We start from the raw sequence: 122305 nt of genomic DNA on the forward strand, positions 1-122305 counted from the left end.
AGTTTTCCAGTATATACTTAGGAGAATAGCTTTCTGTACTGCTGGTAAAAACTTGCCTGAAAGTTGAGGTACATTTATTGTAGTATAAAAAACAAGAAAGGGAACTAGCATTCAAGAATCATCAAAGCAAATGCAGCAAGGGCAACGGGTCAAAAGTCAGGAGACTTCACCCTGATTTTAACTCTTCACTGATGTAGTGATTTGGATTCTCCATCACCCATATTTAAATTTGGTAGGCAGGTCCACAAACAGCAGGTGTGTCCGTTCCCAGTCTGGTAAGACCTGCTATATTTTCCTGAGCAAGCCTTACACCGCAGTGTAACTATTCTTTCTGTTTGCTTATTAGTTTAATTGTTAAACTGTGCGGCAGAAACTGTCTTCCACCATGACATTCAAGTTTCTGACATCTAATTGTCTAAAATAGTTAGGCACTCTTATTCAAAATTTTGTTTTAAAACAAAGTAAATTATTGCAAGACCACCTTTCCAATCTCTTTTCCATACACAGTCACCTAGAACCTTGAATTTTGTTCCATAACAGGAAAGGAGCTTAGTGACAGCTCTTTAATTAACAACAAACAATGTTCTAACTAACAAGCTGTGTGCTTATTCTTACCACTCTGTTTCCATGTTACACCCTTTCCTCTCACAGTTCTGTTTATTTCTTGAACAATATATTCTCTGCAGCACTGTCTTTTCCTGTGTTTTGAAACCACATATGCCATCTTTTTCACACCTGTAATGTAAAGAATTAATACTTCTTTTTCAGAAGCATGTAAAAAGAAGAGTGTTGGGAAGACAGGGAGGTGGAAAGCTGTTTCTTTGTGCTGGAGTGGCTTGCAGCCTGTAACAGATGTTCTTGCAGCAGCTGAGAAGAAACTAATAGCTAAACAAAGAGGTATTTAACTTCACACTACATATGCTTGGACAATAGGGCTTTAGGCTTCAAGTCTCCAGATACTTGCATGCATTTAAGCAAAACATTCCAAAGGATGCATTACATATAATTTGAATGCCAGGCAGAATGACATACAACCCCAGGCTCCCCTTTTCTAAAAGCTAAAGTAAGTATTAATACTCAGGTGTTCATGCCAATGGTGCAGAGGTGAGAAATAGCAGGTGACTGGATAGGCTACCTAGCAAAATAAACCCCATTCTGAGCAGGAAAAAATATGCTCCTGGAAAATACTAACTGTGCTAAAATCTGCTCAGCCAGCTTTCTATTGTTTATTATAGTGGCTCATGCAGAATATTATGATTTTTTTTTCTATCCTGGTAGTAGCTTGGGACAGGAGGGTTTGAGCAGCATTCAAGCGGGCACAATCTATCCTTTACCTTTTCCAAACAGGTTGCAAAACTTGTAATGGAGACCTCCCTGTACAATAGATGAGTATGAAATTCCTCCCAAAGCAGACAGTGCCTGGGGCGCATGATGTCTGTTTTAGTAGGTGTGTGCACCAAATCTAATTCAAAGGTACCTTGGTCCTTGATAACATAGTTAAGCTGGCCTTTCAGAGTTGATATTTATCAGGTGTTGGAGCTCCTTGGCTCAGAAAAGGTTGTTTTATCTAAGAACTGTGCTAATTCTGAATCGGGTCACTTATTTTTATGACAAGCTGAAAAGATGAGGAGACTATGTCTAACAACTGCAAGAAACATTGCTTACACTATTCTGTGGTGTTAAGCATGTTATTAAGACAGTTTCTGTTTTATATAGTCATGGAGCAGAAGCAAGGGTGAAAATGAAGCAGCAGAGTTGTGTGCCAAAAAAAACTTTAATATTCTTCAAACATATATGATCTGAAATATGTCATCATCATCTATGTCATTAAGTGCTTGTGGGAGATTGCAAATCTTCAGGCAAGTGCTAAATGCTGTTTTCTATTTTCCTCTAAGTCAGTTATAAGAATTCGCTCAAGTGTGGGAAATATAAATCTCATTTACGTATGGTAGGAAAATTTGTATTGGCTTCTGTTTCACAGAACCACAGAATCACTGAGGACGGAAGGAACCTCCTAGATCATCTAACCCACTCCCAGCTCCAGCAGGGGCAGCTGGAGCAGGTGGCCCAGGAGTGTGTCCACTCAGGTTTTGAATATCTCTGTGGAGATATTAATTTAAATAGGCTCAGCCATAAAATAAAACAAGCCTAAACCTGTGGAAAGCAAGACACCTGGCAGGAAGTATGGTGAACTAACAAAAGAGGGAAAAGTACTGTGTGCAGAAAAAAAATGTATCCTATTGTCATCTGTAAGGACAAGGTAGGCAAGTGCCTGAGAACCGCATCTATTTCTGTATAGAAAATCTGCCAGAGAGATATCCTTCATCTCCTAGGTGCTCTTGAGATCCTCGTGGAATGGGGTATGGCAGTCGAATGTAGGTCCCCTGACACAAAGCCTGGAAATGCCTAAGATCATGATGAAGGCAGGAATATGCTCATCAGTGTTTCTCACTAGGACGGCATGTTGCTATCAAGGGAGCTTGCGTCATGTCCACCCTCTCCCAGAAGATGTTCCCTTTCACTTATCTTGCACCAACAACATGGGGTTTCCACAAATACAGAGCACAGTCGTGGGCAGAGGAGGGGACTGCAGCTGTGCAGAAGATAGGGTGGTGTTGACAAAGTCTGTAAGGTCTGTGCTGCGGCTGTGGCATTGTCCATGCTCCCTGCATGAGGATTTGGCTGTGTAGGAGCCTAGCTGTGGAAATGTGCATCTGTGCAATGCCCTTTGCAAGCAGCCATCACAGAAATCCCACTCTACCCTGAACAGGTTCTTCAAACAGGAGTAATCATGTGTTTGGGTGTTTTGGTTTTTTTTACTCTGAATGTAAAATCCTTTTAGAAGTAATTCCCTGTGAAGGACATTTTCTTAGGAGAAAAGCCTTCTTGTATTTTACTTTAATAGAAAACATATAAAAGTACACAACTTCACATTTCTTCAGAAAGTACGATATAATGTTACAAAAAACTTTATGGAAGCAATGCATCTGAAAGCAAAGTTAACATCAGGGCACACAAAGGGTTACAAGCACAGGTCCCTAGTTACGTGAGTGAACAGCTTGTGACATTTGACTGTAAAAATGTGAGCTGACTAAATATCTAAATACCTTTATTGACGAAAGTCAATACAATTATTGACTTTCAAAGTGTACAGGCTGGCAGATGACATCTAAAGGGAATCCCATGATCTGTGAAGAATATCTTCCAGCTGGAGTGATGGCATCCATGACATGATGCTTTCTACCTGAAATAAAAGAAAGAGCTAAGAAAGGGGAAATAGGAAGGTCCTCTCTGTCAAAGCCATGAAAGAAGGGCAGTGTTACAATGGAAAATAATATCAAAATGGTTAAAAAAGCACTAAATTTTTTCCATCACACAGATTTCAGTAATTATGAATCATGCTGTTGTGCAAACATACATCTGGCATTATTTCTTTCAGTACTGAGTGCCCACATATGTCTGAGTATATGACACTCCGTGCTTGTCAAAGGTCCTCAAATTTTTTCTAACACATCAGTTCAGTGACAGCACAATTGGCTAAAGAATAAGCATAATTAACAATGGCATGTTTAGTATTGTTTTATGATTGCCATCTATTAAAATAGGATCTTAAGAAAGCATGAAAACACTAACAATCGTAATTACCAGCTTAGCTGGACATACTACAAATGTTGGACCAGAAAGAGAGATCATTTCCAGGTGCGACAGGGGATTGCATTTCTGGGTGAAGAAAACTGAGGTTGCATGCATTTCAGAAAAGTTGCATACAAAACTATAGTGAATTTTCTGAAATAACGCTGAAACCAAATGTCTTTGCAAATCTATATTTTTAATGACTATGGGAAGGCAGCTGTGGTAATTTTTGTAAGCATATTGTGTTACTTATTCTCTACACAATGACACAATAAAAAGATTGAACAGCTCCAGCCTTAGTGGAGGCAATATGCAATACTTCACTAAACTGGTTCCCTGGAAGTGTTCTGGAAACTTCTTAATTCTAGATGGGGACAAGGGTAACTAAAGGACTTACAGACCATTTATAGGATAATACCCATTTCCTGTACGCTAACAGCTAGTACAAGACTTCTGGGGATGAGGGGGAAAATATAAACCTCATGGCTGCATGTCATAGCAAATAAAAGTGGCTTAGAGGTGAAGGAGCAGGATGGAAATGATAAAGTCCTATTTATGATATTTTTTTGTTTATGTATGTCTATCAAATACAAATTATGAAATCATTAGGGATGACTGGAGGTTTCTCAGTTGCATGAAGGCACTCAGGTTCCTGGTGGTGGCCCAGGGAGGAGGTGGGTGGGAGTGAGGACACTGAGGAGACAGCTGTGGTCCACAAAGGCATGTGGGGATGTGGGTAGTGGGAGAGCTCTCTTTTTCTCAAACGTCCTCTTTTTTCTCCTTGAATCTGCAACACAGGCCCTTCAGTCTCAGCCTCCCTCTGTGCATGGCCTCTTCCGTATCTTGTGGCCTACCACCATCCCTGCCACACTGTCCCTTCCTACATGTTACCTTCTGCCTGGGCTTCCTATCCAGCTCACAGGGCAGAGAAGGAAGGGGGAGAGGAAAAGGAAGAGAAATGGTGTCATACTGCTATGATGTCTGAACACTGTTTGGATGGAGGAGAGGTGGAAGGAATGTGCGTACAGAGGAAAAGGTGGGGGGAAGAGGAAACAGCAGTCCCATGGGAGTTCAGCCACTGGGGGTAGAAGCAGGGAGTGCTGAGCCACCCTCCCTGTCCTCTTGCAGCAGCCCCTGCTGCCCCCCATCCCTGTCCCTGTGCCTCCTTGTGTGGAGAAGCAGCAGAGTTTGAGGGAAACACACACAGAGACATGCTCGTTCAGTGTAACCCTGTCTTCTTGGGCAGGCTACATCTAGGTGCCACTCTTGGCAGCTACCTCCTTCAGTGCTATACAACACCGCCTAGTGAGGTTTCTTGCTGTCTGAAAGCCTTTCAGGAGTACTGCACCACCCTGTAGCTGAAGAACAGTAATCCAAAGATCAGGTTCTTGTACCTGTCGAGGAACCTGGATATGAGCTGTGGCTTGTCTGCTGGGCAAGTCCCTTCACCCTTCTGTTTCCTGTCTTAGTTTTCATCTGCCAAGTCTATTCAGACTGCTGTGCTTCTGAGTGAGGGACTGCATGCTAGCACAGTTGCCTCGGTTCAGGCTGGGATAGCATAGAAAAAAAAAGGGATTATCCAGCCTGAATAAAATACATACATAGCAAGTAGATGTGGTGGCCCCCTCCTTGTCACCAGTCAGAACTGGGGTACATCAGCTGGAGTCCTTGCCAAGTTTAGCAGATGTAGGTCAGAATTAGTCACTGAGATAACAGGGATTTAGCCCATATAGAGCTTTGTAGAAGAGGAAAAAGACTCTTGAAGTGGACCCTGATTGCCACGGCAGGCAACATGGTGTGGGGAGAACACTTGTTTGTGATGAGCTCCCATCAGGGGCTTTGCTTCGCCCCTCACAGCTGCACTTGCAAGGAAAGATTGATTGGTATGTATTTTACACATTAATACTATGCAAGAACAGCCTGTGTCATGTTCCAGTACCTCAGGAGATAAAAGATTACTGCTGCCAGATAATCAGATAAACCAGGATGCCCTAGGTAACAAAAGATAATTGTGTTAGGCAGTAAATCATACATAGACAAATCAGGTAAAATTAGATACCCATTAACAAGTCTATTTGGCATCAATTAGCCAATTTCATTTTTAAGATATAGTGCTAACTTTAATTTACAGCCACAAAGTGTTATTTTCTTAACCAGTACTTGTATGCTGACTGAGGTTTACTGTCTGTTGACCAAGGACATGAATACATAAACTTGTGCATGGCAGGCTACAGGATTTGTCCTGTGCATTGTCCCAAGAATGTTTTAATCCCTCTTCAGTTCCTTTTTCTTAAAAAAAAAAAAAAAATCTGTTACAAATTGCCAAAATTATATGCATTGCTAGAAATTCCTCACTTGGAAAACTTTCAGAAGTACCCCCATTCCCACTGAAAATCCTTCTGGGCTGAGGAGGATGGATTTCTCTGGAGGTAACCAATGCTGGGCCAAAGTCTAATTCTACCAAAGAGAGGTCGTGCTAACTTAACTCTTTCAGAAATTTTTAAATGAAGAAATGTACCTGATGTGTTTATGTTGAGAAATTTGTGTTTAAAAAAAAAAAATTGAATCTTAAAACTTTTAAAATACTATAAAAAGATATTTCCAAAGAGCAAATTATAGCATTGCAGGAAGCGGTATATTTGTGCATCAGCTCCACTCTGCAGGGCACAGCCAGGAAAGCTCCACAGAATGTTGTGAGACCTATATTGTCAGTGGTTCCTGAATGTTCCCAGTTAGTCAAGGCCCTTCATTTTTGGAGCAGAAGAATTCAAATTGTGTTGCATATATTACTGTGAAATGGCTCTTGTGTACCATGCAGTAATCATAGTTCCTGCAGAGCCGCAGCTTTATTAATTGGCTGCAGACCTTTAGATTTTATTTGTAGAGTTTTGTAAATGTTTTTAATAAACCTTAAACTCTGATTCTCATTGCTATAACAGCTCCAGTATTAAGCAGACACAAGGCATGTCTGCATACTTGCTGCAGAGTCAGGAGCAATGACCCTGGTAATCCAGCTCTGAATTCTGGCCATGTTAACGTATGAGCGCATATATCTATATGCATGCATCTATATCTATTTCTACCTCTGTCTCTACCTCTATCAACTCTATATCTATCTGTATCGGTGTCCGTATCTATATCATCTGTATCTATATCTACGTCTAATCTACACTTGTATATGAGTATATCTCCACTACACGGTTTGCAAAAGCAAGTGTGGCTGTGTCACTATGGTGTTGAGCTCAGGCTCATTAGGTCTTTGGAAGGGTCTAGACAAAGAGGTGAAGCAAAAATGTATAATTCCACTGACTCCTTAGACACCTCTATCCCTGAACCATTAATGTTGTTTCACAGCCCAAAGCAATGAACTCAGTGGTTTTAGACAGGGAGAAGTATTGTGCTGCAGGCTAATTTTAGATAGATAAGTGTAAATACATGAAATGTAGCACAGCCAGGACACTAGGGCTACTGGCCTTATTTTCCTGAAAAAGGCAAGGAGTACACATTAACAGTTACTAGTCAGGATCCAGTTTTCTATGTTGTGAGCATAAAGTCTCTAGCCCTGTACTGTGTGCCCTAATACCAGTCTGGCGCTCATCCCTCAGTGTCTCCGGGAGGTGAATGCCGCTTCATGAATCACCGGCAGACGTGGCTTCCTGCAGCCCCTTCCTCCCAGCCAAGCCCTGACCCAGCCTCTCCGCCCCAGCTCACCAGCTGCTCTGGCTGTCGGCCACCCCGTTCCCTACAAATAGCGGTTTTGTTTTACAGCAGGTAGACAGCTGTCAGTCACTTCATGACTTTAAATAGCCTCATTAATACCTAAAGTAGTCTGATAATGTGCACAGTAATTTGAGGACATCAATCCTTATGACAAAAAATACTTACATTACCATTTAGAGTAAACTATATGAACCATTAACTTACCTAGCTTAAAAAAACAACAAAGAAAGGGTTAATAGAACAAGCCAATAATTTATTAAATGTTATTTGCAAAATTTTTCTCTACAACTTTAGCAAGAATTCCAATTCTTCAGTTGCCTGGCAGAGACCAGACAGAGTTCCTTGTGTATATTGTTTTGTACTCTGAATATATTACAAATTAACTGTTAGGTGTTTAGAACTTGCAAAACAATCTATTTGAAAGAGAGCCTGCCAACATGAAATGTGATTGGGGGGAGGGAAGTTATGAATATTATGTTTTTAAACCAGAATCTTGTTGGCTTTTCTTTAAAGTCAGATAGTCATAAATGACTTGACTGAAAGGATAAATAATATTTGTACTGCATGTTTGGATACAGAATGCCACCCACAGATCAAAGATTACACTCACACAGATTCGCAAACCTAAATATGAAGTTATATTATGGACTGAGAAGCCAATCTACTCACATGTGTGCAATCCATATTTTGTAGATATATAACATTAGTTAGATGAGAAATTACTTGGATGAAACCGTAATAAAATGGATAAAGGGCTTTGACTGCAATGAGTATTGATGCCCAGTTCTGCCTATTGTTCAGAGACAGGACATTACAAGACCTTGAACATATAGGACAAAAGAGTCCCTGTGCTGGGAGATGTTTAGCCTCTGGCAAGCTTTGTGCATATGAGCAGATTGTGCTGCCCACCACTGGGATGCAACTGAGCTGGAAATAAAGATGGGATGACAAATTGCTACGCTGTCCTGTAATAATCAGAGGAGGCTAAAACTTAGCCTTATATGTTATTCACAAATTAGTTGAAATGCATTTGTACTGAATGTTGAATTCTCACCACATATTCTTCCAGTGTGGAAACATATAAGTGCCAATGATTGATGAAACCTAGAGATACACAAATACAAAAAGTAAAGGGAGATGATGTCCCAAAGACTAGACTGTGATGACTGGAAAAAAAAAATTAAAACAAGGGTATGGGATTCCCTTTCACATACAGTATGGATTCCTGAAGTACTCCCAAGCTGTCCAACTGGCTGAAGATTAAAGAAGACTGGATGGAAGCTCAGTCTCTGCAGAATTTGCCTTGGGTATTGTTTACTTCTGTCTGTGGGAGCTAAAGCCACAGCAGACACAGACACAACAGTGTCCAGTTCACTGGCGCCCATTAAATGGAATGTAATATGAAGGTGCGTACTACTGCTTGTCAGTTTTAGATTTGGATAAACCACATGATATGTGATGGCAGCAGAGGGTCTGTGTATATTTAACAAATATATATATATATTTAGAGCATTACTACCAGAACCAAAGCTCCTTCTGGAATTGGCAGGAGAACAGTGTAAAATGATTCACCTAAAACACAAAATTCACTGAATCTTTTTTTTTTCTTTTTTTTTTTTTTTGGCAACACTTCCCAAAACTAGAGGAAAAATTTTTCCAGTCATTTAAATCTTTTTTTTTTTTTTAAGTAAAAACCTTCAAAAATTTTCAACATGGATGAAACTCCAACATTCATTGGACTTTCAAAACTAAAACAGAAGTTTCTTAAGAACCGTAAAAAAATATTTCCAGGCTACCTTTTCTTATGAAATTTCAGTAATTCTGTTCAATAGGACTGTTAACCCTACATAGAAACAGAGATTACAGAGTTAGATGCTTCAGAATAGAATGACAAATAGTTTCAGGGAAAAGTATTCAATCATGCTTTAAACTTCTTGGAGGATAAAGATGTGACATATTAATACAGGATAGGAATGATCTATATAGCCTTCCATAATATCTATCCATTAAAAGTCAATGCAAATGTCTGCTGAGGGGCTACATTGTGGCGCCACATAGCCAACATCATTTCTGTGCATATCCGTTTACCTACATTAAAGTGTAACTTCTTTTCATGTAAAAAGTAAAGTATGTGGACACTTGGTGCATAGTGGATAAATTACCATCCATGTCTAACAATTTTAGTTACTGCTTATTTGAGTTCTCGGCATCCTTTTATTTATCAAGCACAAAAAAAATCATTCTTCAGTCTCTTTTTGGTGAACTATCTGTTTATCTAATCTATTACATTTGCAAAGGTTTGCACCATAACCAAGTCACTGTACCTGCCCTCTGTTGTCCTGCATTTTTTTCATCTTGTCTTTTGGCTCTTGGGCAGTAAGAGTGATCCAGCAGTTAGCCATTCAAATAATGACTTTAGTTTATTATCAACACAGCTAGCTGCTTCCCCAAGTAGCTCTTAGGTTTCTTTACTGGAACTAAGAGCCCAAATAAGCCTCCCTGTTTCATGGTGATGAGAGTTGCAACATATGGGGAGTGATGGTGAAAGAAAAATAGCTTTCCTTTTGGAGACACTACAAGGTCCAAAGAGCAGCACAAAATAGCAAAACAGGGACTTTTCTATGACATTAGTTAAGTTCCATGAACCTGAACAGACTTAATTTCTTTCGGTGCATGGCCTCTCCAAATGCTGCCCCAGAGCAAGGACAAGCCAGCATGGAGCTATTTACAAATTACTTATCTAGACCATCGCAGAGTGCTTTCCTTCTTGAGTACTTATTTCTTAATTACTGGATCCAGAGCAGCCTGGCACAAAAGCCACCAATACATGGAGTACCATGGAACTGTACCCACTTCCTTTGAGTCTGAGTGTAACTCTCACCTCTAAAGGTGCAATGGATAGTAAATAACTAGTACCAATGTTTTACTTAGGTGAACAGTGAGCATTATAAAGGCTTTCAAGGGGCACAAAGGCCTTGGTCTTCAGATACACACTTCAGTAGCTGCAAATATGTAGCCTAGCATATACATTAACTGGTGCAAGACAGGAAGAGAGATGTTTGCCCATGTAGGAAAGCAACAGTTGCCTGTTCATGGCCACTGCAAACACTGAGATGCTCACGCACATACACACGCACACACGGCACTGATGTGGAGTTCAAAACTTTGCTTAAGCATTACCAAATGATAACACTTTAATAAACAGTAAAATACAATATCCCATCAATACAGGGATATTAAAAATAAGTAGTGAATGAGGAAGATGATGTCTTATGAGTACAGTAAATTCCAGAGTTTTAAATACACATTGTATGAGCACTAGAAAAGCCGAGACCTAAACATTTCCCTTGTTGTCACTAAGAAAGAGAAGGGAATTAGGCTGTGCACAGCCAAATAAATAAATAAATCTATAGCTTTTCACTGTGATTCCTGACAAAATGAATCGCTACTCCTATGTGCTCTGACAATCTGATGCAGTGCCTCTAATGAGTCATCGGTATTAGCTCCACATTCGGAGAGTGTCCACACTGTCTGCACCAGGGGACTGATCCTGCAATAGCACTGCACATCTGTGAGACGTAGCGTGCCTTCCATTATCATGGTTTTAATTGGCAGTTGAAAGTACACAGTTCCTCACAGAACCAGACCCAAACAAGTGTTATAATATAAAACATGGGAAAGCAATTTGCCTTCAGAACATTAGTATGGATTGCTAAGTAATCTATTACAGCAAAAAACACAGAACATTAGCACATGTTGGAAGGAACAAGCCAACTACACCGTACCTTTTAAATTAAAGCAATAGGTTTCCCAAGGAATGGTGTACACATGCAACAAGGCTCATCACTTACACCTGTCATCTCCCCAGACATATGGCTATCTATGGATTACATGGTTCACACTGTATCTCGTTAAACAGTATTATTTTATGTGACTTTTTTTTTTTTTTAGGATACTGGACATACTAAGCCACTGGGGTGAAGCTGTAATACAGTAAGAGGTAAAAAGGTTCAGGGAAAGTATGGTGTTCATAAACTGCTGACAGACAGTATGGATAGACCAGTCCAGTTTTTTGTTGTTGTTGTTGTTGTTGCCTCTTCTAACCATTGGCTAGGAATCAAGGTGTTGTAGCTCTAACAGTAGGCTTATGTCCAGGACTTGCTTGATGAGCTAGTGTCATTTCTCCACCCCTGGTCCAATCATGCACCTGAAGAAGGGATGCTCAAATGTAAGGGCTGCAAAGAGTGTTGGTGAAGCTGGTAATAAAGGGTAGAGAGAGGAATTCAGGCTTTCACTAGCTCCTCTTTCTCTCTTACTTTTCTGCTCCATATTTGAAAGCTTGGTACTGTAATCAGTGTATTGGATTTGTTCTTGTACAAGCACCCAGGGGAATAACCCGGGGAGAAAATGTCTGGGTATATAGTCAAAGAATATATACTGTCAACTTTTAAAAAAATGAAAATTATGAGTTGAGCCCAAAAAGTCATGAGATCAGTGTGGAAATTACATGGGCTTTTGTCTGTATGTTAATAATATGTTTGGGTTCATTGCATTTGATTCCTTGTTTCTGAGATTTTAAAATGACTTTTTCAGACAACTCCTCTCCCCATGCTTCCCAAAAATACTCAGCTCAACGTGTTTTTCTGCATATCATATAATATAATATGCATGAAGCAGAGCTCAAGACAACAAGTAGGCTGGTAAAGGACAAAGGCTGTTGTTACAGTAAGTCTTCACCCAAGCAGACTGCTCAGGCATGCACTTCATCACAGCAGCCTCTGCTTTCCATCCACAGTTCCTGCAGCACCATCGCTGGAGATCAGACACACCTTCCACGCTCTTCTCCCTGACAGGTACTGAGTTTGCCAAGATGCTGGGTAGTGGGATTTCAAAGCACAGACGAGAAGACAGATTCCTGTCTGCTTCAACAGCTGGGCATGTGTGTGTAGAAGAGCTCCCAAAGAACATGAGAGAAACTGAGGCTTATTCCAGAGGTGCTTATATTGCAAGAGCTGGTTCTAACAGTCTCCCCTTAAGATGCTTCATGCTTGTGATCCACACCCTTATTCAAAGGCATGGCGGTCTGTATAGCCTATCGGTTATGCAAATGAGAATATACTACTGTCCTTGAAATGAAAGCAAAGGTCTTCATGCAACACCATGATTCCAGCACTTGGAAAGAGTGTCAGTACCATGAGACTTCAGATAAAACTGCAATACAGATAAAGAAATGCAGTACAGGTGGGGATTGATCTTCATCAGTATTCAGCCAGGGACAGAACAAATTCATTAGGACTACACTGCAACAGCTAGGATTGTCACAATAGTGTACGTGAACTGCAGTCCCTAGGGATGTATGCAAAGGGTATTTCTCTGAGGTGCCACTGGCATGTGCCGTTCTTTTCCTGCTCAGTAAGGGTGGTCCTTTAAAATCAGCATGTACTGGTAGTTCTTGACCTTTCTAGGATCAGCCACGATGGCCAGAGGTTGAGAGGAAGCCAAGCCTACACCCATTCCCTGATTTCTTGCACATCTGCTGTGAGGAGAAGTCTGCTCCCAGCAATCAGGGTCCAAGGCCTGTTTAACACACGCAGTGTAATAAGGAGATTTCCTAATATTTATTACTCCTGCAGTCTTTCAGTCCAAGTCACAACTGAGTCCCAAGAGTTGTCTTATTAGAAAGCTGAACTTATTACTGACATTCATTTTACTTTAAAAGTTTAATTCAAATAGTTCTCTGGAAATGACAAATTTTCTCCCTTCAGTGTAAAAGTGATACAATGTGCTGCAGAACAAAAGAACTAATTTTAAAAAATTAAACATAGGCAAAGACTCATCCATGTGACTTCTGCATAATCCAGCACATCAGCATGTCCTGATAAGCAGAGCTGTGATCTCAGGCTTTAGACCATTCATTTTAAAGACTAAGCATTTGATTCCTTCTCGCTGAGCTCTGTGAAGAGATAACTGACATCAGTTTTCTTTGTGTCTTTGCAGTTGTTGTAACCTCATTATTCTTTGAATTATCTTGGCAGTTAGTCATTTTTTAGGTTTAGTTGGTGCCATCTCGTCTGTAGAGCTCTACGGTTGAAAGTACAACACAAAGAAAGGTCACAGCACAAAAGCAAGCCAGTCTCCATCTTCTAGCACTTGTAGGTCTCCTTTTATTTCATAATTGTTCTTTTTCTACTACTTGCTCTTTTTTCTTGGAAATAGCATGATTTCATCCTGCCCATGTAGCTCATGTGAATGTCCCATGAATGCTAGAAAGTTCCCTTTCTTCCTTCATGCTGCCTGTTTTTACCATTTCTACTGGAGCTCTGTAATTGGGGTGAAGTAACACACCCTCATGACTCAAAACAGCTAATCTCCAAAAGCACAATAACCAAGGAGCCTAGCATACACAGGCTTGTTGCTAGAAGTTGATATTCAGCAATGAACTATGAGAGGATTTAAGTAAAAAATTTTGCCCTCCTCCCCCCACCCCTGTCTCTCTTTAGAAAATAAATGTCTGATTCATGCAAAAATAATGTATGAACCATTTGCACTGCATTAAAAAAATCTGCTTGTTATTTTGAGACAATTCTGCCTTCTTCTGCCTGGAATCACACTGCTCTGCTTCAGATAACTTCAGGGTGAGCCAAAAATATAGGGCGGTATTTGCCAAAATATAGAAGCTAAAATTACATAAATGTCGGGATAAAAATGGGAAACTGCAGTTTCTGATAGGCTTTAGAGCAACTGCGAGAGCAGGAGCAACATTCCTACAACAACTGCTTCCCAGTGGCAAGTATCATTTCTATACATGCAGTAATTGCCATTAAATGTTATGCTATCACTTGCCAACAGCGTCTACAGAGCAGTATCAGCGTGACCGCAGCATTCCACTGCACTTAAAATAGAAATTAGCAGCGGTAGGTTCATTCTTATGGTCTAAGGGTGGGTAACAATTACTGGCCATTGCAAGGTCATTCGATGTGAGATGGCTTCTTTGTTCCACGTCCACTGTACCAGGGAGGAGGTAGCTGCATTTACACTGTCTCAGAAATTTGCACCCCTGCTTCTCCTTTCGTAACTCTGCTGCCTGTCAGATGGAAACGGTACTATGAGAGGACTGGTTAGTCATCAATATTTGTGAAGCACTTTTTTCTCATGAGACGCAAGGAACTCCAGAAATATAAAGTATCAGTAATGTAAATTACCGAGTAGGCATGCTCAACCTTCTATTGTTTTCTGTGTTTAATTTCCATCTCCAGCTGAATTCAGTGGGTTTTCAACATATGCTTAAAGTTAAACAGGCTTAAAGGCCACTTCTGAATTGTGATGCTTTCTAAATTATGAGTCCCATTAATTGCTCATCTTGCAGAATGGAATTTAATTTATTTGGCATATTCTAAATCACTTTCCAAGAATAAGTTAAATTCTGATTACATGCATTCCCAACTTCTATAAAACTTTTTGCACAGATTGCTTTCTTCTTCGTAAATCCCTATTGGATTCACAAGTTCTTATTTCATTTCACTTCTCCTCATATATTTTTAAGCCTCTGAGGTCTAAGTTCACTTCCGAAGTCAAATGGGTGAAATACTGTTGACTTTCTGGTAATTCTGAAAGTGACAATTTTCTCTATCACATAAATTACTGTATTTCCTGTTATTTACTTTATGATACTGGTATTTCACTCACACAATTTTGTCTGTACCCATAAAATTTTCCATCTGGGATATAATTTTCTAATCCTCTGTAAGCCCATGTATATTATTTCACCTCTTAAAGAAATTTAATATTTTCAATCTGCAGTATTCTCTCTTGGAGACAGATGATCTAAAGTTTACTTCTCAGTAAAGAAATAATTGGCATACAATCCGCCTGCACACATACCACCTGAGAATGAGTAAGGTGCTACAGCTTAAGTTATTCCCATATGAAACCATTGTCATATGCATGAACTTCTTGCAGTTGAAGATAGAGTCTTTTTTTCCATGCAAAAGAGGAAAATGTGGGTATCCCTGGAGTTCTTTTGCAGGGTTAAGAACAGAAGCCAGTCATGGCCTGACTGAGCAAAAAAAGAAAAGAAAAGTCAAGTAGTTTTTTTAATAGCTGAAAAAAGTACAAAGCTTTGGCTTTTGCTGTTTTGTCCCAGAGGAACAGTGAAGTCTATACAGCCAGAGACCATGCAAGAACAAAAGGAGAGGCATCACGTGGATAAAGTTACATGCTGATAATAACTCATGTGATGCTATTTTATTATTGACAGAACAAAATGGGAATCATTTCTCTTTGTTAGGTCAGTATTTCCAGTAGCTTTATGGTACAGTCCTTATTTTTCCCTGAAACAACTTTGCAGTTCAATTTGTTTTGCAGAAGTCTATTTGAAATTTCCTTTTTTTTCCCCTAATAACAAATTTCTGGATTACTTTCTCTTTCCTTTTCCTCCTTTAGAAAATACTAGTTATTTTGCCACTAATCCTCAAGACTTTTATGTCATCCTGAGAAATGTTTGTTCGGCAAAGTCTCTTAGTGGTGGTAAATTTATTACCCTGATATTATAAAACTGTTTGAGAGCATTCAGCTAACAATGACCAAACATGTTCTTTGTCTCACTCAAACAGCTGAGGCAATGAAGAAGGAAGGCAGGGAGAGTGAGGATTAGGGATGAAATGTGTTCTTGAAAGGGCTGCCTGCCTCCACTGCCTCCTGGCATATTATTATAGGGAGCTGTGATCGAAGTGCTGAGTGCCACAGCAGTGATATATTTGCATTTCACCAAATAATATTAGATACATATGGTGCCCTTCACTTTGAAACTTTACCCAAAGACTTCAGAAACCTTGGGCCAGTTTTTTTCCTCAAAGAAGATACTGCACACTAGTTTTACTGTACTAATTTCAGTGGAAGAATTTCCAAATTGCTCCAGGAGTAAGAGAAGAAGATTAGGTCTCAGCCTGCTCCTCAAATATTTTTGCTTGATGAACTACGGAGATACTTAAGGTACCTTCAGTTGAATTATCTCAGTTACCAGAAGTAGTCTAGCCAGAACAGCATGCAGCATGGTACAAGCTAATTCACATTTGCAAGAAGCTAGGGTTATTAACTTTTCTTTATTATTTGGTATCTGGCGCTACAGAACATTTTGCAATTCCAATTAAATGGAGCGTTTTAAGATTATGCTAAAAGTTTTGCTCACTTAGAACTTTGAAAACACCTTCCAGCTTTCAGCAGCTTATCTAAAGACAGCAGTGTGCAAAACAGCAAGGTAATAAAATACTGAGTTTCAGGGGATTCAGAATCACCTTCAAATTCATGTGTCTGTTAATACACTATTTAACAAAATAAACTGGGAGGGGAATTTTAAAGAATCCAAAATATTTCATTCTGGAATTTTTTAACTGATTGGTTTTTACTTGTCATTTATTTATTTACGTTTTAAGAATCTGAAAATTCATTGGAACACTTAATTTCAAGTTACATAAAATATTTCCAATGGACTCAAAACATATTTCTTTTTCTTATTTTTGTGTGTGATTCACACATCATCAAAATACATCATCAGTAACAATGAATTCCTATCGTGGAGACGCCCAGCTCAATCCAAAGCCTTTCTCACCTCAAGCAACTCTTTGAAGCCAGACAAAAATGCAGAGGAATTTTACTGGAGCATGGGAGGGAAGCGCATGGGACAGTAGAGGGTAGACGTTCTGTAAGAGGAAGGTCAGTAAAAGCGGGATGATGAGGGTATTTCAGTAGGTGAATATGAGGAGCATCATGCTTCTCATTAATTCCTTAAGGCAAGTGTTATGTATATAGTACTGAACATAAAAAATAAATAACAATAGCCACTGCTTTCTTAAACTGCTCTGAAGAGTCACTGAGTCAATTCAGTTGAGAAATGAAAAAGGCCTTCTGAACCTGCAGCAAAGAAGCTAAATTCAGGAAATCTTCCCAAATTCTGTTCTTTATGGCAGGACTGTAGAAATATATATTTTTTCCTCTGAGGCTTTAAATTGTCTTCAGAAGAATTGTTAACAGAAGGAAATCACCTGTTGAATGACTTACAACAAACCAGTATTTGGCTTGTGCAGTATTCTCAAAGACATGTAGAGTTTTCATTGTAGTCGGCTTATTAATATATGAAATCGTAATAATGATTTATTAATTAGCTGCGACTGTCATCACACTTTTCTATAGCTAATTTAAATGGCAACCACACTGGAGTCTGTTTTGTCTCATGTTCTCCCTTTCAGTAAAATCAAGCAGAGACACTTTGTTGGCCATCCGAGATACTTTTATCTTTGCCTTCAAGGACCCTGGGGGAATGGAAACAGGGAAAGAATATGGAAAGAGGATTTGTACCTCATGACTTTGAGACTTTCCTTCAAGCCCTGCATATTTTTCCCCTCCCTTTTCCTGTTCAATAAGATATCAAGAGAGAAAGCGAGCAAGAGGGGTGGGAGGGGAGAGAGAGAGGAAGGAGCGTTGGTTTAAACTTTTTCCAATGTCTAAACAGTCAAAACAGAAGAAATATCTTTTAAGTTTTTCTGAGCCAGGATTAGAAATGGTTTTTTCAAACTATAAAATGAAGAAAGTGAGTCTGGTTTTCAGCAATCATCTCCAATCAGTAATTAAAATAAAACAGGGAAAAGAAGGAGTTTCAGTACATAGGGAAGCAGTGTCCCTAAAAACACCCAACTGTAGAGCGAAAGTATTTGCAGAAACAGATGCTAAGTCAATTAATTCAATTTCTTTCAAAATACTTACCATGCTTGCCAAGGTAGAAGACAGGGAGAGAGCTTATCATGTCACAGTTCATACCTAAAACATATTCTTAAAATTTTCAAAGTGTTCCTTGGAGACTCAGTAGTGACTCTTGTTCTTAGGTAGTTACTGAAGACATATGGAGGCAGTGAATGCTGAATTTCAAACAGGATCTACTAAAAGCTAGTCTATCTTGAAATGACTTAATAGTCTTTATTTAAGTCCAAGTGCTCCTTTAATTTAACTCTGACAGGGTTTAACAGAGAAGTGGAGAATGAAGCAAGTAAATGGGAGTAGATGAGTAGGATGAACAGGGAGAACGCGCATACATTCATGAGTCACATCCATAGACTCCTGCCTGCAAAGAAGGCAGCAGCTGGGCTACTGGAACTTGTTTTCAGTGCTTCATCTAACCAAGGAGCAGAAGAGGCAAATATTCATTTTGGAAGAAGGTACCCAGAGTATTTTTCCCCACAGTCAAAACAACATTCGAAACTATGCTTCTGATTAAAATGAGGAACTCCATAAAGCATACAAGATCATTGAAGGTGTTTTAAAATACATATATAGTTACTCTGCATTAATGAAATATCTTGAAGCATCAGGGAATGAATGGAACTGCACCATTGCATCTTCTCCCTGTTAGGAGCTATGGCCCTTGGGATCGGCTTTTTTCTATTACAGAGTCTAACAGACACAATCATAGATGGTTAAAGCATCCCACAGATTTGTACTTTGTCCATAACCTCTTCCCACATTGTAACAATTTGTTACCCAAGTGTAAATCTGATACTTTTGGCCTGAAAACAAAGTGTTAGACAATCTGCAAACATGAGCTCATCACTTTGGGCAAGGTGAAAAGGGTCTCTGATGTGGTATACTCATTGTTGGCCCCCAGATATTAGTCAAAACTCTGAAAGGAAACCAGTTTTTAACGTGGTGTCTATTTTCCTTTTTTGTTAGCCTTTTTTCCACCTCTGAGTCTTTCACACTTTGGTATGTAGCCACTCTTTTCTTTCTCTTTTGTGTGTGTGTGTGTTATGGATTCAGCCTTCTAGCATGTATTACCAAGCAGCTGCGTCTTGTAGGGAGTCTGTGGTAAACTTGAGTGAGGAGGGCTTTTATTTCACCATTTCCCATACTCTACCCTTGCCTTTCCCTAGCTCAAGTAGTCTTCTCTAGGAGCAAACATTTACGGATACTGTGAAAAAAAACCCAAATATGGGAGAGCATTAGACAGCAGGAATTCCTTCCCATTCCCATGCACAGAGCAACTACTTCATGTACTGCTGTAGTTTTTTTGCATCAAGCAATCTATGCAATCATTTTATATAAGGCAATATGTTAGATGTTTGCACTTCTAGATGGAAGTGGGAAGGGGATGGGCAGTACTAAACATCCTTTATGTGGATGTAGGCAGGCTGCAAAAAGAGGGTCACTCTTAGTCCTGCTGGCTGCCAAGTGCAGCTCTCGACATGATGGGAAGACAACCTGTGGGCCGTCTGGAACCAGGCTTTCCCTTTACCAGGCACAAAGCCTCAGCTCTTCATTACACTTGTAGCCTGTGCAACTCCTGCTCTCCGCATGGCTCCGATGAGTAGCACAGAGCTCATGGTGTACTAGCCACTGGCAGGAGAGAGCTGGTATTTCAGTGCTTCACTTTTGCACTGCACATTTTAACTTAGAAACACTATTGTTATTCACCACTAAACTTTTTCCTGAAAAGGATGACAAACTCACCAAAGCTAAAATTCATAACAGCTGCAAAACAATTATATTTCCTGAACAGGAGAATTTTGGTGAAACCTCGTTAAATTCTCCTCAGGTGATCTACTAGCTCTCAAGGTTTTTTTCACACATTAAATAGTGCAAAGTGCAATATATTCCATCTCCAACTACAAAGAGTACAAGCTTTCTTAAATCATCCTAAGAAGACACACAGATGCACAAAATTCAAGTATCCAGACATAGCTTATGGATTTTGATCAAAATCCTAGAGCAAAGAAACCTCTTCTTTATTCATGGTTTCACCTGGCTCTCAGATTTTGTTGTTTGTTTTTTTTTTAAAGCAAACAAGCAAGCAAGCAAACAAAACCTTGACATGAACTTTGAGTTGGAAAATACTTTTTTCTTTCTTTTTTTTTCCAGCTTAACTCATCTGTTTAATTTTTCCCTCTGTTGTATCTTTTTCCAACCAGGTCTACAAACTAAGACATCTGAGGATATTTAGGATATTTTTTTTTTCTTACGATACAACTGGGAGAATAAAGTCTAAACTCATTATTGGAATCCTATTAAACAGGACTACTGCCTCTCTGCAGACTTATTACATTCAGGCTCTTCCTCACTAGATCCCAGGCTTATCAGGTAGAGAGGACAGCCACAGCTGGCCAGCCTTAGGTAAACCAAGCAAGACATCTTTTTGACTGACCTCCAAGTTCTTCAGGCTCAGGATGAAGTCATCATTCTGGCAAACTGGGAAAGAGAGGACCTTAGTGTCAACAAAGCTCAACTCTTACTAAGACTGGAAAAGTCTGAGATGAACTGAAAGTCGTCAAAGCCTCAGATGTCTTCCGTGGAGATCTCTCACTAAGCAAGATTGCAAGAGACATGACCTCTCCTAACTGGTTTACTGAAAGCCAGTAAACTTGGATCAGAAGCTGGCAGCAGACACCCTTATACATTAATCATTTTCCAGCACCTTGAAGCACAATAGCATGTCACTAATAGCACACATGCCCAATGTTTAGAATAGAAAAAATAGGAAACACCTGTGGTAACTCTGTGGGACTTGGCTCCTGTATGTAGACTGCTGCAATAAAAAGCATTGCAACAGTACAGTGGTTCCCTTTAAAGTCTGTGAGATCCGGAGGTCTGCTATCTCTGTTTCAGAGTATCCCCTGCTTAAAAGTGTGTAGTCCTGGGAAGGATAGGAAGGGGAAGATAAAAGGGGGAGGACAGGAACTTGAGCTGTACAGCCACCTATAAAGGATTATTAAAAAAATGGTCTTAGCATTGTCAAAGGAGTGTCTGAGAGAGAGTGAAGACGATGACGAACTGGAGTTTTTTCAAATCCAAGTACAGCTGCAAGAAGAAGAGTGTGAGACTCTGTGCCTGTGCAAGTAGGAAGGGCCCAGAGGATCAGGCTAGAAAGAGACTTGGAGAGAGGTCCTCTCTGTCAGGCTCAGGGTCCAGACTTGGAATGGCATGGACTCTTGCTAAGAACTGGGGAAACAAAAAGAGTAACAGAATTTAAACGGAGCCCTAAACCCAGGAAAAAATGCAAGTTATAGAAAGGAATCGTTAGCGAAACTGACTTTTTTTTCTGTGAGACCTTTATGAAAGCGCACTGTTTTACAGCTGCTGTATCTGCAGAGGAGGAGCTGAAGGATGGTCGCAGTGCAGCACCACACCACAAGATGGCAAAAACCAGAAGCTGACCTCAAACCAGAATTCAGCTAGAACAATGCAATTACATTAAAATTTGAAGACCCAAACTACCAAAAATATAGCATTAATGAAACTGGAGATTGTTTCAGAAGATTTATGGTTTTTTCTTTGCTCTTTGGCCTGTGGTTCTTCAGACAAAAATCTAATCTTTACAACACATCACACACAGAAGTGACGAATACCCTCTGTAGTACAATCTCCTCTGTGTCCTCCTAATCATGTTTCTTTGTTTGAAGAAACATGGGGAAAATCTCGTTTTCTCTGTCACCACTTGTCTTCTCAGTTTCTTTCACCTCCACTTTTCCTCTTTTTTTTTTTCCTAGCTCTCTCTTGAACTTTAAATTTAATAAATTCTCTTCCTTTTTAACAGCCTTCTCAAGTCCCTGCACATATTTACTTGCTATGTCCCGATAATTCCTTTTTCTCTCCAACACCAAGTGAAAGACCACTCCTTTCGTCTTTAGGGGATGCTGAGTCAAAGCTAAGGGCAATCACTCATTGTCAGATTAGAATCTAAGCTATGAAAGTTCCAGGAACATTATAAAAAAACCACAGCTCCATTCATGGTTTCAGTTTAGGCCTTTGGGGACAAATGTCTACACTGCAAACACAGCAGGCCCACATAGCATGAAGATTCTTGGTCCTGCCTCAATACAGCGGTTGCATTAGATCATCTCTTGCAATCTTCTTCCAGTGGTATGGTTCTCTGATAATTAGCAACTGTGTTGATAGAGTCAACGCAGAGGCCAAACACCACAGAGGAGCTGCTCTCCTCCCCAAGGGTTGAATTGTGGCTGAAATGAACTGACAGCCCAGTGTTAGACAGTTTGCACAGTTGCATGTGTTCTATGAATAAACAAAGACAAGAAATACTCTGCAGCTGGCAGGTTTTGCCAGCTCCACATTTACATGCAAAATATTGTTCTTAATGAGGTTGGACTATATGACCTCCTGAGGTGTTTTCCAGACTCATTTATTCTATGAGTCTATGAAAATTACATTAAAATTACATTTAAAAAAAACCATTTAGTTCAAATGACTTGATTTCTTCTTAATAGCCTCACTGGGGAATTTCTGAAAACGTTGAGAACAAAACTTTCCCCACCTCTGCTTCGGCAGGTGACAAATGCTGGCAAAATAACCCTCAAGCAGGAATAGGCTGCGGCTCTCACCGTGCCTGACTGCAACCCTGAGCTCATGCTGAGCAGTGCTTGCTCCTTAGAGTCATTTCGTTGAAGCCAGCGCGAGTCCAAAGTACACTGCCCATGCTGTGGGTCAGGTCTGCGTGTGCTGTGTGTAAGGGCTGAGGAATCTGGCACCCAGCACACGCAATCCGCTGTACGGTCAGTCCCAAGCCCAAAACAAATACAATTGGTGCACTTTAAACATCTCGCCCCCTTTGTGAGCATCTAGCGACTGCAGCCTTTATTTGTGTGCCAGCCTTTTCACATCACCTGAAAATTTCAAACAATTTCATAGCCATGGGAGTGCTAATTAAAACATTCAGCAGTTTTACTGTCTGAGCAGTGTAAATATGATGTAAAAAGAAAATTAAAGAGCATTTACACAGATGCATACTTGTTCATTGTAGCTATAAAATCTAGCTGCAGGGACCTGGCAAGAGCAAGAGTCTCTTATTCTTCAAAATGAGTTATTCAGCAAAAAATCAGACACCAAGCTTTAGCTTGGAAGAGTTATTCTTTGTTAGGTTCATTTTTTATTCATTCCTCCAAAGCCACACTTCCCTACTTTTTTCCTGGTTTATAATACTGGTCACTCAATTTACTGCTGAAATGGGTTAAGAGATGATTTGAAAGAAAATATTTGTTTCACACTCTTGAGGTCACAGTCCACACACAAAACTTTTTTCCCTTTTACTCATGCAACAGCCTCTTTTGGACAGTGAATCCCAGTCACAGGGAATAAAATCCCCTGAAATATCAGTGACAGGCTATGCCTAGTATAGTGAAGGCATCCTGGGGTATCTTATTTTCCAGCGCTGGTTGATGTTTCAGTCTGGGATTTCAAGAACACTGACTACAGTTGTTTACACTGCAAAGAAAGGACCTTTTTGATCAGGGGAAGCTGAGTCACTACTCCCTGTTAGTTTTATCATTTTGCAGAGGGTGAGAGCTGATGCCTGATCTTTCTCTGACCTTTTATTCAAACTTTTTTCTACATTCCCAGGCTGTTGTATTCTGTTTAATCATGCCTCTTTGATATTCAGAAGAATCAGATAGATACTTTTTCGTTTGGTGTTACATGATGTCATAGGCAAAAGCAGCATAAATCCCATGAGGTTACCCTCCGGTCAAAACGGTTCACTGAGAGGATGAGACTCAGTCCTAGAGCTTTTTTCTGGGTCCTGAGCTATTTTCAGGGCTGGGGGAGTGCAGGACGGGGGGGAAGGGGGACTGGTTTTTTATTTTGTTTTGTTTTGTTTTCCCACAGACATCGTAAGACAAACAGACCATGGGTCAGGTAATGTAAGCAACAGACTGCAAAACCATTGCCAAAAATTGTAACCATCCAATCATCTCTGAAGGAAAAAATTCATTTAAGTGACACATGTTAATAGTATTGAATTCAAAACACTTGTTTTGACATCCAGATGTTGGAAAGTGCCATATCCTGATTAACAAAAATATTTTCTGGTCTTTCAGATCTTCCTTCCTTATTTTGATCACAATTCAAGTTTTGGAGAAATTCTTTCCCACTACTGTCCACTGATCACATCACTGAAGTATTTCAAAATTTTAACTTGTTTCCTATAAGGAAAAAATGGAAAGCATAACCACAAATATTTATGTTAGTGTCAGTGCTTATTATTGGAAGCTTAGTTCAGTCTGCTGCAGTGCCATTGCAAGAGCATACCATCAGATATGGCATCCAGCTCCTCCAGGCATTTAAGAACAGCATCAACACGCACAATCTTTATAACCTGGGAAAGACAAAGTATCCCAAATGGAAAGGTGTGAGTGACATGCAGAAATGTCCCCATGCAATTGCTTCTAATTGGAAAGCTTTGAAAAGGTATGGCAGTATTATCAACAGGAATGAACTCTAGGCATAAGTCAGCTTTGGAGTGCCTCGCTCATGGAAAAAATGAGAGAGCAAGATTTAAGATGTTAACTCCTTCAGAGCAGGCACGGCCACTAGTGATGCTCTGCAGCTAGGTGGTTGCTTAGCTGTCTGCTATCTGCTACTATATCAGGACCCAGAATTTTCCTGTAAGAAGGTGGTGAGGGACGGGGGAATTTCAGGGAGAGGGAATTTAGGCCACCATACAGTAAAGCTTGTTTGGCTTTCAATACTGTCTAAGGATAGAGCAAGTAAGTGATGTAATTCCCAAGTTTAGAAAATTTTATTAACTGATAAGATGGGGGCTGTCTTTTTAAAAGGAAAGTGTCACCAGTGGTCATGGTGCCAATGCAGAGTTCCCTTTCCACAGCAGGCAGCCCGTGTTTCCCTAGCTGAGTGCTGTGTGCTCTTCTTGTGGTTGTCCATCCTTGTGGGGATGGCATGAATCTTAATAGTGGTAAGAAATGAAAGACTATTACACTACTGAATTCTACAGTGATAATGGGGAATATAATTATCTAAGAGAAATAGGTTTGGGATAGAAGGCTCAGTAATGGTTCCACTAGCCTGCCTACTTTTTGTTTAAATATGGTAGTCTAGGTCCTGATGTTATCCCTGTGACAAAAGATCCTCACTGAAGTCTTGCTGCAGTCGTTGTAGTCTTGCTGTTAACTGTATTTGATAAATAAAGCCCTACAACAATAGTGAGGGTTTACGCAATGTTCTTGCTTGCCTGTTATTCCCTGTCTCAGACTGCTTTACAACAAAGGTGCACAATACTCCCCTACTGCAGGAAAGCCTTCTCCCACTCCTCCTTCCCAGGTGGATAATCTCTTTTCAGCTGGGAAAATAAAGGCCCTTCCTTTGTCAAAGGTTTTCAAATCTACCAACAAAGGGAGCTAACTGCCAGGAAGTTATTGAAATATAAGGGCGATAACAACAACAAAGACAGACAGCATCTCAGTAGTGTAGTCAAAAGCCAAAAGAAGTTTGGGGCATGGTCAAGAACAGAATTCAAGTTCCCCCCATCCTCAGATCAGAGCCGTAACCACAACTATATTCAATTTCCCTGTTTAATATATTTTGGTACATTTTCACCTATCAACCAAGCAGCCTCATTTTCCGGAATTTTAAGGTTTATGACCCATTTCAGTTTCTTCCTTTACTTCATGGGAAAGACACATTGCAAATATTGGGCAACGTCTTGCAAAGTCTTGTCCTAACCTAACACGACTGAGCGGTGTGGGAGGAGGAAGTAATGACTTCCCCCTGACCTGTGTAGCTGACATGAAGTCTGCCAAGAATCACAGTCTCTTTGCTCCAGGGAACACAGGAGCAACTCTTCAGAGAGGAGGCGGGGAAGGGGGGGCCGGGGGGGGGCAGAAGTATGTCTCTACCCCCTCCTGTGCTCCATGTGGCAGAAGAGAGTGGCTGCACCACTTAAAAAGAAGTAGTAAATTCCTCTCCACCTTTTCCCCCCATCAGTAGTTCGCTTGTGAAGGGTGGGGCGGTGTAGCTTTGCGCTGCTGCTTCCCGGATTGGTATGGGTTTGCAGTGCCCACAATGTGGGGTAGCGTATAAAACGCAGAGTCTAGCCCATTTGGAAAAGAAAATGGTTTTCCTGCGTGGCCAGAAAGACAGAGCTGTGCTGTAAGGATGGAATTTCACAACAGTACAAAAATAAAGCACAACACTGTTCCAGAATTTCTCGATTCTTATTCTAAACAGTAATAAACCCACCTCCCAAACCCCAGTCCGGACAAAATATTAGCATTCCCTCCGCTCTGGTTACAGCTCACATCCCTCTTAATACCTCTTGCTCTGCCATGAACTATTTGTATAAGAAAGGCTTATGTTTGAACTGGAATTGGCACAAATAGTTACCCATTGGATATTCCTTTTCTGCAGAAATCTGATCTCTTTCAGTGCTTCACAAATCACAGAATCCACTGAGGACAGAAGCCTGTGTTTTCTTCTTCTCCAAAGAGAATAAAAAATCGTCAGTAACCCTGACAGCTTCCTGTAGTGTGGCTCTCACAGCTTATTCCAGATGAGCCGAACATTAAACTTGCCATAAAAATGTTATGATGGGAGGATGTATCTCCCACAGTACTCAGAAATTATTTAGTGAGTTTTACCATCATCACCCCCAGGCTGTAACCATTTCCCAGCTCTTCTGAGAAGTGAAAACAGTAAGAATCAACTTAAAAACAGACCATAACAATGACAAACAATAGCAACGATTATCATAGGCAGCAAAAATGACCCAAACTGAACACAGAAATGGCCATTGCTTCTGTGTGCTTTGTGAGCAACTTGACCTCACCTACTTGGGCGCAGGGAAACCACCGAGAGCAGTTTGCAAGGATTCACCCAAGTTTGTGTGCCGGCAGGACTAAGTGGCGGCAGGGAGGCTGGCCCCATGCTTTTAGCAGGAGGATATGTTTTATCCCTGCCTCTACCACACACTCGCTGTGAGATCTTGGTGACTCAGCTGGCCCCAGGTTCCTCGCTGCGTAATGCGAGGCACGCTCTCTTTACCCGCTCTCGGCTTGCTTTACAGTGGTGTGTACAAAATGCCCAGCAGAAAAACAGGTATTCATAGCCTTTATTGATTGCTGTGAATGATCAGCCACTGACATCTGTCAGGCTGCCTCTGATTTCACCAGCGATTGCCAGCTGAGGATCTGCCCCCTACGGTTTTCTTCTCACTGAGCAGCTGCTGCTCCTTTATAGTCTATTTGGTTATGTCATCATTAGCTTTTTAAATACGGGTAAGGAACCTTAAAAATGCTTTATGCTCTCAAGAGATCTGGAATTTCTCAAAAAAAAAAAAAGTTCTGATGTTTCTCAAGCCTCCCTCCCTTTCCCCTTCTGAAAAGGCTTTAAAAATGTGGAATGTTGTGGGAAATTACTCAGAATGTAATAAAAATGTACATGTAAAAAAAAAAAATCTAACTCACAGCTTCCTTGGCTGGAGTGATGTCCCAGGGCTGGATCCAGCTCAGCAATGCTCTTTGGCCTTTCTCTAGTTTTCTCTTTCCAGGACCACATCCCTCATTTAGTCTCTGCTTCCAGGACCCTCTCTCTCACCCACACACACCACATAAATACACAGACACATATAGCTCTGACACACATTTCTTTCTATGGCACAGGATACCCCCAAAGCTTCTTTTGTCTTTTACAAAGTTCAAGCAGCCCCCGTGCAGAGCACCTCCCTTCTCTGTTCTCTGGTCTCCAGCTAGATACAGAGAGTCCAAAACAGGGTTTATTTACTGGATCTGCTTTTTTAACCGTTTGGTCACTGCGTCATTCATTTCTCCTCCAAGTATATCTTATAAAAAGTAACAAAAACACTTCTGGAAAGTACCTGCTGTTCAGGTTTTTTTGTATTTTACAATGTTATTTTACTCAAATATGCTTATAGGTCACCAAAACTTCTCTGACAATTAACAAGTGAAAATAACTTTAAAAAAATGTGGATGTTAACTTTACAAAGGGACTTACTAAAGATTAAAAAATATTTAAATATATAAAAGGGAGTTACTTCAAGGTTTTGCAAAATAAAAACAGCCCTGAATTTTATTGTTTTGGTAACAATTTTATCTTTCTTGTCCAGAAGTCACTTCAAAGTGCAGTGTTCAGAGCTATACATACATGAGTCATTCTCTCCACCTCTTTTATACCCCTAAATATTTCTGCCATTACCATTTACCAAATAGCATGCTGTTTACGCCTTTTCCATGAAAAAGCAGAACATTTTTATAATTGAAAGATCTATTGAAGATGATAATTACTGTCCAAACGAATATTGCCAACTTAAGCTTCCTGACTTGAGGCTCAGGCTGAATTAAATGACTCACATGCGATTCAGCGGTATAGAGATGGGCTTTCAAAGCCAGTTAAAAGCATGAGTTGAGGAAAGCATTTCATGATGAGACTCAATTCTAAGCATGTCATAGGAAGTTGATTAGAGTGCTTGCAGGCTTAAATACAGGCTTTAGTACCTTGCTTGGTCATGCCATAAATGAGTATAGCTTAGATACGTAAATAGTTTAGAAAACACTGCGTACTTAAAATAACTTTTTACCCTTTAAAAGCTCTTGTCCATTTCAAATTTTCCATCTCTTAGGCAGTATTGCCATTGAAGGACACAGAGACGAGTATGCTAAGCCCCTGGGGCTGCCCAGCTCCTGCAGTAACGCACTTCAAGCGGCTTGACGTGCCCCTTCCCACCACGGCGCATGACCTGGACTTGCTCTTAATGAGCAAAATTCCCACCACACTCTAGGCACTGCTAAATTTCCACTCAACTCTGCTCTGGGAGATTTAAAGAGGGGGTTAAGGATGGACCTCCGTAATGGATGAGTTTCACCCACTAAGTGCTTCTGTTTTGCCACTGCTGTTGCAAAGCCCAGTTTGCCATTGCACATGGCCTGCAGCCCAGGAAAGGGAGCTCCACAGCTGAATGCGGTAGCAAAGGCAGAAGGTCTCCCAGTCTTGTAAGTCTTATCATTTGTAGTCGTTTATTCAAATTTTGGAAGCACTGTTTTAGGGAACATGAACATTTCTGGATGCCGCCCTCGTAAGTCCTCGCAAGTCTCCCATGCTGATGGGAAGTGAAAAGGGGTCTCACTTTCTCTGCACAGCGCTAGTATTTCCAGGTTGACGGCCAAGACTGACACTATCCTGTTTTCCAGCATAGGTGTTATTCAGAGGAACACCTCCCCAGTAATGCTACAAAAGCAGTTGCAAAGAGAGAAAGCTGTAGTATGTCTCTGCTATTCTATCACATTATGACGCTGATGTATTAACAAAAGTATGGTGTTAAACTTAGACACAAGCCCAAAGAGCCGCTAGGCATGCTACCAGGCTGAAGCAAACTATCTGCAGACAAAAAGGAGCCAGCGACTGCCTCCTGGAGTGCTTTCAGCAGAAACCCTCTCCTTGGCCTGTGGGAGCTGGCTGGGGTCCAGAGCCAGGGACAAGGTGGGGCTGAGGGGTCCAGAGTTGCTTCTTCCTCTGCCTCTCCTGCTCTTCACAGCGTGACGAGCTCTGTGCAGAGACGTGGTGATGGGGAAAATCTGTTCATCACCAATATATAATCCACAGCTTCTACAGAGGCTGTGTTTTTGTTGTGAAATGCAATAACAGAAATGGAAAGAGGCTACACTCAAAGCAAATCAATACTGTTTCCCCTCGCTTTTAAACTGTCTGTGTAACTAAGTGCGTTTAGAGTCTCACTGGACACTTATGGGAAGGGCGTTTTCACATAGGACCTTTACTTCATGACTGCAATGCTGGTGTGAGGGTTCATACCAGCTACCAAATGCTTCCTAGCAGGGAAGAGTGACCTTTCTCTGTACTGTGGCAAGAATTCTTTTACAGACGCTGATGTGACCATGGTGGACTCAGAGTTACTACACATGGGCACCTTGTCAGCTATGATCAACGAGGCACTTGCCAGAGCTCATCAGGGAGGGATATAAACAGCTCTTTCCAGTCCTCAGTTTTCAAACCACCCATCATAAGCCTCAATCTGGATGATCGCTCTGGATTATCGCTCTCTACAACTACCTGAAAGGAGGTTGTAGTGAGGTGGGGGTCGGTCTCTTCTCCCAAGTAACAAGGGATAGGACAAGAGGAAATGGCCTCCAGTTGTGCCAGGGGAGATTTAGATTAGATATTAGGAAAAATTTCGTCATGGAGAGAGGAGTTAGGCGTTGGAACAAACTGCCCAGGGAAGTGGTGCAATCACAGTCCCTGGAAGTATTCAAAAAACATGTGGATGTGGTGCTTAAGGACATGGTTTAGAGGTGGACCAGGCAGTTAGGTTAACAGGTTGGACTCGATGATCTCAGAGGTCCTTTCCAACCGTAACAGTTCTATGATTCTATTAGAAACCCTCTGTTTTTGCATTTGGTTTCCAAAAATGCCTCCAGCAGAAGTGACCTTCCCAAGACCAGAGCCACATAGGCTTGTAGTAGGCGTGTGAAATGGCAAGAGGAAAGTACAAGATCAGGTGTCCTGATACCAGAGGAGTCATTTCAGATCTACTCATGCACCTGAGAACAGCATTTCACCCACTGGCTTCTTGATTAAAAATGCTTCAGTCACTTTCTGGAAAGATGGAGTTCCCTTAAAAGCTCTGGCCGTCAAAGTCCTTTGCTAGTTCCTGCTGCCAGAGCAGGGCTAGAGTTTGCAAAGCAGGATTTAGGCACCCAGCTCCTACTGGCTTCTAGGGACTCTTGCAAGCCAAACTCCTTGAGGCATTTCTTCTCTAAGACACCAGGGGGTCATTCAGCAGGCTGTGTATACCAAGTGGAACAAACTCTGACATCTCTGCTCCCTGTCGTAATAGTCCCTTCCTGTGTGCTACTGAGTACTCTGACATCTAGAGTATTAGATGAATACTAGTGCCATCACTAGAAAGATGTCTTTTCTGACAACTCTTTCTGAAATTCCTTGCAGGCTGAGAGTGTGTGTGCTCTAGGGCCTCACCTGCACTAGAAGCAGTTTGCCAGTATACAAGGTGTTGGCTATGCATATAAAAATATAGGCTATTTTTGCCCCAAAATGACTACAGTCTGAGTGAGAGGAGCTTTACAAAACCTGTTTGTACTGATAAGCTTTCATGTTTGTGCAGCAGAATAATTCTCCAGGAAATTGTGTTGAGTTTTGACTGCAGCTGATAATTTAAAGTTAATCTAAATAATATTTGCAGATGAGAAAACATGAAAGTATGCAAAGGAGTACCAACAGCCTGCTACAGAGACTTCTCAGAGCAGCAGCCCAAAATTATTACGGTTTGCTGGTAATGCCACGCATGCTTTGGTAGTGCAAGTCTAAATATAATATTGGTGGGCACTGGTAGGCATTATTCATCTGCCACAGCTTGTCACTACCGTGATATATGACAGAGAAATCAAAACAACTCTGTACTGACATCCAAAAATCTTAGTGCTTTCTACAAATACCAGCTACATCTCAGCTACGTAAAATGCTCAAAGCTTCCCAGAAGAAGAGCCCAGAGTGGAGGACAGCTGTGCTTGTCTTTTTTAAAATTCCAAGTTCGGGTTTTGGAGTTCATCTGAAGGAATGACAGTAAGCATTCAAAGAAAAAGATGGGTAATTCTATAGCTGATTGTACTGGAATGTCTTGGAAAAAGAAACTCGTGGAATCACTGACATGTCATTTTAGTGCCAGTGTGAAAATTACATCCAGATTACTTCGCTTGAACATTAACGACACTGGAGAGACAGGCAACATTAATTGCAGTTTGTGCTATAACCTGAGAAATTAGTGAATGCACCTGCCTTGCATAAATGGCAGAGCTCTGCCTGCTATGAAATTACCTGTAAAACAAACATAGGCACAATTTACTGAGGCTGCTTCCACGTCAGAGAGGTCTGCTCCACATGGCACAGGGAACTGAACTGCACAAGGTGGCTAGTACTACAGCGTTTGAACTTTATAGTGGATGGCAGACAATCTACTGGGTAATTAAGCAAAGGGCTGTTCTACTACTCAGCTTTAACAAGGGCCGTATTCCCAAGGTTGAAAGTATGGAAAAGTATTTAGATACAATTTGCTGAGAGAATTACAAGGAATCTCAGTGCACACATAAGGACGATGCTGAGATGGAAGAATAGCTGACCATTTCATCTGAGTAAACTATTACATAACAGCTAAGCTATAATAAAACCCCTATTCCAAATCAAATAAGTCTCCCAGACTGCTTAAAATGAGTCACCAACAGCTTTATAAACATACAAAATACTTGACAAGGAAGTCTCTGATAATTTTTTTGTAATTATGTCTGTGAATTGTTCTCTGTTGACATCACTATTAGAAATGGTTTCCCATAAGTTTGCACTGCCTGTTAACATCTGCTTATTAATCACTGAGGCTTTGAATATTTCTTTCATTACAAGTTTATTAGGGAGTTTACACGATCCTGAATCTGTTTGTTCAGAGAGATGTTTAATTAGCACAGAAACAATAGCTGAAGACAATACAGTTTTATTTTGTATGGATGTTTATGGCTTCAAAAGCCTCTTAACAAGACATGATTTCACAAGACAGTCACAGATGATGAAATATCTGTGCATCTCAGAAATTTGTAAGGAACAGAAACCCATTTTTCATGGGCTTCAAGGACACTTTCAAGCCTTGTCTGTGGTCTGAACAAAACAATAAAAGTTTTTCACTGAAGAAACAAATTTGGAAGCAAATGCAGAGCCAAAGCTAGGAGGTTAAGCAGTGTTTTCTTAAGACAGTCTTACAGGGCTGATACAGTGAACAGATAAAATTGGCCTAAAAATGAACATGAAAAAGGAAGGATATAATCAGGGCCCGAGGAAAGAAGATCATCCCCAGGAATATGATTTTTGAGGAGAGAGGAGAGTCTAACAGTTACAACACAGTGTTTTGGAGGCAGGAAGGTCTTAAGTTCAATGGCAGCTAAAGTATCACCACAGGCAGTTCACTTGACCTCTGTGGTACCTCAGTCAGCTAAGCTGTAAGACTGGCTTCCATGGAAATCCAGATGTTGCCTCTGAATTAAACTGTCCTGAGTAAATAAGTTACCAGAAGAACTGCATATCTGAAAAATGCCTTAGCCAGAGGTTACTAAAGGATATTACTAATGACAGACAAAGGAGGAACATCAGAGACTGCCATATTTGTAGATACTTCAGCCAGGGATGCTACTTTATGTAACGCTTGGAGGAAAATAAATAATGAGTTTCATTATACTTTTAAGAAAAAAAAAGCCACAGTGCAAAGACAGATGCTACTGTTAAATGAAAGCCAAAATGCTGCCAGAAAGAAACAGCAAACCTGTAGTGGTAACTCTCAGTCGTTTTAATAGGCTATAAAAGTGCAAATGAAATCCCATGCAGTCTATCTTGCAAGACACAAAACTAGAGCAACTCATGGGTAATGCTTACGGAAAGAAAATATTTCAGATGCCCAGTAAACTCTTGTTCTGCACTACCTAAGAAGAGGCAGATGCCAGCCTGCTCTCACACAGACAGAGTAAAGGAATCGGTGGAAAGAGCCTGTGAGGAGCCAGACGGGAAACGATGGTGACTGTCCCAGGGCCCTGACCCCAGCCCAGCTTCATGCTGGGAGGGTGTATGTGAAGCCTTCTAAGAAGCAGGTCAGGTTGTGTGCAGGTAATCCCACTCAATTTTGCATTTCATAGTCCACCTAGCATTTCAGCCTAGAAATTACAGGATGGCAGCAGCTATCTTTTGTCTAGTCCTGCAGGAAAACACAAAGAAGGTTTCAAGCAAGTGGGAAATTGGAGCTCTGTTTTCCTTCATTACCTGTAACCCGCTGCGTGGAACCAAACCCAGATCATGGCACAGTGGCTGCACTGCTCTCCTCATTAGCACAATTAAGTACGAAGCTGAAATAGATTCCTAAATAAATAAAAGAAACACAAGCTACAGGATAGCAAGCAAGGCTGTCAGAAGGAAATGTTCCTAGTGGTAAGCTGCTTTTCCTGATGTGGACGCACTGGTTTGTGGCTCTGGTAAGGGGATGAGGACTGGGGATGCCTGCCATTTGCTTCCTCTGAAGAACATTTTTGGAGGAAAGAGTGACAGTAGAGGGGAACAGATAACGGTAGCTGGATGCAAGGTACAAGGGACAGGCTGTAATAAGCTATTTTTGTCTTCAGGACTTGTCTATCAGGACCAAACTCCTTAGTACAATACCTTGCAAGAATAACTCCTGTGACAGTCATATTTATGCACTGTCCACAGCTGAGGACTATATGTAATGTAATAGCACGACCATATGTAGGACTTGCATCATGGACTAAACCACAGAAGGAAGAAAGGCAGTCGATGGTGATAATAAGCCCAAAGACAATGGGCAGATCTCTGGGTCTTATGATTATGTTTTTCAAGTCCTCATACCTGCTTAATTTTTATTCTCTTTTTTTTTTCTTTAACTCCTTCCTTCAACAAGCAGAGTGGCAAGAGCTCCACCTAGAATGGGTTGCTATACTGGAGTGGGATGGACTTCAGTGTTCACACCTTTCTTCGACACAAGCAGCTTTAGTTTGAAAATAGTGTCTAGAAATGAACAGGGATTTTGCCATTTTTTTTATTATGTGCAAAATGCTAGGAATGTTTAAAAGTAACAGTAACCAAAGTAACAGGGAATAGGAAATAGGAGAGACATTTATCCCCTTAGAAACAGCTTTATTCCTCTTGCATTTCTACAGGAGCATAGACGTTTTCTGTCTGCTTTGGCACCAAAAGCAACTTTTTCAAACATCAGGAATTTTTCTGCCTTTTACAAGGACTGCATATATTGGATGTGAGAGCAAGAAAATGGACTTCAGTTTTAAAACACTTTATCACTGCTACCAGCAGGATAGTGTAATAAATACGACATTCTCTTGATTGAGACAGGCTGCTGAAGAAATATGTAATTTCACAGCACTCTAAAGTCTTTTTTTTTGCTTTGCAGCTAGTTCCTGCTTTGTCAGATCCTCTCATCTAATGACATCAAAGCAGCTGAAAAACGTGGACTAGGTTAAGATGAATGTATGTGTCACTTGTACTCCCCTGGTTGGGAGGTAAGTACAGTTCAGCATTAGAAAACAGGCATTTTTATTCCGACAGTGGTCCAGCAAAATCAGTCACAAGGGACCTGATCCAAAGTCCATCAACATCCACAGAAGATGGAAGTTTTTCCACTGATTTAATAGGCTTTTCATCAGACCTACTGCCTCTTCTATAATATCCATCTACTCTGGTATTTCAAAGAGAAGATTAGTACAAAGCAAAAGATGTACACGCTGCCATGAAGGTCATATTCACTGATCGGCTGTAGCATAAGCTGTAGACAGAATTTCATGTACCTCGAGCTGACATCAGGAGCAATTTAGAGTTAGAGAAGAGTATTGAATAACAGGCTTTTAAATACAGTAATTATAAGGTCTTTGAAACAAATACTAGCGTTGTGATTTGGGAAGCCTGAGGAATTTAATCAGCCATTCTTGATCTAATTGCCAGTGTGATTTTCACTCTATCAGATGTGAGTTGTAATTGGTTTTGAAAAGTTTGACATATGATAGGCTTCTGGGTTCTCCTTACTTAAATGCTTTATTTATTTTATCAGACAACTTTCTAAGCACAATAGGTAATCTGGTCTGAAACTCTCACCCTTTTTGCTAGGACACAGTGAAGTAGGTGCTGAAATGACCAGAAGAACAGCTCTGGAAAGCTATCACACCTAGTATGGGCTGAGGTTTTGATAGTTACAAAAGGCCAGAAATTACTTTCTATTAGCATCCAGTATTTTAATTTCAATGGAGAGAAAAATGAATCTTTGCCTGAAATACCACAGTACAAGGACAACTTCAGGAAAATGAAAGGAAATGCTTCTTCCCAGAGTGGAATTCATTGCTGCAGGAAACGCTGGAGTCAAATACTGTGTCTAGATTTCTACAGGATTGCAGTGGCACTACTAAAAACAACTGTAATTTCAATTTATGGGCTCAATCCTGCACAAATAGAGTCCTTGCAGGATCTGGGCTTAGATCTGCAGATTTGCCGAGGCAGGAATCTGTGTTCAGAATTATCTGTGCAGACAACAGAAAGAGATAAGAGAGCTGGCACAAGTGTTGTGGGAGGCTCCAGCAAAAGGTGATGGCCCCCATCAAAATACCAAGAGTTTTTGCTACCTGACTCAGGTAAAAACTGTCCTTTTTCAGGTGTGGAAATTGCAAGCATAATTGCAATTCAGGGGCAATGCATCTCGCAGTCTTCTCTCTCTCTCCTAAATTCAGCATGATGCGGGGACTTTGGAAAGAGCAGCAAACTGGTCCCATTATTTGGGTCTGATCATGCGCCTGCACCTCTTCCTATATGGCAGAAAATGGGCAAGTGCTTTCTGTCAATGGAGGAGTGCAGAGAGGGGAATGTAAAGAGGCTGTAAAGAAATGTGATGCAACATGACCTGGGCCTGATCCAGAGCTCAGTGGAGCTGATGGAAAGACTCGTAATGAGCCTTGGATCCCGCTCCGAAGGGATTGTAACTGTGCTCCGCAGGGAGCCCAGGACCCACCTTCACCAGCTGCACAGAGTGCCCTTGTCTTCACGCCAGGCAGAGATGAACCATGCCGAAACTTTGTTTGTTATTGTTATTGTTATTGTTATTGTTATTGTTATTGTTATTGTTATTGTTATTGTTATTATTGAAAGAAGTATTTTCACAGCAGTGAAGGTCAGCTACGAATGATGACTCACTTGCACCGCAGATCTACACAAATAGCATGTGCTAAGATTACCATCTGGTATAACAATCTACATCACAAGACTCCACATTTCCTGTTACCCAGGGTAAGTAAATTTCAAGCATGAGGGAAAATTTTAGCAAGTTTCCCCAAGTACCTTTGCAGAAAGAATAATGTGGCTTACACAGAGGGGGGAAGAGAAAGGGAAATTATGAGGTAAACGCTATTCCCCTCCCTCCTGCCCCCTCATCTCCCAAGAAGAAAAACATATTAAGTTTGCAGTTCTCATTTCTATCGTATTTAAAAAGTCAAATCTATGTAATGAATACCTGCCTGGAGGGGGTCCAGCGGGATGCTAACAGCCAGGCTTTCTGGACACTGTGTGAAACGGAGGGTGTACGTTTCACTCACTCCCTCTCTCTCCCTTTTTCCGTCCCTTTTTTAAATTATTTATTTAACATCAGGACAGCGCCGTGCATGCTGCCGCTCTGAAGGGTGTTGGATCCTGGCGGTGCTGACGGCACTCTCCCCTGCACCCCGCAGTGCTGAGCCTTGTGGCGGGAGTGCAGCCAGGGCCCACACTGAGCTGAGCCGCCCCCAAAATGGAGGACTGGCTGCAGGGGATGCGCACGCAGGTGGCCCGTCTCGCTGGGGATGCTGGACAGGCAACTTTCTAAGCAAGGCACAGACAAAAACACAGAGATGGAGCAAACTGGTGTATTTCCATAGGCGCCAGTGGCCTGGCTGTGGCGGCAGCTGAGGGTCTTGTCCTGGCCAGAATGGCACCCGCTGGCATTGCATTTGCCAAGTGAGGAAGAGGGAAAGAGGTTTTCTGTGACAGTGCTTAGCTTACACATGCAAGGTGCTGGGGGTGATACATATTCCCTGGCAAGGTCTCCCAGTGCCACTGAGCCTCACTCTTCCATTTCCCTCCGTTCCCATCTGCCCTTCCCATCACGCCCGTGCACAGGGAGGCCACGTTCCTGCTGGAAGCCCAGCCTGGGGCCGAAGCCACTTGCCAGGGTGAAGCTTCAACCCCGCAGCCTTCGCGGGTTGCCAAACACGACAGCTCCGACCTGCCATCTCGCCCTCCAGCTGCGGCACCACGTCTCTCTCCTCGTGGGTCCCGGTCACCTCCCATGAGTGGGCTGCTGGCCAGCCAGCCAAGGGACGCCGGCTGGCTCCTCCTCCAAAGAGGCTCCCAAAACACATGGCTCTGGGATTTGGCAGGAGCTGAAAGAAAGACCTGAGCCCCGGGAGGAGAAATAGATAAGTCTTTTCCAGACAAAACAGAGGTGAATAAAACAATTAAATAAATAAAGCTGGGCAAGCCACCGGATGCCAGAAGTGCTGCGCATGAGTGAGGTGGCTGGGAATCCCCTTTGGGATGCTGGCAAGGGTTTCTTTGGCCTCAGGGAGTTAATGATGTCTTTCACCATGACTCAGTGCTGTTCAACATCAGCTGCAGAGAGACAGGCCTCTGCAAGGATGAGAGAGATTTCATCTCTTGTTCACTTTTCAGCCAAAATCTAGCACTTGGGAGAAGGCTTCTTTCTTTCTGTTCATTCTTTTGCATGCTAAGGGCTGCAGACTGTGCTGTGGTGGAAATATCAGGAGACAGGGAGACAGCAAGGCAAGAAACACAGAAATAAAATGCAGAACCATAAGTGCCCTTCTATCCCAGCCATGGGCACTCTTCCTGCCTGCCCTGCCCTGCCCTACCCTACCCTGCCCTGCCCTACCCCAGCACATCCCTTCCAAATTTCCCATCCAAAACTCTCCTTGCTGTGACTCACACATGTTTTAAGCCATCTCAAGGTCAGTGCTGATGTCTAGCCATGAGCAGATCTTCAGCCAGGATAAACTGGTGTAGCTCTGTCAAAGAAGCCTGAGATCAATGTAACCTGGGGAGAAAACCCTTGTGAGTGAGGAACTTTGTCTTAGTTTTCTCCACAGCTTTAGCTACCTGTCTTGCAGTGAAAGGGCAAAGATCAGGTCTTCCTCTATACTCTGTGTAGGTCTAGGACTGCTGTTGATGCCTCCAAAATAACTGCTGCTTTCTGAATGAAAAAAGCAGTAAGTAATACAAAGATCATGAGTTGAAACTCTGCACAGCCTGCTTCTCACCATTTTAATCCACAGCATCAACATAACTCTAACAAAATTGGGATCTATATATGATGTAAGCTGGCAGACATTTGTATATCAGCTTCTGAACCTCCGTGAAAACTGCTGTCCAGTGGTGCCAAAAGGGGAGATCTCCCATTCTGCACTGGCCATTTGGTCCAAACAGCCTGCAAATGCAGGGACTGCACCTCAAACTAAGTAAGAAAACAGCCACCAAACATGAGAAAAGACTCAACTGTTGTAAATTGGATTAGAGAAGGCCACGTTTTTTTCCACCCTGTGATCTAAGGAACCTTCAGAGAATCTTTAGAGAGTGAGATGCTCTCATGGGCTAGCAATATACAGAAAGCACTGTAGTGTTCCCTGTGATATGCAGCGCCTGTTGAATATATGGAGAAATACTCTGGTGCCCTAGAGCTAGTACCACCTGAAGTCAGGCCAACAACACTTTTGTTTCTCATTCTGGTTTACCAAGTCCTGGCTCGGACTTGCACTAACATAAATCAGACTTCCTTTGAAACCGCTAGACTGAACTAACACAGCAAATGGAGACCCAGCGTGAAGGCTCAGCATGCATCAGGACAGTTTGAGATGTGATACAATCATGCGTAACTTCACGTCTTAGTGAACTGAAGCAAAAGCTTCCAAACCCCCAATTAGTTTTTTATCATTTCTTTAAAGGATGATGCACTGGACACAACAGATGGGAAAAATTTTAAAGCAGGGCAGCTGTAGGGATGTTACACTTGCCTTGAGGCTGAAAATTGGGGGCGGGGGCTGCATTTTTAATGGTATTTTCTTAGTTTGTAAAAACATTGCCTAAACCCATCTCTGAAACCTCAGTACCAAGAGTACAGATTTCATTAGCAGCCCTGCAAGAATAAAACTGTGACTTCAGCACTTCTGAGTTATTCTTAACATATGAGCCATTTTCTGGAGAATCCAAACCTTTGATCAACTTTATGAGAAATACCTGTGACAGAAAGAAAATATTTAATGAGCCAGAGATGTCAATTATGAGCTTTCAAGCAATTTTATACCCTATATAATGCATATAAACTAATACAGTTTAAAGGGTATTTTATCATTCTATAAATGTTCTACACTATCCTTTTTAATATTTCAACTTTTTTTCATTCGTTTGTTTCAAAGCATGAAAGATAAACCCTCTTTACATGTTCATGGTCTTTCATGGCATAAGGCAAAACAAATTGGGAACAAACCAGCAGAACTGCACAGAGATTGTAAATTTCAAACAAATGAAACACTTCTGTATTTTTTATTTCACTCAAAATTTGTTCAGAAGGATAAACAACTGAAGTTGGTTTTGCGCTTTTTATGATTTGCTGCTTTTTTTATATTCTTGTTTGACCATTGTGCTTCAGAACCTGACCCTGCATCACCGATATTAAGGAGTAACTTATCAATGACTTTGGAAAACATATGTTCATTGATCAACATCTTTGAAAGATGATTTTAGACATCTTGATTGTTGGTGTCTATTTTTAGATGTCTTACAGTGCCGTGGTTTTTAGAAAATGCTGAATTCCAGTCTCCTGAACTGCACAACCATCATGTGACTCGCAGACAGACATGACAAATACCTGTTTGCTTTGGTAAATCTTGCTCTTTAGTCCTGAAGTTTTGCAAAGCTGTCCATCAGCATGCTAAGAATCCCTGGCCATTGGTATTATAAGGAGTGGTAAAATAATTCTACTTTAGCCATTCAAAGCTCATTTAGACCAAATTCTACTTTTTACCATTATCAGTGCACTTTGACTGAGAAACAACAGGATGTTTCCTGTATGCAACTAGACAAATGTCCTGGACAGAGAAAATGTTAAAACTTCCAGATTAACTCAGGTACTCAACCAGCAGACACGCTAAATCCAGCTGCTTTAAAAGTGCTTTCATTCTTCCACAGTCTCTGGGCCTATCTGTAATACCTTATGCTTCCATTTTGTGAGGTTTCTTGCAAAACATATTACCCTCAGTAAGAAATCTTGAATTCCCACGGAGAATTACATTTCAAAATGATGCTCCGTGCTAGTAAGTAATATTTTTCCTGGGCTTCCACATATGGCAATATTTATCTTCAAAGTTTTCCTCTTTGGCTCATAGGCTGGTTTGTAAACCAGATGGTCTTGTGTGGCCTAATTGTAAGATGATTTGTTGTGTGATTCAGTAGCATTGTTTATTTGTACAGTGGTTTGATGGAATTTGTAAACTGCATAATATTGTTTTACTGTGTTTTCTTTTATGAAAGAGCCACATCTTGCTCTGGCATTTGTGGCGGCGATTATAATTAAATGTAGTTCTCAAGATACTTTGATCTTTGTTTGCTCGCTGCATTAAACTAGTAACAAAAAAAACACAATATTTCTCATTTGAGCAGGGAACCAGTGCTGGATTTGAAGGCTGAGTGAATGCACCAAATTTTATCTTAAAAAAAACCAGAAATACAATAATCAAACAAACAAGATGTTAATTGAATGGTTGAAATTCAATGGCTTTTCAGCAGTGTCAGCTTTATGATTTACTTTGGAGCTAGTGTTTTTGTCCCCCTTTTGACAAGCCTTTTTCATATGATTTCTGCAAAGATGTCTTCTTTCCTTTTTGAGACAGGAATAGTTTTGCTCTACTTGATCACTGCATATGGTTACTTGTATTCATATAAGTATTCCTTAGCTGTGAATATATTTAGGCTGCCAACTCTATAAAAAGATCTAAAAGAGCTTTCTGGCCTTCCCACTCTGTTTCCATCATGAAAGGTGCCTTCAGTGGTCTGTTTGGTTTCTGGTAGGCAGACTTGTGGAGGGATGACTGTGACTGGGAACCCAAGAAATACTTTGGAGAACAGGGCTTCAAGCTTAGGAGATTGGGAGGCTTCTTTCACTTTGAGGAATTCAGCTTCAAGCCAACCCACTTTACTCAAAGTCACATGTATGTCTTCTAGGTATTGATGGTCTGTATGGCAAACTGATGGACACAGTTCAATGCCGCAGTCTTTTTCAAGGGATGTCCACATCAGACACAAGAAAATCAACACCATGCACTCATGGCATTGATACAGACAAACCTCAGAAGACAGGCTGCAGAAGGAAGAGATATAAGAATCAGATTTGTCCTTTAGCCTCTGGAAGCAGTTCCCTTAAAGCAAATAAAAAAATTTTGGTATGGATTAGGAATTATTTTAGTATAAAGATGCCGAGTATGCAACCTCTAGTAAGTAATTTACTGGAATAAAGCAGAAGAATCACAATCTTCTAAACCAATCCTGTAATTACTCCAGCAGGAATTATGGGTGCAATGATGATTCACACAGAAAGACTTTGATTGACCTTTATTTTTTATTTGGACATTTGCTACTTTTCATCCCTTTATACAAACACATTCTGTGGCAGATTACTCTTGAAATGATTTCAAAGGAATAGATTGAGATTCAGAGACAGATGCATACCAGTAAGTAACCCAAGTTCATGATGAATCTGAAACTAGACTGCAATGAAGCTACTCCCACAGAATGCCTGGCCAGCCTAGGGACATGTCCTCAGTTTTTTAGTGCCTTGAGAGATATAGTCACTGCTCTTGCACTTTCCTAAGCAGGTGTTTGTTTGGTGTAAAACCTTCTCATTCTGCCTGTTCGTCTCTGGAGATGCAGCTTACAGTTCTTGTTCTTTGAGGTCATTTTTTGCTGAATGAAATTCCTTCACGCTTAGATTTTCTCTTAGGTCAGGCAGTGGTTGAACATCAAGACATGTCTGGACACAGTTTGTCTTCTGTTGACATCTACCTTATCTCAAAGGGCATCATAGCTTTATTTTCTTGTCTGGTTGCCACTACTCAGTAGTGAATAAAAGCCTGACTGGAAGTGAGAAGCACAGCTAAAATCTCCTTTAAGAGGCATCTGCCTTCCCTTCCCATTAGCTGGTGGAGGGTATTGGCACTGAGGTGCTTCGCCCTCTTATCATCACAGACAGGAGGGTACTGGGCTGTTTCTGGAAAGGCTTCTCACTGGGACACTTACACAGGTGGACCAATTCATGCTACAGATTTTTTTTTATTTATTTATGGAGAGAATATTGTCAAGGCTGAAAACAGTTTAGACGATTAGCTATTTCTTTTTCCTCAGATTTTTTTCTCCATAAGAACATGAAAACCTGACACTTTCATTCTTGTTTCTTAAGTATCAAAGAAAGAAGACAATGACTGTTTCACTTGGGAGAGTTTTTTTGCTGTATGCCAGAGGTGTGGGGGAGAGGCCATTCCTCTGAAGAGAGCATATTCTCCATTCAAAAGCTGCAAAGAGCACAACTTCATTCAGTGCTGTTTCGGTTATTCTGCAGACTCAAGTAGATGTTGCTGTGTTAATTCAACACAGCTCATGGTTTCAAGCATTTCTTTACAGTCAGGAACACTGCTTTCATGTTTGAAATGAAAACTGATACACTAATTTAACTATATGACCCAACAACCTAGAGCGTGAATGACTCAGTTCTGCTCTCAAGCTGACCTATGAGTGCACAGCATTTCTGATTGGAGAGTATAAGGCAAATATACTAACCTGTTCTCTCAGAAGTCGAAGAGATCTCAACAAAGTCTGATAAAACTTTGCAGATAAATTTATCTCTGGGCTGAATTCCAATATCAAAAGTTCAGCCTGAATACAATTCGAGAAAGGTATAAGCAACTGAAAAGGCTAGTTTCCCCCAGCTATAGCCATGTAATATACACATGCAATAAATACAGCACAAGAATTGAATCCAGCATTGAAGAATGTTATTGTCAATGCTGTTGGATGAGATAAAAATGACAGCAACACCTTGTAAAATATACCAATTTAAGTGATAATAAGATCAATTTCCTTCTTCAGAAAATTGTCATATTCTTCATTTTTCTAGATTTCAAATATAAACTCAAATGTGTAATATAGATGCTTTCATGTAAGCTACTGTGGCAATCAACGTTCAAACACTTTACAAACACACATGCTTTGTGTGAAGCCACCAGTAAAATGGCAAACTGAGCCTGACCATTCTTAGCCAAATGACTTTAAAGCCTGGTTTGTCCCCTGTTGAAATAGTTGTGCTGGAGTAAAGCTAAAGTAAGAGAGCTGGGAATAAGACCAGTCAGTTCAACTCAGTCGCCTCCAAAAGTCATTTCCCGCATCCAGCAACACAAGTTACAAACCCAACCTGCTATGGCTGGAGTAACCCAGAAGTGACATAGTCTCTGAAATTTCCTTTATTCCTGCCAGGGGCCATACAGTAAGACTGCAAAGAACCTAACCAGTGAAGCTGTCCAGAAAGTGCAAAGATACTTAGCAAATAGAGGGAGAGGCTTACGAATACAGAAAAAACTATATAAACATTGCAGTCCAATGCAAATTTTAAAGAAGTCTTTACATTTATATGCACCACTTTAATCTATGCATCAACAGAAATGGATCTAGCGTGAATTGATTCTTTCCTTTTTTGTGACGTGCATTCTTGCTTGCAGGTGTATAGATGGGGTTTTCATATTTGCAGCCCATGACACATATTTTTGCACATACATATTCATCAGCTTCCGAGGATAGACTTCCCCCAGCATGAGTGAGAGTCGCTGATTCCTCCTACACTGCTTACAAGGGGGGAGGAGGTCTGATTAGTGAGATAGTTGTTTGAATGAGTCCATGAGGGTCTTGTGGAGATCAAGACACAATATTTTTGCGTTATTTACATGGATGGGCCGCTGTTAAAAGTGCGTTTGGGGTCCTGCTTTGTGCCCAGCCTGCAGAGCACCTGGCGTGTTACAGCACTGCTTTAAGGGACCTGGCACTAGAAAAACCCTGGGGTTTAATGCTTGAGATCTCTTCCTCAGTCCTTGGGATACTCGCTGAGATTTCAACTGCCTGATAGACACCATCTGTTACCACAAAGCAGTGGAGGAACTTTTAATATTAAAATTAGAGATAGAGGCCAGGAGAGCAGTTAGAGGTGCTTAGCTACAAGAAAAGTTAATTAAGGTCTTGTTAACAGCTCATTTAAATTATGTCTCCTGACTGATAATGATCTTGAAATGTATCAGTGACTTTCAGTTATTCCTAGGTAAATTCCTACCTCCCTAAAGACGCCCCTATTCCAAGACAAAGGATGAGAATTGGGAACAGCCCTTTGTGCTATGAAAGCACAGCCAAGTCCAAAGCAAAAAGTACAACAAAAACCAGTCCAGTTTTCCTGCAGCTTTATGTAGGGCCTATACTTTATGCTGACATAAACCTTCTGTTATGTTCGTCTTTCTTGCTCCGCTTTCTGTGACCTGACTTTGTGTACATCAATTGGCTGTATTTGACACTCAAGATCTGCAGTGATTCACCTCCTGTGTTATCCATCATAGCTGGATATCAATGTGAAAGAAATAAAGTCAGCTCATATTCTTATTTACAGTCTTTTGGCTTTTTTTGTGTGTTTCATAGAAGAAGCAGGGGAAACAATATATTTCAGAGTATCTCCAAATCCAGCTTTCCCTCCCAAATGTTCACAAATTGATCCAGACCACCTCTTTGAGAACAGGTTACACACTGCAGAGGAATGCATAACTTGCCCATGAACTGCTGCATATTTTGTCCTTTGTATTTACATTTTTCCAAAGGAAAAAAAAAAAGCAGGTTTTTCCGGATAAAGATATTTTCTGCTTTTGATGGATGAAATTAGTCTGCATATCCTTGGAGACTGCCAACAAGTTTACACTAGGAACTGGAATGAAGCCATCAATTCGTTTCACATGAGTTCCGTCAGATGGTAAAAATCCCATCACATAGTCCCATAATGCTGGTCTTTTAATCACCGAAGAATGAGGTGACCTAAGGTGTGGTGTCCCACTACTGTTTCTCTGGGAACCACCTTGATGTGTAGGGACACTTTGACTGTCTCTGACTGCCATTACTACGAATGGCAATTAGATTTACACATCTTTGTTCTCAGGAAAAAAAAAATGCAAGACTCTTCTGTGAGACTTGCATCTGGCACACTCAGAGCTATTCAAGTGCAAGAACTTCTGGCATCTTAAGCTAAAAGCCTTACACACCCCAGCAGTGAATTTGGTGATTAAAGTTTGGTTACAAACTGGTTGCAGGGATTGGACCTAACTGAATTTTGTAAAAGTGTTTCAGGCTTGAACACAACATCAGAACACCAAACACCTGATTTTTGACTTTGGTTAAATGTGGACTCACATGTTAACATTTTGATTTGATTCATCTCTAACTAGCTGGATGAAATAGTATGTAAGAACTGCTTTCTGAGCCTTGTGGTGTACTTAACTGAACAAAAAGAGACTCGGGTCCCATTTGCCATTTGTGCCTTCCTTGTTCCTTTTATTATGGCAAATGTTTTTGGTATGAATTGTCATGGATCTTTTAACTGGGACCTGCCTACAATATATGCAAACAGTGTCCAGACCCAGAGGTCAGTGGCCGTTGACCCTTCCTCCATTCCTGCCATCATCTCGGTTTGGCACTAAAACACCCCATTCAAAGGAAATATTTGTTCCTTGGACCACCATATGTTTTAAGAAAGGCTTATACCCCAGGGGTTCTGTATTAGATTCCAGCAGGTTACTTCATTAAATGAGCATATCAAATTTGATTGGAAGTTCTCATCAGCTTTCTGTTCCATTTAATTTTATTTTTATACAGATGAAGAAATTACTGTTACACCCATACCCACTGACAAGCCAACTACATTACTTCACATCTACTTTATAACCACATATAATTACATAACCTCTCGGTTTATTTTCTTCCAGAACTCATGGCTCCTCACAGAATCTGTTCCGTCTGATCTAAAAGGCAGATTTTGGCCTAAAAAATGGTTTTCAAGACATTTACATGGTTTGGGTTTTTTCCTATATTGAATATTCCACATTTATTAACCACAATTTGATTCAAGCAGAGCAGCAAGGGCTTCGCTGATACAGTCTGGAGAGGCTGTGTTAGTGAAAGGAAAAGACAAACCCAGCATCAAAATATTCTGCATAAATCTCATTATCGTGGGAGAGCTTCCATCTTTTCAGCCCCACGCTATAAAATCTCTCTTAGCACACTGTGTTCCCTCCACTTTGTTCCTCTTTAGTTATAGGCACCACAACCACTTTCCTGTCTAAAATTTCCAATCAAGATTCCTCCTTAAACCCTCCTGTTCTTCACTGATTTCAGAAATACAGCAGACAGAATTGCAAAGTATTCTCACCTCACTGCGTGAGGGCTACCTTGGATAAGAACGGGGCTGACAGATTACTTTCATGTCAAAGCACATAGCTGGGTAACTAAAAATAGTTAGAACGAAAGTCAGTATCTGGCAGTTTTTGCAGGACCATAGTTTTATGCTAGTATAAAGGCACTGAAATCAATTAAGACAGATCACTGTAAGGCTGGAGTGTAACTGTGGTGAAATGGCCCCTAGATTGTTTTTAATGCTCATCCCAAGTTGCATTCTTAAACACATATTCACAGACCACAGGGTCCATTTGTTATAATTTATCACAACAACACTAAACAATCTGGCATAAACATATTCTTTCATTCATGCCAAGAAATGCTATGCACCCCTTAGATGCCAGAGAAGGCACCAGGAGGAGCAGATGTTCACCCCTTCTCATCATCAGTCCCTGGTCTGGAAGCATTTTCATATATGATTTTATCAACTTTAAAAGTAATGATTCAATCCTGCAGCCCTTCCTCCCATCAGTTTTATTTATTTAAGTGACTAGAGCTGCAGAAAGTCTGATAAAGAAAAGCTGCAATACCAGGCTCCTTAATTCTTATTTGCTTAGATAATGCAATTGCATATTGCAGAGTGCATGGAGAGAGACTCACAACAAACTAGGGAATCCTATTTTCTGTCAAAAAAACCACTTCCACGTGGCTACGTGGCTGTTGCTGCCAAATTGAAATAGCTGAGGCAGTTGAGCACCAGCATTTCTTGTGCTCTTTTAGCTAGTCACAGAAATAGTGGTTGGGTTGGACCACCACTGTTCGTAGATTCATGGGGGTGGGGAGGGCTCTGCGGGGTCTCCTGCCCAACCTCCTGCTCAGAGCAGGCACAGTGGGAGCAGGCTGCCTGGAGCCTGGCCCAGCTGGTTTTGAGCACTTCCAATGTCATGCCCTCTCTGGGCAACCTGTTCCACAGCTTGGCCACCTCCACTGTAAAAGTATTTTCCTGTCATGAAGCCAGAATTTGCCATGTTCCAACTTGTGTCTGTTGCCTCTCCTCCAGTACCCCGTCTCATCCCATTGTAGACTATACTGTACAACATACAAAACCAATAGTTTCACTGAGCTCTACTGAAGGACGCAAAGGCATGGGACCATTTAGTGTATGGGCATCATGACACAGATCACCTTCTCACCTCCCACAGCACTACAGAAATGAGGAAAAACCTACTTTGAGATCCTCTATCAGAGAGGAAAGCCCCCAAAAGTGGTGCCTGCAGTAACAGGACTGCCAGGGCATGGTTCTGGTGAAGGATCAGGCACAGTGGGGCCGTGGGGCAACACCGCTCCTGCCCAGGGCAGTACCTGTCCTGCACACACATGGGACAGCGCTGCTGCTCAGAGCAGTCAACCAGAAGCCACTTCTTGCCTATAGACCAAGACATATACTGCAGCGGCTATGGGGAAAGCAACCCTCAGAGCAGTCATGATTCACGTTCACCCTGGATGGTTGTTCTTCACCTCGGCCTGTGCTGGCCCACGTCAAGGTCACAGACGCTAAAATCACACACCTAATCAGGCTTTGCAGGGATTAAGCTGAGCCAGAGCTGAGGAATTACCTACACCAGTAGAACGCTGCCATATGAAAGCAACACCAGCATATAATTGAAATAATTTATTTACCACTAGAGCACCACAAAAACAGACATACAATGTGTTAAAATACAGAGTAATCGATCACCAAAGTACAACACAGCTGTCCTTTAAGTTCCTTGTTTTTTCTCCTTTAAACCGTGCCAACCATACAATAGTATTGATGCTAAACACATAAAAAATGCTGTCCTACCCCACCCAGCTAAGTGCTAAGATTCCCCTTCAGCCCCAGTCAACCCCTTGGGTCTGATCTTTCCAGGTGCTGAACATTTCCCACCAGTTCTCAGGGACTTTGCTCAGACAGTGGCAATTACCTCGTCGTGACAAGGCCTCTGGCACAAAGTCCTTGAGCTGTTGCAGACCCATCTAAACATCATTCGAGGGGGATTTACATCAGACCCGAGCGGTGCTTAGGACTCACATTACCCCACTCTGTAGAGGGGAATTTCACATGAGTTCTGCACATTGTAGAATCAGGCCTAACACCCTTGGTAATTGAAGGGAAATACATGCCTAATAAACAAAAGAAAAAAAAATTGTAGGACCTTTATAATAGAGTATTTCAAATACTATCAGTGCATTTTGAGGAAGAAAAAAAAGTAAAAAAAAGTATTTGATCTTGGGGTAATGACTTACAGAAATAAAGTTTTTTACTTCAATTTAGAGAAAAACTCCAAACCCAAACCGAATTTTCAGCTGCGTCCAGCGCATAGTGAGTATAGTTGGACAACTATGCTATCTCCTATTCCACTTTTTCAAAGCTTCAAAACCAGTTTTGAGCTGCGTTCCCATAGTAGAGAATTGCAAAAATGTTTTTAAGTTTCTTAAAATGTGTTCATCCTTGTCTCCTTTCCTGTCCAACAAAAATACAGTTCTCATACTGAACCTGATAAAACTAATTTTGCTGCCGTATACAACAAAATCCAGAGTATTTACTACCCTGAGGAGTTTCACTGAGTTCAGTGCATCTTCTCACTGGAGTAAGTCTGGCTCAAGCAAGTGTTAGCAGGACAGATTTTTCATTTGTTCATCTCAACTCACTAAATAAATCAGAAGTCTAACATACCTCCTCCTCTGCGCTGAGTCAACGGGTGGGATTAGATCATCTGTGGGGCTACGTTTCCATCTAGGCAATAAGCACAGGCTCTACCAAAGTCCCGAGGAGCTGCGTGTGCAAGCCGCTGCGGTACTTCAGTTTTGCATCAGTGTTCTGCTGAAGCCAAAGAAATTGCACTTCTTAAAACTGGAGCTGACAACATCAAGCTCAGGAGCGTCCTCCCGACACTGCTCGGGTCAATGACAGAAAATGTCCTTCTCATCCAAGTAATACGTTTCTAACGCAGTTTTCCAGCTTTGCTGTGCAAAACCATTCATCATGTGAAATGAACTGAATGCGCCTTCTTCATGATTTTTTTGCTATTTAGTTGGGGCTTTTTTCAAATGAAGAGTATGATGTGGATTTTTTTTTTACTCCCTCTACAATTATTTAAACATGTAATGACAACAAAATCCTAGGAACCCCATGTTCCTTTTTCCTTTTCTTTTTTTAAACGAAGCTTTAATGGGAACTCAATTGAAAAAAAATTGGCAAACTCACAAAAATCAAGGGTCTGATCCTGCTAATCCTCACACACACGCCAATAGCCTAAAGAGGCCTGCCGTGCCGCTGCAGAAGTTAAAGGCAAACCTCTGTTACCTGCAGTAGGAGCAGGATCGGTCCCATGGACTAAATGCAGGGGCAAGTCCCTGCTGCGTGTGAGGCCAACGCACGGCCTCTGACCGCAAACCGATCCCGCTCGCACCCCATTCGGGGCATCGCCGCGGCAGACGCTTCCTACCAGCCTTCTGCACAGTGGTGAATGTCATTCTCTGCAAAGGTTTGCCTCGCCTCATCCAGGCTGGGACATCTCTTCTTGCAACACCTCGCTCCCTGCCCATCTGTTTGAATGTCTATAGCCGAAAGGAAATATAAAGGTGTAGGAATCCGAACCGCATCGTGATTCAAGTGTTACAAACGGGGACAACCGAGGAGGGGGGGAGGAGGGGGGGGGAGATCGCTTTAATCCATCCTTTTTATAAAACAGAAAAACAAATGGAGTCAGGTAGCTTATGTCATAATGATGAACAATATACAAAGCACATGTATAGCAATTATTATAAAACATGTATTTGTAGTGCAAGTCAAAATACAGGGACTCTACTCATACTGGCCAGCTAGAGGGAAACACATGATTCTGAGTGATCAAAAAGAGCCCCAAATTCAAATTCAAACTCATGAGAGCTGACAGTATTACAGAGTACAAAAATATGGTGAAAATTTACACATTACACACAAAGTACTTAATTTTTTAATAGTTTACAAATAGAGATCTACAGATATGTTTCCAATTAAGCTGGCTTTTACTACCCACCTATTGTAATACTCTAGGTATGGTTACATATACCAAAAGAACAAAAAAATCCCATAGCATAGCTATACAGCAACATATTAAGGTCTGAAGATTAGACCAGTACATGTTAAATATTTCACTGGTTTACTAAACTGACATTTTAAATCATTTACAGTAAAAAAAAAAAAAATCTTATAGACTTGTCTTTGAGACTGAAACAGAGTGTCCTTTATTAGTAAATTATTCAGTATTTAAAACAAGGGTTTGAGACCTTACAAGAAGCCTCTCTAGGCAGCTGGCATGAAAAATAAGGTATTTTAAAGGCAGTTTCTCAATAATGCAATAACCGATTTCTATTTTCATTGAACTAAACTAACCATTACTTTTCTGATTCTTTTGAGCTCATGTTCCTTTAGGCTTTATATGTATTTCTGGCAGCTTATTTGGTCTCCACTTTGTCCACATTGGCTGTTTTTCTTTTTTCCAATGGCGATACGGAAATGTTCATTTGATAGTTTTTACACACAAATAAATAATGCACTGTTAACTCTACAACTAAGAGGAATGGGTAGGATGCCTATTGCGTAACAATACAGAGATCAAGTAAGGCACGGGACAGATACAGCAACTCCACTTCATGGGATTTTCCTGTTTTTTTCCTTTCACATAGTAACACTAACAAATTTCTTCCAGTGTTTATTTTTTAAAAGGTTTTTTTTTCTTTAACTTTGCTTCTTGTCTATCTCACACTATGTGTAGGTGAAATGTAGGATAAAGGCCTTCAATGTTTTGCTTCAGATGCCAGTTTAAAAAAAAAAACAAACTTTCAAACAGTTCAGACTAGTACCGCTTTTTTTCTTCCTTTTTTTTTTTTTCTTTTAACACTGATGAACCTGGGTTTTCATTTTTCTTTCTTTCCTTCTCGCTCTTTCTTTTTTCCCTTGTTGCTTTTTTTTGATACACACATGTCATGCTGTTTCAGGGGTATCCTTTAGCTGCACTTGCAAGACTTTACGATCATGTTGGACAGCTGTTCAATTTTGGGTGTTTTGCCAATGTAGTAGAGGATGGTGAGGGGCTCCAAATCCTGGGACACGCAGCATGGAGAGGCAGAAGCTTCTGGATTTATGGTGTTATACAAGCTGAGTACCTAGAAGGAGAAAGGAAAAAAGAGAGATTAAGACAGCTACCTCTGCCCTCCTGCCACTGCAGAGCAAATTCCTTTCTGCATCACTTCCTCCCACAGTGCCTGAGAGAAAGCCCACTGAAAGCAGTATGAAGATTCCTGGATTTTAATATTTTTTATGCTGCTCCAGTTCAATCTGGTGTTACAATCTGCCTGCGTTTCCTAAGGTTTTATCCCTACAGTCTTAAACCCCAAAACAGGTACATGCCGGAACCTGCCTTGAAATCGTAGCCCTTTGAATCAACATGTGCACTGCATTGATACAGAAAGAAGAAACTGAAAAGTTTTTATCTGTGTCTTCAGATTGCCATTTGCTGTTATAGGATTTTGACTTTACAAGTGCACCAAAGGGAGAAGAGAGCCTTTCAGAGCATAAGTGCTCCTCTGCTTTTCCTCTCCAGCTACATTTTACTAAGTCCATTAATGCCACCCTGCAAGCACGAGCACTCAAGCTGCAGTTACTCCTGTTGAGAATCAGCTGCGGTGAAGTTAGTAGCGCTGGTGCTTTATGTCACGTTGGATTCATATGCACGGTTCTCTGCAAGGGAAGTATGTAGGGTTACCCGCTGATGATGCATAGGTATTTCTGAGGATGCCATTAATGTGTTAGCCAAACACCGAGTGACCTTTTCCTAGAACTCCAACACAACATTTGCAGCTCAGAGAGACAGAAGATCTGTTCAGGACAGCAACACTAACTACTTTATTAAGCAACTTCTGACTCCTTGGGCAACTATCCAAACCACATATTTGTGACCATGACAGTTATTCTTCCTCTTTCCTTTAAAAACAAGTGCTGCTCCAAAATGTGTACACTACTACTCCACACCAGCATGGAAACATACTTACCTTATTTATACCTCTGCCTGCTGACATTGCTAACAGTACAATGCCACAGCCAGTGACAGCTGCAAAGAATATCTATACCTGGGTCTGTAAGTTCAGGGAGAACATGCTATCATAGCTTTACAGACCTAAGGGAAAGCAAGCTGCCCCTTGGACATCAAGAGTTCTCCCTGCTGGCTGACATTGAGCTGGTATTTTAAAGACGGCTTGAAAAAGGAGAGACATCATTCTCAGTATGGACCTGAGGGTGAAATTCTTACTTTATGACAACTGCGATGCAAATGCCTGCCTCTTGCATTTACTGTCTAGACATCCTTATTGACAGCTGAGAGAAATAAGCATTTCACAGCAGAATACTAGTCATCCTAAGGCAGTTGGCTAAAATACCACATCTAATCCCTAAAATAAAAAGTCCCATCTCAGACGACTCTTGGTTCTTTGGCATCCCAGACACAAGGTTCCTCCTTCGCATATAAATTTGCAAAGTACAAGTATGAATACAGTAAAAGTATGAAGTAAAAGAAGCACATCTATCAGTACATTTTAATGAAATTCAGCATGGTAGCATATCAGTAACAATGAAAAATGGCAGGTCATAAAAGTAGGTGATAATCAGGTGGCACAACTCAGCCCTTTTGTCACTCTGATAGTGCCTCCCTCAGTGCCTTTGCTGATGAAATTCATTGTGCCATCTTTCACTCATGCTCTATAAGGAAAGGTCCCTTCCCAGGCAGCTTCCCAAAGCTACACTGAGCTCATACTCACAAAAAGCATTCAATCCATCCATATGTCGTATCGATGAACACATTAAAAAAAATACCTGGGCCAATACATTCCTACTGCTTCAACAATAGCCTGAGGCCATGTGCGAGTCCCTCTATAGGGCCACACTTCATCATCCCTACTTATTGACATAATAAATACAAGCTTTGGGCATTGGTGCTGGTGTCAGTCCTAGAAACATATTTCACCCTGCAGTTATAAAACAGAAGCTGAAAATTAGCAAAATCATTACTTACTCTGCTGTGCTGAGTATCTGAGCTCCACAAATATGGGCAGGCTCCTGCACAGAAATTAGCATGATATCCTTTAGGTTCATGAATCCATTTCCAGCCAAGATCCCTCTTGAAGTCAATATAAAGTGGACGCAGACAGCAATTATCCTGCACATTCCTGGGAAATAAAATACAGACAAACACATTGGTCATAACAAAGACAACACAGGGAATAAAAATTGCTCCCTGAATGATGCTTTACAGGCAGGCAAATCCGAGTCCCAAAAATTCACAACCAAATTACATCAACAGTAGCTTATACTGTAAGTGAAATCATGACAGACATGGCAGGACTTGCTTATACAGACAAAGCTAATGGTTTCCCTGGAGGACTAGGAAGTATTTTTCTCCAGGTCCTACTGAGTGGCCTCTCTGAGTAGGTGAGCACAGTGGAGGTGATAATTTGGCTGTAATTATGGGGCTGATGGGTCTGGGAATCATCCCAGATGGAACCCAGCTTCTGCATTCTGAGGCCACAACCTTCCTCATCTGCCACTGTCTCTGTGGGATTGGAGACCACTGGGCAGGTATGTGCTGCACACAGACCCTGTGGGTCTGCGAATGAGGGCCCACGCTCTGTATAAATGCCAACCGTAAAGAAACATGATAAGCAACTGCATTACACCTCACAGGCTGGTACTATTATGTAAGTACACTGAATATGGATGCATAGTTACCTAAAACAATAGGCAGCATCTAGAGCACGCTTCTTCCGCCGACTGGGCTGTTGCGACTCAAGTCTGTAGGAGGGTAATAACATTAGCAGAAGATGTGGGGTCTTCCCACTGTATTTTTTCCTATTGGACTTTAAAGCTTTCACATCACCACTGGAATATGTGTAGTCATCAATACCTTCAAAAAATACATTTTGGTGATAAACATTGTGTTGCTTTTTCTTCACAAATTAAATAAACCATCTCTTTAAAAAAATTCTCTCAGAAACTGGGCAATGATGGTGTCAGCTGGGCATGTTTACTGGGGAAGTGGGGGCAGATTTCAACCCAAGATCCCTAAGATATTCACAGTTCTCATGTTATCTATTGTATCAGCCCTCCCACGTTCACAGCCATTTAATGGCATTTCAGCACATTTACCAGAACTGTTGAAACGAGGAACAGAAAAGATTACTTCAGTCACTGCATCTGCATTGCTTCGTTTCAAGTGCCCCAAGCAGTGATGCTTTTGTCACTTCACTTAGGGCAGTATTCCCATCTTTTAACAGCTGTGTACCTTTTAAAACCTTGTAACACCACTAAAGCCACTCTGGATACTTCACCTGCATTTCCCACTGATTATTCCCATCCCATTTACCTCTTTCTAATGCTTGTAAATTCTCTGTCTCCCATTGCCAGTTTATTTAAAACTGCTGATTTTTTCCAGAACATCAGTTACTCTAGCCCCTTCTTTTGTATGGGCATGGCAAGGACATTGATCAAAATACTTCTTCTTGAAGTGGCAACCAATGGCCTCACATTTTGTATTTTCTCTTGAAACACTAACTGCCTTACTAGCTTCTTACCATGGCAATAGCACAGGCAAAAGACTCAAAGTATTAACCTTTCTGAGGAGTCCAAACAGCTCATGTTATACCTGTTGCTAAGACTCTTTTGAAAATTAACCTCCTGAACCAGATAATACTATCTAAACAGAAAAAGATACACTTTTCTTTTTGTAACATTTGCAATTACAGTGACCAAATATCATACTAACAATTTTTTAAATACACACAATGGCTTTAATCACATGTACAGTACATGTATTTACTTAGAGAAAAAATTCCAACGCACTGAAACAATGGCTAGAAAAAGTTAATACTTGACAGGGAATATAGCCAAATCCCTGGAAAACAAATGAACCAAATCATGATATACGTTAATAAATGAGAACTGTATAAACAAAATTTGGGTTGGTTCTAATATAGCCATAGTTTTATATATATTGGTGGATGATAACTATAGCACGGTCAATTAAATAGCATTTCCCTTTTTGAAACTGAAACTTTAATGGCTTGAAAATACAAGGGAGCTTATGTGACCTTGATATATTTACTCTATATCACCTTGTCTGCTGTCCATAAGAAGCACATATATCCATAACCCTAACTACACACTGTTGTTTATTTTTTAATGCCCACTCAATCCAATCTTTAAGTTTTTAACAAGCTGTCAGCATAAAAAACACTTTCTGTAACTAATGTACAAATACGTTAAAATAAATTCTATGTGCCAATGTAGATATATAGAAATAATCAACGTTAACTAATGTAGTTCTGTTGACTTCACCTGAGAATCAGACTTCCACTGCTGGAAGTAGGAGCACATAGACACGCACACCATTACTGTTTCTTCAATCCATAACGCACTTGCAGTAAAACACTGTAGGACATTTATACAAGTCTGGGACCTACTGTTCAGCTCTTCCCAAAGTGACCGATGCCATTTCTCCAAGTAATTTAAAATATTACTTATATGACCAGAAAAAGAGGAAAAAAAAAAAAAAGAGTAGCTGGAAATATTTAGTGCACCTGAAGAGCTGGAAGTATGTGTGCAGGTACTTACAAAGACGGGTACCTTCTATACTCAGTGAGGACAAAGGAAGGTGCTTCTGTAAGCAAAGCAGCCAACTGCTGCCTTACCTATACTTCGGAAATTTGCCACAAGTATTGTTTAACACTCATAAGGCGCTCCATGCTCACACACATATCTACTGCAAGAAGCTTACACGCGTGCCAAACACCATCCTAATTCTACTTTCCAGCAGTAGCCTTCTCTACTAAGCCTGAACCATTAAGAGTGCTAGGATGGACAGCAGTCAAAGGGTTTATTTTGAAAATATTCAGCAAGTTTTCTCATGACTATCCAACAGTGGGTGGTTTACTGTGCAGTCTTCCCTACATCCAAAACTATCTATATCCGGTGTGCATGTTGCAAACTGTAACGCAGACACTGAAGGACATCAAGATTCTCAAATGAGCAAGTTTTCATTCAGCTGAATGCCATTTAGAGAGGCAATAATGGCTCTTTGTTTCCCTCCTCAATTAGTAAGTACTACAACATTTTAAAAAGTTTTTTTTCTTTTGTTACCTGCAAATCTTGCTTCAAGCTCCTCACTTTTATTTGGGATGATGTAATTATTGGAAGGCACGAAGGTGCAGCACGGACAATGTAAGCTTATCTTAAATCCAAGGTTCCTGTCTGCAAAACATAAAAGTAAGTGAAGTTTGTTTTTACACATGGAATGACTCTGAAATACTGCTGAGTTAATGGAGGAGCAGCTGGGGCAGGAGTGAAGGCAAAGAGCACTTGTTGTCACCTCTGTGATGGAGCCACTCGTGTACAGCCTCAGTGACATCAAAAGACAACCATTCTCCTTCAGCTCTTGTTTTAACTACTTTGCTGTCAATGTAGCGCTGTCCTGGTGATGATAATTCTTTAGATTTTAGAACCTGCAAGAAACAACACATACGATTGCCTACAGGTTAACATTTACCTGGTCTTTATTAAAACAGACCACCAACATTATAAAATAGCAGAAGAAACTATTACAGCTCAAACTACTATCCAGCAGATGTACATTCAGGCACATTTTCAGAAAGAATTTTCTTAGGGTGCATGGGGAGAGGAAGGTGATATAAAAACACCCTAATGAAATCAGCTTAAGCTCCCAAGCAAAACATGCCATCACATATTCCTTCCTAAGAGAAATCACACAGAAAGACTGCCCTGAAAACTTGTCCTGCAACACAGGTGGTCAAGCGATCATAGTAACTGGAACATCAAAAGAAGCTATTTTACCTTCTTCAGTAATACTTACACTGGTTAGAGCATAATATCAGATGCTAAAGTAAAGCCTGTACAATGTAGTCTGTACACTGAAGATATTATATTGTTCACCCATAACTAATCTGTATGGTATTGCCTCATTCATGCTTCCAGACTTCTCTCTGACTTCACGTACTAGTCAGACATTAAACAGAAAAAAAGTTACTGTCCATACAGGTAACCTGGGGGCATGCAGAGACAGCCTGCTCTGAATCATGGCCACACGTGGATTTGTGCAACAGGCGATGCTGCTTCCGTCCAAACTCTGATGCCAGCTGTATTTGTATTTGTGTCAAAAGTTTCAGCAAAGCTTGCTACTGAGCATGCAATAAAAAAATACCTGTACATAAGAAACCCACCACACTGCATGCCTAGAATTTCAAGTGCCCACAGTCTTCCTCCTATCTAAACAATTCATCAAGTGCCTTCCTACATACAAGCATAGCCTAATAATATTTACTCGAACTCTAGGACGGAAAGAACCGGACTTTTGGCTGCTAACAGGGTTCCTGCTTTCCTGGTTATTACCATGTTGATAGTTTTGTGATGCAGGAAGCTGGAATGCCATGCAACATTAAGTCAACTCCAATCAAGATACCACATGATAACATCACTTTTTAACTTTTTAACACAGCATGCCAGCCGTGCGACTTCATATATTGTTTTGGGTTCTTCCTCTCTTTAACCATCCAAGTCCATCTCCAAATGAGTAACTGACAATGTCTCATTGTTTCCTCCTAGTTTCTCAGCCCAGACCAACCTGACATCTAGCAAACACTGCTGGAATAAAACAATGGTGAAACTGCATAATATATGTAAAGAAAAATATTTCAAAAGAGGTGTGAAATTATGTCATCATGATAAAATTAGGCTTTTCATAATTAAACAGAAAAGCAGGCTTGAAAAGGCCAGATTCTGTCCAACATGTAGAGTCTCCCTGTTTATTTCAAGGGAGTGCTGGACCTCTCAAAGGCCAACAGTGCAGCTCCCACAATAACATTTGTCTTATGAGAAGAACAGCAGCATGACAAGCTCTTTGCCTTCTTCCTGATCAACACATTTAGCAAAAAGACATAAGATGTTGGTCCAAGTCCAGAAAATCACTAAGTGCCCCTAGTAGGTGATGCCAAGCTCTCCAGTAGAAACTGAGGGCACTCAAACATTGAACATTGGGACTCCTTTTTATGAGGCAACCTTCAAAGTGTTTGAACAACTGTTTACAGAGAGTCTGGCAGCAGCAAGGGGACTACCACTGCTCAGAAGTGCCAGAGGGATGAGAGAATCAGTAATCAATGCTGGGAAAGTCCCAGAGAAGTACAAATATAACTTTGCCTTCCATTTGGTCTTTATCAGGTCAACTCAAGTGTTTCTGAGGATGTAATGCAGCTGTCATTCTGCAAAGATGTGTTGGGGTGGGGGGTGTGTGTGTGAGGCAAATGGGACACAAGAACTTGGCTCATTTCTCTTCCTTTCTGCACAGTCATATCTTTCCAAAGAATCCAGAAACTGCATACCTCAGTTTTGGCAGTGATGTAAGGATCTAAAAGTAAGTAATATGCCAAAAGCAATCTCCTGATGTTAACTATAATTGGTCTTAGATACGTTCTGAAGACTCAGCTGTGCCTTGGTATCCAAAATAAAATGTCTTTATCCCAATCCCATTGCTACCAAAAGACAAAGTCGAGGGCTGGCAGTGTGTACCTGGCACAAAAGGCATTTGTAAAAATACAAGAAATCACCACTGCAGGTATCCAGTGGTACAAAGAACATCCATCCTCACCAATGAACTGAATGACAAGAAAAGTGTTTGCAGGTTTCAAAACTGCAGGACACTGTGGGACAGGATGAACACTGCGGATTAAAAGAGCTAGATATTATCCATGCTATGGTACCTCTGATATCTGAAAGTAAGGCTTCTCTCCGTGTTCTTTATGTTGCGTGTTCAGGAAGAAAATTATGGAGCATGAGCTAAAAAGTCACAAACTAAGTATGGCATAATTTCCACAATTGACATCATGGGTTCTTAAGCAAAAGGCTGTTAAGTGTGATGAGTGCCATACTTACTTAATGAAATTAGCATGTCTGCTTCAATCTCCTTCTCCTGGACTGACTAAGTGTTATAGTGTTAGGGTGATGTAGGATCTTAACAACCTGATTGCTTGTAAGCAAGAATGACCTTCTAGCCTCACCATTTCCATTTTTTCCTTCTTTTTCTGTTACGTCGTTGCAAGTGTGGAAAGCTAATGGATGATAAAATCCTAGGCTGAAACCTCGGAGTCCATTCCCACCCACAAAATAACCTGATGAAGGTCTCTCCACGTCTTTTCTACACTGCATTCTATGTTTCCATCCACACTGAAGCAATTGCACTCTACATGGTGGTAAACAAAGTGGCCTCTTTGTAGGAACCTATCAGAAATTCTTACAGCTACAATACGTTCTTCAAATGGGTCTTCCAGAAATTATTACACAAGAGAAGCATTTTAGGTTTTCTCTGCCATTTTCCCCCTTTGGTTTGCCTCTTTGCACTTTGCACTACATTTCTGGTCTTACCTTCCTCATCAGCAACACACCTTCTTCTTCCAATACACCCTCAGGCCTATAGTCCCATTGAAAAAAATCTCTTTCAGTATTTCCAATACTTTCCTCCTACCAGATCAACTAGTTTAGTTGCAAAAAAGAAGAAAAGCCTTTTCTGTGCCTTGCAGCTTTTGTGCTTGAAAGCTTGTCTACTTCTTCCAACTATACTGATTGGTCTTAGAAGAGAGATTACCTTTACCTATAAACATTGCTTTCCCTTGCCTATAAAAACTGCCATACCTTTATGCTTAGCCCATCGCAACCACATCAAACACTGTTATCAGAAATATTGCTGCACAACTTGTATCTGCAGGAGCTAAATGAAGGCCTAAAAGTAGGCCTTTGTGCAAAAGAGTTTTCAGTGCACTAAAAATATTAACAGAAGACAAGGAAAAAAAAAACAACCCACAGGAGAGAAGGAAGACTGAGTTAAACTTCCCCTTTAATCCTTTCTCATTTCCTTCTGGCACCTTGTCCAAACACTGCCTCTGAAAGAGGCAGAAAGAGTTTGGTAGGTCTATGGGTCATGACGTGGATGGCTAGGGCTTTTGGGGTGGGGGGAGTACTGTGCATCACCACCTGCATGTAGAGATGACAGATTCAATCACTTGCATGAGTAGGAAACAGAGTTTCCACACATACAGCCTCACCTCCCTTTCTTTCGAGCAACACATTTAAACACCTGCATGCACAAGTAGCTGATGATGCACAGCAACTGCATGTGTGCAGGTGCGAGCATGCACACCTTCACGCATGCATGAGTGAAAGTTCAAAATCAACAAACTCAAAATTCAGGTTGTGCAAAATCTCTGCAGCTTCTGAACACGGGGATGTTCTTCCAGGTATATCCAGGTGTATCTGGTCTCGCTTTCAATAGGGTGATAATGCAATGCTGCCTTTTCTAATAAAGGACTATGCCGGGAACATATGCATATGATCACATTCTGTGGGGATGAGCTGAACAGGTAGAAGTCTTACCAAAAGGTTATCCAGCAGAATTCTAGCCCAGTATGCAGAGTAATTTTCATTCAGTAGCAATGCTCTAAATTCTAAGAACAATTTGTTTTTGTCTACCCTCTTTTTGTACAGGATTCCTCCCTTTCACAGGAAATCAAATAGCCAAAACGCTTGTTAATCTCTTCTTGACAAAGGATCTTGTACACTTAAGCCCTGCCTTCTAGCTATCTTTTTCTACAGGCACTGCTAACCTTCCCCTCATCAATTTTTCTTCTATTCTGACCCTTCTTAAAAACACCTGGGGAAAAAATAATCTTACAAATACCCATGAAGGCTCTCTAGATATCACATACATGTAGCTACTGCCAGCAGATCAAGGTGAAACAAACACGTGAATATATGAATAATGCAGTTAATTGCAGGAAAGGTCTCATGAAGCAGCCAGAGGCAAACAAAGCATTGCTCTTGCTTGTACAGCTACACATGTTTAGGAAGCCCAGTTGGGGATCTTGGTGATGACAGCACTCACATGCCACCCTCATCAGGCCTGCCAGATTTCTGGTATTTTATAAATCCCATTGAAATCTACTCTTCATTGGTTCTGCGAAGGCGTTCTGCTCAGTCTTCAGGGGGAGGCCCTCTGCTCTGCTGGCAGGGATTTGTCTGTGCTCCTCCTCGTCCGTTAGAGGAGGCCGGACCACGATGCTATCTTGGAAGCGTATCCCAAATCACCTTGACCAGGGCATTCAGTAGTGAAAAGTTTTAGTTTTGTCACAAACTGGTTTCGGAAGAATGACAAGCGAGTTTCCAGACAATACTGATCTCTAAATTATTTCTGCTACCTGCTATGGTTATTTTTCAGATCAATTGGAGAGCATTAACTGATATATTTTTTTAAAATTTAAGTATCAAGTAGCTGAAATCTTCATTAAAATACTGGAGGATGAAGCTTTATTTATATGCACAGACGTTTATACTCTCAAGTAAGTATCACACAGTTCTGAGTATAAAAATAAGGACAAGGATTGTCTTAGCCTGTACTTTATAAAGTACACTGAGAACACTATATAATTCGTGATAACAAACAAAGCAGAATGTTTGCAAAATTAGCAGAAACACTGCTTCTTTAAAAAATGGGGCATATCAGAGGCTGATATAAGCAGAGCAGCAGCATTTGGCGTCAGTGTAATTATACTGGTTCAAAAACAAAACCAAAAAACCTCCAAAACCCAAGACTCTGTTAATAGAAATGTAATTATTTTGCTCAAATTTTCCTTTGCCTACTTCCCTTCTCATATAAGGCAGCTAAAGCAGGGGATAACTGAATGAACACATTAGTGCATGTATTCTAGACAATAACCACTGAGAGCAGACGCCAGAACAGCCTGTCTTCATGACTCATTACACACATAAAAGGAAAAAATTTGACAGAAAGACACACTGGTTCTTTCAAATAACTAGAGCTCTAGAACAGCAACTTGCTTAGTTTATTTCAGATTTGATGGTCTGGCCAATAACTACTTCTAGTCTTCTATAGTTACCACAATCAGATGCAGAAGAATAGGAAAATTACAATTAAGTCCAATTTACAGTGGAATAGTTCTGGCTAATAAATTCATCACCTCCCCAGCAAGCAAACAAACAAACAAAAAACTGAATGTGGTTTAGCAGTGATGATACACAGGCTGATGCATCAATGACATACATCTGCTGCAGCCAAGAAAACCCTAGGCACACATCAAAGGCCAAGCTTTAGCAACAACGAGAGCATTTTATAGCTGGGTTTGAGAATTACGGTCACCAACTGTTAGGAAATATTTTTGGCAACTTACAGTTTCTTAAAACAAGTTGATGAACTTTCAAAATATAATAATAAGATCATATGGCCACTTAAAAATATCTATTCTGTCTGCTGCATTGCCCTGGAACTTGGGATGGTCACTGCTGTCAGCCAGCGTGGGTTCTGCAATCACTGAATAGCTGTAAATATGGCATTATCTTGTAAAAACCTGCTATTAATCTGTTTTTCTTCTCCATTCATTCTCGACTGTCTGATCTCCTCCCTCCAGATGCTGTTGGCTCCCTAAGAACTTCCTTCCTTCCCTTCTCTTCTCTGTCATTTCAGACTCCCGCAATGTTCTTGTGTATTACAACATCTTGGCAGCCTCACTAATCTTTCTCTTACTTATCAGTCATTATCCATGGTTTCCATTGGAACTTCAAGGGCCTTTTAAAATAATGGAAATAACCTGACATGTACTTGTAAGCTCAAAGTAAATAAGCCCAAACAATGAGATCCAGTGGTAAATGATGTGCTAATGCTGGTTAACATCAGAGCAGAGATAAGTTCAGCTATGCACAACATCATGGCTAAAAACTGCTGTTTAGGATAACCTCTTCTGAACTAGAAGAGACCTGCAGGGGACTCCAGCCTAACCCTCTGCAGTGGAATAACCAGATTCCCAAGGTCTGCATATGCAGCTGCTCATGGTTTCCCAATTCTTATGTACTATTCACCCCACTGAAAGATTCACTTGCTGCCTGGTCCCAGATTTCAAAGGTCTCCTCAGACAGAGCAGCTCTCAGGGACTTCATCCAGCCCTTTCTGAAGCTTGAAGTTAAAAAATGACCATGCTAATTCTCAACCCTTTCTCATTCCCCAGTTGAAATCGCAGTCTTTGATCCTATCTTGGACACAAGGATAAGCAAACCCTTAATTCTGTCGCAAACCTCTCCAGTTTCTTACTCATTATATGTGGAAACATATGTTGTAAAGTGCAAAGCCTCCACATAGTACCTTTTGCCAGATAATTGGGAATCTACTAGCTATCAAAATCTTAGCTTCTTCTTATTACCACTAGTTCAAGAGACTGACTGTGTATTTTTTAAAAAATTCTCAGTGTGAATTTTCAAGCTCTTCTTGTAACCACTTCTGCAAAAGAGTAATTCAGACTCTGCCTTCAGTGCTATGGAGTTAAAAGGGCTTTACAGCCCCCCTGCTTATCAAGGGAAGTCTTTCCATTACTTGCAAAGGTCTCCGAATCAGGCTCAAACTGAGGGCAGAATCTTTAGAGACTAGTATATGAGATGCAGAGTTACTGCCAAAATACAAAGGTATGGAGTACTTGCCAAAGTTTTCAAAAAAACCATAGCGCTCTGATCCATCTGCTCAGAACTTGCCAGACACGTTCTTCAGGCAAACTTGCAAATAAAAAGAACATATTGCACACATAACCCAACCCCTTTTATATCTGGATGGGCTACAGCTGCAGGATTCTCTTAACAGTGTTGGCTGCTACTCGCTTAAAGGTAAAAGAAGGTGAAGTGTGAGGGGGCTAAAGAGATGAGTGGCTAAAGCAGGTCAAAAAGGGAGGGGAAGTCAAGCATGTCATGGAATCACTGTGACTGACTCATTGCATCGCCCTGTGGTGAGGGAATGAGCTCCAGGAAGAGAATGGATCCTGAGAAGGGATTTCCTCTCCATTTGTTCCCCAAGCAGGGCCTTCCTTCCTCCTGCCACTGAAGATACATGTGCAGTGTAAGTTGGGGATACAGCCCTGAGGCCGTTCAGTCTGATTTATGCTTAAGCAGGCAGGAAGACTGTATTGTATAAGCAATAAACAAGAACGGAAGGTCTGGGGTCCTTCTCTTGGAAGATTCTGAAATATTGAGTGCAATTTCCTGCCATTTAGATTTTAAGATGGCTCCAAAGAAAGATTTTATATAAAATGAAGCAAAACAAAAAAATCCTGTAAACTTATCTAGCATTTAGCTTTAACTTGCCAGAGGCACGTTATGTTTTATTAAAATATCAACAAAGAGGAGCCAAAGTCAACAAAAACAGAGTGGGTTCTCCTGTCTTCTAGACAAATCCTCTAGATCCTGCAGGGTACTCCTATGTTCATCTCCCCTTTATGCACAGGTCTCCCAAGCCCTTCCTCTTCCTCGGTCCTGTCCCTGACAGCCTTATCTCATGTTCACATGCATTTTACTGCAACATTTTGGCATGCAACTTTCTTTGCTATCTGAATATTTGGGCTAACTGCTTCTTCTAAGATGCTGTCTTCTTCTGCAAGTCACTCCTCTTTCTTCCCTTCCTCTTGCCTGCATTGTTCTCCAGAAGTCACGATTCTCCTTGTGGTTTTCCCACCAACTACAGGCTTCCACCCAAACCACTCCCGTCCTCCTCCATTTTCTTCCGTCATCTATTCTCCTTCATGTAGGTTTCTCTCCAACATAGCTTCACATTGTTTCCTACACCTCCCCAAAACAGCAATATTACCTTCCCCTCTCCAACAGGCTCCCTAGTGCAAGGCCAGCAAACCAACCTGATGTTCCTAGCCCAATAACTACCATGCTGCGGTGCTTGGTTAAAACTTGCTCATGTCTCAGTGTAACGTGGGCTTAGCTACCACAGCAGACTGCAGCCCAAAGAGCAGGAACCCAAACCTAGCAGTGGGTTTCTGACCCATGTCCTGCATTCCTACGCTCCCCATGAAGTACACGCATCGCAAACAGCAATGAATCTGTCAGCTCAGTGCCCTACATTTCTACGCATGGCAGTGTCAAGCTGGCTTGTGCCAGTAGCTAATGGGGATATTATATACTTCTTCAAGTCGTCTTCAATAACTGCTTTGTTCCTGGCAAGAGGTGGCTGCATCTGAGATAAGCTCTTAAATCACAGTGAATATGATGCAGCAATAAATACTTCCCCTCACCCACGCTCACAGATTATTCGCCGAAGGTACTCTATACATGGTCTCCAGCGTACTGACTTTTTTTTGTAGGGGGATACAGTATTTTGAACCAAAAAAAGGATTCTGGAACAAGGAGAAAGCAGCAATTCAACTGAAATGTACTGCAGATTAACTTCCTCTGGTCCTGAGCTGTTGCTGAGGGGGCCGGGAAAGGAGAAGGAGGTTGCTAGAGTAGACAGTTATTAGGTCCACACTTTATACCGAGTTTGGCACTTCAAAGAGCACAGTACGTTTGCCATTCAACATAACCTTGTAACCTTTCAGACTGCAAGAGTCTGGTTTCAGGACAGCAATATATAAATTGTGAGATCCAAATATACTACTTTAGATGTGGGTCACAACGACAGTAGTCAATTAAAATCAAATGCCCCAGGTGATATCTGTAATACAGACATCCTGCGCCAGCTCACAGCCACAAATCCTGCTTCCCGGTATTTTCTTCCGTCGCATTAGAGACGGCACTTTTTGGCAAGAAAAGAGAGCAAGGCCCCTCTGCTCCTGATTATACGGAGATCAGTCTGGAGTAGCTCTGTTGCAGTCAGTGTAAATTGCCTCAGATTTGCACCGCGAAGATTTGGCCCAAATCTATAGTAGCTCGCTCTAAACGTATTCCCTAACTGAAAAACAAGACAAAACACTGTCTGAATTGAAAGTATTTGAACAACCGACTGTGGTTTAAATTTAAATCTGACTCATAATAGGGTAATATGTTCCACAGCATCTTCCTCCTCATACCTCCAAGCGGGGAGAGAGGCCCTTAAAGAAACGGGGGTTACCACTGTCTGGAGAGCAGACGGTTCTTCCTAGACACTGAGCAAGCTCCACAAGAGCCCTCAGCACGGACCGGGCCCTCCTCGACATGGAAAGACCAAAGGTCTGCTCCTGCTTGTTTCAAATTCTTCATCGCAATCCAGTGTCCCTCCCGGGCTTTAACCTGGTGCCGTTCATTTGCTCCAGCCCTGCGCTCTGATACGCCCCATGGTACATCCCCCCCATCTGCAGTCTCTCAGGTACCCCCACCCACAGCAGCCTTGGATAACGACGACAATAAAAACCAGTGCTTCAGCTGCATTTTTCATGATGCTTTATGATGTGTTAACAAAACATGGCACTGCTTCCATAGGAAGTAATTATTACTTGTTATTGTTTGACCGTCTGTACATAATAAAAATACCTTAAAAACAATACCACATCACACTCTGAACGATGACTTTTCGCCCTGCAAGGGTTTCCACTCGTCTAGCTTTGTGGTGGTGCCTATTTATCTTTTGGAATGCTTATTCATAAAAGACAAGCTTTTTATTGAAGGGTGCAGGGACTTTATTCATAAATACAGAAGCACCTTAATAAAAGAAAGATGTGATGAAGTCTTCAAAGCAGGCAAGAAAACTGATGAACAAAGACATTCCCATAACAACTAAGCTTTATCTGATCAAATTCCAATAAAGCCTGCATTTGGCATAAATCTTTAAAAACATAGCAAGGGCCACTGGAGGATGCTAAAACTTGTTTATTTAATATTATTCCTCCTCCCTCCCTCAAAAATACTTTATCTTCTTAATATTTTCTGCCGTCTCAGTGCACGTTAAGAAGCGCATCGAGCGAATGCGGCACAGTGGAAGGATGGGAGGAGAAGCGCGGGAGAGCGCTCGCAGCTTCCTTCCTTCCTTCCTTCCTTCCTTCCCTCCGGCTTCCCACTCTCCAACGTACTGATAATCAGCAGCATCACCAGCAGATTAACCCTCACTTTTGGGCAGAAGAAACAACAGAAAAGCTAGTGCCTTTAAAGAATTTAATTCTCTGTGGCTTCACTTATCAGAGCCAAGAAGAGACAGAAGCTTTTATACCAGCCTTATAAAAGAAACTTAATTCCTACTTCTGAGAGTTTTATTATTTTCCATCCTAAAACTACTTAATATGTGCACTGCGCTTCCCGTCTGTGCAGGAACACACAGATGTGGCTGACTAATCCTAAAATACCAAGAGAAGTATTCTGGGTGAAAACAGACATTAAAGAAACTGTTTCTGCTCTTGGGGATTACCACTCACTCACCGGCTTCGTGGATGCATCCAGGGCACCTCCATGAGAATTAATCTCCACGACCTACTGCCTGGAGAAACCAGGGGGGGCAGCAGACCTGGCAAACAGATCCACAACCACTCGCTCCCAGCATAAATACAACAGGGTGCTCTCTGCTCCAACCCTGCCTTGGAGATGGGAACAGGGTCCTGCTGCTGCTGCACTGGGGGCCGGGAGTGAGGGGCCACAGCCCTGGCTCGCCACGCCAAGCAGCCCCAGACTGCCTTCCCGGAGTCAGCGCAAACAAGGGCTGCAGGAAAACACAAAGTCCTTTTCTGATGTGGTTTGGAAAAGGGAGCCAAGTATAGCCTGAGGAAAGCTTAGCCGAAAAGGTGCAGTCTTGCATTTCTTTTTTCATTTTAAGGGGTAGATCTGTAAGGTCAGAGGACCACACAAAGAAAGAATCAGGAGGAGAAACAAAATATTTATATTCTGCTTGTTTATTTTTTCCATTTACCCTGCACATCTGTCTCTAGCTGTTCTTAAAATAGTCCTTCAGAGTAATATTGTCTCTTCTGCACCAGTGGTATATATACTACTACTGAACTGCCACTGGACTAAATCAGAGAGCTCTTGGAGAGCAGTTAGGAGACTTGCATGTGTTCAGGGACAGCCGCTTTGCCAGTGAACCACAACAAGAGAGCTCTGACTCTCTCCAGAAGACTTCTGCCCCTCTCTTCCTGCTTGACTGAGAAAGATGAGGGGACACGGGAACAACCATTCCCTGAAACTGCAGGTATGAGAGGAATTTAAAAAACCCTCACCAAGAAGACCTCCTCAACAAAGCAAAACACCAGGCAACTCGAAACTTGGTAGAATGAAAAAAAAAAAAAAAAAACCACCTAATAATTAAATGTTGCTTATGCAAGATGAAAAACCACATTGTTCCTTCAGGGCACAACAGCCCTGGCAAGCCCAGCACATATCGCACAAGACAGGAAGCAGTGCTTATGCACAGAGGAGGAGTGGTGGCTGCACATGCCAACTCCACCAGCAATCTCCTCTGTGAGGTTTGCTCTCCATGCATGGCTTTTCACGCTGGAAGCAAAGATACCTGAGTAAGTCTTCAGCTCTTGCAGAACGTACTTCCTTCTCCACTTCCACTGAAATGAGCATCTTCCTCATTCTCCCCTTTTACCTTCCACGCTTGTACCTTCCTCCACTGCTAGACACCCCTATCTCTATTATCAATCTATCATTACGCAGCCCGGAAGCTCCTCTAGCATCACTGTGGCACCCAATGTCTCCTACCCATCCTGCCTCACCTTCAGCTCCTTGGATTTTCTTCTTTCTGATCTCTAAAATTCATACACTAAGTTTTAGGATGCTTTCTATAGCACTGTCCTACAATACATCATAGAACCATAGAATACCTAGTTGGAAGGGACCCGTAAGGATCACGGGTCTCTCATCCTCAATTTCTCTCTGCATTTGCTTTTCCTGTTAAACACTGCATGCCAACCTCATGAGTTGTGATGGAGATTAGATGCAGCAGTATTTAGGGACTCTGCATACAAGATTGAAAGAAATAATTATGACCAAGGGGGGAAAAAACAACCAGCAGAAGACTACAAGAGCTTGTAAGAAGTAAAGCAGAGAGAGGAACTAACAGGCAGCTTTTATCATTTTAATAGGTGCTCTGCAAGGGAAATGCTCTGGAGACAGCTTGCCTCTCTACAGGCAAAGGAACAAAGTAACATGCTTAAAACATGCCTGGCACACACACTCAGAGCTCACTGCCTTTGGCCTGCCTGTTACTTGGTGGAGAGAAGACCTAATCCTACAATAACCTGCACTCATTACTCACCTAACACTTCACTAAGTATGCCCCACCCAGCCTAAAAAAGAAAGTGCCTTACTCACCAGCTATATATTTATCTAAAGGATGCAAGTACCTGCCCTGGATGCAGGTGTCAGTCATTTCCATGAGCACAGGCTTGTCAGGCTCTCTCAAATAAGCTCCAGCTGCTTCTCATCACAAGGTGAAATCCCAGCCAAGCAAAGGCCCTTTCTTCCCTACCTCTGCTGAACCCTTTGTGTCCCACATTCCTCAACCTTCGAAAAGCAACGAACCAAGCTCAGGCAACCACAGCTGTACTCATTTCAGGTGGCTGACTAACAGCTCTCAGAAGTAGAACAACAGAAAGCCCAGAGATGCCATCAATTCCTTTTAGGATGTCTGAACAGTGAGGTCAAGCCAGAACACACAATCATTTCAACAGGCTGGTGTGGCAGCGTCACAGGGACTCATAGTGTAATTCTCTGTGATGGCTATTATATATAGATGACACCAGTGACTCTCATTAAAGATTCCCAGCTTTCTCTTTTAACAAATGACACATTATTTACTCTGCTTTTCTGCCAGCCTGTCCTTGGGAAGGAAGGAAGGCAGCCAGGTCGCAGTTGTGAAGCCAAGCGCCCAGTGACCACCTGTGGACCTGAACCACATTCAACTGGGAACCAAGCTTCTCTTACATTTAAACAATGTCTGAACAGTCCAGTGCGCCTTTTCCTCCTGTCAGCCTTTAAGGTTGGCTTATACTGTCACTTCTGCAAGCATGTGAACCCAAATTCCCTCCTCTCTGCTCCAAGTTTGGCTTGCACTTGACCAGACGAGGCAGGAAAAGGTGAACGTTGAAAGTGAGGGAGAAGACTAACTCAAATTTGCACCCACTGGATCCGAACCAGACTCTACAGTGCTGCAAACCCAGGGCAGTGCTGAGGCATAGCCAATGAGAGCAGCAAGAACAGAGCCAGAGAGGAACTCACTACACTTTTACAAAGTGGTATCCTATCTGGCAGGGTTTTCAGCAGAACAAGTCCCGGGTTGCTGGAACAACCATGAGTTTTACTCAGTATAAAACTGCTGGGAGCTGAGCCCCTTTTGGTTGTTGTGTTTCTCAGCAAAGTGAACTATGCTTTAGTTCTAGAGAATATTTGCACAAACGCACAGACTTAGTAAGCGACTTTAATGGCTTTGAAGTCTTTCAAGATTAAATGGCATCAGTCTTACCAACACTCAGGAGTGAGAAAGTCATGGGGTCATTTTCTTCCTCACTCCTCAATCCCTGAATTGTCCACCCCCTTACCTCAACCCCTGGGCTACTATACAGAAGCCAGGTCTGAAACTCCTCAGCTTTGAAACTCAATTATTAACACCACCATTTCTGTGAGGAACAGTTAACAGGCTTCTCCTGAACACAGGCCAAAGAGAGGAATCTGACTTCAGGCCAGGTGCTGGGAGACAGAGATCCTGGGGAAGACTTGTTTGGTGTCTTGTTCTGTCACTTACTATATGCTGAAACTTTGGAGTCCTGAGGTACAATTGCTAGAAAAAGTTTGCACATTCCAGCTTCATATGATTTTGAATAAAGTCCTTTCTAGGAAAGGCACAGGAAATAAGAGGCCACTTTGGAAAGACAGGACTCAACCGCTTCTCCCCGTGGTTTGCTCTGCCTGCTAGATGGGTACAAGGAGGGTTTGCTGCAGAAAGACAGGGAACTGACACATGCGAGGTTCCACTGTACCTGATACAGCTCTATCCGCTGCTCCGAGACCCGCGCCTTTGAGTTCTGCAGGCGGAAGACCCTGAACTCAGCTTTCACCAAGTTGGAAGCATTCTTCTCCATCGCTGAGACATCAAATCTGATGATTCGGAAGTAAAGGCTGTAATAGCTCGGTGGGATGGCATCTGCAAGAAGGCAGTGTGATTTTATTATTTTTTTTAAAAACAGTGTAATTCAAGACAGCCTCAGTAAGGGAAATATCTGTACCATGATTCAGTTTCCAATGACCAATTTAATATTATTAACAATTTAATAAAAAAAAAAACAAACAACCCCACGTGTTTGATTATAGGAATACCATATTAATGGTATTAACAACAGATTAACAACTATTTCCAACTCTATTTCAGGTCATGCATTTAAACCTCCCCTCTTTCAACATACTGGTGGAAAATCCCGGATGCTTGTAAATTAGGAAAAAATCATAGCAGTTGGTATCTGGCAAATGCCTTCACACTTCCACAGAGTTCACAGGGATCCGCTAAGATTACAAGTAACAGCAACTCATCTGATCTGTATGTTCTCTGAAGCCCATTTCCCCTCAGAATATGGAGCATAAATTAGCCAGCTTCAGATTTTGTTTCATATTTAGTTATTAAAGGGTTTTATTGGAAGAAAATATTAATTCTGATTATAGTGACAAGGACAGGAATAGAAGAGGAAGAAGAGAGGGAAAAGGCAAGCAGATAGTAGACATTATAAACAGAATTACATGAATTTTGACCACTTGGAAGCAGTAAAAGCCATAAATGTAATGACCTCTCACTATATATCGGGGAAAGCAGAAAAAACAGTTAGAAAAATGGACTCAAGTCTTCAATAATAGTGCTAAACATATCCATTTAGGTTTCAAAACAGTCTCTTCCCCCTTCCCAGCTGTAAGCCTTGACTGAGGGTACGCAGCAAAGCACTTCAGCACAACCCGGGTTACCCTGAAGGGTTCAGCAATCACCCAAGGCCTTTCCACCCCAGGCGACACCCCCTGCGCTCTGCTGCCCGGCAAGGCCTGGCAAGGCTCTCCTCAGACTGCGGGGCCAAGCTGGGAGAGGAGTCGAAATGACTCAAAGGCCCTGATAAAAATCTCCATTCAAAGTGAGAAAAAGGTTTCCTCCTCTTTTACAGTGTGAAAACTGAAGTGGAAAAAGAAAAAAAAGAAACAGGAAAACTGTATTTGGGGGGTGTGGGGGGGTGATTTTCAGCTGAGGAAGCAAAGCTCACAGGCCTCCCTGGGGCCATGCCAGCAGGAAGACTTCAGATAATAATTACAAAAGAAGTTTTCGCACTAGTCACCTAGCTCAGGAGCTGTCATGCAGTGGCAGGAGATGACAGCCTTGACATTAGGCAGGTGAGCAGTTCAGCGCCCATGAAAGACCCAGGCCTTGTCTGAAATCCCAGCGAGGCCTCCTGCTCCGCTGCCTCCCTCGGCTATCCAGGCCATTAATCCAGGCATCTATCAATCAAATAAAGTACCTTCTTCTGGAAGTACCTAATTCTTAATAGATACAACACACAAGTTGTCATTTCTATCTAAAGAGATGGGAGAAACCAAGTCCAGTACATTTACTTTTATTTCTAACTACTAACGATTAAAGGTAGTTGGAATAAATCCTTGATAGTATTTATTCATATCAATAAGACATATTAATAACTTAAAAGACCTTCAAATATTTAGTGTTTCTAGACCGGCTGCTATTACCAGAACTTCTGAGCACCACAGCAGCTCCTGGCTACGCAGGGCAACACCACTTGCAGTTACACATTTAACAACCCATTTGTTGTAGCTTTTTGAATAATTCTAAGTTCAAACTGACTACAGAATAAATACCAAGTACAAGACAGTCACATGAGGAATAAAACAAATTTATTCCGTCTTCACAATATTCACAAACATGCTTCCTCTACATAATTGAGCCAAAATCTCTTTTTCAAATGATCAGAGGTAAAAACTCCTAAAAATAATCCTAGCTATGAGAAAATCTTTGACGACAAAGAAGTACTCTCTGCCTCAACTGCATTATAAGTGAGAGATGACAAGTTCTCAAAATACTTAAAAAAAATCCTCTGAAAGAGTACCTCCCAAAGCAGACCCTCAGTATGGTCAAATGGGTAAGAAGTATAAATATGAACAGGAAGCCCCAGGCTTCCTTATGCTCCCATTTAATTAAAGAAACAAAAAAAACGTTCTCAAATTTTTACATCTGCAGTGCTTGAAAATAAACCCCGAAGCATCATGATCAGTATTCTTGCCTACCAGGCTTATTGACAGAAAACTGCTACAATCTTACAGTGAGAACTCAAAGAAAAATGGAGGCAAATTACCCCTGCACCAGAACTGCTCCTCTCTCCCACAAGCAACACATTAGTGCTGGTCTCTCTAAATACCAAATGAAAGTCTTTTGAGAAAAGCTTAACTTTATGCAATGATGATCTTAATTTTGATAGATTTTGCAAATTCTTATAAAAGCTACTCAGTTCAGAGATTATATCCTCATTTACGAGAGAAATAATCTCTTCAATTTATTTTTCTGCTATACTCCGAGACTACTACTTGTTCTTCAGCCAAACCTAATCCTACTAGGAATATAATTTGGTATAATAATATGTATATATAAGACTGATGCTTCCAGTATGAGTTGTAAGTTGTCCTTCCCTGTCATTTATTTGAGGCATCAACCTACCATTTCATTCCCTGTGGACAAGCCAAACTAGCAGCCAGCCACTTGCCCTGGCACAGACAAACCCCGTCCATCTTGACTTTATTTCAGATTGAAAAGTCTTATTTAACTGTCAGTTTGATTTATACTTAGCTTCTAACTTATTTCTAGAACTTTCTTGTGCTATATTTATAGTCTTTCTTTTCAGTTTCTATATTTTAGATATTGTATATTACAAATCTGTGAATATGTATCTGAATGGATTTTCCCGGACCATCTCTGCATTTACGTTTTTTCCTCTTTCGTATATAAAGAAGTTAGACAGAGAAGCAATACTCTTTCAGCGTGCATGTTTTTGGGTTTGCATATGTGCATTCATATACACAGCAAACGAGTATTTACCTTCCACTGGAAAGCAGGTGTGGTACACCCACCATGAATAAGAATGAATTCTTGTCTTACAGAAGTTTCATCTCTCTTATAAGATAGTTTTATATCTTGCAAAAACCCACATAAGAAATTTGATTTCTTTATCATTCACAACAGTATCCATGGGAAGTCAATTCAGGAAAAGGCATTATTCATGGACAGCTGAAAAAAATATATTTTTTACTAGCTGGAACCCTTCCTCTGAAAAAGAATGGCTGACTGCAGAATTGGGGTTTACATGAAAATTAATCAACATTAAGACTAAGAATTGAGACTTGCAACTCTCTTTAAGGGAATGGAAAGAACGCTATGGAGTCTACAAGGTTTTGGATTAGCCTTTAAGTGACCTCAGATGCTGCAATTTATCTCTCTTTGTGACTCCACCTTAACCTGACAGTTGTATCAGTTCAGACTCAGTTGGATACCTCTAGATTCCCCTCTGGTTTTGGGCCAATGACTTCAGTAGACGCCAGGATGACTCTGACCAAGTTAGTCTGCACATAGAGTTACCCTGCTGCAGACTAGACTCTGTAGGTGTTGTTTGAACCATTATCATTAATGAGCGGAATTAAATCAATATGTTTCCTGTAGCTAGGAAAACAGATTTCTTTTGTTTTGGAGAGAGGGAATAGTAAATGCAATGAAAGATTCCATTTTTATCATTTTCAAATTATTCATTAATTCAACCCTCAAAAAACTGAAGACTTCCAGCTGTAATAATGATAATCACAATCACCACAGTACAGCTGAGAAAGAGTTATAAAATGCAGTTGGAGAAGGTGAAGGCAGCATCCCTCCTCCTCCCTTTAGCCCGCTGAACATTGAGCATCAAAAGTTTAGCTTTTTTATTCTTTTGTTGGTTTTTTGTTTTGGTTTTCTTTTTTTTCCTTGAAGGCGCTGAAACTTCATCAGCTGCTTCACACAGGACAGTGCAAACTGCCAGGTTAAAAAGTATTCTGGTATGTCAGTGTTTAAGTGCATAAGGACACTGTGGTTTCTGTGCTTCTTACTGACTTTGTTCAAAGTCCAGCATCCTCTAAGCTCCTGTGCCAGCAACTAGGACAGAAAGCAGCCCTGCTCTGACAGAGCAGAAAAGCACCGATGGGAGGGGTGTAGGAGACCTATCCCAAAATACTCAAGAGTCTGCAGTACTGCTCCCAGTTGGAGCATCGTCAACAGGGGAGACTGAACACATCCTCTTACTGACTCTCCAGAACAGCATGTAGAACCCCAGGCATCGCTCCTGGGAGGAGAGCGAGATGGAGTCAAGCTCCCTTAAACTGGAAGTGGGAATGGAAGGAGTTTGTTTCATGCTGGAGATATTCCCCAAGTCAGGAATCTCCTGCATAAGAGGATGACACTTTTGCCTTCCACAGTTGTGTTTGATGAACTAAGCCCTCCATTTCTACAGCTTTTCTCCCAAGTACTGCATGTACTGACATTTCAGGCAAAACAAAACACTTTGTTTGACATAGCTCTTCTGAAAGTTGGGCTTTTGTTCTGGCGAGGAAAAAGACCTAAATTCAGTTGTATCTAAACAAGGCTTTTTTCCCCCCCTCTGAATTTTTATTTCTGCTATTGAAATTAAAAAAAAAAAAATCAATTATATGCACAGCCCAAGTTACGAAATGTAAACAACTTTTCTTTTCTTGCTGGAAGAGGCCAGACAGGCCGACTTCACACATACACCCACACTGGAAAGGCTGAGAGCTTCAATCTAATCCTTCCATCAAGGGCTTGTAATAAATGCTCCAAAGATTTATTTTTATTCCCTTTTGTGTTTATTAAACTTTGGAGGGTTTCTTTTCTTTCTGGTGCTTTGCCCATTCTTTATTACAGCAGCTACAAAACATGGAGTGCCCTTTTCTTCTCGCCCTCTTTTTTTTTTTTCCCTCCTCGTTTTTCTAACTGCAGTACATGAATGACCATGTAGTAGGCTTTGAAGCAGCACATGCAAATATTTATAAGAGTAGCTTGATTGTTATTAAATGCAGTTGTTATGCTTTCCACGCTCTGGCAAGCTTCCCTAACCCCTCTAACTATTAGGACCATTTAGGCTGTTTAGATTTCAGCTCACTGATAGCAAATCCTGCATTTTTTTTGTAACAAGCAGCAGCCACCCTGCATAACATGACACCGTTTCTCCCCCTGTGTGAATTTTACTCTCTGCTCAACATACGGGTCCCTGCCACGAGCTGGGTCAGGCTGCCTTTAAGGACATCCAGACATGGTAAGTGAAGCAGCATGCGCAAGACTGCTGGAAGGACGGGCAGCCTGTCAGCTGTAACGGCACATCTTTCCAGCAGGATCCCATCCTTCCTGTCAGGCACACTCGGGTCACAAATCCTCTCCTCTTTTCCAGGGAAAGTCTCTCCAAGAAATTAGAAACTTGTTTAATGCATCTGGGCTCCCAAAGCCCATGGATAATTACTCTGCTCACCCCTCCTGACCCTGACGTGACTGCAGAATCCTGCTGGAAACCTCCTCTCTGCAATGAAAGGGGATATATAAATACAGTGAACCAAAATACGGAGGCCTACAGGTTATATTTGGGAACTGGGATTGGCCCTCATAGGTAAATCAGTTGTATATCAGCTTTCCATTAGCTCTGAAACTCTATCCTGCTGTGACATTAAGTTATGAGCACATCCATTAGCTAATCAGTGCTCTTGGACAGAAACACTTGCGCCGCTCTCCGCTCAGACATCGCTTCCAGCCTCTTGCAGCAAGTACGAAAGCCGTGTAAGAGACTTACTCCAATATTCCAGTTTTTACCTACAAAGCTGCCAATGAGCTATTACCTTTATCTATCATCAATCATTTGCTATTGAGGAGGGACGCTGCACTGAAAGTCAGAATAAAACTGCTGGGAACACAGTGGATAAGGCTTTCAGCTGAGGCCTAATGGCTCTGGAGCAACTCTTCTTGGAGAACAGGGTATGCATGCAGTTACCGCGCAATGCAAGACATGACGTACGTGTTCTGTTATTGCACCTGTTTTTGGTGAAGAACTCATACCAGAAACTGGCAGCTAGGCATCTTCCACTGAACGACCCCTAGATACGTAATTTATCCATGTCAAAGGGGAACAGATGGTTCATTCCACATTCCCTGATACCTTCAGTCTCGGTATTTACTGCGCACGGATATGCCAACGCTTGGCATAGAGAGAGACAGACAGACATACATAAAGGAAGACAGAGCTTTCTTCATCAGAAAGACAGAAAGAGAAGAGATTGGGAATCCAGCTGCTGCATGACCCTTTTGTACATCAGAACAACTGGAGATTGAAACAACTTCCCTCCTTTACCACCAGTACTGACCCCTGGACCTGTCCCTGCAGTCACATGGGGAAGCCTCAGTACAGCTTCACTAAGACAGTTAGAGTCCTGAAGTGATTCCCCTTGGAGAAAAACCAAAGAAACAAAACCTCACTCCTACAGGGACTCCTGCTGCAGCTTTATAAACATTACTTTCTTTCACCAGTTACGCTAACAGAAGCCAGTCCTAAACATGTTTTGTTATTTCAGTAACTTCTTCCTATATTAGCTAACTTTTTCTTTGTAATGAAGACCCACTGAGCGCCTGATAGGCAGCGGGGAATCCATACATGTAATTATTATGTCATAAACTGGCTACAAAGACTCAATAAATGTCACTAGCAGACTCTAGAGTGCTCAGAGCAAAGACACTTGTTGGTGCTCACACAGTAACGAATACATTGTTTATTTTTGATGCCTACACTGTCTCTATCAAGCTCCACGTGTCCACAAAATATACAGCAGTGAAGGTCTACGTGGGCATGGGTTTAGAACAGAATAATTATCAGATTTTGTGACATATGTGACACTGTTGAACCGCTTGCTATTCCTCATTTAGAACACACTAAGACTAGAAGTAAACAAGCCCAGGATGTTCTCCAGATTGAAAAGTTAGGTACAACGAGGCAAAGGTGAAATTTTCTGAAGACAAATTTATGAAATTATATGCTCCTTACTTAAAATCTGACAAGGGGCTTGTGGTTCTGCTGCTACTTTCTCATCGCTTCAGCAAGCCTGAATCAAAAGATGTCTAGCCAAAGCTACAACCTCAATAGCACAGTAATCTGGGGGTCTGGTTTCCATTACCCAAATAATTAATTCCTTCAAGGTACCCCTATTGCTCTGGAGTTTGATGGACTGTGACACTCTTACGTAACTGTCTTTTGTATTCTTGGTTTTTATAATGGCGAAAAATATCCTGCAGTCGTCTTCGGGTCAAAATGCAACTGGAATAGTAAGGACACTAAGATAGTGTAATTAGCCATTGAAGAATCATAATTAGAGTTAAGTTAAGGTTTAGGTTAAGTTCTTGCAAAGACAAGCAGTAAAATAAAACTCAAATCATTGGTGTTGTCCTAGCAGAGCTGCTGCATGGGATTCTTGGTACAAAACAGGTTAAGTCCCGGCTTTGTGGGTCATTTTGAAGATGCAAAGAGAAGGGCATCTTGTTAGACGCTCCCTAATTTCTGTCAATTCATCTCTACTAACACACTGCAGCTGGATATGAGTCCTACAGTGGACATCAAACCCTGCCAAGAAAACCTACTGTTGCCTTTTTAAGGCTGTAACAATACAAGCCATTTTAGACCTATGTATTTTTTTGTAATTGTTCTCCCTGAGCTGGGCCAAATCATTTTACAAGCTCAACTTCAATGGTATTTACATGCTGCAGCTAAAACTGACTTTGGATGTTCCTTAATTTGGTCTGGAGACCACTGTAAAAAGGGCCGTTATTTTCCTGTATGACTGAACTATTTGATTTAACTGAATCTTATCAGCCAGAAAGCCCTCAATTAAATCCTTTTTTCCATTGGACTTTCTCCCTCTGCCACCCTTTCACAATTATTAACACAAAGCTACTAGTCTTTGTAGGCTCAGTCTGAAACATTGTTCAGGCTGAAAAAATCCATACTACTCATACCAGCTAGAAAGAAGGAAGACAAAATATGTATTTTGAACAATAACCGATGGCTTCATTTTTTCTCTTCTCCCTCTCCTACAGGTACCATACGAAGAAAAACTGCTGGGCCAACATCACGTATGTTTGCCCACCTCCTATGAGGTGCAAGACCAACAGCCACTAAGTTTGGGCTATGACAGATCCCCCATGAACCCTTCTTGAAAAAGGTTCACAGCTATTCCATCACCCAAAATGCAATGAGGAATCAAATTTAACACCCAAGAGAAAAACTGCAGGAGCACTCTGCTTTGTCTGAGTGGATAACTAAAAACCTCACACAGAGTCCACACGATCATTCTCCTATGAGTGACGCAGAGGCATTGCTGTCTGATACACTGCTGCTGCAAGGGGACGGTGAGTTAACGTGGGTGCAGGCTTACACAGAAAGACCCAGCTTCTCTTCCCAGACCATGCTATTAATACTAATGTACAGCTTTCAGAAAGAGATTAACCCCTTCTGTGTTTTTAGCCAGGCTTTAAAGACTAGACCAGATTTTCAGGTGTTCAGCACCCAGCATTTTAAGGCATGGGTTTTTTTGGATGTTTTTTAAATTTTTCCAAAAGTCCCCAGAATACAATCTTCCAACTGGGTGTTTCTGGCCTGATTTTCAAAGGGCCTAACTGTTCTTGTGATCTTTTGAAAATCAGGTTTGGGTTTTGGCACTGAAATGGAGCTGGATCTCTCTTGGCCAGCTAGCCCCAGCCTTGGGTGCTGAGACATGACCTTAAATCTTGCCTCCTCCTTGGCTCACTTTGCCCAAAAACCTAAAGCAAAAATTCTCTGTCAGTCTCTGTGAGCTGGAGTGTAGCCACATAAGTAGAAAATAATAATGATTAAAAAAATTCAAAAACATATCTGCAGGATGAGAGGCCAAACCACTGGGCTACCCAGAAAAAAAATCTACCAAAAAAGCAGAAAAGTCAGAAAAATCCCCTCTGCATCTTTCCTCTCCCTCCCTTTCTTTTGATATCATGTATCATCTCCAGCCTTCATCTAATCGGTCCATACAGTACTGGTCCATGCTGGGTGTCAGTGTGATCAGCTCCTATGTTTTCCTTGACTGGACCATTAAAGAACAAACACCCCATCAAAGTGACATGCTGTCAGAGCAGAGGCAGCAAGAATTAACCAGTTTATCAGAAGAGACACTGTGTGCGATCAAAAAATGATGCCTATAGAATAATCCTTTTCAGAGTCGGGTTGTAAGCACTGCGGTGCATCTCCTGTGAGATGCCACTCTAACCTTCTCTCTGTGCCTCCCCTGTTCCCCATCACTGCTCATTTGCAGAGAAGATTAGAAAATCTGAATGTGTTTCGGGATTGGGAAATACTTAGGAAACACCAACCTCAGTGCACAGTCCTTCCATACAAGCTACACAATTGGAAGAAATCAGTTGCCTGTGCAGGCTGTCCTGAACAAAAAGGAAACACCTGTGGAACATATAGGAAGACACCTGAAAGTAAGAACTACAGACTGCGTGCATGAGTTTACATCTTGAAATGTATGCTAAGGTAAATCAGCACAGAGATTGCAAAAACTTGTGTTATTACTACTTCACAGCCACAGGGCAGCTGCGAGGCAATTACAAGCCACAGTCCTGGTCCTTTACAAACTCTCCTGTCCTGAGAGTGCGTTCTGTTGAATAGACTGAATTCTTCTAAGAAAGTGCACTTCTTTTCTGCAACTCTGAAGAAAGTGAGAACTGCCCAGAAGACCACTTCTGCTATAAAACAAAACTCTCTATTAACTTATGGTAGAGTCAGACTGAGCACTGAGCCTCGAATCAACTGCCTGGATCCAAACCTCTGAAGCTGGAAGAGGATCAAAAGCCACTTGAAATCGCTGAAACCTCTGGCTAAAATGAAAGGGGAAACTGTCCAGTCCCTTTCAGGAAAACAAAAATAAAACTCCAACCCAGGCAGACTTGGTGTGACCACTGCCAAATACTCCTATTTCTTAAAAAGGAGCATGGCGTCCCTCCCAGGGGATGGCCCCTCTTGGGACAAAGCAGCACGTGTAGCACAGCCCCATGCCTGATCTTTCTCTCCCAGCAAGAAAGGCTATTTACCTATTTGCAAAAGCTGGAGTAGCTGGAAACGGGGGTAAACTAGCACCCCGTATGGCAACCCCTGTGAGTCCCCCTCAGGTGCAGGGTGCTCAGTGGACACTTTCTGTCCCTGCCGTTACGATTGCTTGAAAATAAATCTCCTGAAGAAAAATTCCCTCATCGTGAACTCACCAGACCCTCCTCTCTGCTTGCCTTTAAAGCTTTCCAGGCTGTTGGCTTGTTTTCCCTCGTCCACGCTGAAATGCGGAGGGGCTGGGTAATGCGAACAACACTGATGCATCACATGAGAGCTATTTTCAGGTCTAAATTTTGAGCCGTTGAGCAATGCTTAATTGGTGTAACCTAATTACTCGGGAGTATTCTGGAGAGCAGCAAATGCTGATTTTTCCATTCCGGACCATCTTTCAGCACATACAAATCTCCACGCATTTTAGAAAGTCTGAAAGGTCCAAACTCAATTCTCCTCTTCTCAAAGTCCTATTTACACATCACCTGTCATGCAAAGGAGCCAAGAGGGAATGTAAACACAAACCATACTGCTATCTTTGTTTCTCAACAAAGAAACCTTAATCTTGTGGCAGGTTAAAACATATGGGGTAAAGCAACAGCACAACAGCTCGCTCTCTCAAACATAACACCCCCATAATCTCACCACTGCTTATGCAACACTACAGTTTTAATATTGAGAGAAGAAAAGCACATCTTCAGATGCATCCCTCGCTCCTGGGTCAGATGCCATCGTAGCAAGCCCATGACCATGCATTCCTGACAGGAGCTGACACATCCTTTTCTGCTGGGAAGATGCACAACAAGCTAACAGGAAAGCTGCTGCATCCGTCAACAGGCGTTAGACCAAGTTAGAGAGTTACCAAAGCCTCTCTGAAACCCGAGTGAAGTTTTGGTCCCATTGAAGTCACTGACAAAACATTCCCATCACTTTCAAAAGGGCCAGGAATTTACCCCCACGCTTGTAAGCACAGAAAGGATTTTCAGCACAAGAAAACTGTCTCTAGCCTCTCTGCCTGCTGTTCTCTGTGAATTTAGTTTGCCAACAAAAGGTCCTTCAGCTTTCAGCAGTTATTTTGTGAACATTCAGGGAAGAACTCCTCCTTTCAAATCCCCATCAGGATCCTTTGAATGAAATCCCAGGTTATCATGTATCACCACTGAAATCAAATATGTAAATAGATCTGTGTTGTGTTTGGAAACTTCTCAGGTATGTACTTTGCTATTCTGCTTACACTGGAATGTAAGAAAAATACTCCTAGTGTCTTTCATCTCTCTCCATGAAGGGCTGCTCCTCTTTCAGCTAGGAATCATAAGCAAGAATTGCAAGTACAATCGCCTATCTCCTCAAAAAAAGAAAAAAAAAAAAAAAAGGAAAGAGAAAAGGGCGGGGGGAGGCAAAAAGAAAAAACTCACCAGGGAACACAAACCTTTCTGAATGGCAAAGTAAGACCTGACATGCTGGCACTGTTCAGCTGAGTTTTTATGGCTGCAATGACCTCAGCGACTTAAACCAGATCAGATTAGCCTTCCGCCATTCCCAAGACTGACCAACAGTCTTCCTTGTAACAAAGACGTTTTTTCCCTTTCATTTCCCAACCTTCTTCTTCTGGTTGCATGCTACTGAAGTGATATCTCTCCACCCACGGGCTGAAGAGGCAGACATGATCGCAAGTCCAGCTGCATATTTGTATATTGTATTGCTTTACACAGAGACATCGGGATGCTGACTGCAGTGCCTAAAAACCCTTCAGCAGTCATCGTACCCCCAAACCCAAGTAACATTGAATAATTTTTATCTAAGAAAACATTTTACCTTCTCTTCTCAGCAGCAGATTAGGTGTAAGGTTAGGTGTATGTGCGTGTGTTTGAGATAGCCTATGTACGTTTATTATTTTTTTAAAATCCTTCCTCTTCCTGGCACCTTTCTCATGAATGTCACTTGCACTGACAGCTCAGCCAGCAGGATTAAAACTGGCTTCATGGTGTTATCTCAGTGCCAATTTACTAATGAGCTACATTTAAAAAAATATATGTTGTGCAGACATACTTTTATTGAATCCATCAGACTCACCAACAAAAATTACTTGTTATAAATCTATTCGCCCCGTCAGCATACAAGAGGAGCTTGGCATGCCTGCGTGCAGCTGCGCACGCTCCGCACCTCTCCCTCCTCCCATCTCCGGGGTTTCCACAGGCACTGAAGCTGAGGCAGCAGGTGGGACGGAGGCATCCCGCAGCCCTGTGGGACCTGCCACCCAAGGGGCTGCGCGAGTCGGGTGAAGAAAGCGGTGCTCCTCCAGCAATGCCCAAGGCAGAGAAGGCAGCCAGCTCACAGGGTCAGGCCACTTGTGAGAGCCACAGGACAGTCGTCCTGCAGGGAAAACCCATGTCAGGTCTCCCCAGACCTGGGGAGACCAGGGCGGTCTTTTTGGGACCCCATAAGGCAGCTCCAGTGAGGAGGATCGTGATTAAGCCTGATCCTTGGACAGAAGCACAGGCATACACTTTCAATACTAGAAATCAGGCTAGTATGTTTATAAGCCTAACCTCTCCAAGGAAATGGACTTAATACTTCTTTTAAGGTAAGCTGCGGTTACCCGTCATATGTCTACGCCTGTAAAGTTAGGCCATTCACTAAACGTCAGTTCAGTACAGCTTGCACTCTGACAGCAAACACGCTCATCACAGGCTCCGACTTGTGCCTTTAGTGCTGGATGACTTGAGCTGTGTTTTAAGCCTGTGAATACGCATCTGCATTTTAATCTTCTGTGTAGAAGAGCTTCTAATCACAAGTATTGTTATGAAATCCAAGAGGATGGCTGGAAATCCCTTGGATATATCCTGAGGATTATATACTGCCACGGCGACGCAACACTATACAAAAATCTACTTTACAAAAAATGTACCACTGCAGAAAAAAGCTGCACTGGAAAGAAAAACACACAACTGGAAAACATTTTGAATTATTTAAAGAACTAAGAAAACTTTCCCCAAATCCAATTTTCTCCAACAGTGTCACAACAACCACAAAGTCGTCATACATGACAAACTCGGTGGTGTTGAAATCAAGGAAATGGCAGCGAAAAGACATTCTCAGGCTATTTCACAATTCAGTTTAAGCTGTGCATACTGCTCTGTTCATGTGTCTCTCTACCTTAGCACAGAATAATCCAAATATCACTTCTCTTGTTTTCAAGTCAAACATTTTATTTCCCCTCTTATTCATCTGCAAGGTGGTTCAACCAACTGGAAGTGAATGTATGGTAATATAAGTGGTAAAATCAGTCTTAATATTTAGTAGAATAACAGGGCAAGAAGCCTACCACTCTGCTTAAGAGAAAGAGCATAGGCGTTGGCTTCACTTTAAATACAGTCCTGCTGAAGTCATCCTATGAGCTTTCCTATGCAGCCATGTGCTTAAAAGCTTTCCTGCCTCAAAGCCTCTAGCTGTGAGGGAGAACGGGGTGAATCCAGTCCTCATGACGCTCTTCAGACTGAGGAGAGCTCACAGGACCAAATTCTTCATGCACCTCACACTTGCAATCTGAATTTTGTTACTGCTTTCTCAACCTACCCAACCTGTGTTTTGGAGATGGCTCCTCTGTGCAGGAGCAATAGTGGGTGGTAGCTTTCATGCCAATGCTGTTATTGGCCTTCCAGTTCAAACTCCTGGTGAGAGAAATGAAAACGAGCATCAACTTTCTGCGAGCATGCAGAGATTTACCTGCTGGGCTGAGCTCATCCCATTCATCTCAAGCTGGCCAATGGACAGCCATCTGTTACTAACACTCTCCAGGCCTCCCCAGCCTGGATTAAATTCCAGTCTAGACAGAGCCATCCAGTCTCCCCCAAAATTTTTCTTTTTAAAATGGGAACAGAGTACAGTTTTAACTGACGGAAGTTGGTTAACATAGATCCCTTGCACAGAGATCAAATTAAATAGAGCATCCCACAGAACCCAGTAGGGCAGCGGTCTTTGCTCCATCATGGATGACTGTACTAAGTAAGAGTGTACTATAAACCATGTCCTAAGTTGCTTTTCCTGTTAACGTGGACCTAGAAGGGGTAGTGTCCTATTGCCATAGACCTGGAGCACAAAGTACTGCCTGTTACCTATGGCTGCAGGCTACCGCACACAAGACAATGTACCTTTGAACTGCTGTCTCCTGAACAAACCACGAACTATCCTTTTTCTCCCTCTATCTGCATACTTATACAGCCCCATGACCACAGTTTTTAAGTGCACATCTATCATTCATCACAGTTGGTGGTAGTTCTTTTACTTTTGCTGCCTCATCTCACTTGGAGCTCTCCCATCATTTAATTCCTTTAAACCACTCAGCCATTTCCCCTCTTCAATTAGTCCCTTAAAACTTTCCTTCCTCTTTAAGCTTATGATCATTCTTTCATTAGAGCGCTTTGTGGTGCCCTCTAAGGAGAACAAAATGAAATACCCCCCCCTCCAATTACACTGTCATGTTCTGTAGAGTGGAATAATGTACAACTTGTAAGAAACCGAGCCAATGCACAGATTGATAATGAAGGTAACACCACCAAGTTTCACTCTCCTCTGGAAGAGGAAGAGAGTAAAATTGAATATACAGTCATAAAATATATGAAATTAAATAGGTCTCTGCAAATGAAAGTTGCCTGTGAAAACAGTTTCCAGGTCTATGGTTTTAATTACTTCATAAATGAATGGAAAACAGGATTAAGGGATTTGCACAATTGTTACACATCATGTTTGGAATTGTAGCATTTTTCCAGCTACAATAGCATGAAGGCATAATCCAATAAAGTCCAACTGAACTGGATCCAGCTTCTCCCCAATATTTCAGTTTGGTAGACAAGAATCTGAAATCTTTCTCCAGCAGCACTCACAGGGGACTGAAACATGCAGTATCGGGGTGATTTTGCAAAGCTTCCTCATTTCTTCTCAAGCTTTAGATTTTATGATTTGCACAGATTAAAAATGTCATTCAGCTTTGCTCATTTACCAGATCTGTTTGTAAACAAGATTTCAAGCACTGATTGAGCCATGGACCACAAACTCTACTCTAAAGGAGAAGTTCTCTGAGTAGACAAAGCCATCTGGTTACAAAAGCAAAGTGTGCACAGGAGAAAAAGTGTTAAAACTGCTCTTGTGCCCTTGTAAGAATCCATTCACGTTTGCAAACACAAAAGCTTAGGGCTTTTCATCCGTGGCTAGAATAGACCTTTCATTATTTTCCCCCTTCCTTTTTCTGTTTTTCTTTTACTGCCATGCACATTGATTTTAGCCTGAATAAATTGCCCATGAGTGACTGTTCTTTACATGTCTTCATGTAAGTCAATTACCCAGGAAGAATTTAGCATGCTGTACCAGCTCATTCAAGCTTCTCCTCCTCAAGCTTAAAATCTCCCTAACTCTCCTCTCCTTCACAGGCCTGCTCTTCATCTCCAGCTGGACTGAAATCCGGTAAATATTACACTTACAAGGTAACAGGTCTGGAATGTGAAGCATCTAGAGCTTAGCAGAGTCTCTTCTTGGCATCTCAACGTATGTACTTTGTTCCCTAGTGCCAAACAGTATTCGACTGGCTTTATTCAATTCAAATTAAGATATTAAATCCCAAGACTGTAGAAACATCATTTACCAATCAAAACCACAGTTATGAGAAATGCCTTCCTAAGGGAAGAGACACGTGCTACTTGCCTTTTTAGAGTCCACCTTTCAATCTGGAATATATGCTTACATTTTTTTTATCATCCTTCATAAAGGAAAGACAAGAGAAAGAAGATAAAGGCTGGTTTGTCATGCTTTGTCCTATAGAAAGCCTTCCCCGTGACATTATCATCTGCACAAAAGAGAGGACCAACGTATGCAAACCTCTGACATTTTATAAGGTTTACAGAATAGCTCTGAGAGACAGCTGAAGGCCTTTCCCCGACGGAGGGTCTGGCACACAGTTGACCACTGCCCTGCTTACACATCATTAGCCCTACCATTGAATGAATTAGGGAAGCCAGACTGAAGGCACCTGCTCAAAGCTGTCTTCCACAGCTACGAAGACAGAAGAGGATGCATTTACCTGGCCTTTTCCTTACACACAAAAGATACTGCTGACATTGAAGAATAAGAACAGAGTCATAAAGCAACAATCAAGTTCAAATTCTCTTTATAATCAAGCATTACTGAATGGCACCATGCAGCATGGCTTGGGAAGGAAAACTCTAAGCATTTCTCACCTGCTAATCTAGGGCTGTGTCCATACAGGCTCAGTCTTCACAAACGCTAACTTCTAAGTGCTCTGTTCAGAACTGCAAAATCCCCTAAGGCTCGAAGAGCTCTTCTGAATTTAATGTTGGCTCCTACTAACTTAACTGCATGGATTAGATGCTTCATGGCCAGCACAATGAGTTAGGAAGAGACAGGATTCTTAGCTTAAAAACTTCTCTCCCATGTGAATGCAATGGCTGGCCATGCCTATATACCAACACATATTTAGCTCTGAACGGTATAGCTGGCTACATTGTAAAGACTCCTTTAAGTGAGAGGCACTGACTTGTTCAAGAAGCATTTATAGATCAGGATGGGGAAAAATTATAATAGACTGTGTAGAATTCAAAATGCAGATAAGAAAAAAAAAAACACAACATCTTTCTCCTCCTTCCAGAGCAGTCAGGGGTCTCAGAACTTTCTCAGTGGCACTGTAACTAAATGTAAATGGATTTTCCTCATATTGCAAATTACAGAACTGTCCACCTAAATGGTTTACCTGGCTGAAGCTGAAACACTGTTGAATTAGCGGTGTCTTTGAAAGGAGAAAAGAAGACCCAACTAAGACATCTACACATGGAAAAGTAAAGGTGTCCAATATTTCCTTTGAGAGGGGGTGTTGATAACCAAAGTCATCTTACTCAGTGACAGAAAGTTTACCTCAAATATAAGTTTACTAATCTACATATAGGCTATATGGTGCTCACATGCCTTGAGGTGGAAAGTTAAGCTTTGCTAACTTAATCCTCAGAAGCATGAAAGCCCACTCCTCCTCACGTGCGAGGAGAACATTTCTCTACTGAAGCTAAGGAAAGAGGACTACTCCATAATGACATGGCTGTAGGACAGCTGCAGTAAGGCTAAACACAATACTAAAAAAACCCCCATACATTAAACCACCAGCTGAAGAATCCTTTTACCGTTAAGCCTGGCCACCCAAACTGCTCACAGGTAACGAGACCTTACTGGCAGGTAAAGGGAGATCGCCATGTGTGCAGAGGACAGTATCTTGCCATGGTCTGTCACAGCCACCGGCAGGGAAGGGCAAAAAGATTCCCACCTTCTCCTGTTGTGAAGGAGATTGCCAACGCAGTCGATAGATTTCAGCTCAATATTAGACATGAGAGAAACATAGAATATTGTTAACTGATGGCTCCACTTCAGTCTCTCCTTGTTGATACCAGATCTGGAACTGCGTTGCCCTGGACTGAAATGCAGGTTTTACCTCTCAAAATACAAAGTAGAAACAAGAAAAATCCCTTTGAATCTGAAAAGACACCAATACTCAGCACAGATGCTTGTGCAAGAACCTCTGACTAGTGGCAAGATGTGGGAAGACCATTGCTTCTCAGACCCTGTTGTTCCATTTGAACATTTTTTTTAACCCAATGCTAGAAATGTTCTAGATACTGATGACGAGAAGTAATTTATTCCAACAGTCTACTTTTTACTCAAAACCACCCTTTTCCAGTCTGATTGAAATTGTGGTCTCCAACTTTTACTGGTCCAAGCACATTAAGAGTGAGTAAATAATGCCATTGTGAGCAAGTGAGAGCCTCCCCAGCTCACTCCAGAATAGTGATACGATTCAAAAAAAAAAAAAAAAAAAGGAGAAAAAGAAAAATTGTATTGCCAAAACAACTATAGTCAAGGGTCTGAGCTTTTCAAGTTCTAATATTTGTTATTGCTATTACAAGACTTCACTATTTCTGATATTCTTAAAAAAAAAAAAAGAAAGAAAGAAAATAAGAAAAAGAAGATCGTTTTTCTGAAACATTTCAGGCTAACATAGTAAGATGTCCTAGACAGTTTTCCAAGTTTTAAAATCATCCCATTTCAAATATTGGTTAATGTAAATCTGGAAAGTTGCCTTGTCTGGAGTAAAATCACACACAGACTGAAAAAGGATTAAGTTTTTTGTTACAATATATGCACTTTTTATATTTTAACCTTCCAGTGTCTGGAACGGAAGAGGAGAGTTGGGGAATAAGGAGACCAAAGAGAGAATGGCACAGTTCACTGTGACGCTGCTGCTGCAGGTTTGTGCTGTTTTTTTGCAATACACAAGGTAACACAGGGCACCACAGACACTCGTGTGTTATTTTATAGTGTGGCCTCTCCTTGTGACAGGTTAACACATGAGGAAATGACACAAGTTCATACCATCGTGGGCACTCAGTTCTCGTCTGTGCTATTCATAGCTGAGTGTTCAGGTTTACAAGGCTAGACTAGTTTTCCTGTGTCCAAATAAAACAGCTAGATGGATCCAGTTGGATTTTCCAAAGCACAAGATAAACGTCTTTCCCCGAGACACTACGAATATCAATCACACCAAGTGTGGCCACCTGCTTCAGATTCATCTGCAGAGGATGGGCTTTTTAGATATATATCACCAAGACTGAGTTTCTGATTCCTTTTTATTGGTGAGTTTTTTCCACACACTGAAGGAGACATCATGATAACAAAACCATTGTGCGGGACAGCTCTGCACCAGAGGTACCTGAGCGACAGGGGTATGGACACATACCATGACCGGACTCACAGTATTGCCAAGACAATGGAACTATACCCAAGCTTAACAACCAATGACTTTTTGCCTGCTATTTTTAATGGTGATTTTTGCTCAATTAATTTCAACCCTCTACCTCTACCTGATGTTTCACCTATTTTGTTTTACAATTTTTGCAATAATTGCAAAAAAAAATGGCTTCATATTTGCAAGCAACTTACTTTCTGCTTTTTTGGGTATGAATAAATGTTTGAGACAAAATTTTCTAGAGAAAGAGGCATGCATACAAACACACATGCACATATATGCACACGAAGAAACCAAAAATATAAAATAATATATATTTCAGACTAACAAGCTGATATCCAACTAAATATTAGAAAAAGATGTTCTGACCATTTATGATTCAGAAGGATCCAAAACTAACGCAGACTCCAGACAGAGATCACATTCAGTGAAACGGCTCCACAAATTGCATCATACAACACCATGACTGTGATAATGAATATGGATAGCAATTACAAAGTCAACGTCTGCATTTCTTAAAGATCAAAACAGACTAGGAATGCATCAGTGGCTTCTCAGAATAACCTAAAGAATGATTTGAAAACACATTAGTTCAAAGGAGCATGAAAACTATGGTGGCTTTTCACAGCAAATTTTAAATTTTCTGCTCTACATGCATTATTAGTCATACTTCCTACTGGTGGGGCTCTGCAGGTATTCTGTGCCTACAGAAGTAGGGCTCCAGAAATAGTCTTTACTGCTTTAGTCCTATGACAGTGGCACAAATTACACAGGATACTTAAGCTTCTTAAGAACCATATTCAGAGGGAACATCACACTGGAAAGTAGGTTGTGAAACAGGGAACTGTCCAGAGAGTTTGTTGTTGAGTTGGGTGTTCTGTTTGAAGTACTGGTTGCATACCCTGGAGGCAGAGTCCTTCTAAAACACTGATACAGAAGAAGATGCAACAGTGAAATATTGTACATATTTACACAAAACACAGTATGCTTCAGGACTATTTTAGCTCCTCCCAACCCAAGGCTGACCTACTATCAAAAGATAAAGGTTCACATTTCAGAGGTGGAACTTCAGAATTCCCAAGGAAGGTCTCTTCAAAATGCACATGCAAATTACATCTGTAATGAGGAGGTGATACCTTTTTCCTGGCTTTGTATATTTGATACACAGATACTATAACACTACAGGATCACACATTCAAATGAGAAGTACGAGACACCAGCTAACCACCTATAGTCATGCCAAGTAACAAAGAACAAGTATTTGCCAGTTTCAAATACAATGCAAGCACATCAGAAGCGGACTCTGCTCTCAGCTCAGCTGGAATAAATCAGGGCAGTTCTCCCTGCAGCGGACACAACTGCGTAAAGTTTTGGCAGCTAAGGATCCAGTTCATGAACATATAGTTCATTTTGAAAATAAGTTACCAAAGTGCTAATCTAATGAGTAGGTGAACAGCACCTACTTATGATAAACCACATCCCCGGTTAAACTGTGGCACTGCTTGCCTAAAGCACTGCAAACACACAATGACCCCTTCTCCCTTGCCAGCTACCCCAAGGGTGAAGGGAAGGACACCTGGATACAGCAAGGGAGCCACTGAGACTTGAAGCAAAAGGAAAGACAGAGGAAAGGTAAAAAAGATGAGCTCATGTGCAAAATAACATAATCCATGGGCTCAAATATAGGCCACTGGAAAAAATGATACTCAGAAATCCCTAATACTTGGAGGTGACGAAGCACCACTGTCCTAAAGACCTGGGCCAGGTACTGTGCTGGCATGAAACTTGAGTAGTCTCTGTCCAAAGAGACAAAGCCCAAAGAACCCAGAATATTATCTTTCTCATAAATATCAATTGCATGCTCTGGAATAGCAAACCTAGCCAATGTTGTACACTCAGTCAGAAAGATGATATGGCTTTGTTTTGATTTCTTGAAAAGAGTATGAAAAAGTTACTTCTTAATTCATTTGGTTATTTCAAAATAGAGGCCTGAGAGAAAATGCTTAGAAGTTATTTCTCCGTTCTTTTCATAGCTTCCATTTTTTGAAAGGGCATCAAATCCTAATTCCATCTGAAAAAAAGGAGCAATGATAATAATGCAACATGAGGAGGGTCAGAGCTGAGCTCTGTTCTTCTCATTTGATAGCCTCCTGTAGGTATCTCTGGAGACCTCTGAGTAAAAGATACTACAGAATGCTACTCATCGTCCCTCAGATTGATTTTTAAAACAAAAAAAAGTATGATTGTGACACTGTTCAAATTTGACAAGCGACTTTCGCACACAGCCAGCAACTCAGTTTGCTGTTTGCAATGTATTTTGACAGAAGGGATTCCCAAGGTCTGTCTCACTTCTCCAAGTACGTAGCAAGCTACAAACCAATTAATTGACCCGTTGGTGAACAAGGGCCACAGCACAACGTAAAGAACCCCAGACACAGACCATAATTAGAGGCAGAGACCCAGGCACAGAGGCATTCAGTCCCTCTCGCCATTCTTCTACAAGCAAGTCAGGTCTAATGCACAGCCTTGGATGAAAAGGACTGTGGGCACCTGCACATTTTTCTACACTTACCTAAACTTTTTAAAAGATCTGCCACAAATTAATACATTACTCCTTATCTACTTTACTGTTCCTCCTTGCTTCTAGTAGCAATTACACTTACATAAAAGAAAAGATACTTTTAAATATAGTGTCAAGTACATAGTACCAGAAGGCTGGAATAGAGCAACCTACGCTATCTATTAAAAAAAAATAAAGGGGGACTGAGGGGAATAAGAAGCAGTGATGAATTGAAGACAGAACAAGAGTGGAAAAATATTCAAACAAACTATTTGTTAGCACCTGGAAGAAAACAAGTTGTTGAGTAACAGCTCACGTGGACTTGTCAGAAGCAATTAGTGTCCAAACAACCTGAAGTGCCTTCAGGACTGGATAACAACCTTTGCAAATAGAGGAGAAACGACAGATGACACTTATCTTGACTTCAGTAAGTTTGGACACTGACACACCCATTAGCAAATGACGGAGATATGGTCTAGACATAAAAAATACAGTAGGTAGGCTGCAAGACTGGAAAACTGCCCTGAGAAAGCAGTTATCAGTGATTGCTAGTTAAAATAGAAGCATCTACCCAATTAGGTGCTGCATAGAAATGAGATTACTACAGTAATGAGTAAATTTGGGTTGCTCAGCCAAAAGACTGCTGAAGGCGCTACATAAAACCAGCCTTCAGGTATGTAAACAGCTGCCACAAAAAGCAAGGGAATGATCCATTTTCCATGTCCATGATGCAGTTCTGAGCTGCAGCAAGGAAGCTTTGGGCTAGATATCACAAAAAACCTTTAGGCATCAAGGATAATGACGATGCACTAGAACAGGTTGCCCGGGGAGGCTGTGGTGGTGACTGGAAGCCTTTAAGAAAAAGTTACACAAATACCTATCTGGAATATCATGGCTACAATCTACACCCTCTTCTAATGCAGGACCAACGCAGCAGCCTCTTGAAGTTCCTCCAGCTCTGTGTTTCTTCTGTGATAACTGGCTATTGGCAAACAGCTGAAGTTCCTGAACAGGCTTTATGAATACATCTACTGATACCTATATGTGTCAGATATATTTATACAAAGTCATTCCAGAACGTATGTCATTAGGTCAGGTCCCAGAGGGTGCAGATCAATACATGAACTCTACTAACATCAACAGACCTGCCCTCCAGCCAGCCAAAGCCGTGCCCAGTACACAACAAGGTAATAACAACTGGGAGCACGGAGCTGAAGCTGCCATGCACAGAAAGCTCCCACTACAGCCAGTGTGAGCAATAGGCTTCTAAAACCCTTCCTGTGGGAATGATTTCTACATACGATTAATTACAGATATACAGACAGATTCACTTAAAAAATTAACAATATTTCTTCAAAGTTTCCTGGGTAACGCACTTGGAAGTCTGCTCCAGCTATCCTGCAACTAGCTAATAAACCATAACAGCTCCATAAGTTAAAGAGATAAGCTTTGTGTTAAAGGAATTTATACCAGGATATTTGAAATGTATGATACAAGTATAATGAGTAGATTCTCTGTGGTATTAAGATCAAGTTCATGCTTAAAACAACACAGTAAATAATTATAACTGATACTCCATCTCCTGGTCTTGAATTCCCCAAACTAGGATGCTATGTTGCTTTCCTCCACTGGTGATTCATTATCTTGCGATTGCTTGTAATATTGCTTGAGAAGTTATATCCAACGTGTAGAGTGACGGCAAAGTTTTAGTAAAATTACTATGCTTTTTTTTTTCCCTTAGTCTTTGGAATTATTTCATGCTAAACTTTGAACTTACTGCTGTCACTGATGTGCATTTCAAGTTTAAAGCAAAACAGTCCAATAGCTGAAGCCAAAAGTTTGACCTCCGTTATAACTGCTGTAATCTTCTGGGAAAATATCATCTTGACTCTAATTTCCCTTTTCAGACTCACCATGCTGCTGATGAGAAATAATAGTTATTGGGGCTGTAAGGCCAAGATTAATGTCTGGCCCTGAAAAAAAAAACCGAAAAAAACCAACAAAAAAAACCAAACCAAACCAAACCCCAGTAGCACTCAATGACACATGAAGTTTCTCCATTTCTCATGTACGATCACCTCCTAGACAAGCAAGCTGGACTAGCACAGCCGTGAGATGACGAACACTATCACATAAAGGAATATTTAAGATCACATGAAAGTCTCTGGTTTTGAGCACACGTGCCTTTTGCAGTGTAACTGATTATACCACGGAGCATCATCATCTGACTCGTCAGTTTAGACGGGAAGGTCTGTAGGGCTGGAAAAAGTACTGTGAGATCAACAGCGCCTCATGCAACAGGGTCCTGATCTCTCACTGGGGCTTGAGCAACTACTGTAATACAAATATTACGACATTCTTCACTTTGCCTCAATTGGATAGTGTTGTTAGATGGATGCAGCATGTTTCTATCAAGAAATATTTGGCCGCACTTCTACTGGAGTTAAATGATCCCTGTAAATACATGGACAAATTGTGGTTGGCCCTTAACTCCACACATCAGAAAACCTCTCTGTCAGCAGCTGCAATACGGGGTGAAAGTTGGCTGGTGCACTAGCAGGACCAGAATGGGAGCAAAGAAAAGGATCTCTGTTACAGGAGCTGTGGAGAGCCCTGACTCACTGAACATGGAGTTACAGCCTCCCCAGATGGACTGTTCCTATCCATGGATGTTTTACTTAGCACCTCTCAATAAGACGAGGGGGGTGGTGGGAAGGAATATCCAGAGTGAACTTCTTTCTCTTTTTTCATTTTTACTGGCATAGAAGAACAAGACTGCTTTCACGTAGAACTTTTTCTTTGGTGCCATCAATAAAAGTTTAAAGTTCCTTGTCAAAAAGTGATGAAAGAATTATAAACAACACAGAATAGCTGCCAATGCCCCTGAACTAAGAGCACTCATGCCTACCTGCTTAGCTGTCAGTACCCAAAAATGGTACCACTGCTTCTTAACGCTAAAAGTAAGATGGGTATTTTGGTATTTGCTTGAGGTTAACAAAGTCTCTAAGGCAGAAGGGTCCCAGGCTCTCACAGGCTTTCCAACTTCCAGTCAGAGACATGAATTCTCACCAGAAGGACTCTGAAGGAGAAAACGCCATTTGCGCAGCACATGTCACGTATTTGCTCTTGGTGATTTTAGCCAAGTCAGCCACTGGTAATTTTTGCGTCCAACCTGAAGAGCATGAATTGCAACAATCCAAACTAGAAGTTTGTAAAGCTCATCTCACCATACCCAGACTTGCACAAAAGCAGATAAAACAAAGCCTCTACCATATGTCAAACAAATTGTTTCTTCCACCTTGGAAAACTTCATGGGAGGATGAGAGAAGTTTCATCATGACACTGAGGCTTCATACTGCTTTGAGGTTTCCCATCACTGTTGATAAAAGTGTAGCAATCAGCTCCTCAGATGAGTTACTTTTTGTCACCAGTGGTTCTGTCAGTTGTGACTTTAGGTCAAGCCAGGAACCTCTCATCATTTGCTGACTTCGCTCAAGGTTCATGGTAAAAGCTGAACCAGTACAGACAGAGAGAAATCTATCACTTATGAAGGTGGCATGAGATTCCATAGCATCTCCAGATACCTCTGAAATGCTTTAGGAAGAAGGCAAGAGAACAGTGACAGATTTAGGTATGTTAGACTTGGAGGCAAATAACAGAAAGCCTTCTCCACAGGAATAATTTTCCCACTGGGACCTCTTCTGAAACACGTCTATGATGAAACCATGAAAGGAGGATAGATGCTTCCGAACTTCTTTTCAGAGGCTTAGAAGACAAGTCTTCTCACTCGTGTACTTCTGATAAAGGCCCCAACAATGAAAACTAAGGAATTAATTTTAATTAGGTTTTACCAGGAAACCTGCAAAATTTCATTTCAAAGAATACTCCAAGAAGTAAAGCATTTGCAGTGGTGCTGACAGCAACTTGTCTGCAGGTCCCCAAAGCCAGAACGCAATGCTGAAGCACTCCTCCTGCCCAACACTTCACCTCAGCAATAGGGCTCAGGTACTCCGCAACGCTCAGGACTCCAAAACCAAACCCACAAATCCAAACATACTCACAACTTTGAAAAAGAAAAAAAAAAAAAAAAACCAACAAACCATACAGGAATCAGAACATTACAGCAGGCATCCAACCCTAAATATGCTAAATATAATGGAATAGGATAAACCATAGACCTAGATCCTGTTCTTAGCAGAACACAACTGAACACAGCAGAACACAACAACAAAGGAGGCTGTAGCGAGGTGGGGGTCGGTCTCTTATCCCTAGTAACAAGTGATGGGACGAGAGGAAACGGCCTCGAGCTAGGCCAGGGGAAGTTTAGGTTGGATATTAGGAAAACTTCTTCACCAAAAGGGTAGTCACGCATTGGAAGAGGCTGCCCAGGGAAGTGGTTGAGTCCTCATCCCTGGAGGTATTTAAAAGACGGGCAGACGTGGTGCTTGAGGACATGGTTTAGTGGTGGACTTGGCAGTGATAGGTTAACGGTTGGACTTGATGATCTTAAGGGTCTTTTCCAACCTTAACGATTCTGATTCTATGAATCATATGTGGATGATTATACAAAAAGGGGATTCACACAAGGTGATAGTGACGGTGGCCAGGCACGTGGGAGCACCCAGCTTCCCTTACTGGGTATTGAAAATAGCACACAGAGAAACTTGTACCGGATTGCCCAGCACAGATTATTATTTTTAATCTATTGCTATTTATAAGAGCAAGTTGCTCTCTCTTCTTTTTTTTTTTCTAAACGAGTGGGCCTCACTGCTCAGCTATTCTAACTGGAAGATTTAAAAGCGGTCAGGAAATTTCAGGGCTGCCTCACAGAGAGTGGAGGAGATGAAAGCGAGTCCCACGGCACAGGCTCTGTTCCTCTCGCCCCACCTCTGCCAGGAAGCGCTCCTGTTCCCCTGGCAAGCGGCGCAGCTGGCTGCCTTCTGCTCAGCCCAGGGTCCAGAGAACAGCCTTTCCAAACTATTCCCTGGCTGGAGGAGGAAATGAAAGCAAGTCATTTTCAAGAAAAGCAGGTTGGATTGTCCAACCCTTTCACTCTGGGGAGAAAAAAAAAAAGAAAAAGGAATTATACAAGAAGTAAAAGTGTAACGGAGAAGGAAAGGCAAAAGAAAACTGTACATTTTTTTGCGTTGCAGAGAAGTCAAGATTCACAGACTCGAAGCACAAGCAACACATCTTTAAATGATTAAGATAAAGACAGTGGGTAACAGACAAATGTTAGAGACAGAGGGAAGTGAAAGTTTTTAACCACATTAAAATCGTGCAATCTTTCCTGCTTCATAACAGTAATGACAATTAAAATTATTTACACCCTGGTCCAGTGTAAATGAGGAACAGGAAAGGACAGAGATTGTAAACCTCTCTTAGGGAAAACTCTCCAGCCAGTAGAAGTTAGTGCCACCAGCTGCCTCCATGCAGGAGGTAGAGGTGCTCAGCTTTCAACTCCTTCCTCTATTTTTCACTCCAACTGGCTTAGGAAGCTCCCAGGCAGCTCGCTTCTGAAGATCCCTAAAAAGCTTCATGGACTGCATGGGAAACATGGCTGCTCACTGAACCCAGAGACTATTATGGAGATAGACATGGAAGGATTAGGAGTTGCAGAACAAACAGTACAGTACAACAAAGCTTGGAGGAGCTCGTCTGCAGAGCTTCATGTACAACTAGCTCCAAATCATTGCTATCAGAGAGAAGATTACTGTTGAATATCCGGTCATTCCCTTTTATACAGTAACTTGTCAAAACCAGATTGTTCCCTGAAGATACTTGCTAGAGTTAGCTCCAGTTTAGTGTTAAGAGGATGGACTCAATGAGAGTATCAACTCTTATTATTTAAGTACAGATATTCCTAATTCCACAGTCCTTTTACTAAGTCCTAATTACTAGGATGAGTTATGATCCATTCTGCCCTCTACATTATTTTTAACACAAGTGAAATTTCTTTATAGGTTAAAGGCTCAGACCAAGGGGTAGGGTAGGCAGAACACCTCCACTAAATACTTTGCAACATGGAGTCACCAACTGAGTCAGTGACTTGGAGGTCTCCCATGTCTTGTGCTATTGAATGTGGAAAAGAACCCCAAAAACATTATTTGCCTTCCAAAATTATGGTTTCTGGCAACAGAACTAACCTCACAGCTGGAGTGTCTGGCCCCTTGCTTGTCTGAGGGAAGAGCTGCCAACTGTACAAGCACTAGATAACCCATCACCACCTACTTCCTCCTCTGTAGTTAGGAGCTGTGGGTAGCACTGCTCCCACCAGCACAAGGGCAACCAACTCCATTAGGCCATGCCTTTATATCTGGTTCCTGCTGAGATATGGTAACTGTCTGATCAGCTGGTTTCTGGAGACCCCTTATTTTAGGCCCCTGGCACTTCAACAACTAAGCACCTTCAAGGAGCCAGATGCAGGTACTGGTTTACTTTGAAGATGGAACTGAGGTGCTTTCGTTACCCAGATGTGACAGGAAAGATTCATAGCTTAGGTAGAAGTGATCACCTCATGTTCTGCACAAAATCAAGAAGTCCCAAAGAATTGCACAAATTCAGCTTTAGTATTATGAAGGAGACAGTTATACAAAGATGAATACAACGATGAGCTGAATCGACTGGACAGAAGCATTTACAGAGTAAAGTGGAAAGGATAATGGACGTACACTCAGTGTGCTGGACAGGTAGAAATGACATAGTTCCACAATCAACAAATAAGACCATTCAGGTCAGAAAACTGTCTGTGGCAGAAACCGAATGCAACCATAAGAAGATAAAATTAAAAAATGCAACTATATATTACAAACAAAAGTAAAAGTAATAGCTGCTGAGAACTACTATATATCAGAAAATAAGAACTGCTATATATCAGAAAATAAGAACTGCAGATAACAGATGAGAAAAATCAAATGGGCATACCAGCTTCATGGCCAAGAAACTCAAACATGAGATTTACTTAAGTACTAAGGAAGCTTAACAGTGATATTCATCCATTACAAGACAAAAACTGTTGAAATAATAATACAGAAATATGAAATACACTTCTGTAGATAAAAAAGCCAGGCAATCATAAGATGAAAAGACAATTATTATTTTTTATTCCAGCAGCAACTCAGGTGGTCTTAAAACAATAGCTACTACAATCAGACATTGTAAAACAAGCAAGACCAGATAACTTGCATCAAGACTTTTTAAAGAGCTGTCCAAGGAACTATCTAAATTATTAAAACTGGCTTTCAATAAATCCCAAACACTGGAAAATATCTTAAAGATTTGAGGCAGAACATATTTGCTAATATACAATGCCTAAACAGGGCTACCCGTGCTATCTCACATATACAGTCAGCCTTATATTGATCCCAGAAAAAATATGCAAAGTACAGGAATGAGAATCAGCTCAGAGGAACTAAGGGAGTATAACCAACATCAGCTCAAGAAAAACATATCCCACTGGTCCACAATCTCAGTGAGTGAGACCGCTAGTCCTGTTGGTAGGACAACTGTTTTAATATAATGCACTTGGGTAGCTGTAAGACATTTAAGCTGGTGGAACATAATGATTTCATTAGGAAACAGGAACAACAGGACACCAACATGGCCAGGCAGTAAATGAATCAAAGTCTCGTGTTTTTATGAGAATCAAAATACGATGGTAGACAGGAAACCCGTTATTGAGAGACAAGCTTCTAACAAGGTCCCATAAGGCTCATTTTACAGTACTCTACTATCTAATATTTTTATCCATCACCTGGAAGGAAACTAAACCAATATTAACCAACTGCAGATGAAATAATGATATGAATATGTGACAAATAATGAAGATGCATCACAAATACAGTGACTTGAATCTTGAATCATCAAGATGTAAATGTCAGTAGAATCAATATGAAAATACAAGTGTAAGACAGAGAAACTAGACCATACTTACAGACTACAGGACTCCATCCTGAGAGTCAGCACCTCTGAAAAGGACTTGGCGAGGGGGGACGACTCTGGTGGATAATTACCCAAGTATGAATTTTTACTTAGAATCATAGAATCATTTAGGTTGGAAAAGACCTTTAAGATCACCAAGTCCAACTGTTAACGTACCACTGCCAAGTCCACCACTAAACCATGTCACTAAGCATCACATCGACCCATCTTTTAAATACCTCCAGGCATGGGGACTCCACCACTTCCCTGGGCAGACTGTTCCAGTGCCTGATTACCCTTTCAGCGAAGAAATAGGTGTCCCATTTGCTAATCTCCAGTCAACTGGGACCTCCTCGGTTAGCCAGGACTGCTGATAGATGATGGAAAGTGGCTTGGTGAGCGCTCCTGACAGCTCCCTCAGTATCCTTGGGTGGATCCCATCCGGCCCCATAGACTTGTATGTGTCTACATGGTGTAGCAGGTCGCTACCCATTTCCCCTTGGATTATGGGGGCTTCATTCTGCTCCCCATCCCTGTCTTCCAGCTCAGGGGGCTGGGTACCCCAAGAACAAGTGGTCTGACTATTAAAGACTGAGGCAAAGAAGGCATTAAGTACCTCAGCGTTTTCCTTGTCCTCTGTCACTATGCTTCCCACCACATCCAATAAAGGATGGAGATTCTCCTTAGCCCTCCTTTTGTTGCTAATGTATTTGTAGCAACATTTTTTATTGTCTTTTACGGCAGTAGCCAGATTAAGTTCTAGTTGGGCTTTGGCGCTTCCAATTTTCTCCCTGCATAACCTCACGACATCATTCTGGTCCTCCTGAGTCGCCTGCCCCTTCTTCCAAAGGTTGTAAATTCTCCTTTTATTCCCGAGTTCCAGCCAAAGCTCTCTGCTCAGCCAGGCCAGTCTTCTCCCCCACTAGCTTGTCTTTTGGCACATGGGGACAGCCTGCTCCTGCATGTTTAAGATCTCCTTCTTGAAGAACGTCCAGTCTTCCTGGACTCCTTTGCCCTTCAGGACTGCCTCCCAAGGGACCCTGTCAACCAGGCTCCTAAAACAGGCCAAACTCTGTGCTCTGGAAGTCCAAGGTAGCAGTTCTGCTGACCCCCCTCCTTACTTCTCCAAGAATCAAAAACTCTATCGTTTCATGATCACTATGCCCAAGATAGCCTCAAAACGTTACAGCACCCTCAAGTCCTTCTCCGTTCACAAACAACAGGTCCAGCGGGTGCCTTCCCTAGTTGGCTCACTCACCAGCTGCACAGGAAGTTATCTCCCCCACACTCCAGGAACCTCCTAGACTGCTTTCTCTCTGCTGTATTGTATTTCCAGCAGACACCTGGTAAGTTGAAGTCCCCCACGAGAACAAGGGCTAGTGACTGTGAGACTTCTCCCAGCTGCTTATAGAATACTTTGTCCACCTCTTCATCCTGGTTGGGTGGTCTATAACAGACTCCCACCACGATATCTGCCTTGTTGGCCCTCCCCCTGATTCTTACCCATAAACACTCAACCCTATTTTCACCATCATTAAGCTCTAGACAATCAAAACACTCCCTAAGATACAGGGCTATCCCACTGCCTCTCCTTCCTTGCCTATCCCTTCTGAAAAGTTTATAGCCATCCACTGCAGCACTCCAGTTGTGCAAGTCATCCCACCATGTTTCTGTGATGGCAACTATGTCATGGTTTTCCTGCTGCACAATGGTTTCTAGCTCCTCGTTTGTTGCCCATGCTGTGTGCGTTGGTGTAGATGCACTTCAGTTGGGCTATTGATCCCACCACCTTTTTGGGGGGTGAAACCCTAACTCCTATGTGATCATTCTCAGGCGGTTTCATGGTTTCTAACACATCCATAACCCTTAGGTCTTTGCTGCCACATGAATCTCCATCCCCTGCCTCCACTGAGACGGCAGACCAAAGGACCTCGCTAGCACACTGTCCCTCAAACACTGGCGTGCCGCCCCCAGGCTTATCTCTAGCGAGCCTGGTTTTATCCCTTTCCCCCTTCAAATCTAGTTTAAAGCTCCTTCAATGAGCCCTGCTAACTCCTGTGCAAGGATCCTTTTCCCTCTTTGAGACAGGTGTACCCTATCTGTTGCCAGCAGGCCTGGTGTTGTGTAGACTGACCCATGATCAAAAAACCCTAAATTCTGCCGGTGACACCAGGCTCAGAGCTGGGTATCGATCTGCTGGCTCTTCTTGTGTCTTCCCTCATCATTCCCTGCAACTACAAGGATAGAGGAGAACACTGCTTGTGCTCCTGATCCCTTAACCAGTCGTCCCAAGGCCCTGAAGTCTCTCTTGATTGCCCTCGGACTTCTAGTTGCAACTTCATCACTGCCTACCTGAAAAATTAATAATGGATAATAACCTAAGGGCTGTACCAGGGCAGGAAGTTTTCTCTTCACATCTTTAACTTGGGCCCCAGGGAGGCAGCAGACTTCCCTAAGAAGTGGGTCCAGTCTGCATATTGGGCCTGCTGTTCCCCTCAGAAGAGAGTCTCCTATGACAATGACCCATCTTTTTTTTCTTTATGGAAGCAGTTTTGACGCAGGGCATAGGCTGACTTAACCTCTGCGATACCTCCAAGCTAGGTGAACCATCGTCCTCGTAACTGTTCAGTTCTACTTCTCCTTGTAGCACTGCTGGCAAAGTTACTGACAAAATCAGCTGCATGAACTGTGTAATATTGACTTAGAGCAGAGTCTGCAACATGCACATACTTGATAACAGCACAGCCACTGTTGAAATACTGTGTCCAATACTGTTGTCCACAATCTCAGCAGTATATGAATACAGCAGAGGAGTTTCAGAGGGAAACAGTGAGAATAACTGAAAAGGCTAGGAAGTATCTCAAGGAGAACAGCGTGTTAAACTTAAAAGAGCTGTGGCTCAATCACAGTCTATGGATCTGAAACACACTCGAAGTTGGGTAAAGAAGCCCATGCTGAGCTCCTGGCTGCCTCATTGCAGGGTCTTCCAGCAGCCACGGCAGCTTGCTCTCAGCCAGATCAGTTCCTGTCTGAAAAACATCCCTCTCCTACGAGTGCCTACACAATGCCCACAAATTTGATAACGGGTCTTCAAAATAGCAAATGAAGGTTTAAATCCGATTCAAATGCTAGAACTTGAAGCTAAACAACCTAAAACACAAAGATGCTTGTTTCTAGTGAATGTAATTAATCACTGGAATAATTTACCAAACATGGTATGAACTCCCTTTCAAAAAGGAATTAATTCAGCAAAACTCAATGGCCTGGAAAATGCAGGTAGGGAGACCAGAAGACCATTATGATGGCTTCCAGCTTTTTTAATCTGTAAGTGTCCATTCTACCGTAACTCAAAGCCTCCTAGAGCAATGTCAGTCTCATCCTTTCTAAAGTACAGAATGATATCAATTAGTCATTAGCTGTGAGTGTGAACAGACCTGGAACATTACACCCTGAGAAGAACATCTCATCCCTGCTGAAATGAGTATCTCCTTCAGTTGTAAGGCAACGTTCATGTTCAATCAGAAACCTGCTTGCAGGTCTGGCTCTCGTTGCATAAAGGCGCTTTATAGTCTGTGACATTGTAATATTGCCTTAGCTTAAACGAGAACCAAGCCCTTTGGTTTCATATCCCACATCAAGTGGCTTTGGATCAAATCTCATCCCAACGGGACATAGGAAGTACCACATAAATAAAATATAAACCAAGCTTTTTTCCTTTCTTTTTTTAAAAACAAACAAACAAAACCCCAACAACCTGTGGTGGATGTTGAGTCCCCCCAGGCTTTGAAAAGTATATAGTAGCAGTACAAACACGATATAAAACAGCATTCAGGACATTTCTAATCAGCAAAGCAGATTTACCTGACTCAGGCTTCATCTAATTAAGAGGCTGGGATTCTCAAAGGCTATAAAGGAACCACTCCTTTAGGTGCTGCTTAAAACCCCGGCCACAATGACTATTCTGCTTGCCTAAATAATCACTGCACAGACTCCAGTTTCAACACCACAAGGAAAAATCTGGAGTGGCTTTACTGACTCAAATTAAATTGCTCCAACTTTTCATCCATGCAAAAAACGTACCTCAAAAGTTAACTCATTTCATGAGCCACTTTGAGACGTATCAAGTCAGAGAGGCTTTATGTAAAACCACATGCACCTTCATGCTATAAGCACAGCTCCTGTTCCCAAACTATTTGGCTTTCCAGCTTGTAAACTCAGCATATATCATGCAGCAAATTGACTTTCAGAAGTTGTTCTCCTGGCTCCAGCTCTACTCAGCACTGACTTTTAGGATTTTATTGATAACATAAAAACACCTTGTTGGCTTAGCCCTGACCTTTCTTTACAGTCCACTGCACAGGGATTTGCCACATTCTTATTCACAGCCTTTAGATTCTTCCCTGCTCTGGGCGCTGAGGTCTGATTTTGCACGTGTTTATAAGAAGCCTCTGGATGTGGAGCGATGAGCTTGTAGACAAAAACTCGCTGTAGGGAGGATGATAGAGATATATTACGGCATGTTTATTTGCCAAGACCTTTGCGGTCAGATGGTCATTTATTTTAGGCAGGGGGATGTGTGGAATACCTAAGAAGTACAGGACATGAACTCATGCCTCCTTCTCTGCATTCTGCAATTCTTGCCATATTGCTGCCATATGCTGTTCCCAGACGACATCTGCCATCAAATAAGCTACTAAGGTGTTTATTTTTAAAAGTGATTCTTCTCTTTTTTTTTGTAAAGCCTTATGCAGAAGAACATCTCCAGTGGCAACTCAATAAAAGGGAAAGCACCACATTACAGTAATACATCCCAATATATCTTGAAGATGTGGCTCTTCCCTGAAACAAAGGAATGGCACTTAATACCTGATCCAAAGACTTCTGCAGTCAATGGAAAGACTTCCAGTGTTTTCAGCAGGCTTTGGACCAGGGCCCTTAATCTGGGGAACATACTCTCAAAAGGCAGAAAAATTGAAAGGTTTGACTGTATCACATGTATAGCTGGCCTTGTGGCAAGTGTGCATGAAGCAGATTCCTTTCCAGACTCTACCTCAACAAATACGCTTCCAGCCAGAGAAAATTAAGTCTCCCAATAAAGTGGGTAAACAATAGGACTTCAACTTGGAAGGAGGTGAGTTCCTTCAGACATATGATATTGTTGTCACTCAGTATCTGGCCACCTTTATAAAGATCTTTTTCTAGATCCTTTTAGGGTTCTTTTCTTCCCTGACTAGCAAGGGGAACGTGAAGTTTCCAAATACATGGCTCCTAGCATTGGGGAGAAACGCAAGCTTGGATGGGGGAATCCAGATTCAAAGAAGGAGAGAAAGCCCAGACCCCCAACAATCTGTTCCGAGTCCCTCCTAACTGGGACAAAGCTGCTCGCTTAGCTCCCTTGCTTTCCAAACTGTATATGCTGGCAGGGAGCCTCTCAGTTCCTATCACACCACCAGATCAGAACAGCAGATTTACTTTCAAGAAAGCTGGAACTTGTTCCTCACTCACAAACCTAAAGATGTATGTATGTCTGCTCCAATAGCCTGCCATTATATGCTAGGTAAACACGCAACAAGCACAAAAAATGAAACGTACAGACATCTTTCAGCGTACCTCAATGTTGAAATATGGCTACTTCACTTCCAAAGCGTGCATCAGGAAAAATTTGTGTATAGAGCAGCGATTGGCACAAGACATATACAGCCCTTGCTCTGCCAGGGAGGCCCAGAGCCAATTACAACAGCCAAGAAAACTGGGCTGGATCTCTCCGAGATTGGGCGAGAATGAGAACACCAAGGATCTGCATGGATCCAACACATCTCCAGGCAATTTAAAATGTCCTATCACGTTGGAGAATACAATGTATCACTTAGCCTTCCCTGAGGGCAAATATCCCCCTATACCCCCTGCAGGCATTTTGATGAAGAAATGAACTGCTGGTACAGCATTTGTCAGTGGACCTGAAATCCGGAAATTTTGCTTACTAGGTAAGTGCTCTGTTTCGGTATTATCCAATCAAGTGGATCAAAAAGTACATCAAAACCTCCAAGCACGAAGGCCAGGAACTGCGATGCAAAGGGAGAAGTTGCCCCTCCATCGTCACGTTCATGGGGGAGCAGAGACATCTCTCAGGTTTGCTAACCTGGGCCACCCCTGGGACCAAGCAGAGGTGGGAGAAGGAGCAGCAGCCTGCCACAGGCTCCGGTCAAGGCTAGACCCCGACCATGCTGTGCGGGCCAGCCACTTCTGCCATTATTTCAACCCACTGCGGCATCTGAAAAGGGTAAATTTGCTGCATCGTTTTTACACATCACTTGGAAGATGGGAAGCTTTGCAGGTGTTCTTCTTCCTAGTGTACATCTTGGCAGTCCTAGAGAAGATCTTTATGACTGTGTGCCCAAAGCCCAAAAAAAGTCATTTTATACATATTGGACAACGCCTACTCGAATAAGCAACGACTATTCTCTGTTCAGTTTGGGGTACTGTAGATCATTTGTAAACACAACTGTGGGCTCAGGATTAATAAGTATTATTGCATGAAGCCTTCACCAGGTATGGGATTGCTAGGTACTCTCTGACCACTTCAAAAGAGTCAGTGCTGCTAAGATCTATTAGTTTTTCAGCCTACTGAGTACAAAGTCCACCTAGAGGGTTGGGGTTTTTTGTGGGTTGCGTTTTTTTTTTTCCACATCAAGAAATGAAAACCAACATGTTCTGATTCCTATCTTTCAGTCATCACTACGGTAAAGATAAGTTACCATCACTACTTCAGCTGAGCTAGCTGCTGAATTGCAAATGCTATACGTAAACAAAAACAAGTAAGAGAAGGAACTTCAACTTTTAAAATTCAAGGCAGGGGTTTAAAAGAGATGAAGCCAGTGAAAACATTGGATACTAACACCAGCCAAACAGGGAAAAATAACGAAGTTGTAAGCCTGAAAAATTGAAATGGAAAGAATGACAGATTTACTGCTGCATTTGATGCACATAACCACTGATAGACTCTCCCCAGGAAGTGTTGAAATTACCATCACTGAAATGAATCCAGAAGCTAAAAATTAAATTATCTTTCCCAGAACATTCCAATTTGGGCTTTGGCAACAACAGATGTTTTAATGCTCTTAAATATATGCACGCGCGCGTGTGCACGCATGCACACACGCACACATACGCTTAAGTACAGTATCCTCTTTCACGCAAGACCTCCCTCTTAGTTTTCACAAAGTCAGACTGAACTTACGGTCATTCTGCAAAGTCTTTTCTTCAAAGTCTCTGCTCAAATGCACAACTGTCAGATTAAGCAACCCATAAGGAGTCTTACAGCAGCTCCAAGTTTTGAATGAATGGTTATTTGTGAAGTCGCTTGTCAAGACAGATGTGGTATTTGTCAGTGCAGTGTGGGTTAGATATGGTGGGAAGGAGCCAAACAAGCAACGTGAAAGGTCAGTATCACAACATTTCCCTTCCCCCCCCGCCCAGTTTGCCTAAAATGATGCCACAGCTTTTGCTGAAGTGTAATACAGTAGTCTATTTTCATGCGACCTACCATGCTTATTTGAAAAGCAACAATCACACAGGAAAAGTAAAAGAAAAATGCGTGCAGAGGGAGAGAAAAACAGGAACATTTTGGTGCAAGAAAGCTACAACAGAGGGACAAATCCAAGACTGACAGAAAACAACACATCTTTAGAAATTTGATGATACTTGAATCAAGACCACCCTATGGAAGTTGAAACACAATGCCTTGTTTTTCTTGTATTAAAATGTAGTATTACGAGGATCACAGGTTAATTCATCTTGGGAGAGACATCTAGTCCAACCTCCAGCTCAAAGCAGTGTCAGCTATGAGGTCAACTTATCATTTACACTTTATACAGTTATTTATAATAACTTGAAGGCAGCATCCCACTGTGCTAAGTCCTATATAACAACAAAAAGAGGCTCCTGCCCTAAGGGGGTTTCAGTGGGAAAAAGCTCAGCTCTACAATGAAGATCTGAACATGTCAGTGAGCATCACACATGAAATTAGAAGGAACCCTCGCTCATTGTCCAAATGAAAACCTGAATGAGGGACAGATGTTCCAAAGATCCTCTCCACACTCTCAGTCATAAATCTGCTACAGGGATGTCTGTGAGGTCTAGCATCTCCTGGAAACCAAACATGGATACCAGAGGATCCAAACAGCAACACAAGATGTATTTCAGTGGAGCCTGTCTTTCCACAGTGAACAAGCAGTCTCAATGCGCTGCTGCCTAAACTCATCCCACCTGACCTCCTCCGCAAGGAGCCAGGAGCTTTCCAAGCAGCATGCATGAACCGCCATGCAGTTCCCTTTGGAAAACATGGCTGGTTTAGAGAACGCTACACTACCCAGAGAGGCAACTTCTCTACTCTGGACCAACTCGCAGAGCACCAAAAACATGTAAAAACCTGCTCACCAGACAGGTCTAACGAAGCCAGGTCTAGCACTTCATTTCTCCAGGGCCGATCCTGTGCCATTCGAGCTAAGAGAACCACAGTACTAAACAGGCCCATGAGTCATTCATAAATTCAAAAACAACTGGTCACACTGGAAGGAGATAAAACACAACACTTCACGCTAAGTTTCTTTTCAACTGCTCGCCCTCTTGTCACAGACAAATCTTTGAGTTTCTCCTCTACACCTTGCAGCTGTATGTCTTGTACAGTTGGGCGCCCAGCTGCAATCACTTAACAGCAGCAAGGACAGTGAGGACAAGCGTGGGGGAGCTGTTTTAAGAAGAAACATAGCTGCTTCAGATAGACTACTATAGGAAGCCAACTAACAGCGATGCTGCAGCTAGGCACCTCCTAGTCCACATCACAGATTGAACGGGAAACAAGCAACAGCCTGTGGTTGAAGGCAAGGATGCAAACTTTCCCTAAACAAACGACCAAACCAAACTTTTTAGTCTAAACAAATCAGCAGAATCATCTGTAACACAGTATTACACTAAATAATACCTGGGGAGCGTGTCATCCTCAAGCTAAAAGCTGTCTGCTTGAAAATGTGCAGCATGTGGTTTCACAACAGGAATGGAAACATTTGTGTGTCTTCACTCATGACTCGTTTTGTCACCATACCCTGGGCTTCTTCTCTTTATCTGTAACAGAGGAGCACTCCAGCACAGACACTGCAAAGGCAAAAGAAGCCAACTGCCCAACAGGGTCAGCCTTCTTCGGGATCATGGGAGTATTGAAGAGCATCTTCTTTCCTCTCTAAAAAATCCTGTAAAGCATTTCCTTCTCACTGGGCTCCGATGCCCAAATGACAGATTTCAACACAGCGAGAGGGATTTGAACTGTCTGGCTTTGCTCATCCCTGCAAATGTGCCATAAACCAGGCCCCAATTCAGGAAGCTAATTAGGCATACACAGAGCCTTAATGTTAATGAGTCCATTCATGTGTGTGAAGCTCCGCGTATGTTTCAGACCCGTGCTGAAGAAGCTCACCAAGGACGACAGCCAGGAGTTCTCATTCATCTTTTTGCTCAGCTCTGGTGAATGCAGGCATCTCAAACTGACAGCAAAATGCTGGAAGTACTAACTTCAAACTAACTGTTCACATGCAGCGCACCAAGGGTGAGCAAGGTTAAAACCAGCAGCTAATGAAGATGATGCTCTGCTTTCCTGGCATAATCACCTACTCACACCCAGTCCTGCAATTAAGTGGAGCCAGCAAGAGTGGCACGAGCTCTGGGTACTCCCTGCACATCTCCATCCATGAGCAGAAGACAAGGGCACATTTCCAGATAGGTCTCTGGGACTGTAAAACACTCGCACTGCCAACAGGCTGGGGAGCAGCTGGGGCAGTGATGCACATCTAACCTTTTCACTCACCAAATTAGAGTGGAAGTGCCTCTTTAAAACAGACACCAGAGATAAACTCAAGGAGGGTTACGGAAAGGACTAGGGAATATAGCCCTACATTTCTGTCTTGCAGATCTTCTGACCTTACAGTATTAAAGAGGGGTGTCACAGGTGTTTTGCTTTTCTGTAGGCTTCATCCTCTGGAAGAAAGGCAGGGACCAGGTACCATGCCAGACCGGCTTGTGGACCTCCCCCTCTCCCAGCCTGGCGCCCTGCTTACAGCAAGTCGCTGGTGATTCAGAAGGCAGGCAGGAAACACACGTGGTGCACCCCACCATCTGCTCCACGTGAGTGGGAGTGGAAGAAGAGAGCTCTCTTTGATTTCAGCTGCCCTTGGTTAGTGCACCAGAGCATGTTATTTTATTATCCCTCTTAGTATGTGGAGGACTACTGTCCAGAAAATTACTCTGCCCCTTTTTAAAGCCATTTGCAATTTCCTGTTTTTTTCATCACCACCTAGGAAGATTGCAACAAGTGCCATTCATGAACAAGGAGCAAGGAACTGTTCCTCCTACGTCTCTCCTCAGGGAAGCCTTCACATTGCTTCAGGTCCTCTCTGCAAACCAGAGAGTAAGCCTGGCAAACACCTCCTACAAGTGGTGCTCCAGAGCACGACCATAGGGCCAGCATAGCTAGAAGGTTTTAAAATAAGGTATTCCTTCTGAGACTGTTTCCATATCATTAACAACATAGGAAATCCTGAAAGATTAAGTTCTGCATTCTGCTAAATGCAAACACACGCGAGCCACGCAGCCGTAACCGTTAACATTGTGGTAATGATGCAGTCAGTGCCGGCAGATGCGGAGCACAGCCACCCCTGTGTGAGTAATTCTGGTACCCTGAAGACAAGGAGCCCACATATGTATAATTGCTGGTAAATTGAGTCCTTGCTGATAAAGTAGAAGCATGTCATTGTGCCCTGCCAGTTTATAATGTTGTCTTTCATGAGGCAAATATTCAGCAGAACAACGGTCTATGTAAAAGCAATATTCATAGTACAGAGCTCCTGAGAAGACTAATCCTACCACCCAGTGCAGGCTGGAACTCGTGGAGGCTCTTTCATACTAAAGTAGTTTAAAATCCTTGCAAAACCAGGCCCAAACCCAGAAGAACTGTGATTTCTTAGGCTACTGAGTACTTTCAGACCTATCTCCAAGAATGCAGAAAACTTGAACATTTACCTGCATTAGCCTTAAGCCATCAGTACCGACCAGCTCACTGACTGTGATAAAAATTGCCATGAATGCAGATGACGGAATTGGGCCCCAGGCCCCGCATACACGTGTAGCCTGTTTTCCTTGAGTATCCCAGTTATGCATTAGTATTACAATTTGCAATCCTTAACTGTGCTGGCATTAAATTTCTGTTTATTATCAGTGCAATGGCGATTATCACCCAGCCTCAAATAAATAACTAGCTGAAGTATCAGGCCCTAGGCAATCAATGAAGAACTGATAAGTAATAAACTTCTAATGTGATTCAGCTTTCACAGAAATCAGTATTTAAGCACCTACTCCGGTAACTTCGCCCAGGCACAGAATTCTCAAGAACTCTCTCTGATGTTGTGCTTGGTTTCCATATCCCACCTCCCTCTTTATACCGCTCTGTAAAACAACTCAACTTCTGACTGCTGACTGAACTTAGGACAGATTCACACTTTCAGTATCTAGTCCACGCTGTCGCGAGCCCAATGCAGGCAGGCATGCTTGACAGAGAAAAGCTTTTTCGTTTTTCCAAACGTCTTTGTAGTATTTTTTTCCACCACTACTTTTCACATCTGTTGTTTTTGGGTCCGGCAGTCCCTGACTTGCTGAATTTCCATGTATATTCTGACCTGGTGTGTCCTTAACCTCAACTGGACTGTCAAGCCAGATGCCAGATGCCCCCTTACTTCCTCAGTGCAAACTATCAGTAAACCTTAGCATAACTTTACTTTGAGCCTTAAACTAACAGCATGTGAAAAGATTAATATGAATAAATTCAAAACTAATCAGATCCCTTCTTTAAATGTTGACACAGTATTATTTATATCCCATAAATACCTTCTTGACTAAAATTCATCCCAGGAGATTGGCATCTTGCCAGTTCTATTCATATTTACTGTATTTATACAGTACAGTACAGGCCAAGGATAATATTTAAGACAAAATATGCCTTAGGGTATATACAATATCTCTTATAGTTTTCCTTTTAAATCTCCTCATTGCTAAAAATATTTAGTCTGAACTTTACAAAATGCCCCACAAAGACCTATCAGCAATCTGTAGTGATATATTGCTGACTGTGAGTATAATTAGAGCATATTTGTAATACTTGGGTTGTAGTCAGTTACTGAACGCTAACAACTTGTGGTAAAAACTGAACCACTGATCTTTCCCATGCCTTCCTTCCAGCAGCTTTTGACCTCCAGTGCGTTCACACTGATCCCCTTCTCCCTCCTGCCTCCCTCCGACGCAGCAGAAACCGTAGAGTTAAAAAAATTTACTCCGAGACGTCTAGGAGAAAGCGCCCGCGGCCGCCAGAGCCGCGCTTTCAACTTCTTCCTTTAAAATATGGTGGAGCGATTTCTTCCTTTCTGTCTTTTTTGGAAAGGTTCGCTCCATCCAGCATAACTAGAGAGCAGTGGAAAAACAGTTAACCTACTTACTCTGATGTTAGCGACAGCCCTTGCACAGTAGTACTGGATCTGCTGCTAACTGGCCCTCGGATCCCAAACGTCTGATGCACTCTGTTGGTAGATACCTGCAATCTCCTTTGCTCTTCCAAAACCTCTATCGATACTTCAGGACAAATCTGGCCTCCGACAACATTTTAAAAATAGATCCTCTTTTGTCAGCACCATCCAAGTCACACACCACAGATATTTTAATTTTCTGGAAAGTATGCAGCTGCATTTTGGACTATCGGGTCTTTGTAGTTTGCCCATGCGAGGAAAAAGGACAGATGTGCTCAGGATGGATGCACTTTACAGTTCTCAGAGACTCTCTGTTACAGGGTCGACTCCACAAGCCAAGGCACTCCTATCGGTCTTCCTAACCTTTGCCCACAGGTGCTCATCCCCCTGCTCAGGGTGTGATCTGATAGGTCTCAAAACAAAGTGCTGAATTCCACCAAAAACACCAGCAAAATACTACAGTGTACCAACGTGGAAAATAAATAGGCACGATTTCTGTGTTCTCGCTATGGCTATGAATTACACTGAACCTCTCTGCTTATACCCACGTGGCTCCAAATATACGCTTTTTAAAAAAAAAAAAAAAAAAAAAAAAAAAAAAGAGTATTTCTTCCCCGAGGGTAACAAGGGTGGAGTGTATTTATCATGGCTATTAGGGATGGTGCCATAATTACAATAATAAAATGGCTCTGACTGCTGTGATGTCCTGTACCTGATGCTGTCATTTAAGAATAAAGGAAGAAGTGGAGGCAGCTGCACCGAGCGTGGGGCTCAGATACCTTGGCTGGCATCCTAGGACTATCACATGCAAGACGGAGCAAGCCCCGAAGCTACAACTTGCTAAACTAAAAATAAGTAAGGGGAAAATGCAATTAGAAACTCTAGGATAAAGTTACCAAGATGGCTGCATTATCTATTTAAGCAAGAGGTATGCGCTTTTCAAAAACAGAGAGCAAGTATATAGGGCATCAAGTGGCGGGGGAGGGAAGGAGAGAAACGCGAGCTAAATGAAAAGAGTAGGGACTAGGTTTTGGATATGCGAACGGTGAAGTTATTTTCTGCTTCTGGTATTTCACTTTCCTCAGTATGATGATGATCTAGATTCTTTTAAGGGAGCGTGCCGCTTTTTCTTTTTTCTCTATACACTTAAACTTCACCACCAAAACAAAAAGGCACGCCATTATGATTGTTAATCATTCTGAGTGGATTTGGTCAGCACAGAGCATTTGTACTTTTTTTTTTTTTTTTTTTTTTTGGTGCAAAACGTGGCGCGGATCACCAGAAGGTCGTTAAAAACAGCAAAAGGCAGACGGGCTGAGACAGGTTCCAAGAACCGAGGCTACCCAGAAAGGAAAACTTTCTGCACCTGAAATGAAAGTGCCCATGAAGTGAAACGGGAGGCTGGCTGAAATGGGAAGAGGAGGGAGGATGGCTGTGCCTCTGTCCTCTCTCGGCACCAGCCTGAATAGCGGGCTGTGGGGCAATGTTCTGGAGGGGCACAGACAGAAGAGGAGCCGGTGACTTTTTTTTTTTTTTTAAAAGACCTCCTTTTCTTTTCAGTCATGGAGAGATGGAAACCTGCCTGATCCAGACACTCCAAGGGAAACAACAGCAGTGGAAAGAGATTGGCTCTTTTTGGAGGCTGCAGACGGGGCTGCGGGGGAGCTAAACCCAGTGCTGGGGAGGGAGCGGGACCCTGGGTGGGGGGAGCTTTGCTCAGGTACAGGGTGGTGGCCAGCAGAGGCACCTTTAGAGGCTCCCGGGTGACTTCAAAGGGGCTGGGAAACCTCGCGAGTCTGGGGGGACAGCTGAGCCCCCCAACCCACCCACACGTATACCCCACCACCGAAACGAAACCCTAGAAGCCACCACCTAAGAGATGCGGAGGATAAGAGCAAAGGAGGCAGATGATGATGCATGGGGCTGGTATTTGAAGGCGCTGGGCACTGCCAAGCCTCGGGGGTGAAATTACACACACATGCACAAACACAGCGGACTTACTTTCAGGGTAAAAAGGCTGCATGTCTATTTTGTAAACTTCTTTGGCATAATACTCCTCGTCGCTCCTCTCCCTTTCGCAAGTGGCGGCTCTGTGGTTGGCTTTCTCTTGCAGCAGGTCCCTGGTGCTGTTGTAGATGGAGATGACCTCCGGGGGCACCTCCTCGGGCTCGGGGTACTCGTCCGGGGGGCTGGTGAGCTTCAGTTTGCTCAAGATCTGCCCCCGGATCGCCTCGATCCTCTTGCGCATAAACTGATCCATGTCGAGGGTGCTGCAGGTAGACAGGCTGAAAGCCACGGTGGCCAGATCCACGGTGAGAAACACGCTCAGGAGATAGCAGTGCATTTTAAGTGTTTAAATACAGCGCCCCCCAAAAAAAGAGTGACTTTAACAACGAACAACAACGGAAAAAAAAGTAAAAAATAAAAAGGGGATGTGTGCAAACAAAGGGAAGATCTGCAGACAAAATGCAGTTAAAAACCGGACTGCAAGGACGACTTGCAATCGCAAAACGCACGGGAGGCGTCAGTGAAAAAAATACCAATAATAATAAAAAAAAAAAAGAAGCAAGTTGCTACAACTAGATAAAATTCGGGTGTGGAGTGAGCCGCACAGCAAAAAAAGGGGAGGAAAAAACCCCAAACAGATAAACAAACCTGCGAATCAAGTAAATGGAAGAGAGACCGTTCTCAGCGCGCTGGCGGAGCAGGCTGGAAAACAAAAAATTGAAGCGAAAAAAAAAAAAAAAGGAAAAGGAGGGGGAGAAGAGGCAGTGATGGGTATTAAAGGGCGCTGCCGCAGCCGGCGGGGAGAGGGTGCCGGCGCGGCGCTGAGCCGCGGCGCTGAGCCCCGCCGTGCGCCCGCGGCGCCCGGCGGCTCCCGGCGGGCAGGGACAGGGGCAGCGGCGGCGGCACCGGCACCGCCCCGCGCCCGGCGGCGCTCAGCCCCCGCGGCGGCGCCGGCAGAGGCGCGCACGTGTGCGCCCGGCTGCGCCGAGCCCCGGCCCCCGCGGCCGGGCGGAGCGGCAGGCGGCGGCCCCGCGGCGGCGCCTTGCCCCCGCGGCGGCGGCGAGCGGCGGCGGCGGCGATCCTCCGTCCGGCCGCGTCCCGCAGGCTGCTGCGTGCGCCCCGCGCTGCATGCACCGACCGACCCACCCCCGCCCGGGCCGCTGCGCGCCGCAGAGCTTTTTCCAGCTCCCTCCTCTTCCTCCTCCTTCCGAAACGCCAACCCCACGCCGCAGTCAGCGAGGCAGCGCCGCCGCCCCGACAGCCTCCCCGCGGATCGCAGGCGCGGAGCGGCCGCCCGGCGCTGGCCGCGGCGCAGCGCCGCTCTTCCCCCGGCTCTCCCCCGCGGGGCTGGGGCTGGCCCCGGCCCCGGCGGCGCGGCGCGCAGCTCCCGGCGGATCTAGCGCTCCGCCCGGCGCCCCCCGCCCGCCGCCCCCGGCCCCTCGACTCTCCCGGCGCGGAGGGGACGGGTGCCAGCAGATAACATCACGGCCGCGCAGGGAGAGGGAGATTTATAAGGCCTCCCCGCCCCACGTGCTCGCCTCGCCGCGAAGTGACGTGGAGGGGCTGCGGGAGCGGAGGGCTCCCCGGCCGCGACGCCGCCCGCCTATTTATTCCCCTCCGCGCAAGCGGCGAGCGACTCGCCGCAACCGGGCCGCCGACCCCGCCGCCTGCCGCGGTGCCTCACCCCCGGGGGAGGAGGGGGGGAAGGGGGGGGCAGCCCGGAGCCGGGAAGAAAAAGCAGCTCCGGTCAGGCTTTTTGTTGCTTATTTTATTTATTTTTTTTTTAAAGGAAGGCTTTGATGTTTCTTGCGCCTATTATTAAAGTAGTCGGGCCAACTACTCCCCTTCCTTTAGAGGAACAACTACGCGCCTCCGGGAAGGCTGTTAAAGGTTGCGGGGCGGAGGGTGAGGCTCTGCCCGCTGCCCCTCCGCCGGAGGTGCTGGGGCTTGGCGCGGCCACTCGCCCTGCTCCCGGCTGCCGCTGCCAAGCGCGTTTTGGGCAAGCCTCATCGCTCCCCGCTGACAGGCCGCTTGGTAACCAGTGCTACCCGCAGAGCAGGGACAGGATGAGAGGTGGGGAGAATTTGCTCCTTCTCCGAGCTCTCCTCTCCTGTCAGAAGTGAGTAAGTACATCCTCATCTGCACTTGACAGAAACTCTCAAGCCCCAAATGCTTACGCTACGACTGTAATTCAGTTTTTCCGCTGCCTCTTTTGGCTGCAACAAACATCACAGGCTCCATCCGTGCCTGCTCCAGTGTACATGGGGAATGTCTCGTGCTTTGACCTCAGGAGGACAGCTGCCCTTCTTTGCCCTAGGGAAATTACAGTCTATGAGGCGTCCTTCAACTTTGTGCCATAAAGCTTTTCTTTCACAGTCCATTTATCACCCCTGTACATCAACATCAGCTTTATAAAGTGATCAAGTAGCCTTTTTCTTCACCCGCACCCACTTCAGCCCTATATTCCCTTCTGAATTAAGTCACCACAGGTTTTACTTGCCAGGAGTTTCCCTGCACCCTCCTAGGTGGGACAAGGCTGTTTCTGAGAACCTCTGCTTTGTTTCCAGAGATGAAGAAACATGTAGAAGAGGTACTCAAATGGCCACAGGCGTTCAGAAGCGCAGCTGGGCCATTGCCCGCGGTATCACAGGTAAACACACATAACAGAAGTGAGACAGGATGACTGGGATCTATCCGAAAGCACAATGAGAATCAAGTAAGACATAAACCAGCCAAACACCACCAAAGACTTTCTCCGCCTGACCGCGTCTCAGGAACCATCTTTCTGCAAAATGTTCAAATGTTTTCTGAAGCTCGAGAACGGCAGCCCCAAAATTAAAAGTGAGTTTTTCCTTCCCAGCGTCCCTGCGAGGAAAAGCCCTTCCTCCGAGCAGCTGCGGCTGTGTGCTGGGGTGACGGAGGCGCCCAGCAGCACGGAGCGGGTCCACGCTCTTTGCACCGGCAGGGCTCTGCTATAGGGGAACCTTGCACCAATGCAGCCAGCTAACCTAGTGCTGCTGTGGGTACCGGCAACGATGAGATTCTCCAAGAGATGGAGGAGCTAAGAAAATATATTATTTACATGTATGTGTACACACACAGACTCTGAAAGTAAACTTACTCTTCATTCTTTAAAAGTGCGTGGGTATGTCTACAGCACTGCAGACACAACCGAGACTGCATCCTCCTGATGCAAGAGTTAATGGTGCTTTCCACTTCAATCTATGAATTCCTGCAAGGCCAGATTAAACGTCTCTGCCACAACATCACGCTTTTACTGCTGTACATGTCAATGTCCTGCTCCTACTGACCTCAAAAACACAGCTGCAGTGTCAGGAATGGCAATGTTTCCAAAATTACTCAAATAAACAAGCAAGCTCAACATGTAGACTCAGCTGGTTTCACTTCTGCAACACACCTATAGAAAACCAAGGGGACAGTTCCCCGAGCTGTTACATCTCACAGCTCCGCTGCCTCCGCTAGCCAGCTGAGGAATCAGCTCTGTTACATGAGGTACCTCAACTGCAAATACTTCTAAAGAACAGGGTTATTAAATTATTTCCTCCAAAAGCTACGGCTGAAACCATGGAGAAATTCCTTACACGGCATCTACGGCCCTGTAACACTTCGCTGCTGTAAATGCACTGCCCGCCGCTTGCCTCGGGGGCTCCAGAGCAGCCCCGGGGACAGCGCTCGGCGCCCGCCTTCCGTAGGAAACTTCCCACCGTCTCTCAGGTGACCTCCGCAGATACAGCCCTGCCAGATCGCAAAGTGTTTTGATTCTTGCAAGTTTATTTTTATTCCAATTTGGAGAAAAAAAATCCCAAACTTTGCAGTGTCTTTCACAAATCCTGGAGCCCTAGAGATGCCCTATGGGAGGCTCTGTAACCCCCACGTGCTCGGTGCCTGGCCGGCCAGGCTGCCCACGCAGCCGCAGGTGCTGGAGGTCCAAGCTCCAGAGAAGCCCTCCACATAAGCCGCCAGAGATCCAGCCAGGCTGACAGCAAACCAGTCCGACTAGATTTTGAAAGCTGCTGAGATTCCTCCTGATTCGGCAATGTTTCCTCAGAGTCTTTCAGACCAGCTAGGAAAAAAAAAAGAATTAAAAGAATTAAAATAAATCTTGGTTTTGTTCTCATTCGAGATGACCTATTTGCTCCTCTTCTGACCCTTTTAGCGTGACACAGGGTGTCAGGCTTACCCAAGCGCAGGTCTCCGTTTTGCCTCACCACTACAACAAAGCTCGATTCCCTAAAACTTTCTGGTATCACCATGGTGATGTTTTTGCCAGGCAGAACTTCCCGGGCGCAGCAGCAGAGACCGGCCTTTGGCTTCTCCCGTCCCAAAGCCCGAGCAGCTGCAGAAGGCCCATCACACATGCCTGAGCCCCTCCGGTTCGCCCCAGGAAGGGGCGCCTACCTGCCAGCCAAGTCATTCCAATACACATTGACATTCATAAACACCAACTTCCCGTTTTGTAAATGGAAAAATATCTGCAACATACACATCATGATATACACATATACATACCTGATCTTATTTCTAAAACCTCTCCCCTGCACATTTAGGGGTTTTTTGCCATAAGACTCCTGCAAACTAGACTCTAACCAGGTGGCATTTCTACCTTGGCTGAAGTGAGCAACGCACAGAACAGGCAATCAAAAGCTGTCAGAAATGACAGAGCCAAACTGTGTGCGCTCTACAAAGCTGGATAAAGAGTAATATCATCAGAATTCAATAATCACATGCCCTTCTGCACAGGTAACCCAGTTCCCGCATTCTACCTTTAATTTTCAGGACTGATGTATCTGTCAAAATCATCCCAATTATGGCTTATGCATTTTAGCCTGAAAAGCTTTTTATTTTTTATTCATTCCAAAATAGTATTTATTTAATGATTACTGGTTAGTTTCAAAAGCTGCTGGGATTATCAGACACTAAAGTTCAACTCAACACTTATCTGTTCCCTGTGCCTTTATGAAGCGGACTTCTCCTGTGGGGCTGCTGTCACTGGAAGCTTTGTAAGTCAAAAAGCAGGAATGGGCCCTTAGCATGCATACAGGGAAAGAACAGAACTTATCTGTTTTGGAGCTTTTAATTCAATACAATACTGTCTTTTTATATATTGATTTTTTTTTTTTTTTTTACTAAACAGTAACTGTTTATTAGAAAAACAGGGACACCTGGAAAGTTACTTCACTAAATGTAAAAGTTTCATGTTTCCTATTAACTTAAAAATTACGTGGTCAGGACTTTACAATTTGTGGTTTCTTTTTAGATTGTTTTGGTTATACGCAAATGTGCTGTGTGAAATACAAAGGCAATAATCTTTCTAAAACTGCTGACGACCAGGTCATTAAGTAAGGTGGCTGGCCACATTTCATAAACTAAAGAACATTGTTGGAAGAGGAATAACTTTTAAAAGTTAAGAGGTGACTTTTGTAAACTCTCCCACTGATGACGAGTGCAGGATGATTGCACAATTAATTCTTTGTGGCACGCACAGAAATCTGCAGCCATAACTGTGGTCATGTAGAATCTCGGTTATTCTGATGCAGGGTGCTAGGGAAAAAACTTTTGAATTCTCCTTTTTATAAAAATACACGTACGAAGGTTCAACTCGTAGAGCCGAGGTGGCACCTAATAAAGGTGAGGCAAAGAGGAGATGACAAATAATGGAAAATTGTAATATATACCATAATAAAACCTTAGATTTTACTGTTTATTATCCTTAGTGAAGTAGAAGTCCATACTTCTGTGCTGCACATTTCATTAGTGTGCGCAGTAACGCCTGGATGAATTTGAGAGCAATTCCTGCCGACCTTACTAATACAAGCAGCCCCACTGCCCCTAGGATTGCATTTCACGCAACCACAGCCCACTCCTGCAACGCTCATGTTCCAGAAGATAAAGGCTACTTTATAGAACATGCTGTTTGACACGCAAGACTGCTATCCATATATACATATACATATGTAACTACTTGTCAACTTGCAAATCAAAGGTATGTTTCTGATCTATATAGAGAGAGAACCTATTTGTGGGAACGAGAACTTTTTTTTTTTAATATATTTTTTATATATAGGAATGAATATATTATATAGAGTAGGAATGAGAACTTTTATTTTTATAGATATATTTATAGATATACACACATATTTTTATATATTTTATAAATATATTTTT

The 122305-nt window shown here is 42.3% G+C and overlaps 1 protein-coding gene across 1 annotated transcript; it reads right to left on the minus strand.

The window, feature by feature from the left end:
- Positions 1–48883: 48883 nt before the first annotated feature.
- Positions 48884–117479, minus strand: TGFB2 (transforming growth factor beta 2). Its single transcript, XM_009472939.2, has 7 exons — positions 116114–117479; positions 72076–72239; positions 57666–57798; positions 57437–57547; positions 55031–55205; positions 54318–54471; positions 48884–52416 (listed from the first exon to the last, which is right to left on the minus strand). The coding sequence occupies exons 1-7, from the start codon at positions 116454–116456 to the stop codon at positions 52258–52260; spliced, it is 1239 nt and encodes a 412-aa protein (XP_009471214.1). The 5' UTR covers positions 116457–117479; the 3' UTR covers positions 48884–52257.
- Between the last annotated feature and the right edge of the window lie 4826 nt (positions 117480–122305).

The sequence above is a fragment of the Nipponia nippon genome, unplaced genomic scaffold (assembly GCF_047370975.1).
Source record: "Nipponia nippon isolate SJK-2023a ecotype South Korea unplaced genomic scaffold, ASM4737097v1 scaffold_4, whole genome shotgun sequence".
In the NCBI taxonomy this organism is placed as follows: Eukaryota; Metazoa; Chordata; class Aves; order Pelecaniformes; family Threskiornithidae; genus Nipponia; species Nipponia nippon.

Excerpts from the sequence above, each read along its gene's own strand:
- TGFB2 (XM_009472939.2), bottom strand. The coding sequence starts at position 116,456 with ATGCACTGCTATCTCCTGAGCGTGTTTCTCACCGTGGATCTGGCCACC. Across the intron at positions 57,548-57,665 it reads CGAGTGGCTCCATCACAGAG|ACAGGAACCTTGGATTTAAG; the intron begins GTGACAACAAGT and ends TATGTTTTGCAG. Across the intron at positions 52,417-54,317 it reads CAGATACTCAGCACAGCAGA|GTACTCAGCTTGTATAACAC; the intron begins GTAAGTAATGAT and ends TTCTCCTTCTAG.